Here is a 142365-nt window from a genome sequence, read left to right as displayed (position 1 = left end):
GTATATATGTTGATGTACATCTGCACGAACATCAATACAGATTTTTAATTCTGTTTATTTCCCATTTTTCAGTTCACACTTCATGTATTTGTATTAATCCGTAATACATTAATACTATTATGACACTCTTATCTGCAAATGAGGCCTCACAGACAAAGAGTAACACGACTACAGTGGTTTAAATATATACAGCAATGTATCGGCAGACGTTTCCTCAAGATTAACGAAGACTTCTGTTTCGTTACATGACCAAACTACTACTGTACTTTGTTTTACATTCCTTATCAACATTTCAGACAAAAGGAGGTGCCATCGACATGCAGACTCTCCCCTCAGGTCAGGTAGCACGACACAGTGCCTACCCCAGGTCAACTGTTTAAGGTCCAGACCTGCCTCACTTATTAGTGCAGTAACTCAACGCTCAGTCTCCAAGGATGAAGAGGCAATGACCATTATTTGTACTTCTCCTGTCTGTGATCTACAGACAAACCATATCCACCGACATTAGGACTCATAGTTCCAGCGTAGACAGGGCAGTATAACTCATAGTTCCAGCGTAGACAGGGCAGTATAACTCATCCTCTGTATGCAAAGTACACCATGTGAGCCTGGTGACAGATGTAATAAAGATGTGAAAAGGGGAAGTTCACTGCAGCAAGTACAGCTCTGTGTTTAAATGAAAAGGCTAAAGGACTTCATGGTTGGCAGGCTGCAGTGTGCAAACCTAGTGTGATAAGATTCCTCTCTGTTTTGCATATTAAGTAATGCATTTTTATAGGTAATAGATGTTTGAGTTTTTCATAGAAGTCTGACAACAATGCAGCCTCACAAATAGTTTTGGACTGTAATTGAAAATAGTGGCAATGCTGTAAAAATAAAAGGAGGCAGGCCAGATATAGAGCTTTAAAACACTTCCCCATATACATGTTTTTATTTCAGAGAACATACACATAAATAGAGAACAACTTTCTAGAATGAGACCAACGCTCCCGGTATTAATTACACAGTATGATCTGATATGTAACAGCCTGAAATCCAGGGCATGGTTTATATTTGAGTTTCATACTGGACTGTTTATGTTTTGACCTTTGAGAAGTTACGAATCAAAAACATACGTAAAGGCCTACATGCAGAATACTGGGTCTTATTCATCAGTGTGGGAGATGACTTGTACTGCTCTCTTTTCATTTGAGGATTGTTGTCTTCTGAAGGTCTTTTTTTTCTCAATCAGCACTTTGAAGCACCATAACTCTTGACTGATGACATCCTCACTGTGGTAGGTGCTGCTTTGCCTCATCCAGGGCCTGAAAGCACAATGATGAATGTCAGCGATAAAACAATATCTTCAGCCGGAACTGAAGCGATGGTGAAGGGAAGCATGTGACAGCAGTGAGGGGACCTTCTGAATGACGTTCACGGCAGAGTCGGCATCTTGCAGTTTGGCCTGGGTCAAGGCTCTCTCAAAGTGGGACACACAGGATTCAAAGTTTCCTAGTTTCACTGAGATGAAACAGAAGGGAATTGAGCAGAGATCAGGTCCGTATTTTCGTACAACGACAACAGCACCGTGAATCGAAATGGTTTTAAAAAGTTAAATATCTAGCACATGAGCTGACAAGTCACAGAAACTGATTTTGTAAATATAAGAAAGATAAATAATTACAATCGGATTGTGCCACCAAAACATTGGCATTCATCTGCCACTTTTCATCAGCAATATCATCGGCCGCAGCAACTGAATGCACGGCATAGTCTCTGGCTTCTTTGTGGCGATTGAGTTTGAGGTAACACCAACCAATCTCATGAAACAACCAGGTCTGCTCCAAACCGCCACGGGCCAAAGGAATCTTCTCCTCCCAGCTGAAATGAAAACATACAGAGAAAGCACAATGAAATGTCAATAAACCAATTTACAGTGTCACACCTCGATGTAAAAGAGTGCTCGTTAAGAGAGGGAAGTGACTGTACAGGACAGCCATCAAAATAAAGCACAGCAATATCATAAATGACACAAGTGAATCTGTTATACCAGTATGTACTTACAACTCAAGGGCCTGTGTGAACTGTCCAACTTGAGCATAAACCCGCCCAATGTTGCCCAGAGCCCTGGACATTGCATCTGGGAGTTTGCTGTGGATAAGAAGAATAACTGAACATTTGATCTATTGTTGTAAAACACATTCACGACTATTGTGTCATTTCTTTTTTAATTCTCACCACTGTTTAGCCAACTCCAAGTCTTTTTGATGATGTTCTAAAGCTTTGTCCATGTCGCCCAGGTCGATCAAGGCATTCCCAATGCAACTGTGCAGGCTGCCCAAAACGTCCTTCTTACTCTGCATCTCTTCCTCTGACCAGCGCTGCACTATCTTCATGACGTCTTCTGCCTTCTTGAGACTACCTTCTGCATTTCCAGATGTGAACTCTATGACGACAAAACATACGGTGAGCTTTCTTCGAGGCTATAAAGGAAAGCGGTTCGGCCAGGCGCCTGGCTTACCTGCGTCAATGTCATCCAGGCTCTTCAACAGAAACTGAGTGGGTTCAGAGGGCGCTCCGTGACGGGGCTCGCTACATTTGTCCTGCCTTAGCTTACGCTCCTTCTCCTGTGCACCGAGAGGTTTCTCCTGGGTCCAGAACTCGTTGCAAGAGTCGAGGCATGAGAGGCATCCCTGAATGACGTCGTGCAGCTGTTCCCCTCCTTTCGTCTTTCCTTTCACCAAATCTGCAGATCAACATGCATCCATTTTAAATGTTAAGCATTTTAAAGGTGAAAACAAAACATCACAGGAGGTGGGACTGGAGTAACCTGTAGAATGACATTTGAAGCTATACAGTGTACTAAGTGAACGATGCAGAGACTCAAACAACACAAGGTGGAATGAAATAGTACCTTCATCTTTAAGCAGGCTTTCTAGATATTTCTTGTCGGTGTAAAACTCTCCCAGCAGATGCTTGGTTGTCCTCTCACTCTTGGGGGTCTTTTGGGTCTGCTGTTTTTTCTTCACTGTCAGATGCTGAATAGCAGCAATTGGCTGTGCCCTCTTTACCCGCCGGTCATTGAGAAACACAATAGTATGGACCAGAAGGAAGGCCAAGGGTTGAAGTTTGTACACAGACAACTTTACAATCTAGAGAAGTAATCCTTTGCCATCGGGTCTTTTTTTCCTGTACAAGATTGATGTTTGTGATGTGTACAATTATTGTTACAGCGGCTTTATCGCCAACATTTCCTGTTAAATAATGGGTTATTAAAGGGGAACACAAGAAAGACTCACCTCGTATTTTTGGAGAAATGACAAGTCTCCCTTAACCTTCAGTTTTACAGAGGAAGGCCCTACAAAGATGCCAGAGAGGAACACATGGTTTTAGGTGTGAGGAGGGTTTTCATATTTTGTGACTATAATTTAGAGTAAATCACAAAATAATGACTTACTGCCAACAGAGTTTTCTATAACCTCTTGTGCTTTCTGGATACCCAGTCTGAACTCCTGCATTTGTGGACGTAACCTTTGTCCTCTGTGGTAGAACACCAGCGCAAATTCAAATTCTCCCATGTAGTACAAGGCCTCTGCCTTCTGGTACAATCCCTAAAAAACATGTTAAATGTTTATACGCTTCACTTTTCATATATTCTCCTATATTTAAATGAGGTGCTGACTGTTATTTATCATATGAAAGACATGTTTTATTTTTTAACAGAGACAGGCTTGAACATTTCTGTAATTACCTCGTAGAATGACGTGTCCGCTTTGAGTGAAGCCTCTGCATCGTTTAAAGCACTTTCAGGTTGCCCCATCTTCAGGTAACATTTGGATCGGCTAACAAAGCAAGTCTTGTCATCAGGCTTTAGAGTCAGTGCCTAAACAAAGACCAAAAGCAAGTCATGCTTTCAAAAGACACAGAGCAGTTTCTGTCATCAAGGCATCTATGAGGCATCCTAAACATGGTCGGTCTATTATTTTATACTGGAGAGGATCTTCTCTGAACTACAGTATGATGCTATTTCAAAGATCCAGTGTATTTTTGAGGACAAAAAGCCAGATTTCCAATTCACTAAAATGCATTTTTTTTTCCAGCCATGCTGTAGTTATTCATTTTCAATGTTTAAATCTGATCCGTTTTTTGGACACTGGAATATTCTTTCCTATAATTTCTGAGATAGTTCTAGAAATATCTGTCCACAACCCTAGATCATATGTAAAATATCTGCATTTTCTGTACCTGCATTTGTTCAGCTTTGTTTTGCTGTTCTGTCTATTTCTGTGTCCATTGACAAAAAAAATGCAAAATCCGCAGTCAAATTCCGTTTATGTAGCTACACACACAGCTGACTAGGTTAGTGAGGTAGTTGACCTGTAAAGCTGATTCTGAAGTTATCTTGACACCCTTGGATAAAGTATTGTTATTCCAAAATGCTCTGTAGCTATCACCACTGTGACAAGCTTCAGTTTAGTGCAACGTGCAAAGCCTAGGTAGCTGACGTGAACCATTCGTCGCTACGCTACGTAAATAACGTAACTCACCGTTGTGTAGCTTCTTACAGCCTTTTTATACTCTCCCTTGATGTAGAACCAGTCCCCGTCGGCCATCCAAGTGGAGAATGCGCCGTTCGGCTTTTGACCATTTTCTTGATTTGCATGATCTTCGTCCGTGTCTGACATTTCTATGCAAACATTTGTGTCATAACGCTGGCAGAGACTTTTACTTTACTAGTCATCCAAACACATCAACGTCTCCGGTCAACTGGTATCCTAGCAACAACACTAACATAACCAAGAGCGAGAAACAGCGCCATCTTGTGCTCGACCCGCGTAACAACGCTCCATTTATTGGTTTAATGCAGCACAAAAAAACAATGTTTCCGATTTGACCATGTATTTGTTTTTGATATGATCAAATACCATTCATGTTGACAGAAACTTTAAAGTAGATTAGAGTGTTTTTAGCTTCTGTAGTGAGTAATTCCACAGTGGAGTGGATATATTTGAGCAGCCTAAAGTTACAAGACTCCTTCACTATGCCACCACAACAAAAGAAAGAAAACACAATTTAGGGGAAACCCAGAGGAGGCCAACTTTATTGACTTGGCTGGTACTTTAAGGATAAAGAGAGGATGGTTTCACCATAAGGGCAAAAACAATAAGAGCAAAGATGAAGACGCTTTTCTTTTCTTCATGAAGTCCACCAAGAGAACAACAAACTCATCAGGAAGTAAACTGAACATAACCACGTATCCATCACCCTATGACTTGGACAATAGCAAACACGTCTAATTTGCATTAACTTAAATTAGACCGCTTGCATTAGTCAAGGAACACATAAAGCATAATCTATTTCTGCACAATATTGCATGCAGACCGAGCAAAAAAAATATTATCTTCCCGAATTTGTGTCCAAGGATGCGAATCATCAGTGTCTCTCTCAAACTCTCAAATAACAGAAAGGTGTCGTCATCTTACACAGATGGTTCTCTATCAGACAGCAAATTTACAATAAATATACATATCAAAATAAAAATAAAAAGAATGGAAAAGAAACTATCATCACAAATCAACACTTTACATTCCGGTAAAATGTACAATGCAGCAATCTGTGAATGGCAACATCAAACACAAAACCTGTGACAACAAGAGGGAGGACTTTGCTGGCAACAAAGCCAGCACAGTTGCCTCCACCGCCATCTTTCTAATGTGCTTCAGCTGTAGTGTAAGTGGAGCTCTAGGCTCCAGCCTCCAAGCTGTGACTTTAAAAAAAAACAACAGAAAGTGCTCCTGTTGGCTTATGAAAAGGAGGCAGTTTTCAGTGTGAATTCGTAGCAGCCAACTGTCTGTCTGACATGTTCTTCAAAAGGGGGACGGTGCCACTTGCTAAGGGATCAAAAATCATTCAGCAAGTTATTAACCGTCATGCAGAGAACGCCCCCTCAGCAGCAAGTTGAGGCGAGGCGGATAATAGCTTGCTCAATGCTCAGTTGCATCTCAAGAGTCCCTTCCTGCATGGATCGCTAAAAGCTCTGATACAATAGCTGCGCAAGTCGCTGCTATGTCAAAACAATCCAGATAATATTTGGACCAGTGTTGCAAGCCATTACTGACTTTAAAGTTTGTTTCATTCTGAAAGGAAGAAAACCAAATCCAAAACCAGTAACACTATTGCAACTCAGTCTGTGCCGTCCTGGAGTCCTTGCTAATAAAACATTAGTTGCATGTGGTCATTGGGTTCATTCAGTCAATGGCATAGACAGGAATCTTGACTTGCAATCAGTCATTAAATATGGATGGCGGGTCGGAGGGCTGACATTGTTGAAACGTCCTGGTGTAGTAACGGTTTAGGCCGACAAATCCTCCAGCTAACCAAACTGGAAGAAGAAATTCCCTGGTCCAGATGCTGAAACAAACAACAAACAAGTCAATAACTGGTGTATTTAAAAATGTCAACGTCATTGAACTTAATTTCTCAGACATTACCTTCAAAACTAAAACCTCCTGGGCCACCGAAGAACGCCTTGAAAATGTTGTTGGCATCAAAATCTGGTGGAGACGAAAAATGCAAGTAAGAATCAACATCAACACAGAACTTTCCAGCCAGATTCTCACCATTAAAACAGCTGTTTTATAATAAAAATGTCCAGGTGCTCACCTCCCATGTTCATGCCTTCCTCCTCCAGATCCTGACCGCTGTCATAGCGAGACTTCTTCTTCGGGTCCGAAAGCACGCTGAAAGCCTCGCCCACCTCCTTAAACTTCTTCTCCTCTTCCTTCTGCAGCTCAGGAGTAGCTCCGCTGTGACGATCTGACGGGAGGTAAACGTGGGACAGAACAGTACAAAGGTTATTTGGGCAGAGGAAAAAAACTGTGTGTAGTATTAAGTGGATTTTCTGTTAAGTTAAGCACCTGGGTGATGTAAAAGCGCCCGTTTGCGGTAAGCTTTCTTGATCTCCTCTTCTGTGGCGTTCTTATTCACCCCAAGCACTTTGTAGTAATCTTTCCGCTTGCTTTTCTTCAGCTCCAGCTGGGCATGTTTCAGAAGGTGCTTGTGTTCTAGAGGGGGAGGGGGGGGGGGGGGGCAGGTTAACAAACAATAAGGCAGAATAAGGAGGAAAAATCCGTGCTGCACCACGGAGCAGTCTGATTCTCACCTTTTGTCTTCTCCGTCTGGTAAACCTTCTCGTAATCTCGCACTGCCTCTTCATACTGCTCTGTGTCCATGTAGCTGCAAGCACAGCATGAACAAGTCTGTTTTTGTTTCTCTACCCAGTTTGAACATATGGAACAGAACGTACCGTCTCTATCAACAAACAAAGCTAGAAGTCCTGGGACGTACCACTGTGCCCTCCGTAAATAGGCCTTAATGTAGGTCTCATCCAGTTTAATGGCCTTCGTGCAGTCTTCAATGGCCTGTTCTAGTTTCTTCAGCTTTCAAAGAAACAGAAGAAAAACACTGTAACCATGTGAGGTGGAGACAGAGAGAGAAGTAGTGACTCAGTTCCCAATAAGGCAAAAACACATTATACCGCCAGAGGGATAGAATGTGAACTTTACCCATCTGACTCAACTGAATGAATGTGTGTGTGTGTTATGCATGGGGTATGACTTTTATATTAATTATGAATTCATAGGTTGTATTTGTTTGTGTTCCTGTCCTTCATCTAACAAGCTTGAGTCACTTTTTCCTCTTCGGTATGTAGTCGGTCTCCTTTGCAACATCTTCTGATCTAACTTACTCATTTACTGAATACAAGTGTCCTTGCTAAGATTCATTTTGCAGCTGACCGGCCCAAACAACCTGATGTTGATGCACTAGTGTGCATGTCTCCTGTGCGTGCTCCTCACCTTAGAGCCCACAGTGGCACGATTACAGAACAGCTTGGCGTTGGTCTTGATGTTGTTGGGGTCTATTGTTAGTGCTTCAGAGTACAGCTCGTAGGCTGCCTCAAAGTTTCCCTCCTTGAACGCCTTGTTCCCCTCTTCCTTCTTGGCTTTTAGTGCTTTGGCATCCTGGAAAGACAACACATAAATATATATATATATATAAGACAATCTTAAAAAGCTACTCTGTGCTACCATACCAGCATTGCTCATCAGACTGACAGACTATACCCAATCAGAATAATGGTAATGTAATGTAATGGTCGTATTTAGTTAATTTGATCTCTAAAGCTCCTTCCTACTGAATGACTCACTCTGCATGCGAGCCGAGCCTTGTCGTGGTCCGGAGCCATGCGCAGGGCCTGGACGAAGAACTGGACCGCCTTGTCAATGCAGTCCTCATAATACAGACAGAGACCGCGCACGTACAGCGCATCTGCATTCGTAGAGTCCATCCGCAGAATATCACTGAACAGGAACCAATCATACAATTGTATGTTAAGTGAAAGCATACATATATATATATAAAAAAGTATAGTTTACATCTGAAAATTGCAATAAACTGTTATAGTATGTTTCCTCGGAGAGACGAGACATATTACAAGGATGCAGCGGTGTAGCAGCAACTGTCGGTAAATAGGAAAACAGACACATTCCGTAATAGAAGCAGAGCACCAGTCAAAGGGTTTTACTTCTTTAAATTTAAGTTTTTAGAATCTGACCTCTCTGAAAACAGAGCAGGAGCCCCACAGTTCCTGCCGGCACCCCTCTAACATGTCGTAATCAGAGCCGCGTCAAGTTGGTCCGGCATGCTACGACACATGTGCAACACCCCCTCGTTATTATTCCCCTGCACTCATTGTGACAAATTCCGATAATCTAAATGAAATAAGTGAGCCACCAAGTACTCTTCAAATATGCCGTCTCACCTGGCTACAGACTGAGCCTCTGGGTAGCGTCCCAGCAGGGCTAAGCACTCGGCCTTCAGTATCTTGAACCTGTGACAGGCTGCGGCAGCCTCCAAGACCCGGTCCATGCAAAAAACAACCTGGAGACAACCACAGCACACCTGAAGTCTGTGTTGCTTAACGTGTCGGTTGCTGCTGACTCATCACATAAAGTTGTAACCGCTGCGTAAGCTTACCATCCTGAAGTCCCTCTTCTCAAATCCAATCTCGGCCATTCTCTCATATTCAAGGATTGATTCAGCGTTCTTCAGCTGAAAAGGAATTTGTGGTGTTTAGAGACAATTTTCAAAGACTTGTAGTCATAACAATGGCCTCTCTTCTGTGCCATGCTTGTAAAACTAGGTCAACAGAAGCAGCAGTACTTCTGTGAAGAACCTAAAACTTGCGTCCTGGCTTTGTCATTGAGAATTAACAGTAACTCCAGTTGATCTCCTCTTAAACCGCTATCCGTATCAGACTACTCCCGCTTTATTTGCACCAGCGTGGCCAAAGCTTGACAGTGGGTAATCATTTCCAAATGGTCACATCATGCTCTTTAATCTAACGGAGGCCGACTCACCTCCTGCTGGGCCTGGCTGCTGTCAGGCTCCAGCTCCAGAACCCTCTGGAAACAGCGGCTCGCAGCCATAGCGTTGCCAAGAGACAGGTGGCATTTGCCCTCTCGCAGATGGCCCTGTGGGTAAAAAGACTTACAGTTCACTTGCTTAAGAGATGACGTCACTCAATTCCCTGGTTGAAAGCAGCCGGGCACTGTGTACCAAAAACTAAACCACGGCTGGCTCTAACTTAAGCATTTGTTATGCGACACACCTTTTATCCCTCCCAGGTACCCACTGGACTACTGTTGAGGAGCCACATCGCTCTATAAACAAATGTATACGTCTATAAAACTTCTCATTCCTCCATTTGAACAGGCACATAGCTCTACGATAAACAACGACACTCCAAGATAAAAAAAAACAACCTTTCAAGTTCATTTTTCTTTCTTTCTAAATTATGAAGAAAATGCTTTTTTTTTACACATATTATTGCTAAATTAAACACACACAGCCCTCCCCTTCTCTAGGCACTGTCCACAGCATTCTGGAAATCATTTAGCAAAGCATTAGCACAAGTCGGCTGAGGGAAATTGCAGATTGCAGACGACAGAATACTCAACAATGTTAAGACATGACGAGAGCAGGTTTTTCCCTTGGATGTGTTCTTAGAATTAAATCTATAAATGGGTTGTTTTACCACAATCTACCTTCATGAAGTCGTTATCTAGTCGCACCGCTTGCTGGGAATCCTCTAACGCCTCTCTGTACCGATACAACATCATTAGCGTGGCTGCCCGGTTTCCATAGTAACTTGCATTCTTCGGACACATGTCTGCATAACAAACAAGTTATTGACATCCTATCAAGGACAGACAGAATTCACACGTTTATTTCTTGTCCAAACAGGAAATCAACACAATCCCATCGACTAACAAAGAGGACGACTCGTATTATTAGGTGATAATTACCTATGGCCTTGGTGTAATAACTGAATGCTTCTGCATAATCCTTCTTGATATAAAAGGCATTGCCTTGCTCTTTGAAGCCCTCCGCTTCCCTGTGTACAAAAAAACAAGGCAAATATCGGACAAGACTGAGGTGAGGGTGGTGATGGACAGAGCATGATTATACAGGCGTGTGTGGTGGTCAACTGGCGGGGTTTGTTTCACAGATTACTAAACTTCTTGTCCGCAAAATAAATCTTTAAAAAAGGTGCAATGTGAAAGATCTGACCACATGCTCCACACTAACAGGGTCAGCATTTCACCTCTCCTACTGCACCCATACAATATAAATGCAGTCATCAGGTATAATCAAGCAGGTTAAACTATGAATAACAATGCTGTCTCATTCTCTTCACATGTGGTTTTGTCCGATAGTTAATGTTAGCTATCTGTGTGTTTGTACCAGTAACCCGGCGCTGTACGGTCCGTACAGAATAGTTTGTCCAATAGACAAAATAGTTTGTCGATTGGATTAAATCCAAAGTGGCATATATGAGATAGCGACTCGTATTTTCGTTTCAGTCTCCGGGAGGACAGTGGGCGGACCTCCAGTTAGCGGTTGTAGCATCTCCAAGTCAGCCGGCGCAAACTCCACTCAGAGTCCACCACTTCATCATCTATAACGGTGATGCAAGTCTGGTAAACAATGGACATCCCTGAAGAAAACTTTATTGTGTTATCTTTCTGACACTTTCCCCTGCTTTGACTCAGGCTCTTTTTCAGGATAAATGGGCACAGTCCACATATCAATTAATTAAATTAAATGGAAGCTCCATTGATGATGTTTTTTTTTCACTCAACACATAACAGCTTAACTCAGTGTGAACATACTCAGAGCTAATTGAACTAACTCTGATCAGCTGTTCTGGAAATAAAAACTCAGAGTTACCCATCACAGGGTTTGTCAACTCGGGGTTCAGGGTTAGGATCAGAGTTTAGGTTCGTTCAAGATGAGAGCAGGCTGCAGCAGCGGGGGGCGTCAACAAGAACCTGGGGTCAAGTTGTTCAGGTTTCAGTCGCCTTCAAAGAATACACAGGAAGTCAAAGAAACAGTTACATCCTGTTAGATCCGATCTGTAGACTACTTCTAGTTTGCAGACCACGATTGGATTTATTCATGTTTGTTTGTAAATATATATTTATGTGGAAACTTGCATGTATCTGCATTGTATGCTATCTTTTGTTCTTTTCTGCCTGTTCAACAATTTGATATGTGTTGTATAAATAAGCTTTATTGTTATTATCAATCACAAGATAAGTCTTTAGATTAAACCCTCATTGCACAACATGATACTAATAGTCAACAATCTAGCGTTAAGTATTACAATTACACAAAATAGGATTTTCTACAAAACGTGGTGTTTGTTGTCAAATCTAGGAGCCAATCAGCTCTTTGATACGGCGACAGCCAGGCGTTTCCCATCATGCATTGGGGTCATGCAGTCGGTGGAGAGCAACTGCGGCACCTGGCTCTAAAAACTGCGGCTGCCTCGCTCTCCTGAGGTAATCATTGACCACGTGTGCATGACGTCAGAGCAAGTCGGACCCAAATGTAACCGGGATGCATTGCGCAGTGATCGATTCTGCGCAGGACTGGCTCATCTCCAACGAGCCTTTTTTGTTAAACCTGCTTTCCGAAAAGGGCCCATGTCGTGGAGGTGAAATGCTGCCCCCTATTACTTTTGAAGCATGTGAAGCACTGCCCCTTTAAACTGTAAGACCGTTAAGTGTGAGCATCCCATTCATAATCCTGAGTAAAGAGAGCATGTCCAGGAATGTGACGGACATTCCCGCTAAACATAGAAAGAGCCAAACCAGCAGGGCAGAAGTGCCTACTACAGTCAAACACGAAGCTATTTAGTGACGCGGAGCCAGGAATATATGACACCATGGCGTGGGCCACTGCCCGTTACTTTTTTTGGAAGTCTGTCATGTTTTACACCACGACCACACATTCAGCGAATGGTGTCATCAACTAGCTAACGTTAGTTATCCAGATAGGATGTCATTGGGAACATCGTAATAATGTAAACGCTGTATTCTTTGTAGGTAACAGCATATTTAACCCAGCAATCCAGTGCATGAGTTAGCTAAGAGGCAGAATGTAGCTACCCAGCGGTGAAGCGCTAGTTACTAGCGCTCATAATGCGAAGTACGAAGAAAATGAACACATGACGGACTTTATATGAGACATTTCCGTAAGACGCATCGGTACCGCTGTATTTCTGCCAATGACAACATAGCCTTAATTAGTTTTTACCTTTCTAATTCTTCGTCACTGAGCAGTTCCATGTCAGGGTCGATGTTCACATCATCACAGCTATCCGACTCCATTTTGCCGTCAATGGGTAGGGGCGGGGCCATTTACTGCAGTCGTGACGTCCACTGTAAACAGGAAGTAGACAGCTAAATTAGGTAGGAAGAGCAATCTACTCGCAAGTAAGATTCTCGTAGCTATTAGCGGTTAACGTTACATATCTCGCTGCTGGCAGCTAATATCAACGTATACATTTAGAAGACACAACTTTTACTCCGGTTAGTCAGTTTCAGATAACATTAGCTACTTGGTATGCGCTATCGTGGCTCTGTCTCTCACCGAAAGCTAATGCTAAGCTATTTGTTAATATCATAGATTGGAGACGTAAACATAATCTGCCAACGCTAGCTAGTTTCAATTATATATCAGCATGACTAACGTAACATGACATTTTGTATATGTTTGCTATCTTTACTTGCTCCAAGTTATTAATTATTTATAACATAAGCATGTTTTGCAATGCTGTCACTCAAAACGCATGTGTAGTACATGCTATGCTAATTATTATGTAATGACATAATAGCGTAAAATAACGTAACGTGTAATACATGATTTGTAACAGTTTCCCATCTGTGTGTCTTCTCAGAAAAACAGATTACCGTGAACTGACCTGATAGTCATGGGCAAGAGCTGTAAGGTGGTGGTGTGTGGCCAGGCTGCAGTCGGCAAAACGGCTGTATTGGAACAACTACTGTATGCTAATCATGTTGCAGGTATACCTTCTTTTGCCTTAAAGAATGACGACTTTCCATTTATTAGTTAAAATAAGACCATCGGCCTGTCTTTGATGCACTGTACATTCTCAGATTTATATTCTATATGCATGTTATTGTTATAGTATTTATTATATAATCTCTTTCATATTTGTATCGTTTGTATTTTCGGTTCTATACTTCTTTCTGTTCTTGACCGTTGCAATACTTTGCCTGTACTTTTATTTCCTCTTGCCATGTTTACTGCATGCATCAGACACCAAGGAAATTTGAATAATATGCTTGGCAATAAACTTCTGATTCTGATTGAAATGTTAAGTTTGATTGCCATTCATTCTTGCTGATATACTGGTGCATTTAAGGCTATTTAATAACACATGCACTCTGTAATTCTTTGGAAAGAGCAATTGAACAAGCATAATATATTATGTAAATTACAGTATAACTTGCTCATGAAAGCAGAACCAGAGAGGCACTTGTAGGAGAAGCCGGAACTTACTATGAACAGAGCTGATTGCATAAATAACACGACATAGAGCTCGTGTAAGAATAAAGTATCATGACTGCAGTTTGTAACCTCGGCCTAAGACTCTCATGTGTAATGTTGAACAGATTCCTTGCATATGTTTTCTTCTACTGACACCCAGTCATACTCAATATATTGCGATTTGTTTCAAGTTACTATAAGTGCTCACTTATAATGTGTTGATTACAAGCATTTTATTAATACCTCTGCGGTATATCACACCATACGTACTTGTCTTTGTTTGTCCACGGTTAGGTTCAGAGCCCATGGAGACCCTGGAGGATATCTACATCGGCTCTATAGAAACTGACCGTGGCACACGAGAGCAGGTTCGCTTCTACGACACCCGCGGCCTTCGGGATGGGATGGAGTTTCCTCGACATTACTACACTTTTGCAGATGGCTTTGTTCTCGTCTACAGCATTGACAGTAAAGAGTCCTTTAAGCGGATGGAGGCCCTCAAGAAGGACATCGACCGCCACAGGGACAAGAAAGAGGTGAGGACTGAACCCATTTATATGCTTGGGAAGGTTAATTTGATGCTGATGTGGACTGAGCTAGAGATTACTTCGACGTGGGTGTCTAACCTCGTGATTCTGATCCACAGGTGACCATTGTTGTGCTGGGTAACAAGCTGGACAAGCCGGACGAGAGGAGAGTCGACCCCAATATGGCACAGAACTGGGCGAAGAATGAGAAGGTGCGTCTGTGGGAGGTGTCGGTGGTGGACCGGCGCACTCTGATCGAACCCTTTGTCTACCTGGCCAGCAAAATGACCCAGCCACAGAGCAAGTCCACGTTCCCTCTCAGTCGCAATAAGAATAAGGGCAGTGGTTCTACAGACAGCTGAATGACCAAACACTGTCTATTAAAGGGAACTTAGGTTCACTAACAACTACTGTATTTTGATATTACGAAGGATTGAGGTAGTAAGAGTTGGTGTGGAGAATGTGGCGAAGCGATGGTGAGAAAAGGCAGGAGGATGGTATGGATATTTATATACAGCGAGTACTGCTGGTATTGGTATCGCCTTCCATATTTGATGTTTTGGTGAAATACATACTACTTCAATTCTAAATGAGTAAACATTCTGATCTTTTATCAGCTAAGAAATTGAAGGATGCAAAGTGTTTTTGTCTGTCATTCCCATTTTATTGATCCATTAATGATGATGTACAGTAACTGTGAGATGTGTTACACTATATTTGTTCTTTGCTGAGATTCACTGTTGGGCGTCAGACAGTGAATGATTGACATTCCTTACCACATATTGCCTTCTGTACAGGCTCTAGAAATCAAATGAGATAGAATCGTTCAGCTGGGAGGCGGTTTCTGCTCAGGTGCTACTTTATTTCTGGTTGTGACACATGAAAGACATAGAGCAGTCTCGATGGTAAAATACCGTAGCGTTATCACCATGACTCATCATATAGTCAGTTACAGTCTCTGCTGAAGTTGAAGCTATTATTTACGACGCTGTAAAAACTCCAAAGTATTCATTAGCCGACCACTGAACTGTTTCTTCAAATCAAAATACGACCGATTCATGTTTGTTTGATTGAAAAAGGGGGAATTCTTTGGTATAGTCTTTTATTCTTTTCTTCATGTGTTGGTGCCTCAGGCTAGCAACACTGTGGCTATTTTTTGTGAATATCAAGCTTTTATGTATTAATATCTCAAAAAATGTGTTCTCTTGATATTTGTTTGCATGTTTTGTAAACAAAATAAAGATTTTTTTCTGTGCCTAACCAGAATTTGTGGTGGTGCTTAAATGAATGAAGTTATTGGATACAGCCGGCTTTGAATTCATCGTGGGAATTATTATGCATTTGGAAGTTTTGAGGCGTCACAAAAGCACACGTGTTAGAGTTGTGACCGGACAAGGAGAGATTTGGTTAACTGTCTCTGTGATTTGTATCCTTCCCAAACGTAAAAGGCAAGAAACAATTGGCATGTGACGGAAGAAAAACTCATATCCAGCATAAAAAGTTAAAATTTACCCAACCCCAATCCCAGATTGTCATGATTTCATTTACCTTGTAGTATGTTTGATGGCCAGTAGATGTCTCTGATCGTCCAGTAAAACAATGTGGATGTTCTCCTGCTGCTTTAAAGGATATATAACCTTGGGATGTCTGCACCAGGCTGTAGCTAATCTGTGTTAACTACGATCTTTAAAGAAGTGCTCGGATTTAACAAATGTAGTTGCATCTAATGTCAGCAATAAATGTGTTTGGCTTCACACCACTTTGACAACATTGTTGGTATAGGCTGGAGGTGTACAGTATAGGAGGGCCAATAACAGTCATGGAAAATAATATCAAATAAATTAAATGTTACATCGGTTATCACCACAGCTCTTTTCTAATACAAGTATTACAAATACTGATGTCACTGATGCTATTTGTAACAATCGCTCTAATAATTAGCTGCAAATACTGATATTAATAACGGTTTATTTATATTATCACGGTGATACTGTGTCTTGAGAATCACAACTGCCCTCCAGCTGAATTACCAGCGTCAAGCAGCAAGTACGTAAATAAAGGTGCACAAAACATTCCCAACTATCACACAGCTTTGTATTGAAATGCATTTCACGATGCAGGGGTATCTGATAATGAAGTCTGTAGTATTAATACAGATTAGCATTCGTGCTAACATGCCGATTGATATCATTGTATTTCATTCATAATAATCACTATAAATATCTGTAATATTGCCACTATGTGGTAACCCAAATTGACACCCCAATCTGCCGAATTAATGAGATGTTACATGTCATCTGACCATTTAGTTCCTCTGGGTTCAGCATTTTTAATGAATACCTTTTGTCCTTTGGGAGGATTTAAGGACAGTTTTCAAGGAAAAGCAGGTGTTGTAGCATTTTACTTCATCTTCCTTGAAAGAAAAACACAGATCGATAGATACTAATTCATTCATTCAAACTCAAACAGGAGAAGGTCAAATTGTCCACTGCCATACACGACGGTTGTCAGCGCACCTGATGACTTTTGATGCCAACAAAATATGGAGTGTACAAAAGTGAAATATGTATGACAAACATTATTCAGGAGAAAAGATCCCTTTCTGTGCCAGCGATTCACTGAAATGCCCCTAAACTGACACCTAAGGCATGAATGCAGTCGTATAGCACGTATCATGATCTGTGCACTCCAACTCTACACATTTTGCAATGCATAATCTCAAGGCAATTGGTTGAGAATGGTTGTTACTGGATCTTTAATTAAGTTGGCATTCTATATCCATCCATACAGGACAAATCATTGCATTGAACTTTAAGGCAGTGCAAACAATGTGGTTCAGACAAGGTCAGCGATGTTTAGGCAGAGGAAATGATCTGCTAGTCCCACACGGCCATGTTGACTGGAGAGGTTAATGCAAGATAATGAGAAAACCTCAAGTGGAACATTTATGGAATGATATTACACTCACCTTAGCTTCCCCAGAGGGTGCTATCATGTACCATCTCATTTCAATCATGTTCTTTTTAATGACTAGAATCGAGCCAGTGCACTGATGTAACTTCACTCAGAATTGGTTCAGTTATAGTCTCACGCATTTAGACTGCGACGGCACACAGGGGTGTTCAGTTTATGTCCCCGAGTTCCAACAGCGAGGAAGAGACTCCTGTGAGTTGTCAATACGATCTCTTGTCTTTCTGTGTAATGTCTCCATGTGCACATAAAAAAAAACAAAAAAACACCAGAAGATTCACAACACAAACTGTGAAATACACAGTGTGAGCGTGCCAGAGCGAGGGATCGATTTGTCACTTGCCTGTGTCATTTATGAACCTTCTGCTTCCTTCAGACGACACTGACCACAAAGGAGAAATCCACACTTGCTTGTCACAGTCACAGGGCAACAAGGCGACGCCCTTGTGTTGCTACCAGTAATCCCCTTTCACTGTTGCATGACATTGTCTCTCATGACTGCAGCTGAGCATCCAGCTCTCCCAGGGGGACGCATGAAATCGATAATGTTGTATCCTCCCTGGTTTTGTTTCTTGTGAAGAGGAAATAGACTCTATCTCCCTGGAAGCTGCTTGATGGACCCTCTTTTCACAGTCCTCATCATGAGGCGTCAGATGAAACAAAACAATTCCACACTGGAGTGAACACATACAGTCTAAACTGCAGTGCCCCCTGTTCTCTATCAGCGTGGGCTGGAAAGACCAACTGCCCTTAAGCCAGACGGATCATTTATCCTGAAAGCATAGCATGATTTAATCTGGCGTAAAGCATAAGGCATTCTGAAACATGCGGAAATGTGGATCTCGCTTCTAGTTTGTGCATTCTATGTTGCAAGAGCTTGATCCACGAGGACACATGGACACATTGTCTCCCACCAAACAATTTAAGATCAAGAAAGGACGAAATGAAGTGACTGTGGAAGCTGGAAAAAGCCAAATTGATTTATTCCGACAAGCTGCCTCCTTCGCTCATCTTTCTTTGGCTTTTTATTTTTTTATCCATAAGTACAAATTTGACATCATTGATATATATATATATATATATATATATATATATATATATATATATATATATATATATATATATATATATATATATATATATATATATAATAATATAAACATTTTTGAAAATCTATATGTTGAGTACCGGTAATTATACTCAATAGTTGCAATAAGAAATATATTCATGCAAGAAACCAAAAAAGGGAATGTCCTGTAGTAACTACTAATACTGTTACATATTTGATAATTGTAATAAATACATAATTGTACTATGGGTATGGATTACTAGGCACTGTAGGCACTGTTGTATGATTAGGCACTATATGTTTGAGCAAACTAATTAAAACTTTACCATTTATCCAATGAAACTAAAATCAGCAGCAGAATATGACAATAATAAGAAGTTTATCATTTTCCATTCTCTACGACTGTTTTTCTTCTTTTTTACTTTTTATTGAAATCAACATGTGTAATAATATTCAGAAATAGTAAATAAGTGATGTCATGTTACTCAATAGTTATAATAAATATGTGTATATATTCACAATTACAGTCTCTACTGTAATTCCTTTATATGAGATTATTGGCTATTTTATGAGGTTGATTACTTTTGTGTACAAAACAATACCTACAGAAGTTAATACTTACCCGACAATTACTGTATATAATCGTAACTAAGCATTTTTGTACCAACAAATACTAAATAAATGTTATTAAAGTCAGGACATACGTTCGTGTAAACACAATTACTTTGACACGTTAATTCAATTCAATTCAATTAATTTTTGTACAGCCCAAAATCACAAATTACAAATTTGCCTCAGAGGGCTTTACAATATGTACACGTTTGACATCCTCTTGTCCCGGGACCCTCACATCAGAACAGGAAAAACTCCCCAAAAACCCCCTTTAACGGGGAGGAAAGAGGAAGAAACCTGTGGGAGAGCAATAGAGGAGGGATCCCTCTCCCCGGATGGACAGACGTGCAATGATGTCATGTGTAGAACAGGATAGTAAATTACAACACATTCAATGTAATTACAGCACATGCAATGTATGACACAACCACGACAGGAGGCAACACCTGGTCCAGGTAAACCCGGATACACAGGAACCTGTGAGGCGAGAAAGCACAGAGACTCTGGTGAAGAAGCAGGTCAATAATGTGCATTAATGGTATCGGTAGTATGAAATAGTAATGTGAGTAATAATAAAAGTGATATTAGCAGTTGGAGTCAGCAGGGCCATGGTAGGAGGAAGGACCAGGGTCCAGATGAAACCATGCTCCATGGAAACCTGTGAGGAGAGGAAGCACAAGGACTCCGGGGGGTTAATGATTATGTTACTGCTGACTTCTCAGAATTTTTAAATATCAAGTAACTGAGCTGTAAAATAAAGTGCTACTGCTATATTGGATCAAACACATCATGTTCCACAACACATTATGTCACATTATCAGTCACGATAATTGATATACAATGAATATTAAGCTAAAAGTGGCACCAAAAGAAACTGGCCACGTGTCTATTTTCTCCTCCAGTTTATAAATCTTTCATAATCATCCATTTACTTTCAATTAAACACACACACACACACGCGCACACACACACACACGCACACACGCACACGCACACGCACACACACACACACACACACACACACACACACACACACACACACACACACACACACGTTTGTAAGTCGTGACCCTTTGAGTTGAGGAGCAGTGGCTGACCACCACAGCAGGAGGGTGTCGACTCCCTCCATGGAGAGGAGTCAGATAAGGTAACTGATCAATGCAGCGAATACACACCATGTGTCACAGCATAGCAAGGCCATCGTGTCCTTCTGCCATATCGCTGGCGTTAGGTGCTGGGGAGCCGATGACTTCCCTTTGATTGGCACCACATGAGGGGCTGGGCTTCGTTGTTGTGCTTATCTCCTGTTTCCACAAAGGCCGGGCTGGCACGATGGCCTGAGGCGTGGAGGACAACATCAATGAATAATCCAAGGGCTCTCCTTCAAACAAATAAGAAAACTGGATAATTATCACAGAGCTAACATAAGCACAATACATGATTATCCAGTGAGAGAGATAAAAGTCACAGTTAATCACTGTGAAGACGCTCCTCTGCCCGGTTTCATTGTGTCGACGTTGCCTTGAGGGATGAGCAGAGACGGGCAACACTGTGTCATGTCGGCACACACACAGCTGCTGTTCAACAATCCGAGGGGATTCGTTGTCCAGTACCAAATCTTTCTGCAGCCGCTAAAGCCATTTCAGAGAACAACGCAGATAAATGAGATTAGCCTGTCTCCATATACCACATCAGCCTCTCAGGTGTGTCATTCTATCACTCCTCTGTGTGCCACAGATGCAACAGAGCTTCCATTTGCTTTCGCCGTCGTGTCTTGGCTACGCACCAGACCTGCTGTCACAAAAATGAGTAGCTGTGGGTTGCCACATAAACAGATGCTGCGAGGGTGTTGCACACTAGAGGAGCCGGCACCTTCTGCACCTGCAAACTCAGACAGGAACACATGTACAATCTTTTTTATTTTAATTTCCTGACTCTCAGAGCTGGACATGCTCAGGCTCGACTGACTGATTAATTACTCGTATTTTGTTTCTGTGATGCTTTTTCCTCTTTTCCCCACGTGATTCAACTTAACCAAACATAATTCAATCAAAGAAAGTGCCATTTTGAGTACCTCCCCAAATCTGAGCATTCATGTTGTCACTGTTTATTCATCAGCAATCATCTGGCTGAGTTTTCTCTCGTTATGTTTCTTCACACACCCACACACAGATTGTCACTGCTCAAATAGTAATCTGGGACGGTTTTTTGTTTTTACCCATGATGCAGGAACACGCACACGCACATGCACGCACAGTCATTAAAAACATTTTCTTTTTTACAATTTCTAAAAGCTTTATTTTCCAAAATCCATCCCTTGTCCTCTCTATGGTACAGCACTGTAAATATTATATCTTTTTTTCCCGTCAATCCATCCATGCGTACAGTGTTTCCTGCTCTCTGGAGCTATGGAGGGATACCCTGAATGGATGGTCATGTTAGCATTTGCTCAACCTGTCACCCCTGAGAAGGCCTGGCTAATGTGACTTTAGGATATTGTCTAAAAAAGGCCTTGAATTACATTATTAATTCAGTCACTGTCAACAAGGACAAAACAAAAATCTCACTCAAAAAAACTTTTGTTTTAAATATTTTCTGTTGTACCTTAAAAAAAACATCTTGGCAAAACCATGTAAATAAACAAACAAAGAACAAAAGATAGCAAAGCATTTTTCCTTTCCCCGTATGCTGTACAGAGCCTACGATAACGTAATTTACTCTCCTCTATGATTGCAGTTGATTATGATACAGATAACAATAGCAACTCTGATAAAATCTCTATAGTTCCTCTATGATTTCTACATATAATTTGCGTTCTCTAGATTATTTATTTTAAGAAAGTTTCAGTTCTTTAGGTCAGAGTTCCCGCTGAGCGATAGAAACAAAGAAAAAGTGACGATTAAAGGCTGGCTGGTTCACTGAGTAGTGCGACTGTGGAGAATCACATCAGTATGGCCTCGCTTACCCAGAAAGACTTGGGGGGGGGGGGGGGGTCCCTTAAACAGAAATACACATACTGTTTGATCAAAGGTTTTGTAGAAGCACTAGCACTGGATGGCAATTACAGGGTTTTTACGACAGATGGCACTGCTGCATCACACACAACTATACATATTGCACAATGAAAGAATGCATAGGATCTGCTCCATTACTGTAATGCAAGAGGACATGATTTGGTGTGAGTGTTGAAAGAAGGATGATGTTTACACTCAGAGTCCTGATGAGACCATGCCAACAGTTCATCTTTGGCAGAGGGAGGGCTGAGAGTTAGTAGATATCCTGGGTGGGGGGGGGGGGGGGCAGCACGCGGGCATGAACTGCAATATGACAGTTGATGTTGCACTTGTGACACTTATCCCAACAACTTGTCTCTGACGTAATGTTGCTCAGTGGAAGTCATACAAAAGTCCTCCCGCGCCACTAAAAAGTGAAACGGCAATGTCATATGGCGCTGAAGCACCCTCTCCGCAGCGCGAGAGCAGCTATAAATGGAAACGGCTCGCGGGCCGCGAGCATCGAGCATCTGGGGCAGCACCGACAAGGACGGCCCCTCGTTTCAAATGGCAATTCAGAGTTGGCCCTTGGCTGTGTTGGAGTACATAATACATTGTTACAGGCGCGTACAGTATAGAGTAGATAAAGCCATCGACACACTGAAAACACATCATAAACATGAACATGCTGAATGTATTGCTTTGAAGTTGAGACTTGTCTTAGTTATGGACAAACCATAATGTCAACGATCCCAGCTGATTGTTGTTTTTTTCTTTCAAATTAAATTGATATGCAAAAACATACACCTATAGGGCAAAACGAAAGGTGAATATCAACACAATTTCCATTGCTTTTGTAAGTAAAATCAGTTTTAAGGTGCTTTTAATGTGGTTGCCATGGCACTGTGCTTTGTTCCCTCCCACGCTGTGCAACAGGATGTCAATCAAGAACTGGTTGCGCAGCCTCCCCACTCACTGTCATCCAAACGTTTCACTGATCTCTGAAATCCCATCAAGTCTTCAAGTTATCCATTGTGTGTTCTCAATGTGTGTGTGTGTGTGTTAGTGGACATGTTTGTGTTGCTCCTCATCATCAGCATCAGCATCATCATCAGCATCATCTCATGCTGAAGCGAGGTGACAGCGTGGTGAAGGAGGAAGGGAAGGAAAAAGAGCAGTCACGTGAGGATTGACATGATAGCATTTTGGGAATTTAAGACATCCATAGCTGCGAGAATGTTTTTGTGGCGCTAGCTTGGCGAGAAAAAAAAAATGACTCCAAAGACAGATTTGCAAATTGACACAAAGTCAAGTTGACAAGCTGACCTTTTCTGTGACCTTAATGAGCGCTTAATCCTGCGGATACAGGAAAGGCAAAAAAATAAATCTGGAGGGTTCTGACGATGGCTGTGACTCAGAGAGTAAAGTTTTAATATATGCAGGTTTACGTACCACTCACAGGACTGTTTGATAATCGCCATAACCAACATGAAACGTGACAGCAATTGACCTCAGATGGTCCTTTAAGATCGTTGATTGAAAACACTGATCAATGAGAGAGGTTTGTCCAGCCATACGAGGAGGCCTCCGGCACAGCTGCTTTAATTACCTATGACCCTCCCACCTTTCAGGAAACCCCCAAACCAAGAAGTTAAAAAAACGTTTTAAAAGAGCATCAAGTAAAGGGACCTTATTTTGTGGCAACCACACTAAACATACATCTAGACGTGTCTATATTTTTTCTCTAATAAATTACACAACAATATAATAATCCAAACCATGTTGACCCATGAAATGGCTATAAAAGCGGCCTCTGTGCACCAGTCACTGTCTGGAGGCCTGTCCTGCTCCTTAGGTCATGATAAGAGGAGCAGAAAGAAGGCATGATGGGGGATCTTGGCCTTTACGATAGGAACAGCTCTCAGGCCTAATGGCCTACGGAGCATCAGGACTTGTGCACTCTTTCCGTGTTAAGTCAGGCGGGCTGCATAGTTTGCGTGTGGCCTTTGTCACGTGGGTCACACTAAAGGAGGGCCTGGGGTTTGGTAAAGGGACGAGGGTGGAGCTTAATCAGGAAGTGGGTCAAGTCTTTAGTAGGGGGAGAAGATGAAGGGTGTGTGTGTGGCCCGCAGCGGCCCCGGGGCAGGCCGAAACAGTGCAGGGCCCAGGAAGGGGTGCTGGATGAAGGTGGTGGTGCCCACTGGGTGGCGCAGAGCCAGTGGGTTAGTTGCCATTGTGCACAGAGTTGGCTGGGTGAGGTGGGGGCTGGGCAGGAAGCCAGCAGTCAAGCTCTTGGTCAGCTGCTTCTGCAAGGCCAGTTTGTTCTGGAGAGGAACAGCAGGGGGAACAGTGAGAAGTGAGAGAAGACCACAGTGAGGGCAAACATGTTCACCAAACTCCCAAACGTAGAGGAATGCATCTGTATACGTTGCCCCACACGAAATACCACACATAACTGGACTCCTGATTGCTTTTTGCATCCTCTCTATCAAGGAACAAACTAAAAAGTTTCATGATACAAAGAGTCTGAGAAGAGGTTCGAGCATCGGAAATGAACGGAATCAACAGGCTAAGCTGATGTCCATCCATAGAGTTGCAAAGTGCGAGGTAAATGTTTCTAAGTTGTATTCAAACATGACCCTCAAAATGAATGAACATAAAAACTGAATAATTAAAAGGGGACGTATCATGACAACACACAGACACACAGACTGTGAAATAAGACAACCCAGTCAGTTGTTTGTGGGCTGTCTAGATCAGAAAACATGTGATTCAACCAGCCAGTCAGATTTGGCTCCCCTTCTTATGTCACATGCAGGCTCATTCGAATATAGCGGCCCCATCTGAGCAGCACCACCCACGGCTTCAGATCTACCTTTGCGAAGGTGCACCATATTTTTCTCACATCCAATCAGAGCAGACTGGGATTTCAGACAGACGGTAGGAGAAAAATAGTGTGTTTATTAAACATTAAAGCATGTAAACAGGTTCTAGTAGAAACCCAAAATACAAGTATGAACCTGAAAATGAGCACGTGTCCCCTTTAACAATCATGTGCGTTTATGTCATGGCTCCCCGTTTTAATGATTTCAGTTTTGTTTCTGAGAAATCATGTTTTGTCGGTCATTTTGGTGAATGCTACGATACCAATGAGCCTCAGTAGCCTTTGCTGTAGAGCAGCAAATTCAAAATGCTTCATCCTTGAATTTGTGAACAAAACACAATGTCATAGTTACTCAAATAAAAAATGGACCATGAACCCAAAAGCGAATTGATTCAAGCGGCAGATTGTATCATCACATTTCTCAACAAGCTATTCTTTAGCTTTATCATCTTGTTAATGTCATAGGATTTTAAGCTCTGTGGCTGGATGTTTTTACTCAAAGATCCATAGGAGTCGACATTTAGACATCCACAGCCTTGTACCTCTGACTTTTTACTTCAGAATCATATGTTTCAGAGAGTTAGAGAGGTAAATGAGTACACAAACCAAAAAGAAAGATCAGAACTATCCCTTTATTATAAACATTATTTCTTCATGCTCTCTGCTCAGCCCCCTGCCCTGTGGCCAGGCCTAAAGTTCAGCCATCTAAAGCCCCCCCCCCCCCCCCCCCCTCCAATCCAACCCCAGACTAACCTGCAAGGAGAGGGAGGAGAGGGAGGAGAGGGAGGTGAGGGAGGTGAGGTTGTACTGGCTGAATGCTTTCTTCATGGCAGACACAGCCACGCCTGCATAGCCACTCCATCTCACGGTCTGTAGGATGGAGGAGGAGGAAGAGCATGGGGAGAAGGAGAGATGGGGGGGGGGGTGTATATGGAGCAGGAGCAGAGAAGTGATTAATCTGGAGTGCTGATTCAGGCTGCTGATGTCAGAGCTGGTCAGTTTGGGAGAGCAGGACTACTGTGGACTAGTCTCCGGGGTAGGGAACAGTGTGCTTAACCTCTATGACAGTACAGGCACACAAGCATGCTGAGCCCCTGAGCTCAATGCAACAAGATCTGTGTGTGCTTCTTCACTGTATGTCTGCTTGAGCTGGGCTCAAACCAGTTAACTGTAACTGGAGATGAATTAAAACTGGGGTTTAAAAATGCATTCATTTACAAGCTGGACTGAATTTATTCCAATGTCGGCACATGTTCTGCTTGTCTTCCTCGAGTGTGTGTGTGCGTGCATATGTGCGGGACGGTGTTTTGTTTGTCTGTGTCGTCATGCTGAGACTTACCGCTAAGCTGGTGCTTGGCTGGCTCTTGCTGTGGGGGGTAAATTTGGGTTTGGGTGGTTTTCCGGCCAGCCTATCCTTGTGCCTTCTGCTATTCATGTGCTGCCGAGACCAGCAAAAATACAATCAGCGAGCTAACAAGCATCTGTCGTACCACAGTGGTACGACCGCAAACGTTATCTGGCGATTAATAATGGATACATGACACATCGAGTATGACTGAAGTCCACAGACATTACATCACTTTACTTTCTAGGGCTGCCACACACTCTCCTTCTACTGGCTGCGGTACTAACAGGCTTATGTCCTCCTGGGATAGAGGTTGTTTATGTAAGACGGGTGGAATGCATTTACAGGCTAAAGCAGCCAGGGTGCTCACACATGTCAGCATATCCTGTATCCTTCCATCATTCCACTGTAGCATACAGGCAAAGTTTCCAGGACAATCCCTTTACTCAGATGTCGTATTTAATGAACATCAAAAGGGGAGAAATTGCCTCCCGGACCTGGTTTGATGCCAACGTAACCAGACAATTAAATACAGGCGGCATTAGCAGCTTGCAATCTTGAGTGGCAAATGAATGCCTGCTCACTGAGGGGCTTTGCAGTTCGTCACAGCATCAGATGTTATCTGTCTAATGTAAAAATAAATAGCTGCTGCTGCTTGAATGTACTCAGCAGTCGCAACCTGCTTTCAATGGCTTCATTCACGTGGCTATAAATGAAAGCGCGGCTTTGATCTACGGCATCCTTCGTCGCAGTGACGCTAAAAGAGTCTTTTGGATTGTGTAAGGCCTTTGAAATCCCATTATAGATATTTATCATGTCAATACACAGCGCTTGTGATAGCTTTTAGAAGCGTAACGTTGGAGGTCAGTCTGGTCCAGGTTCAACGTGTAATATCTCTTCATGTGTACGGTAATTGCTCATCATGTGCAGGATGTTCTGTGACCACATCAGTGGAGGTGAGGTAATTACATGCAACATTTTCTCCACTTATCTGATGTGATTGGGCAACAGTGCTTTCCCCGACAGAGTCAACAGCGCTTCAATGCACTTTTAAACAAAATGATATCGGGTAAGCGACACTCTCACTTCGTATGCGGTGACAAATCTGCACGACTTCTCAAAGGCCCCCGCTTCCCTCCTCATCTTTCATTTCATGCAGCGCAGGAAGGAGAGGAAAGTCCCAGAGTGACAGCTCTTGCAGTTTTGTCCTCCGATTTTACTACTTTCATAGCAAAACAGTTCAGATCTCTTCTGTTGCGCGAAAAAGTCAGGTCATAAGTTTGGTACGTTGCCAGTGCTTCACATACACATTTCTGTCCATCACATTATTATACCACCTATCATTGGAATCATTGCAATGGCGCCACATCCACTAGTTTGTGCCAACTCTTGTCTTAAAGTTGACCAGTTTTTCTTTTACAAAGGCCGCTGACAAAATCCACAATGTAGACAGTGAAACATTAAATGGTGGACTCGACGTAAATACGCAATACAACCTAAATCTTCATGCTTCTTTTGACACTCACCTGGCTTAGCTGGGTCTCAGAGTTCACACAGATCTCACACACTTCACACTGATAGTTCTTGCTGGGCACCCCGACGCTGCCTTTGCTAGCCAGCCTCTTGCTCTTGCAGCCCGCACGAGCTGCCACCACCTTCCCCCTGCGCCGAGGCAGAACACTGTGACCTTCCAGCATCAGCTTGTGCTTTGTGCCTGGTGGAGAGAGTAGAGAGCTGGCAGGTTTGTAATGGTTCACAATTAAATAACATTACAGGCATTTATTTGGTGCTGAGCTGTCCAACCAACCAAATGTCAGTGCCAAATGTAGTCTTGAATTAAAAGGCCTTTACCACTGTTGTGTGCTTCCAGTTGGGAGATGGAGTTGACTGTGACTTTGCAGACAGGACAATGGAGGTGAGCCTTGCTGTTTTTGGGGTCCTTGTCCTCATCTGTTTGGGGATCCTCCTTTATGCTCGACGTGTCCGCATGGCTGCCTGACTCAGTGACGGGCCCCACGGCCTCGATAGCCTCTGGGACTTCGGGGGCGCTGGTGTCTGAGGCAGTCTCTGAGAGGTGTGAGGAAGGCGATGTCTGAGGAGGGGAAAGGGTGACCAACTCCACAGAGGAAACCTCAGACACTGGTGTCTGCAGAACTGAGCTGCCGGGACTCTCTTCAAGCTTTTCCTCCAGGTTGGCTGGTTCTTGGTCAGACTGAAGACCTGCATTAAAAAGGTTGAAATAGAGGATCACATCAGCAAGCTGTGGTTCATTTAAACCTGCAATAATTTGTTTGGCGAACGGAAAAAAGCTGTGAACGCAACATCGACATATTATCACCTTTTAAGCTGATATTGGGGAACTTATTAGCAGTTGTTTATTTCCTTTCCTTTCTTTGTTGTAGCTACAGGAAAAGTATGCGAAGGCTCACAGTGGTTTACAGTGATGCAATGAGGTTATTGCTTCAGGATTCCCAGATCATGGCATAGTGCCAGTGAGTGGGATTGAACCAAAACAGTAAATATATGCTAAACAATGAGCTAAAGTATGGGTAGTGAAAAAACGATATGACAAGTTATGTAAATGAATATGTTTTGGGTACTTTTTTGAGTAATTAGTGTTAATGTAATTTATTTATTTCAATACATAATATGTAGTTGTCCTCCCATTGTCCTCCCGAGGGACTCACACACTTCACCCCCAGAGCACTTTGCGCTACGCTCGCTGAATATCTCCGTTTCATTCAGTGTGCTTTCTCCCCGCACACATTCACAACCCTCTTCTATCCAACTCTGCTCCATTGATTTTCCCATTCACGTCTCAGAGTGAATTCATCATTGGAGATAAGGGTCTTCCTCTCTCATTCCCGTTAAAGAAAAAGAGCAAGATTAGACATCCCCCTCGCTGTAATGAGAGTGACCCCTGAGGGATTTGAGCTCCTCTGTTGGGGACGGGGGTTGCGGGTATATGATCCTGAGCTTATGTGAAAGACGGGGCCACCTGAGCACGTCTCTGGAGGAGAGTGACATTGATCAATTGACTTAGCTGGAACCTTACAGAGGAAGAGACATGGAGGCTGGTAGGATTCAAACCCTCAAAGATCCAAAGACTCAGATCCTGAAGGACCTCATTCAGCAAACAATCATTTGAGCTACCCCAGCTGAGGTTAAGATATTTATATTTTATAAACAGTAAAAAGATCATCAGTGAATCTTCTACTCTGTTACGCTACGCTGCTGAAATTATTGGTCCATTAATCAATCACTCAACAGGAATATTGATAATCATTTCAGCTATATATCAAGCAACAGTGTCAGTTTCATGATTTCTTTCTTCTTCTTCCTCCCTCGGTTCTAGCTTCCCCAATGTGAGGATTTGCTGCTATTCTCTTGTTTTATTATTGTGAATTAAGGGTGTCGCAATATACCAGTATTGACGTTAACCGTGCTATTTAAAAATGAAATACATGTTAATAACACACATACGATGTTCTGTAAATGATCCGTTGCCTCATATATTCTCTCCACTTCCCCATATTTGTATTTTGTGTGCAATAAAATAGACAAAGCGCACAATAACCAAAGTTGAGGATGATTTTCTCAACATTTTCACAGCCTAGATATCGCGACAACCTCGCCATCCTGATTTTTATTTTATCACAATGAGCATGTAGTGTAAATCTGGTATTGTGATAGCTCCATTGTGAGTTAAATCTAATCTTTGGGTTTTGGATTGTTGTTTGGACAAAACTATCAATACAAATAAAAAACACCTCTTAAACATTGTGAGTATTTAAGGAATTTTAAAGTCCGAAAAGACGAATTGCTTCATTGAAAACTAACCCACAGATGGGTTCGGGTTGATTATGGAAATTGTCCTGAAGGGAAGTTGTGAAAAGATTCTTGGTCAAACATCCTGCGGAACTGAAAATAATTTTGATAAATATCATTACACATCCTCCCTTTCTTTGTCTATTGCTGTCCCACTTGCTCTCTGACCATCAACATGATGAGAGAAACTGCCACCAAAATTGACAAACTGTCAGACCAAAGGCCAGCGTATTGGCAGTGCCGGCCTCTGCGGAGTAGAACTACACAGCTGAAAATGATGGATATTTGGCTCAATGTTATGCAGGCAATCATCAGTTTTCTTTAACCTTTTAACTTGAATATAATTAAATCCATGTTTTAACCGTCCAATTAAATACGACAGGCTTTTAGAGTGTAAACACATCTGAAGAGACCTCAATTCGGCACACTGATCCGTTGAGAACTTTAACCCAAGCCAAACAGCATTTGAATATGAATATCGGACTCATTATGCACATGCTCGCATATGCATTCAGACAGCGAGCACTCGGTTTAGCAGGCGAGCGCTGATCCAAGGCAGCCTCAGAACATAAACAACTTCCTGGGGGGGGGGAAGAAAAAAAAATCCTCGCTTTAAATCATCATTTCTATGATGACAGACCGAGTCCCCGTGAAGACGGTTTCCACAGCGGAGTAAATCAAAGCAGAGGGTGATTGATGCGTGTCACCATTGATGCAGGCCCTCTGTGTCTGGGCACCAGCCTGCTGCGCTCTCAACTCGCTCACTCGCTGTGTGCTCGCGCCCTCCTTTGTCGGTCTGGGACATGGTTTATAGGCATCGATTGGTCCCTTTGTGCGACTGAAGACGTCTCTGCTCTTTCCCGTCTTCCCCTCTTGTATGTAGGAACTCTTAATGAAAGAACATCTAGAGGAAGTCAGAGATGCTGTAAGTAGCTAAGAGTAAACGTACAACATATCGGCCATCCCCATCTGTGACGAGGTTGTGTTGGTACTTGAGCAGTTCAAGGTCCTGCGTTGTGGCCCTGTCATTCTGTTATTCAATTTATTTTATATTATACGTATGTGTTCTGCTATTTCTCCGCGACAAAGCCAAAATGACCAGGTCCATTCCACTGTGGCACTCGCCCCAAATAGACTTGCAATTTAGGATTCATAATTCGTTCTTGAGTACCTTAGAAAAAGTACTCTTTGAACTCCAGCCAGCAACTCTCAGTCGGTAGACGTCTAAATATGCATCGGTAGATATTTTAATGGAGCTGAAAAGGCTGCTCTCGTGGGTCTGGGTCTGTTTATTGTGAGTCAGACAGAGAGGAACAGCCGGCAGTTGTGTTATTGGTTCCTGATGGGAGAGACAATGTGGGCATTACCCTCCGACAGCTCCACCAGCCTTTAGTTTCATGGCAGACAGAACTCATTTCATAGAGTGTTAATTTGGTGCGCTTTTCCATTACAGCTTGGCATTGTGGTGCATGCCACCACTGGCTCGCACTGCTGCATTTCAATTTCACATCAGGCCAATCACACAATTGGGCTTATTAAAGAGTGTTCCTCCTCACAAAATGGCCTTGAAACTGATAAAAATATTCACGGCATAAAAACTAGCTATGACTTATCTCCGACCCCCCTTTCCCCCCATGCTCTCTCTCTCTCTCTCTCTCTCTCTCTCTCTCTCTCTCTCTCTCTCTCTCTCTCTCTCTCTCTCTCTCTCTCTCTCTCTCTCTCTCTCTCTATCTTATCTTTCATTTTCCACTCATCATCTCGTATCGTCTCCAGTGCTGCTTCCCTCTTTCAGAGCTCTCCTTTGCAACGGCGGAATATTAAAATGAGATTTGATGAGAGTGTTATCAGGCTCCCAGTCTTTTGTCCACTTTCTCCTTTCTGAAGGAGACGGTTAGTGCTCAAGGCGAAAAAGCGTGCATGTGTGTGCGTATCCACGTGCACATGAGCCTGTCTAAAGTACGAACTGTCTCCCTCTGCGCAGCACCTTCATATCTCCTCTCTGATATTCCATGTAGCATCCAAGTGCATTTTTGAAATTCTGCTCAGATAGTGATCTTCTGCGGGGCAGGGGAAGTGGAGGAGAGGAGAAGAAGGAAAGTAGACGAGAGGGAGGGAAAACTGCTCCCCTCTCCCATCACCTTGGATGGATGAATGAAGAGTGTGGACCCAGACGAGTGCAGCACGAGGAGGTAATGTGCTCACTCTGCAGTCAAAATGACATCGAAGCAATTCGTGCAGCCGTGTGTAAAGAAGTCAACATTTGTATTCTGCTGAAAGGGAACCAGTGCACTCCTCTTTCTTCATCAAAAGTTAAAATGTCTCTATTTACACCACCGATGTGAAAACAGCTGAACCGTTTGGTGAAATAAGATAAGTGCCTTTGATTTCTTTCAACTTTATTTTGACAGCCCCTGAAAAGTCTCACCACTATTTCGCTCCCTCTCAACTCAGCCAGCCAGCACTGTGTGCCATTCTTTTCATGCTGCACAAATACACCAATTCTGGTCCTACAACTACCCTCTCTATCTAACCGAGATAGATAGGAGAGAGCAGGGGAGTCAAGCAGTGGAAATTAGGAAGCAAAGGGGGTAAAAACGAGCCCGGCGAGGGTTCGATCGATCTCAGCCAGCCCCTTTATTTACACAACACCTCTTGCTCCCTGACATCCCACAATCCCACAGCTTCGGAGTCCACCATCCATCACAAGGCTCAGGGACATAGGGCCGGGTCAGAGAGGTTTTAGGGGTTTTGTGTGGGTTGAAATTGCTGATGTGTGAATGCACAGAAACACAGGATAGGAGGGCGAGAGGGTGAAGGATAAGGTGTACAGAAGATGTAATCTCGTCGAGTAGTGGACGGAGCAAAGGGACAGAGATAAGGGAGGCCAACATACGGAGGAGGAGGAGGAGGAGGATGGAAGCTGTCAATGATGTGAGGAGGAGGATAGAGGGATCATCAAAGGACGCTTTCTGTTTACTTACTCGCTCCCTCCACTGAGCTTGTATCCATGAGCGCAGGAAGAGCTGCCTCGGCTGTGGACGTCTTGCAACTGTCCCGATCTCGTTCCCGGTCTTTGTCTCTGTCTCTCTCCCTTCCTGTGGATGAGGCCTCCCCAGCTCGTCGCTGCCTGTTCTTCTGGGTCTCCATGGCTTTGAGCTTCCGGGCGTGCTTGTGGCCCTTATAGTGGGCCTCTGCTTGGTTCTGCAGGAAAATGAGAAAAAACAAAACAGGTTAGGAGGGAAAATCAGAAAGGAGTGTCTGACTCAATGTATTGTGTGGAGGACTAGAGCCCACGTGCAATGTTAAAATGCACGGCTGAATATTCGCTTGCAGGCATACGCAGGCTGCGAGGACGCGAGTCTGTTTCCACCTGATAACGGCGGGGGCACATTGGGAGGCCAGAGGTATAATTGCATGCGTAATTTGCAACAAGAGTGAGGATCCCATCTCCACAACTGTTAATGTGCACTGTGAGAGTCAGCCTCTGCAAATCCTACACACGTGGCAACACATAGACACATCTGAGACAAATCAGATGCAAAACACTGGCTGCGATGCAGCAATAAACACGTTCACACAAATTTCCCACCGGGTGGATGGAGATTTACCTTCACATTCTCATCATTCTCACGGTCCTGTTCAATCCGAGAACAAAGCCCCCCTGTTGTCAGAGCAAGCGCGGATACATAGGAACAGCAGAGAAATCAATACAGAGATCACTCATTAAAAGCTAAAACAACCTCCAGGGATCAGCTCTCATCAGCTCCCGGCCTCGATAGGACACAGTCATAGAGGGAAGAAGCAGAACTAAAACCCGCCGGCTAAATGAGGAGTTTTGTTTGAATTAAATCCAAAGTGTGAACAACTTAAATGTCCCCAAATAACACAGAACATAGAGACTACTGAGTAATATGGATATTTTCATACCGTCAATATTTAGGTGATAAATGGATTCAGGGTGAAGGATTAGGTATAAAATACCCTTTTTTTCGGAAGGGTGTTTTGGCATGTGGAGCTCAGTAATAAGTCTTTCTTCCAGTGCTGCAATGCTTCCTTCCAAACTCTCATCCAGATTTAATTCTTCCAAAAATAAATCATGCAAATCCTTGAGAAAACAAGTTGAGCAAAGGGTTTGGACTATATTTTGAAGGTCTCCTAAGTGAAGAATAAATACATGCACAAATTACAAAAGTTTCAGTCGGAGCAAAATGTGGATGTTTCTGATTACCTGAGCATTAACAATACATTAAGTCCCGGGAGCAATAAACAAGATTAGTGTCTGCTGTGCACAGATCCAAGGTTCCAGGTGCATATACATGCCCCCCAAACACAACCTCCAAGTCCCACATGTTAGCTTAGCTCTCATGTGAACACCAGCAGCCCGAGGATGGAGTTAAACATGTGCACCTCACATTAGCGAGCCTAATGGTGTGATATAGTGGCAGCCTATGAATAACGTGGCTGTCAAAGTGTCTGTAAAATACTTCAGCGCATCGTGCGACTGATCTGCCGTGAAAAGGCTAGATTAGCGCGATGTGACGAAATTCAGCCAGCGCCTTCTCCACCACCAGTCCCTCCGTCCAATTGAGTCTCAGTGGAGGCAGAGGGACAAGAAATGAGCTTTGGTTCTCACGTCACCATCCCGTCCAGCAGGGTACAGCACTCTTTCTAATGGATCCTTCACTGTCCAGTGATTAAGTCATCCTTCGGCTAAGAGTAAACACTGGACGATATCTGGTGCATAGTATTGTATTTAGTGGGCGTGGAACATGCCTCCCCCATATAGCTCTGAAACCTCTCTCCCAATAATGACTTGCTTGTAGCAAAAAATAGAACAAAATGAAGTAAGCAAACCAAATGGCAGATCTGTTTCGCTTCATGTCTTTGATTGTTGAAGTGCATGTTTCCCCGCAAGTCACTAAAAAGTGTAGGATTGGTGGGAATCATATTTTGCCTTTAAAACATTTGCCAGTCACAGTTGTCTCTGTGTGCTATGAATACATGCAGCCTTATTATGTTCTATTATGTTATCACAATGTAAGAATTTGAAATACGATGAACAAGAGGAAAGACATCAAATGAAAAAATGTATGCAGGTACAAGAGTCGAAGACAAACTGAAAACTCTCAAACACACACACACACACACACACACACACACACACACACACACACACACACACACACACACACACACACACACACACACACACACATACTTCTTGAAACAACATTCAAACAACCTCAAGCCCTTTTCAGAAGCCATTGGCAGACAAAATCCCTCACATGTCCTTGACTGTTAATGAAAGTAGAAAAAACCCTGTTTAGAACAGAAATACCGAACACACATTCACATGCAAAATGCCTCGATAGCAACACGTCCTCAAACCATTTCATTTCCTTTTCTGGATTGAAAAGGTTTTTTTTATCTTCACAGCAGAAAGGGCCAAGGCAACCAGAGGACCCTTGGCTGCGCAGGTGTTCCTCGAGTGTGAAATTAAAGAAATAAGTTGCCGTTTTGGGAAATATGTTTCATCATCTTCATCATGACATATGGTGATAGTGATGACAAGACTCTCGGGAGTTACTTTATTCGACCAAGAAATAGTGCGGCACACGACCCCCTATGAAACCAGGTTCGTTTGAAGGTGCAGTTAGGTCTATTTTGTCACCTTTGGACGGAGCCAGGCTAGCTGTGTTTTCAGTCTTTGTGCTAAGCTAGCCGAGCCAGCTGCTGACTTAACATACAGATATGAAAGTGGTATTGATCTCTCATCTCACTCTCTGCAAAACAATTAACAAGCGTATTTCCCAATATGTCAAACGTGTCATTAGAAAACACATACGTGTTGTCAGAATTGCACTCTTTTGCACCTGTACTCACACCAAACAGTGATGTCACAGTGCACTGACACACCCTGGGGTGCACCTTTATATCACTGCAGGTAGGTGACCAGTTGAACCAATGGAGGTCAGCAAAAACAAGATTTTCAGCTGCTGTTAAATTGCTCTTTAAGGTCGATTTGTGCTCTACTGAGCAACAGAGAAAGCTTACTTTTTCCCCCTTTGAGAATTATGCGTAAGGATAACTTGGTGTGCAGCGGCAGGGAATGGGATTTTCTCTATAATGGGTGAGCAGCACCCCCCCCCTCAGCTCCCTGTCCCCTGTGCCTCCTCAGCCCTTCTTTGAAGATGGAGTCCAGAAAAAAAAGCGTGTCTCTGTGTGTGTACTTTACAGTGCCAGACGAGACGTCTTAAGGCCTTCTGGACTATTATCTGTTTGTTTATGTGAATATGCATGAAATGTCAGGGGATGTTTGCCTGTGTGTCGATGTGTATGTACGCGCGTGCTCTCGTGCGCATGTTTGCCAGCCTACAGTATTGTGTATATTTGTGTGCGCGTGCTTGGAGTGGCAAGGATGGGAGAAACGGAACGAGGAGCCGAGACCGCTGCTTCCTGCTGTGGCTGCTGATTGTCTCTGCTCTTCGCTGATAAACGACAGCTCTCCCTGCTGTCTAATCCCTCACACCAAAAACAACAGACGCACAGATTCCACTGAAAGGGAAACTTTCTACTTTTTATTTTCTTTTTTACACATAACTAGAACATAAACAAAATGAGCAACTTTAACATTTACATAAATTTACAGAAAGGGCTCCGCTTCCCGTTTTTTGTTTTGCATATATACAGACGCAACGATTTGCTTATTCACACACACACGCGCACACACACACACACACACACACACACGCACACGCGCACACACACACACAGTGGGGATGAGAAGGGCTTAAGTAAATGAGGGGCGGCCATATTTTCAAAAAGCAACATTCAAGAAGATTGCAGAAGCACAAAACAAAGCAATTATTCTCTCCGAGTATGACACACTTTTTGGTACAGATTGCATTGTTGTTGTAAATCACACAGTCTGCCATTTCGTCTATTTCTCTCTTCTTGTCCCACAAACTCTCTATATTTCTCATAAACACCAAGGCACATAATGCCACTAAAACATGTCTTACCGTCGAGTTAAAGCGCAGGTGGCAAATGTTGCAGGAGATAATCTGTTTCTTCTTGAGGGGCTGAGGGACACCAAATGTGTGGTTGATCACTGCCTTCTGGACAGGGTCCATCTGGTGGGGCAGAAAGAAAAGACCAGTACAAACCACGTCAGTTCCATCAAATTCGATTTTCCAAAATGGAGAAATGTCACAACTCAGATGTGAGGTTATTCCCCAGACAGACACGATTCAATCTTCGGTGTGGCCATACTTTTATATCCTCTAGTGCAGCGGTGGGTGGCCATCCTTTTTTGATGTAATGTAAAGAAAAATAGAAGGAGTCACAGGGCAACAGTGAATGTGTAGTTTTGAACCAGTTAGCAGAAATAGCCACTTAAATGATTTAGCTACAGCAGAAAGTAATGGGGAAATAATGTTATTTGTGATAAATGGTGAATATTTGGCACCAATATTGAGAAATATATTGAGGATAGACAGCTAATCCCTTGTAGAGATGAAAGTTGGCCAGCTAAAACAAATGCAGTCTAATACATCAGTCCTGAAATGAACACTGTCTTCGCAAAGGTTAAAATGTTCAGTTTTTGTTGAATCTGTTTTTACAGAGGTGATGTTTCAACTGTATGATCATCTTGCTGCTGGATGTGTGTACCTGATAGCTGAGCAGATTTACTGCATGAATCTGGAAAAAAAAATGAAAACTTCACTCAGTGAATTCGCACGAGATTGCATGACCCTGTGATGTGAGGGGACTATCTCAGTTTCAACTTTCCAACTGCTTCTACTCTTTTCATCCTTTATTAAAGTATAACAGGGAGCAGATACTGTGATGGAAAAAATTCCATACCCGCTTTTTGCACGAGTCTTTTAATGCGAAAATAAAGAATACCGAAAACCAGAGGTAGTCTTTTTCATATTTCTTCTCTGCGCAGAGAAGGTTCAATCATCGCAACAGAATGTGTACAGTCTCAGTTTAAAGTGAACGCGCTTTCTTCTTCTATACAGAAGGAGCAAAGGTGGGGGGGCCAATGTTACGTTATGTGACATTTTGGTCTCAGACTGCGAGAAACAACCATGAAAAGCAAACGGCCAGCAACGGAAACAAGCGGCCAGACAGCCTTGGCGCTGGAACATTCTCATACAACACAGTTACAGGTATCTTTGCGCGCCGGCATCCACCACAGAAGGTCTGCAGTTGAATGGCAATGACACGGATGATATCACTACTCCCACACAATTTCTTTATGATTCGTCAAACATTTGTGTCCTATTTCTATAAGACATATTTTATGTAAGCGCCTATGAAAGTCTGAGGGACTACTGGATTTAATGTCACTTTATTGTGCACCCCAGTACTTTTGTGTGAAGCAATAAAATCGGAAGAAAAAACGATTGTGATTTCAGCAAATCTGTGTCCGTTAGCTGTTGGTTCTTGCAGACACAGTAAAGTCAGGAGACGTTCTACTGGTGTGGAATCCTTTCCGCTGTGTGTGACTGGTCACTGTGTTTTGATAATTATTAAGATGTGTGTCAGATTCCCTCTTCACTCATGCATTGCAGGCAAGTAATCATCGGGGTTATCCCTGCTTTCACAGGGCGGAATGCATGAATAGAGCTCCACCTCTTTTAATTCAACATCCAGACCTCAAAAATGGGGCCGAGCCAAGACGGGCCCCATGCTGTATTAGTCACAATGCACTGGTGTCCAACAAAACTGAAAACAATGGCTCCTAAAATTGTTCTTTCTGACATAAAAATGAACATATGATGCAAGTTTAATAGAGAGGTACACCCACCCAGGAATTTCCCGTAAGGAGTATTCAGAGATCTGCTGGATGCCTATGATCTTTGCTGCTTCAACGATGCTGTTGAGTTGTGGCTTTCACTTCCATCGGCTGGAGTTATACTTCTGTGTTAAGCGGTTACACTGTACCTGTGCACATGCTTTTGCAAAAAATGTAACTGCACGTCAGGGCTACAAGCGACAATGGTTAGGACTAAAATAATTCTGATTGCTCAGCTTAAGGTGCTTGTGTTTTCTCATTCAACTTTCAGATTCCTTTGAGAGATCGTTGAGAGTGAATGAATTTGCAGAGACAGAGTAGTCTTCTGTTTTTCAGGAACACACATCTAGCAGAGCCGTTGCACTGCAGATGGATGTAGCTCCTGTTCTGAGTATGCATGTAGCCCCCCCCCCCCCCCCCCCCCCACCACCATCGCCCTGTATCACAATGTACATACAGTTACTGTGGCGAACATAATTCAAACATGATAGAGGCTGATCATGTACTGTTCATGGTGAAGTGATATCAATCTGATGCTCAACTTGATAGCGGTATCTATGGGGCGACTCCTGTTAATCTCTTATGTAGACTCTAAATTCAGCTTCAGTCTTTTTCTCTCCAGACAGGCTCTGCAGGATATGTAATATTGTTCGAAACACGACTGCATTGGCCTGTTGCTGCAAGCCTCACTACAGCTTGTATTCAAATGCAGTTAGAGTTCATTGTAATCCCAGTTATGTGACTGTCTAATACATTATGAGTCAGTGCAGCGCAGAGGGAAGCGTTTGGAGAGGGTTTTGGGCAGACTAATTCAATTTGAACCGTCTGTAAATAGATTGCAGACAGTCCCAGAACGGCGTACTATAAACAGTCGAGTGAAAGCCGGGGCTTCATTCGAAGGTCTGCATGCCACAGCTGATTTCATTGTGGCACCCTTCAGCCTGGTATCGCATATAACAATCATCTTAGATCGCTTTCCAGGCTGGCCCGGGGTCCTGGCCCGGTCCATTCCTCTGCTCGCTTTGGCAGAACAGTGACCGCAGAGAGCGAAGCACTCACACAGAGTTAGACCGCTCACTGGATCTACACCAGTGGCACTACAGACAGCCTCAGAGATCAAGGAGCGTTGGTGTATTGATGGCAGTCAGGAAGACGCGCTGCCTTGATACGGATACACAAGCCTGAACAGCATCAGATCCCTTCGTACCACGCAAAGACTTGTGCCATGTCCAAGGCAGCTGCCTCTCTGCAAGAGTGGAGTCTGTTTGCTACCGATTCCTCAAGAAGGCCAGGTGTGAGAGGGAATATAAACACACCTGCCACTGAAACCTCCACGCTGAAGGGCTCTCCCTAAGGGCTATATTTGCCTTTGTTGCTTTATTTTGGCCTCTTCTGCCTCACTCAAAGCCACCTCTGGGAGCAACTGAGTTTTCCCTTCACCGGCCAAAGCCTGACTGTTGAAACCTAGCTCTCCCACTCCTGCTGCCCTCTGTCCGCCTCAGCAGGGCAGGTTGCACACAGCTATTTGTTTTAGGAACCAAAGAATGTGCCCATTGTCCGTCTGTAGCCATCCTGAACCAACTGCTATAAATGAGTCTTTTGTCCAAGCCCTCCGTCCTCCCCCGCCATCCTGGTGCAGACAGAACTTATCCTGCGCCTGGGCGGCTGAGACCATGATGGGGCTTAATGGTAGGTAGAGAGAAAGAGGGAGAAAGAGACACACAGAGAGAGGGGGGGGGGATGTCAGAAGGGACACCAGGGGAACCGGAGGATATTTAGTTTTGGAGACAGGTGCATTTATCTTCCCCCCCCCCTGCACACGTAAAGGACATGTGCCTTATCAGGGCTAAGAGAACCCGGGGCTCCCCGTGGAATGGACTTTGTGATTAATGCCACGGCTGCGCTGTCAGACTGTGTGTTATGGAGGCTAATAATCAGCTCCTCCCGGGACTGAAGCGACACTGATTTGACTTTATTTCCACAGTTATCATTTCTGCATTATGGTTGTGGTGCTACACTGCGAGTTGTATTCTACTGTATATAACAATGGCTGAAAGACTGAATATCATTGCAACTCTGTGAGTATGATTTTATGCATTCATTAATATTCTTCTGCAAGAAAGCTTTTCCAATATGAATGCTTTTGTTTTTTTTCTAATCAAAGAAGCACGAGGCCTTCTAAATTCTCGAATATATCAGCTGTGGGTTGCCAGGAATTCTTTTTATCAGACAACATAAAGGAACAGAACTGCAAGACCAAGACGTTGATTTGAGAATAAAAACAGCAATTTCCTGGCTGAAAACATAAGCATTACACAGACAAAACACTGACCAGAGAGCTGCCCTACTGCCTCCACCACTAATATAAATACATGAGTGTGCTAGAGGAATTAATGTTGCCATAAAGCAGGTTGGAGACCCCCTACATACACACATTCACATCAGACAGCACACGTTTATCCACCCCCTCACACATAAAACCAGCCAGTAGTCTGTGTGGCCCTACTTCTCTCTCTTTCAACCTTTTTCCCGCTCGGTATGAAAAGGCGTAAAGTGTATGCTGGAGCGAAAGCTGTGGCTTATGTTTCATTTACAGACCACGGAACTGGAGATGGTTTCACAGTGTGCGATGAGTGAAGCGAAGACACACACACACACACACACACACACACACACACACACACACCCCCTTGTGCACAAGCACAAGCGTGTCAAGCTAGGATCAAAGAAATCAAAGAAGTGCCTACACACACATACACACACAAACGACAATGGGTATAGCGCTGGTGAGTAAAGGATCAAAGATACAGGCTTTTAATTCCAGGCACAGAGGCGAGGGAAGCACCGAACTGTTTGTTGCCGAGGCTTGGAACCAAGTAATAAGAGTCTCATCTGTTGAGATGCTGATACACTGAGGTGACAACTGGACTGCTCAGAGGTGAAACACTGCTTGAATAAAGATTCGCATCCCAAACTGAAGGTAAAGGCCCTGCAGGGACAGAGGGAGAGTTTTGGGGGACGAGTATTTGAGGCTAAGGTCTGGCAGAATAGCATTAGGACATGGTTTTATAGCCTTTATACCTCTCTCACTGATCATGAGGTTGAATGTTGACACTAAATTTATGAAGTATTTGGATCACAACCCCGACCCATAAAACTAAGGTTGTTCCTGGCTCAGAGTATTAAAAACGTTAATGCGTTTGTTGGGGGTTGACTTGGGGATTTTTGATCAATAGCATTGTTGCAAGCGTGTGCAAGATGAGAAAAGAACATTTTTTACAAGATATTTTGTCAGTCTTTGCTTGAGACCTTAGTTGTTGGAATTCCTAGAGGATAGATTAAGTGGCTCCACTTTATCTATTTGCTATTTTCCATGATATCAGGTGCCAAAGAGCCATCGCACTCACCGTATTAAAGTTAGGGAAGAGGCTGAGTGGGGAGGATCCATTGAGTCTGAAGGGCAGGAGGTGTTTGAGGTCGAGCTGAGGCTGCAGGGGCCGTCCCGGGATGGGGAGGGAAGCCAGAAGGGGTCTGCCCTGGGCCGACGTACCTGGACAACACAAAGAGATGGATGTGAGAAGTTGCAAAACAACGGGACATGTTAACACAGGGGGCCGTTTCTGTCCCGGTGTGATTGTAGGAGTAGAACTGAAGGCTTCCAAAAGGTCAGGTGCTGCACTCAGAGGAGGCCTGACTTTGATTTATTTGGTACCAGAGGCACCATTACACCTCCAGCTGACATCCGACACACATTGTACAACTCAAGTGTGTGTGTGTGTGTGTGTGTGTACGCATGTGCATGTGCATGTGTCTGGGACAATACGGTGTGTGTGTGTTTCTCTTCTTATGCAGACAATAGGAGATGTACACGGGCACTTTTACTGGAGACTTAATACTCCCATCACCCCAATTGCCCAGGCTGATCCCCCAAGGACAAACCACCAGTCTTCATGTGCGCACGCGCACACACACACACACACACACTCACAAACACATCATTTAATTACTGATTTATTGGCTCAGGAAAGGTGCCTGTGCGAGGGGAAGATGGGAGATATCGGATTTCAAATGGACCAGGGATGAAGAGATTTCAAATTTTCCGCTTGGCTGCGTTTCAGTGGACCAGTGTGCTCACCGGTGCACAGGCACTTATCCCAGCACCAGGATCAATCATCAGTGTCAGCTGTGGGTCACCGTGGCCACCACCAAAGCATGCCTATCATGTAAGCCCCCCTGCAACATACACACACACACACACACACACACACACACACAGTGAGGAGGTAGTACTTGATACTTGACGTGATAACGCAAACCACAGACAAAAAAAGCAATCACTGACCTTATGATGACAATAATACCAGCGGCTTAGAAATACAGAAAAACATTGGCCAAAAAAAAGCTTCTTCTCAGGAAAGGGGAGGGAGACAATGTGTAAGATTTCAGAGGCCGACGGTGGGAGAAAAAAGGTAAAGGTAACGACAGAAACACTGGTGTTGATATGATCTTCTATGATACTTTTTGTTGTTGAAATAAAATTACATTATAACAATGAGAAAAGAAGAATACAACAGTCTGAGAAATGTTGGATTCATTCATGTCGTGCGGCACATGGAACTCAAATCGATAGAAATGTATGCATTGCCCCATGTCTATAACATGTATGCACGATAACACTGCACTAGCAACTCGTGTCACGAAGTTGAAAAAATCTTAAACTGGATCTTCTCTGAATCTAAACCTGCTCACAAATACAACCCAATTTTGAGGTTAATTAATTGAGACACTTTGTCGGGCGGACATATCATCGAGAACTCACTTTGTCAGCGCTTGTGCACATACATTTGGGTATCTGCAACACACAAACTGTGAAATAAGACGACCCAGTCAGTTGTTTGTGGGCTGCCTAGATGAGAAAACATGTGATTCAACAAGGCATTCAGATTTTTCTGATGAAAAGATCCTTTCTAAAAAAAGCCGACTTTAATTATAAGTCTGCTGCCTCCACCATGAAAACCAAGTGCACGATGCACCCATCCACTATCTCACCCTTGCTGCTGTATGTGTGAAGCACAGACCAGAGGGAAAGATGGGGAAATCTGTCAGTAGTCTGGCCCATGGCTTCCTGCGGCTTGGCAGGATTGGCAGCTATGGCGCGGGGATGTATGGTTGTTGGGTGGTTGGCCTTAAAGACTCGAGCTCTGAGCATATGCTCCTCAGTGCCGGGCTCAGGCCTGCCTTTTGCCATGTGTGACTCCCCTCTGCTGTTTGTCTGACACCCAAAGAGATGCAGCAACGGTTGGACACAGGCAGCCTACAGACACGTGGGCAGCAGCCGGCGGGAGATCGCTCACACACTCAGCGCACATACACATTCACACAGAAAACGAGGAGAAGCCGAGTCGACTCTTGGCAGGGCTATCGGAGAAAAGGCTGGGCTTGCAGGGACGACGGTTATCAGCCGATAGTGCTTCCCCACATCTCCGAGACTCCCCAGGCAGCTTATTAAATCAGGTCCTGGCTGTTTGCCTCTTTGGATGATAACGCTGTCACAGAGGCACAGCCCGAATCCAGGCATGTACAACAGCGAGCGAAGGCGTGTGTGTGTACGCTTTGCTTGCATGTACTAGACCAGTCTCACACGCACGCACACACACACACACACACACACACACACATACACACACACACACACACACACACAAACGCATACAAACAGAACTGCCTACGCACAAATAGCTCCCAGGGCAAGAAAGAAGTCAATATGAACACAGTCACATAACATGCACACACGCACTTGGCACATATTGTGTGGGATTCCGGTCGGAGTACACTTTAAAGCAAAGCAACATGCATTTTTCAAGCGCATTTCTTGTGTTTTTTCAATGTGTGTGTGTGTGTGTGTACATTAAAGGAGGAAGGATGGCTTATTTCAGCCTGCAGCCCCTGATAACCTCCTCCTCTCACACTGCGTCATTTTCCACTCATTTAATGTTGTGTGTGTGTGTCTGCACTCTTTCTGTCCATGTCTGGGTCGAGTCTTAGGTTTATTTATGCCTCAGTTGTGGTCCGGGGTCCAGACAACCACTGGCGGTTGAGGCAAGGCCTAAAACCAAATGTCCAGTCTCTCTCTCTCTCTCTCTCTCTCTCTCTCTCTCTCTCTCTCTCTCTCTCTCTCTCTCTCTCTCTCTCTCTCTCTCTCTCTCTCTCTCTCTCTCTGAGATGACTTTTCTAACGGATCTGACTGTCTCCGCCAGTCTCCGCCAGCCTCTCCCCAGGCAGGCCTCCTCCTCCTCCAACCATCACAACAACGCATTCCTCCCTGTCATGACTCACTGGGCTTTGTTACACAACAGCAACCGTCACATCGCATCTACTCGGATGTTTGTGTGGTGCATCCCAGCCACAGAATTTCAATTATTTTCTTCTTGCACATATGAGAAAATAATGAATTCCAACGTTCACAAGCAAACATACTGAGCCTTCTTTCCTCATTCCTCTTCTACTCTCACAGAATTAGACATTCAACATTTAGGCCTTCGACTGTAATTCTCTTGTCATCACTCCAGTGGGTCCCTTAGGTTTCTGACAAATTGCCTTTTCTCACATCTAAATACCTCCGCCCTGCCCCCGTGCGCTGCGTATCCCTGCAAAGTGCTGCTGAGCGGCACAGGAAGGAGAAAAGCAGAGGAGAGAAAACGGCCTTTCTATTTGTGGCCCAGTGTAATTATGTGGGATAGATGCTGGCAGAGCAGGGTCTGGGAGTTGGTAGAGTTGATCTGCACCTTCTTTTTCCTTCTAACTGTTATAGCCTCTCAAAAAATGCCCCGCAATTTGTCTTCGTATGATCTTGCTTAAAACTGGTGCCTTTTCGAGATTTCGAGTCCTCCAGAAAAGACCGGGATCAGTCGTTTGAGCAAGAGCCCCAATGCGACATATATTTAGGCATAGACTGTACAGACAAAGTGGACATAGTCACTGTGACGTCACCCATTGGTTTGTGGACGACAGCTTTGAAGCCTCGAGTATGGCATTTTGGCTGTCACCTTTTGTCTTTTTTTCAAACAGGAAGAATAAGTCTTTTCCGGAAATGAATTTTTTCAACAACTATAGTTCCAATAGTTGTAGACTCCAGTATGACAGAACTCCCTTTGTCGTCATTCGTGGCGCTCAGAGAATGAAACATCACTGAAAAAACAAGGACGCTGTACCACTGCTGGCGCTGTGCCCTTGTGAATCCCTGAGGACGCGCATGACTTTGGATATACTGTTGGTATAAAAAGACAAAAGGCTGCTGTGTTGAGGTAAAGTAACATGCAAGACCAAGTCCTACAACAACCACAACAGAAGGAAGTCAGAATAGAATTTGTATTATGCAGTTTTCTATATAGGGCCGAAAGAAAGCATGGTGAAATCCTTTGTGCGGGTTTCATATAATACACCAGAGGAGGAGTTGGCTGTGTCTTCTAGTTTTGAGTTATTTTTTTTCTCGGTAAATTGATTGGCGGGATAGAAGCTGTTGATTTCTGTAAGGGCATTATTCACCACATCTCTGCTGCTCAGCTGTGAGTGCCTGCCTGCTGGGTAACAGTTGGACTGTCAGATAGACCTTCTGATCTGATTATCCAGCCGGGATAATGAATATCTACACATCTAAACTTGAATATGTATGAACAGGGAAATTTGCAGGGAAAATTGCTGACCGGTGAAATGATGAGCACTAAGCGCAGGCACAATGCGAGCATAATCACTCTGCACCATGTGGATGATTCTTTCGTCAGTTGCCAAGTACACATAATAACCTCTTTTTGATGATGTTTAGCGCGGTCCTCATATGCCAGTTCCAAAATGTGCGTAGACTCGAGTCCTGACACGCACACTCAAGAGTCATGACACGATGATGCTCATTGTGCATCTGCCGCGCTGTTGCCACACTGTTTCAACATCCCCCAACCACCCCGCAAACTTCAGCCGCTGCCCTCTGATGGGCAACTACAACCCTACGCATAAATATAGAACTGGAGCCTTTTAGTTACAATAACCCAACCAACGGAGGCTTTTTTTCGACCGAGGTATATGAAATAACCCAAGACATGCTATGCATACAAATGGCTTCCTCAGACGCGCTGCGCCTGGAAATTGTAAATTGGCCTCATGGTGTATTAGAGACTCACGGCCGTTTGAGGGCATGAAATGACATTGCTCATGCCTCTGGATATACTCCACTGAGAGACAGAGAGAGAGAGAGAGAGAGAGACAAAGTGGGAGGGAGAGAAAAGTGACTCCTAACAGCCAATTAGCTTCCGCTTGATCAGGAGGCGGTGCGAGGGCCACCGTGGGAACCATTACAGCACGGAGGGAGAACATTAAGCACAATCAGTTTTCATTAAAAACTGCAGCTTTTTATTCCTCTCCATCCCCAGCCATTCCTCCCTCAGTTCTTTTCTCCACTGCTTCTTAAAATATGAAGATAATCTGCAGACCCGAGTACAATAAAATAGGGTGCGACAGGACTGATTCGATGAAACAGTGCAGAGATGATGAAAGAACTTAATTTAGCCCCCAATTAGGCCAATTTGATTGGTTCAGATGCACGAAACAGGCAAGAATTACATGCGTCTCTACAACGGCAGTTATGATCTCATCGTGATGCATATACAGTTACTCTAAACATGAGACTCAAACCTGGAAAGTGGCCAAATAAATACATTACTCAAGCTGCTTTTGCATTCAAATTGAGCTTTTTGAAAAAAAAAAAAATTGTTTGCAAGCTACTTCCCTGCTTCAGTTGAGAAACGTAGATTATTCTGCAATTTAAAAGAGCAAAGAGCCCTTTTATTCTACCCTCCCTCCTCTCCCTCACTCGTTTCCTCACCTTAAAGCCTTTAAAGTTGTTTATTTGAATCATTTAGTTTTTCTGGGTCACTCAACATGCCGTGCTGGCTGCTCTGCGACTCTGTGTGTAGTGGGGTGTGTAAGCTGTGGGGTGTGTAAGCTAATGACTGTGTGCGCTGCACATGGCAGTTTGTATTCCGATGTGTGCGCGGCAGACAGATACAGTTTATTCGGTAAATATGCGGAAGGAATATTTGAGCAGAACAGAGCGAGAGGAGAAGAACAGAAATCGAAAATATCTGCATGATAAAAATGTTACCGATAATGGAGTCAGTCTCTAATAACGAGAGGAGTTTTCTTATGAGGATTATATTTAATCTCAGGACTTCCTTTCTGGAAGCTTTTTGAAGGTAATCTCAAATATGTGTAGTTGTGCCCTCCTTTCTTTTCCTTTCCCCAGGATTGCAGGAGGTGGCAGATTGCTCCGTGTGGCCTGATTATATGCAAGGCTAAGCACAGTTTGCCTCCTGACTGAAAAAGGAAGATGACTTCATAACTTCTCTTTCACATGCAGCTTTGGAGGAATTATACAAAGTCAGACCCTGAATCGGTTTTGTTTACCTCTCAGTCAACCGCCAAAATATTCCCTCTACTCGGTCAGGCTTCTGCTCTCCTGTTGCGTCGGGTACAGTTACATCATTATTCTAGCGCTTTGGTAATGACAGACGACACAATGCGAAGAAGTGAATACAAGTATATATAGAGGCTAGTTTACAGCTTATAAATCAAATATGACCTGACGTTGAAGTTTAAATGAGATCAATATTCAGCCTCTGGCTTCAGCTGTGATGCTTCCTCATCAGAGGAACATATCAACCTTTGCCTGTTATCCGCATTGATAAACAACAAGGTTAAAATTGAATTATGGGAAGTACTGTTCACCGAGAGAGGTTCCAAATGACCCTGCCATTGCCGTCTCTTTTCTTACTGTTATAAAGCAACACATTGACATTAATAGTTTTACATGAAAAGATCAGATTTGAATCATTTCTAAATTCGATATTTTACCTCAAACTACAGAGCAGATTTCAGCGGTATGTTTGGGTCGATACATTGTTTGGCTCAGCAGTGAGTCGTGGCAGTCCGACGGTGGTCGAGGGAACCTCGTAGAGATGCTTCTTCTCCCGGGCAGTGTCTATAATGAGTTCTGTCAGGCAAGCAGCGAACAGCGCGCTGCTACCGAACCCAACCTGAGCAGAGGCAAAGCCCATCTGTCAAGCTGAGACGATAAGCCTGGAGCCACCCAGAAACAAATTGCTCAGCTTCCCCATTGCGAAGCCCTGCGAGGCAAACGGCTACGGGCGGGCAACAGAGATGCCACTTACTCCTGATGCTACACAGGCAAAAAGAAAAAAAAGAGGAGAAGTGGAAGTATCAAACACATTAATCTACGCAGACGGCGCCGATGGCCAGCCATTGCTCTGCAGAAGCAGCAGCTGTACACAGTACTTCAATGTGACGATAAACAGCAAAGAAGAAAGAAGAAGAAAAATAAATTGTGTGGCATCACAAGGGAACAGGTTGTGGAGGGGCGCTACATCCTCACCCAGGATCAGGGCCCACAACCCAAAATGGCCGCCGGGCTAGAGACTACAGCTCCCAGACTGCCTCATCATGCACCCAGCTGCAGGTGCTTAAGGCCCCTAATTGAGGCAGGGCTGGGAAACGGAATAAAGGGGAGAGCACCACGGCAGAGGGGGGGGGGGGCCTGGAGGAGGAGAGAGGACGCATACCTGGAGGAACCGAGACCAAGGACTTTGCAGGAGTAGTGGGAGTAGTGTGTTGGATGAAGAACCCCCTTTCTCCTCCGGGACGCTTTAGGTTTATTCATGGGCTTTTTTGTTTGAGGTGTGATTTTTGGAGTTAAAGGAACTGCCAGTGAGATGGGCCAATAAAACCTTTATTTTTGTTTGTACGGTCTGATTGTGCCTGTTTGATGCTCTCTTTTGCACTGCCCCACCCTAGGGACAACCCGTGACACGACAATTTGTATTTGCTTTCCAGCCTTAGGGTGAGCAGCTTTAATAAGTCACCCACACTTTCTTAATCTCCTCCTTTTTTTGCTTTGCAAAGACAATGGCAGCTGTCGGACCTTTCCCTCGAGGTAAAAACAAACTTTTACAACACTCTGTTGAAAAGGTGGGAGATGATCAAAGCCATACAACTATGACAGTTTTAACATCTGTCTGACAGAGTCGACGTTGGCATCATCTTCCTTTCATTGTGATAACGAGCATTACCAACTTTGCAGTGGCGTGTGAAAAAAACGAAATAAACTAATTGAAAGCCATGGCCCACATACATGCAACAACCCAGGGCTGCAGGAATTCCTGCAGGAGTGACAGGAACTCAGATGAGGATCATTTCCTCAACAAATTGAGTCATTTGTGGAAGCGGCATTAAGTGCAACATCGTTCTTACATGAATAAATATCAGGCCGGTCGACCAAGCGTCACACAGGCATCACGCCAACTGTGACAGGTCATTATAAATTGATTAGATATGGTGGGCGAGCCGGGCTGGCAGGATCTTTGAGAGAGAGAGAGAGAGAGAGAGAGAGAGAGAGAGAGAGAGAGAGAGAGAGAGAGAGAGAGAGAGAGAGAGAGAGAGAGAGAGAGAGAGAGAGAGAGAGAGAGAGAGAGAGAGAGAGAGAGAGAGAGAGAGAGAGAGAGAGAGAGAGAGAGAGAAGTGGTGTACAAGAGAAAATAAGGACAAGACAGAGGTTGCTTTCTAATTTTAACTCTTCGGCTGACGAGTTGAGAGGAGCAAGAGATGAAAAAGAACACTCGCTCAGACACAAAGGTGGTTATGAGGCTGTGACGAATGTGAAATGAAAATTAAGTTGGAGCTGAACACAGTGGCACGATCCTCTCTTGAATTTCTTCGAATGGTGTATCACAACACACACGCACACACACCTACACACACACACACACACACAGGAGAAAAGCTCTTTACAATTAATGATTGATTTACACTCACACTCTTATGTATCGCAGGCGAGAACGTTCCCTTTATTTATACAAACGACACTAGGAAAAAAGCTTGCACAGGACATTGCGCTGTACATTATTTTTGCATTATTACAATCATTTTGATGCAAAGGAGCTCCTGCTTAGATTGCAGCAAGCTAGTAAATTGCCTAAATTGCCATTTTTTCTTTTCCATTCAAATGGCTTGATGATCATCTACTCCAATTCCACCTGAATTAGTTTTCCTCATTCATTCCCTCTTTCCAGGTTCTTCGTTTTCGACTTTCCTCAGCTAATTTGAATTCCGCTCTCAGGCGTGTGTCTACGGCCAATTAAAACCGGTGATGGAAATGTGTGCTGGCTATCAAAAGGCAAATCGTTCCTGTTCTTTTTAAGTCCTAGCTGTAGGGCCAAGAATTTATTTTCTACCCTTTTAACGCATAGCAGGGAAGTGGAAGACAGCTCTCATATTGTTTGAGGAGTAGAAATGCAGTCACATGAGAATTATGACACAGTAATACTGGCAATAAAAGTCCTCCAGCTGTGAAGGTTGGCACAGTGGTAATGCATAAATTAGCTCACATTCTATAATGTAGATAACACCTCAAGAAAAAGCTAACACAGTTAGCAATTCAAAGATAATTAAAAGATCATTCTAATTAGCCAAATGTGCTTGCACGATATAACATCTTTGTTGACTGAAAGCAAAACTGAGAGACAATTTACTCAGGGAAAAGGTTTGCTGAAAGACAATGTAGCCGATATTGAAAAACAGTCGCCCCTCGGTTGCTCTTTAAAATGCCCTCGCTCTCAATCAGCGGCGTCCTTGTGAAGTAGCGGAGCTAATTTTTGCCCAACCTGGACTGTAATTGTTTCAAATCAACCTCATGCCTCAGCGTCACTGACAGAATAATTGCTCAGGAGCGTGAAGATTAATCTACAGAAGCACATCTGCGGGACTTAATTTACGGGTTGCGGTGCCATGCCTTGTGGATCCATTAGACTCATTTGGTTTTCAATCATGTACAGCATATGCGGCTATACAAAGGTAAAACAATGGGTAGGAAATGTCAAGAGACAAGTGAACGCAATTATGCACAAACTGCTCAATATTCACTTGTGCCAATACATGCACATAGTGTGCAATGACGACAGATGCAGAAGGACCCATGTTCATGGACTGAAGGTTATGTGTGTGTGTGTGTGTGTGTGAGTACAGCTGTGGAAAAACTGCCTCAAATGATCGGTCTCTTATCACATTGACGTCTAAACACCTGTTAATGGAGGAGAGTCGGGCTCAGACACGGTTAACACATTTTTGCAGGAGGAAAAGTGTCATCGTTTGCCAGACGCTGGCCCCTAATCAGCGGCGGCGAAGACATTTGGATTGTGAGCCACTTCCAGGCTGAGAGAGGACGGGCCCGTTCAACGAGCTCTTTGAAGAGAAACAGCTGCAAGCTGCAAATTGGAAAGTCTTTGTGAGAAGCTGCTCTGCCCTTTGTTATCTCCTTCCTCCTCTCCTCACAGTGCTGGCATGCAGATGTCTCCTCTCATTCCTCATGAGTAATTACAAAGATGGGAGAACGGCATGAAGGGATCATTCTACATACGAGACATTGTAGTGCAGGCGTCTTTAAATAGGAAAACTTCACCACAAATGATTTAACATGTCGCTCTGCAGCTGCCTACTGCGTGGCACTTCCAAAATGACGCACCAGACACAATATGTGACCATGGTGGTTTTATATTATATAACCTCCACTCCCTCCTGCTCAGCCTGGGTGCGGAGAAGAGACATGGGGCTGAGCAGATAAGGATTATTATCAGAGCCTGGGCAGGTGTTTGGAGGAGCGAGGCCTTAACAGGATTCCCAAGTTGCTATTGGCCAGCAGGATTTCACTCCATGTGAAGGGAGTTAGAAAAGAAGTGCAGAGGGATGGCTGGGTGGAAGTGGCGAAGGGAGTTGTGTGCGTGTGTGTGTGTGTGTGTGTGTGGTGTGGTGGGTGAGCCGGTGGGTGTTATAATTGTGAATAAGTGCCGCAGTGCTGGTGTGGCGATAAGGAGCGAAAAGCAATCACTCCAGCTAGCCGGCAGCCCCAACCGGCATCTTGCTGCCTCCCAACCTGCTACTTTGGTTTTTCTCTCAAACATAACTGAGGAGAGGAGAGGAGAGGAGAGGAGCAGAGAGGAGAGGAGAGGAGAGGAGAGGAGAGGAGAGGAGCGGAGAGGAGCAGAGAGAAGAGGAGAGGAGCGGAGAGGAGCAGAGAGGAGAGGAGAGGAGCAGAGAGGAGAGGAGAGGAGAGGAGCAGAGAGGAGAGGAGAGGAGCAGAGAGGAGCAGAGAGGAGAGGAGAGGAGCAGAGAGGAGCAGAGAGGAGCAGAGAGGAGAGGAGCAGAGAGGAGCGGAGAGGAGAGGAGCAGAGAGGAGCGGAGAGGAGAGGCTCTTTTGTTAACAGTTAGTCCAGTTAAGGGTGCATGTGGTCCAACTGTATCAGCACGATCCTCCTGCAAATCTAAAAATGCAAAAAAAAGTGTGTGCGGAGGAAGTTCCTCGTTCAACTACAGGCTGCCATTTCTAACTAACTTCATTAGCCACAGAGGTCAAGGACATGTGGTCTGGCTGCGAGTGGGTCCTCAGTCTCTCTCTCTCTCTCTCTCTCTCTCTCTCTCTCTCTCTCTCTCTCTCTCTCTCTCTCGCGTTTCTCATTAGTGTGATTCCAGCTCAGGATTATAATGCGAATCCTTGGGATAAATCTTTGCTGGTCACGGAGAGACCATCAGCTGTTGCAGTCACCCAGCGCCGTCTCCTGAATTATTCATTTCCTGTTTACAGCAGGCGACAGGTGCGTGACCTCTGTGACGAGTGCCCAGGGTGTCTGGGAGAAGTGGTGACAAGGGAGGGGGAGGAGGGGGTAGGAAGCCTCGGAGTGACAGTACTGGAGACGTGGAGGCGTAGGATTCAGAGGAAACTGCCAATTTGTCACTCAGGTGCTCGATTTAGGCTTGGGGTTAGAAAGAAAGAAAGAAAGCATTTTTATTGTCATATACATTTTTACACATACACGAAATTTGACTACTGCATTTGACCCATCCCTGTATATAGGGAGCAGTGGGGTGCCATTAATCGGCACCCGGGGAACCGGGGGTTCAGTGTATTGCGCAGGTACACTTCAACACGTGACACGTCCCAGTCGGGGATCGAACCGTTGTCGAACCGGGGATCGAACCCTCTTAACCCAGTGAGCCACAGTCGCCCCTTACTTTTACTTTTCATGATTTTAATTTCAATTCTGCGGCAGGAAGTACTGCTTTAGCTACGGCTGCATTGGAAGATGTTTTTTAAGGGGGTTGTAGCAGGTGTAACAAAAAAAAAAAGCAAGTAAGGTGAATTTCCTCGAAATGTTAGAGTGAAACCAAGGGTGGCAGGGGAGTTGAGGAGGTCTGCCAAGCTTGAGCTGCACATCAGCTGAGTGGCATTTATGGTAACCTTTCCCCTGGCTTTTAATAACTGCCGCAGAAACAGCAGAAACACGGATCACTGCGATTCACTGCGGACGCCTGGGAATTGCAGACGTGTCTCCCGTTGCTGTGGCCACACAGACCTCATAAACACCCATAGAGGACCATGAAGTCAAACGCTAACCCCGCTTTCTGCTCTATGAAAACTTTATCATCAGTATGCGAGCATAAAGGAGATGTAATAGAGTTATGGGCAGAGAAGAAAAGAAGAGGAGCACCGCTGAAAGCCAAGGGAACGGAGATAGATAGACAAAGAGGGTAGAGGCTGGAAATAAGCAGATGTTGTCAAAAAAACACAGGCAAGCCGGCTGGTTAGTTTAACGCTAACGAAATACCAAACTGAATCAGGAATTCAATCTGGTTCACTCAGCCTGAACAATAGTCTCTGACACCTGATAGCTCCAGAATAAGCCTCCCCTTTATTCACACGTATTGATGTGGACATCTGCATGGACACACACACACAAGAATGCATTCAAAGCAAACACACACTCTCTGTATGATGCATGGGTTTCACCTTCAGGCAACTGGGGAAAGAGACAGACATTTCTCCCCTTCGGCCATCTACTGCTTCAGACAAAAATAACAAACGGCTGAATGATATAGTGAGCTGTCCCCTCTGGTTGTAAAGTGGGAATGGAACCACATCTCCGAGACAGCAGCTACAAATGGCCCGTCTCTATAACCGCCTTCTCTTTCTCTCTCTCTCGCTCTCGTTCTCTCAGCTGTGCATCCACAGAGACCTTGGCAGATCTCAAAGACAGATTCATCTCGATTGAAAGTTGCTGAAGTGTCCTCAAGTGTCAAAGCGTTGCTACTTATCGCAGGAGAGAGCACAGCGGAGACGATCCAATGAAAAGACTGAAAATCAGCGCTGGGGTCATTGGGGATGGACGAACACCCTCAAAGCGGGCAGCACTGTAAAGTGCGCACAGACTAGATTAAACCTTAATCGTGTGAAATTTTGATCTACAGTCCGGGGTAAGCCTTGGACTGCTGATGCTGTTGGAACTGCATGGATTTCGTGTTTCCACCACGCAGTCCAGCATTAGTACCACGGTTTTGGGTTGCTCTCCATCCGTCAGAGGTCACCAGAGGGAAGCAGTGTTTGAAACACCGCACTGTAAAACAATATGTTGAGTGGAATCAACTGATATTATTTCATTCTCCTAATGATAATAGATTTGATCTGTTTGAAGTCTTGTGACTTTGAAATGATGAGTTGAGTGAATGTTCTACTCAGTCAATTAAGTTTCCAAAGAAACATAATTAGCATAGCAGCAGACTTCCCAGCATGCATTGTTCTTATATTACTGAACTTGTTAGCTCGAGTTAGTGAACTGGTTTTACATCATCATGACTCACAGTATGATCTGACATTATTTTAAGGCAGCAGGGACCCTTATGTTTTGAAGTTGAACCAGCTTAAATGTTTTACAGTGCAGAAGTTCCTAAAACGTATGCATTTTGGGTGCAAATAATGACCATAAAATGCTTTACATTGCTTTCTCATTGCATTCCTTAATTGGGATGCTCTTTGTGACTTTAGGCACGACACAATGCCAGGCTCTATTTTGAACACAGCTCTACATTTTATTGTATCCTCGAGGCAAGCTAATACCAAATTGACATCATATTATTGATGGCTGACTTTTTGACAGCAACTTGAGTGTTTGAGATGTAATGCTCACAATCTCTATCACTGAAGTTCAAAGCCTCAGAAAACCTGGAGTCAAATCTGATACAGGTGCTATATATACAGGATTGGGAGCATTTCATTAGCGGCTGAGCCGGCAGCTCGCAGCTAACGGTTCTAACATTGCTAACAGTACAAACTACAGCCCACTCCACAATGGCACCATTGTGGAGTGGGCTGGGACCAGATCTTACCACACAGTTACATCCATCCTAACATCATGGGGATCAATCCGATATTTATAAGGCAGCGTCTCAGGGAGTCATCGCTATTGAGTTGACAAAAACTCTGGTGAACCAAGAGCTTTGTTGACCTTTGGCTACAACACTGTAACCCCCGTCTTAGCTAACCCACTTCACCCCGTCAGCGTCTGTCTGCTGAGACAAAGGATTTACCGCTAATCTGGCTTTAACAACAGCAGAAGTGCGTACTCCACCATAACGCTCCAGAGAATAGGACTAATCATGATTATCAAGGGGGAACAATTACCTGTAATAAAATCAATGTTGCTGATTGACTGAGAGAACGAGAGAACGAGAGCAATTGGATTGGATTTGATTAGACTTGAATGCTTGTGTAGGATTACACATAAGAACAAAAAAGACACCTCAACAAATGATTTAAACTGTCTTGGAATTGAAAAATATGACTCTAAAATAAGCCAATTCTTGCTTCAAACAACATAACTCAGTATTGTTGACCCCAAAACTTGAGGTGGTACAGATAGATTTGCAAAAGGTTCAAATTCTGCTGCTCAGTTATCCCCATGAAGGTATAGCTCTCACCCGTAATGACAGAAGGCAACAAAAAGCAGCACAACGAGTTTGAGTACCAAAAAGGCACAAAGGCGGCTGATGAGCCGACAAAAAGGCTTGATTGTAATACAGAGCAAATGTTGGATTTGATTGCAGTAATGAGGAAATGGCTTTAAATAGGTGGAAGTGGAGTTGGGGGAAGTGTACAATTCGCAATCCCTCCTCATTAGTAAGCAAATGAATTCAATCACCTCTCTTTGGTAAAGCTGCTTGATACATCCCCTCAAAGTATAGTGTGTGGCTTCAACCACAGCAAGCAGCTTTAATATATGCAGAGCTGCTAATGCATCGCTCTCATTGACGCATGCGCTCGCTATTCTGCTAAGATTAGCCTGAACACAATCGTTAGCCTCAAGCAAAAAGAAATTAAAAAAATCAATGAGGTTGGGGCTCTGCGGGGAGCAGTGAGGAGTATTTTTTTTTTGTAGCTTTACAAATATTATTCATAGGTCCCTGGAGAGAAGCGACTGCAGCGAGCTCATGCTTGAGGGGAGGGCAGGAGCTCCAAACGGGCAGGGCGATGTTGGAAAATGCAGATCTGAGACGACAAGCTGTGTCTTCCACGTATAGGCTAAAAGAGAGAAGGGAGCAGCTCCTCTGGCCCAAAACTAAGATTGAGATCAGAGAAAAGCAGTGTGACACCATTACTACCACCTGCCAATGTCCAACACACAGCAGGGTGTGTCCACTGGGACTCTAATCAGAGACATGAGTGTTGAAAGATACAGACACGAGACGGTCGAGCACAGACTTCAGCCCCGAGTCTCATTCTGAACACTTAAAAACGTCTTCAAAGACGCCGTGACATTTGCGGCATCAAAGGACAATCAATGTATTTGTTGTGTCAAAGCGGGACAGAAGCATTCATTCAGCAGCGACTTAGACTGAGTCAAACACAGACAAAACTTATCTCTCCATGCAACGAATCCTGCAGCCTCAATCAATTCCTTAGACAGCCTCTTCTTGAACACATACATGCATGTACACACACACACACACACGAGCGTGAGGCTCTGTGATGATGAGCTTGTCCCACTTAATCACTTCCTATTAGAGACACCTGCAAGGTTGCAGCAGTCTTGTGTGATTATGGGTAATCATAGAAATGTCACATTGGAATGATAAGCAGCACGGGATGATGGCTCAAAGCACAGCATAGAATCACCGGCTATTCACATGCATAGAAAAAACTATTCATTTAAGTCTTACGAATATATATATATATATATAAATATATATATATATAAATGTATATATATATATATATATATATATATATATATATATATATATATATATATATATATAAAAAAAAAAATATATATATATATATATATATATATATATATATATATATATATATATAAAAAAATATATATATATATATATATAAAAAAAATATCTATATATATATAAATATATATATATATATATAAATATATGTATATATATATATATATAAATATATATATAAATATATATAAATATAAATATATATATAAATATATATATATTAACATATACACAAGACTCACAAATATAATCTCACACATCAGTTTGCATATGCTGTGCAGGCGTTTAAATACACATAAACCAAGCACCCACACTGGGCTGGGGGGTGGGGGGTGGGGGGGGGGGTATCTGCTGTGGATAAAAGACATCCCTTATCAGCTTCTTCATAGAGGAGCTGGGAATGAAGGCATTTTCTCAAATCAAAGGCAGCCATTGGAGATAAGCTGAGAGAGACCGAGCTCAACTGAGCTTTCAGATTGGACTGGGCCTGCAGAGGGACGGGGAGAAAAAAACAACTAAACGGATGGATGGAATGATAGACGGGTATAGTGGTTGAAGTGATGGGAGGCTGGTGCAGGCTCTTATTTGGTGTTGTGCTTTGAGGCAGATGCATGCCTACACATGTGAGGAGTGCGCGGCTTTTGTCTGCCAGGGAAGAGCTTTCATAAAGCGCATTCAGAGGATGTGGGTGTGAAAGCTATTGTGTTGAACCTGTCTGTGCTGGCGTGCACGTGCGCGTCTATGCCTTCTGTCTATCTCCGCGCTCGTATATAGCTGGCCCTGTCTGCACAGCGAGCTGGGACATCTTCTCTGCTGCGCTGGGCTGTGAGCGCGCTAGAATAACCCACTTCAAAGAGGCCCATTGTCACACACACTAATGTGGCAAACGCCAGCTAGCGCCACAGAAAGCAGCACACACTGAGACTGGATATTCCCTCTGAGATGGGGGAGGGAGAGTGGCGTGGGAGGGGATGAAGAGCAGGGGGAGAGAGCGAGGGAGAAAGGTTTGTTCTCAAACTCACTGCTGTGCCAACATTAATCATGTAGACTCTCATAAAATCATTAGAGCTGATCATTGCCAGTAAGGCTCTCTCCACAACGGCTCAGTACTGACGACAAGAAGCGAATGCCAATTTCTGTAGGTGATGTAAGCCAACACACAGACACACTCAGAAACAACACCAACACACACCTTTGTAGTGCAAAACATCAACACAGAGAAGTGAGACAGCTGAACTGAACAGCGGGTGACTCGAGATGTATTTATGTACAAAGCTCGTACATATTCTACGCGTTTCATACACAATTATGTTCGCACACCCAACAACACCCACTGTATTTTTGTACTTGCAACTCATTTAGGTATCTTCATATTCTTTTGTGTGTACTCATTGTGTGTACTCATTGCGCTCCCATTGTACATTTATACCACTGATTGCATTGAAATGTGCGTCTGCTTGAACAAAAAAAAGAAATGCCTGCCAGAATTTCTATATTTGCATTTGTGGTTTTTCATTTGATTGATGTGTATCATAAATTGGCGAAGTGTGTTCTGCTGTGCACAAGCTCTGCCAATTTGTATGTGTTCCTGTGTGTGTGTGTGTGTGTGTGTGTGTGTGTGTGTACAGAAAATGCTTACTATTTATATTGGGGATTGCATCTTGTGTTTGCTTGTGCACGGAAAATGCAAACCATATGCTTTGGTGATTGCATTTTGTCAATTGATGTATGCATATTCAATTGTTGTTTATAGGCACAGCAATTCAATGCTGAGATCTACTTTTTGTGTGTGTTTGTGTGCAAAAAATGTACACGATAATTTATGTATTGTGATTGCATTTTTCGAATCAATTATGCATTTCGTACAAGCCTTAATCTTGTGAAGTCTATTCACATACATTATTTAAGATTTTATTGTTTCTCAACTGACCTATTTCATTTTTATGTAGTTTTTACTGCTGATTACAGCTGCTGTAAACAAAACTTTACAGAAAACATGAATAACCTACATTTGGTTTTTAAGTGCCGGTATATCTAGGTTTATTAACGGGGCTGTTGATCAATTTATGAGCGATAACAATACAGATTTCCGGTGGTTCAGCAGCTCATTAGTTTGTCTTTTGTGTGTGAATAGAGCCTTTATTATGTTTACAATACTTTCCATACATTATTGCTTGTGTGTACTGTAGTACAAGGATCAGACATTAATTCACAGCCACTGTAATTAATCCGGCGGGCGGCGAGCTGTTAAACGCTCCTGAGATGGCGTGCAGTGCAGGCGTAGGTCAGCATCCCGATGACTAACAAAGAGGTGCAGCAAAGACGGCCATTAGAGCTGGATCACCGAGTCTTCCGTTTACACGTACCACCATTTACACACTAGCTGCACTCTGTTATGCACATTGGACCCTGGAGTATTGCAGATCGCTGCAGGGCACCAGGTTCTGATGGCTGGAGTTGACTGTAAAATCAATGTCTTTTGTTACTTTCTCAGCTGCTGATCCTCCTCCTGCTTAGAGAGCCGGGGTGGTCACATATCGTCTGGTATGATGACTTACGAATGCACTTGAGACGGTGCGAGAACTGAGAACCACAAGAGAGTTTATATTCAAGTTATATTCCCTTTAAGTTTCAATCCTTTCTATTTCAACCAGTCTGAGCTTCTAGCGCTCTCTCTGTCTCTCTCTTTTCTTTATGCGCTATACTTCTCATCCTTCAGTCTAGTCTGTCGCTGTCAACAGCCTTTAACTCTTCTCTCAATCATTTAGGTCGAGGTCAGAGAATGAAGTGGAGGAGAAGTCGTCCCCATTTCAGTTAGAAGCTGCCTTACCTGCTAAAGACCAATGAATTCACAAGGGCAGAAAAACACACACACACACACACACACACAGCACCGGGAGATGATGTGCTGCTGCTTCCCTTCAAGGTCTCCATCTTTAGCCTTAGCACCCGGGGTAAGAGAGGCTAAGTGGTGAGGTTTTGTTGCCGAGTGCAGCGCGGGACCATTTCTCATGTTGTCAGAGCTCCCGCTGGGCCTCACGTATGCCTGCAGCTCTCAGCATCCACGAGCCTTCACTCCAGCAGGCGGGCCAATCAAACCCATGCTGTCACTTCAGTGAAATTACTTGAACTCTCACTCACACACAAGCCTCCCCCCAACCCCCCCCCCCCCCCCAAGGCCAGAAAGGGACACATACAAACTGTGCATACAAACGCTGTACGTGCAAAAGCACTCTGGTCCTTGTCATGACATTGTCTCGTTTCAGGTGGTTGGACTACAACAATGGCCTCCACCACTACAAAGACCATACAAGTGTGCGTGTGAAAACTAAAAAAGGGATCTCATGAATATCTATGGAGATCAGGGAAAACTAGCACTGAATAGGTCATGTTTCGCCAGCTTCATTAACTTGTGACCTCTGTTATTTGCTGACCTTTGACCTGTCTGAAAGGCGCCGGCAGGTCCGTGTAGACGGGTTTAATTAGTGTCTCTGCATCAGTGCACCCACTCACCCTGCTCTCCGAGCCCTTCTGAATAAAATTCACGCAAAAAAAAGCTTTAACAGAAGACTTTTTATCCAGAAAGAAATCCATCAGAGAGTCAGATATTGTTATTTTTCCACAACAACCTCAAAAGACAATGTGCTTCAGACACTTATTATAAGTATTGAAGGTTAGTCTCTCGCTCGAATACCAGCACTTAATCACGAAACGACTCCTGGAAATTCACTGAGCATCAGAGGTTGATGACATACAACATTGTGAGAGCGTCGATGAATGGAATCCTCCTTTAAAACTCACATCACCTCCTGGACTGATCTCTACAGGGAGAGATACAACAAGATCAAGAACAGTGACTACAGCAGGACTTTAAAAAAGTGTTGGAGTGATAACACGTCCCACTGTTCCTGTTTCCTGGAAGCAATGGCTGACTGGCACATTAAAGTGAAACAGAGCCACACGCATGCATCGACGACTGCATAAAAGTGGAAGAGAACCTTACACCAGTGGGACAGCATATAAAATGCAGTGAGATGAGAAACAATAAGTATGAAATAATATATCATACAGTTAGTGGTAGTTCGAGACATTCCTCTCACTCTCACAGGAGTCTTTACTGAGATGACACAGACTAATGGGAGCAGAGCTAATGAAAAATAAAAAAGTCAGTGTGACTACATATTTGTCATTTGAGGTGAGGTGTTTGCTGAGCTAATAGAGCAGTGGGTTATTTGTCTCTGCCGTGTGTGTGCATGTGTGTGTGTGTGTGTGTGTGTGTGTGTGTGTGTGTGTGTTTGAGTGAGAGAGAGAAGGTTGAAATGGGTTGAGCAGGAGCAGGAGCTGGAGAGCTGCCACCTTCATCCCTCTGGCTCACGAGGGATGAACAAAGAGACAGGAGGCTCAGGAGATCCATCCATCATAATGTCTCATTGCCTCTCACACTTTGCTTTTGCCTGCATGTGCACAGAGACACACGCACACACACACACACACACACACACAGGCCCACAGCTGCTTTAACCCGAGAGACCAAAGCAAATCACACACTCGAGGAAGAGCGTGTTCGTCTGAGAGGCCGATGGTGCAGATGTGGAGTTGGTGGGAAGTGGAGCAAAACCCTCAGTGCAACAGTGCGGCCTTTTAATTAACTCCCTCATTTACACCCCCCCCCCCCCCCTCCCCCCCGCCACCTGCACAACCGCTTCAAACAGACGTGCTATTGCTGCCCACTGCTGCTTGGGAACCCCTCCAGCCTCTACACATTTAAACTGGAACCAAGGGCAAGCGGACACAGACGCCTGAGAACTGCCTGTTTGGTCTGTACGCTATCATTACGCTCGTCTATCTCTAGAAACAACACTACTTTTCATTGCCGTTGTACTTATTTTCATCAATCTGTCACAGCCCAGCTTTCAGGATGTGCCAGTCCCAGCCCCCTACGGTCTCGGACTGTAACCCTAACCCCCTGTAATTATGAATGAATGAATGAATGCATTTTATTTATATAGCGCTTTTCACAGACAGTACTATCACAAAGTGCTTAACAGAGCAGACATTTAAAAGCATAAAAAACACAATGTGACCCTACGGTCAATAAATTACATACACAGAGTGAATAAAAAATGTTAAAGAATAAAATAAAAATAAAATAAAAATGTAAAAATTAGTTCTGATCAAGCTCGGGACCCTGTTTAGCAGAGATTAACCCCGTCTGCATTCCCAACCACCCCCCCCACCTCCACACACACACACACACACACACACACACACACACCTCAGATCCTGCAGATAAAAAAAGGGGTGGAAGAGGAGGAATGGCACGCACTCCCAGAGGGACAGGCCTATAATCGGCCCTCCCACAGCCCCACAACCTGTCTCCTGCCTGCAGGCGGTGGGGGGTCACGGACGGATGGCTAAAGTGAGACATGGTTGATCCCCCACCACCAGTTCTTTTTCCTCCTCAAGTCAACACTGAATAGGAACGGAGCCCTGTCTCTCAGAAGGCAACAACACGGTGAACGATCATGGCCGTCGTCGTCAAGTAACTGTTATCTGGTACTGAGAAGAAGCTGATGCAGCCACAGAGCTCCCCTGTGAGCCACCAAGTGCCTTTTAAGACGACATAATGGCCATCCTGAAATCAGCTCAAGACAAAGGCCTGTTAGGGCTCCACTTGACATTAGAGCTTTTATGAGCTGACTGAAAGGGCGAGAGGGAGAGCACAAGACAGCATTTCAGTGAAACACCTCAACACTGGAGGCTTTGGTGTCGCGCGTATACATCCACGCTCACTGGCGGAGGGATTGGGAAGTGGCGTTTGGGAGGAGTACATATCTGGAGAAATGCTAATGTGGCATCCATTTGCATGAGTCATTGGCCCACATGTGCCGAAGCCATTTTAAGAGCACCGAGATCTCAAAGCACCCCACAATCTCACATAGCCAGATCCATCACATCCAGCGGCCTGGTGCACCCGTGTGTTTTTCTCTGAGTGAGTATATAACCATTACAAATCAGTAAGCACAACTATCAGCGTATTCCCTTAAGACCTTTGTAATAATCTCGTGATTTTCACATTTTTAAATTCGCTCTTCTATTTCTTTCTACGCTGAAATGTACGAAACGGCTCAATGCTCCGAGCCCGATGAGAATTGGTTGGAGGGAGAAAGAAAGAGAAGGTTAAGTAGCTCCATCCCTCAATTTAGCTCACACAGATAAATGTACACCTTCATTCTCCGATATAATCAGAGATGAGATGGAGTTCATTATGCAAACGAAGTGAAGAAGTTCCCTATTCTGGATTTACTGGGTCTTTTTTTCTCATTGTCAGCGATGCCAAATTAATCAAATCAAAAGTTTCGAATACAGTCAAGATTGTTTTACTCCACCGGTAGGAAACCTCACTACTTTAATACGTCAAGGCATGTTGATCAATCTTATGAATAAAAACAAATGAACTGTCTGAAGTCTCTCTGTGAAATAAATAAGTGTAAAACCATTACTTTAGAAGCACGTCGTTGACTCGATATGTTATCACGAAAAGATGCAAAAATATTCCAAAAAGGAAATATCCTTTACACATCGCGCTGTTCTGTCATCCTCTGCGCATAAACTCCTAACCTGTTTCACAAAAATCAGTTCTGATTTAACAGACAATAATTCTATCACTATCAATGTTGAACGTAAATATAAATTTGCTGATTATTTTCTCATCGAGGTGGTCGTTAAATTCCATTTCGAGCACAGGTGACATGCAGGTCAGATAGGCCTACTATCGGCAGTCCGGATGCTTTCCGACTTTCTCACTTTTCAGAAGAGACAAATTCACCATTCTCATTATTAATTTGCCAAATCCATATGCTCTATTTTCCCAATATAAGAATAAACTTTCAGCTATAGGGGGATGAGAAGGACTAAGGAGGCTCAGGTGTCCGTAACTCCGCAGGACGCGCACATTTGGATATCGGGATCTATTTCGGAGCTTCATAAAACTGGATCGATACAGATTCAATTCTGCAGTGACCATTACAGTGACGTGTAAAGGACTACATGACCGAAAGTATTGATACATTCCGCTCAAAATGCCATCATAAAACGACTCTTTTTGAACGCGCAGCATGCGCGCCCGATTAATTTCATCAGTATTTCTAATATTCCTGACAGCGACTTTCAGTCCGCCTGTTCCTCTTATTGATGTGTTTTAATGGCAGATACTTTAGTTTAGGGCGAATAAGAACATTCGAGTGGAGTATTGAACACTCACCGATCAGCATCGTGCGTCCAGGACCGTATCCGAGTCTCTCCAGCTCGGCGTGTCGCCGTGCGTAAAAACGGTAGAAATGTTACGCACTTTTATCCCCAGAGAAAGAGGACATGCACGACGCACAGGTGCGAACCGAAAGGCGTCCTGTAGTTGTAAAGAGCCACGGAATCTATCGGAGTCGATTCAGATTGACTTTTCCCCCTCTCTTGTCTCTGTAATGGCAACTATTTCGTTGCGATACTATATCCTTTTTTTCCTCCGTCTTTGGCGTCCAATCCCCGAGAAATCTCAGATCCTATTGCTGCGCGTTATCCTCAGTTAAATCCTATTGCTCGTGCTGCTGCTCCGCTTGGCCTGAAGGAGGCGAGGAATGGGTCTGATGGAGAGGGGCTGCGTGTAATTGCCTGTTCCTTCTCTCTCTCTCTCTCTCTCTCTCTCTCTCTCTCTCTCTCTCTCTCTCTCTCTCTCTCTCTCTCTCTCTCTCTCTCTCTCTCTCTCTCTCTCTCTCTCTCTCTCTCTCTCTCTCTCTCTCTCTCTCTCTCTCTCTCTCTCCTTGTCATCCCTTCCTCATAGTCTTACCTCTTTCTCCCTCCTCCTCTCAGTGGGCACCTTTTTTTTTATCTTGACAGGAATGCACAGATGGAAAAATGAGCTGCTTTCACCCCCCCCCCCCCCCCCCCCCCCCACAGTCTTCATACCTTTACAACTTGTCACCACATTAGCCCTCTTGTCAAACTTACTGTTTCACAGGTCAGCACTGTAACTGATGTTCAAGAGATACGTTTGCCCCGCCATGCAGCCAAAGAAGAGAGTGGGGAAAGAAAAAGAGGTGCAGTGGGAAGCATCCAGCGGCTTCAGGTGGCAGAAGCATGATAGCAGCACTGTAAACATTAAGGGAAAGAAGAAAAGAATATTTTCTGAGACAGGTTTCCATTTGTGCTCTCATAAGGATGATGTGTGTGCACTTGTCAATGTAGCTTGCATGCGTGCACGTCAGTGTGTGAGGGAGAGCGCCGGGAGAATGACTGCGAGTGATGGTTTCTCTCAGCCATCTCTCTTGCCAGTCTGCTCCTCCTTTGTGTCTCTTCTTGTCGATGCATAATTTGGTGGAGCTGACACATATTCGGGGGATTCAGAATTGGCTCGAGAGCACAGAGAGCCTGCTCGTATTAAATTTCTATTTGTTCAAACGGTTAAGAGCGTCGGTGCAATGCTAAGCTGTCCTGGAGCTACTCCAAAGCACATCTCCCAGGGTGCTATCAGGAACTTCATTGCAGCATTAAATTGCTCCCTATCTGCCTCTCTCCAGCTCTTAGTTCATTTCCCCTTCTTTCCCCATTTCTTCTCCTTCCTCCTCTCTCCATCTCTCTCCTCTCCTCAAACTGTGTATCCATCTAATCGTACACTTGCCTCTCACTCTGTCTTTCTCTGCCTTTATCTCTTGCTGCTCTTTTCCCTCTTTTGCTGGTTTGGCAAAAATGCCTGCTGGTGCTGCTGTGATCATGTCATCGTGGGGGAAAGGGCCTTCAAAAATGTGTCTCGATTGCTCCCGACATGCACTGTGCAACCAGAATTAATCATGATTCATCTGCCGTCTCCATTGTGCATTGGAATGTTCTAATTTCATACTTGCATATCAATAACCTACTCATTATGCCGTTTATCAGTCAGTTTGTTATTGTGTAGTGAGAGTGCTGCTCCACAGGGTTTCACACTGCAAGTGTGAAAGTGGAGCGTGGCGGCAGTGAGGGGTGGTAGAGATCAGATTGCTGATTTAAACATGAAATATTGCTCCTGACAGAGTGTTACATGGGGTGTGAGCTACCTTTCCCCCTCCGATCCAGGGTTCTGTTTCTTGCCATTCACAGAGGCAGCAATGGACCCGGAGACTCTCCCCTGGGGCAGAGTGAAGGACACTGGTGCAGCTGTGCTGCTGCCTCATGCCAACCGTCGGTCGGCTGGCTGGCACACCAGAGCCGGGGCTAATTACAAACACGGGATTGGCTCCCAGCTTTACATCAGTCAGCCTCAGCCAAGACGATTTGTTCCAACCGATTTGTTCTGTATGTTAAAAGACGGTCACTCCAGTGGAGTTGTAATACGTGGGCCATATTACCTCTGCACCATTACTAATCTACAAACATCTAGAAGTACCATCTTTTGATGAGTAAATCATAATGCTACTGGGTTACCACAGTCTTTCTGTAACCTTAACCAAAAGCTGCTTTTGTTGCCTAAACTTGCCACAAGTCGATGTCTCTGGTGTCAAAGTCCTGCACTTTGAAATGCCCACCGGGATCCCTATGACTCACATGCAGCGCATACATGTCCCACTTGCTACAATGTTGCCAGGGAACATATCCCAGGCATTATTGTAGTATAACTTCAAATTCAAGTGTGTTATCATAATTATGCAGACGACACACAAATCTACATAACAGCAGGGGACTATAATCCCATACAAGGGCTGGGTAACTGCATTGAACAAATCAACAACTGGATGTGCCAGAATGTTCTTCAATTAAACAAAGATAAAACAGAAGTAATTGCTTTTGGTACCAAGGATGAACAATTGAAAATCACCGCTCAGCCAGAAATCTAGGTGTAGTTATGGATTCAGACCTCAACCTGAACAGCCATATCAAGACAATTACAAAATCAGCCTACTATCACCTGAAGAATATATCAAGGATTAGAGGACTTATGTCTCAACAGGATTTGGAAAAACTTGTCCACGCATTTATCTTCAGCAGACTGGACTACTGTAACGGTGTGTTTACAGGTCTCTGTAAAAAGTCCGTCAGAAAGCTGCAGCTGATTGAGAACGCTGCCGCTCGAGTCCTCACTAAGACCAGGAGGGTGGACCACATCACTCCAGTTCTGAGGTCTTTGCACTGGCTTCCTGTCCAACAAAGAATTGACTTTAAAATCCTGCTGTTAGTTTACAAAGCACTGAATGGTTTAGGGCCAAAATACATCTCCGATCTGCTGCTACCTTATGAACCATCCGACCCCTCAGGTCGTCTGGGACCGGTCTACTTTCTGTTCCCAGAGTCAGAACTAAACATGGAGAAGCAGCGTTCAGTTTTTCTGCTCCACATATCTGGAACAAAGTCCCAGAAAGCTGCAGGTCTGCTGAGACCCTCAGCTCATTTAAATCAAGATTGAAGACCTTTCTGTTTGCTGCTGCCTTTAATTGAACCACATTCAATTAATATATTAATCAATTTCCTGCATTTCTGAATTTTACTACTGTATTTTATTTCTTACACTGTTTTTTATTTTTTTTAATTTTTTTAATAAAAAAAAAAAAATGTTTGAATGCAATGAATGTTCTTAATTGTTTTTAAATCTCCTTTTCTTTTGCCTTGTGTTTTGATGCTTTTAATGGTTTTATGTGAAGCACTTTGAATTACCTTGTTGTTGAAATGTGCTTTACAAATAAACTTGCCTTAACTTCAAAAGTTGACTTAAAATTGTGTTATTCTTAAAAAACAGCTAAAGCAAGATTTGCCAAGAAGGAAGAAAACTGTTAAGTAATGCCACATACAGTTCATATTGTTCACGCTGTTCAGCTGAGAGACTGTGATAGTTGGACACTCTTTAAAACTGTGTCATGGTAAAATATACTGGCTTATTTCAAGTTGCCATGTATTGCAAGTACTGTAATGCATGTCAGGTCAGCACAAAATAATCTCCAACGTGATCGTTTCTCTTCGTGAGAGTGATGAGGAATCTGCAGCTAACGCTGGTGGACTTTGTTAAAACGAACGGTATTTACTGAGTAGCTGAGAGCACAGTACATATGGTGACGAGGACTAGACCCTGGGGAGTAGAGAAGGTCAAGCAGTCACCCTCAACTCTTACGAAATTGTGTATTCTTGTGTTTTATGTCTGCAATCACAAACAGGATTCAATGCTGGATTTCAATACGAGAAATGAATCACAAGATTTGTGATAAATGTGACGGATGTAGAGAAACGTAGATGTCTGTTTACACCGCATATGTGATTTTGAGGATGGTGAGGGTAAGGTGGACACTGCAGAAGAGGTGAGCGGCTTGTGATTATCATGCAGTGTGTGTGTTTTGCTGTTGCGTGCCGGCGCAGTCGCCACGGTTGGTTGGGGGTGGATGGGTGGGAGAGAGTGGCGGGGAGCTGTTGGGTGCTCCGGGATAGCGTGACAGCGGGGACACGAGACCTGAGGGGGAGGAAGGAAGAGGAAGTGCGGAATATGGAGATAGCTGCCCTCACCTGAGAAGATGACAGCGCCGTGCGAGACTAATGCCGTGTGACATCTTTTTAGCGGTGGCATCTGGGCATCTCTACGACATCCTCCCACCCACCTCCACCTCCCCCTCTTTTGCCCACATTCTCCTCACATATCCCAACTTGCTTTAGTCATTAACAGATGGCAACACATCCCCAGAAGCCCTCTCTCTCTCTCCCTGGTGCTGATGTGAGGCTCATCTCGCTGTCTCTCAGCAGCAGCCTGATCAATACCTGTCATGGCGTGACTGCTTCCCAATGTCCACCTTTTTGTTTTCCCAATATGCGGCAGGAAAAAGTAAGAGCGTGATGAAAGTGACACAGCTGTGTTTGATGAGCGTGTGCGTATGAGAGTGCGGGAATGGGGGTTGGGGAGGTGTGTGGTTCACTAAACATGCTGTTGCCACTCCTCTGGCTTTGAATGGATATTGATGCATAGCTGAAGATTATGTTCTTTATTCTGCAAGCAAACAACATTGCACAGAAGTCATCTGGACATTCACCATACATACAACTAAATGTTGAACATGTACACAGCCGGGCTTTATGAGCTTCTGCTTGTACAGGAACTTGTGACAAATTCAAATTACTTTGGAAATGGTGTTTTTTTTGTATTTTTATCCCAACCACATGCCAGGGTGTAATGAGTGACAGGGTCATTTATGAGCCATCAAAGAGGAGAGCTCGCCCTGCCTCTTTCTCTGCTGTTCCAAGCCACCGGCCTCCTCAATTAGAGCTGGTGCTGCCAACCTGCCGCTGAGGCCCGGCGAGGTAATGACTGGCAGCAGCACACAAGGCGAACAGTCATCTATCTTTCTCCCCGACTCTCTCGCTCTAAACTAACAATTTTCCTTTCTCGCTCTCTCAGTCCCACCCCTCTCTAAACTAACAGATTTCAGTCTCACCCCTTTCTCTCTAAACCATCAGCCCTCTCTCTCGCTCTTCCTCTCTCAATGTAAAGTAACATCTTTGTCTAAAAGTAAACTCTGCACATTCTGACTTCTCTTTCTCACACTTCTTTTAGAAAAGCTGACACTAAGCTGAGCTCTCACTCTCTAAATTGACATCTGTCTCCCTTTCTCTCAGTCCCTCCAGCAATTAGCTTACTTCATTGGCATATATATATATATTTTTCCTCACTAGACCAAAACCTTCCCACACTTCTCTCACCCTCTTTCTCTGACAAACAAACCAATGAATTGAAGAGCATTGGGCGTGAAGACCCTCGGAGCGTGACGGCTCGGCCGGCTGACTGACTGACAGAGAGACTAACGAACTAAGTGACAGAAAAAGACTGACAGGAGGTTGGAGGAGGACTTAGCGGGGCGGACTGTGAGCAGCGAAAGTAATTTGAAGATGGGCGGACAAGAAAGATGCTGAAGGGTGACAGCGTAAGATGTCCACTTATATATAACAGCACCTGAAGGCAACTCTAACGGGGTGTGTTTTAGGTGATTATCTTGTTGGTCAACTTGCACATTACTCATGTGTGCCCCTGAAAGATGTATGACTGTTGCAACAAGCATTATTTCAAATGAGGAATGAGAAGTTGGATAGAGTTCGAGTTCGCTTTATCCCTGTGTTTTGTTGAGATTGGGTTTTCGTCCTCATCGTTTGGGGTCCCACACACCCCCACTGCCACACGTGTAAAAAGGATCAAAATAATTGCAAAAATATATATTTGATCCGTTACCTATTTTTTTTCTCTTCTTCTGACCTTTTTTAAAACCTAACATGTAGAAAAGCTTTGACTTGGTAACTTCCCTCTGCCACAAACGGGACACAATTGATGAAAGTGATAAATACAGAGGTGACCATGAAGCTTCGTTACCAAATAATTAAATCGTTCATGTTTTCTGGGCTCTGTATGTGTCTTTCAAATATGTTTGGCTTTTGCGTGACAAAAAGAAACATACAGTATGTTAACCATAGTGACATTGTGTAGGTTTTATGTCAATTGGACCCCAAGAGAAACAAAACAAACCGTCTCGAAACAAACCGTTTAAAATGTTTAACAAATCATTTATCGTTGATTCATGAATAAGAAACAGTCCATTGGTAAGAACAACATTTGGTTGAGGAAAAACCCAGTTGTCCTCCGCCATTATTTTATTCACCACTACTTACCTGTAAAGGAGCTGCAGAGCACATGTATTAACGGGTTATTAATGCAACATTTACAACGCAGGAATACACCCTCCTCCTTTGTCTTTTCAGATAGTTGTAATAATCCATCACATCTGCAGCGTTTCAGTAATAACTTGTTAATAAATGGATTTTGATGCTGTTCAGCTGTTTTACAGAATGCAAGTGGTGATGGGCATGCTGGATTAAAGAGCTGGATTAAATGACGAAGGAAGTTATGCTGGAAGAGGGCTTTTTTTAAACAGCCTGGCAACCCAGACACTGTTCTTTAAATAGTTGATCTATAAATCAGTTATGAGAGAGAGAGCTCTTCCACCTGCACATTCCTCATCCCATCACAACAGGAGAGAGGACATTTAGCATTACTGTCAAATGTGGTTTCACAGACAGACAACAACAAGAGGAGACAGAGCAAAAGTCTGTGCATCACGGAGGAGAAGAGAGTTGTAAGGAAAGAGGGGAAGATGGGTTCCCCAACATAAATAAATCATCAATGTGTTTCGTTGCCTTGCCTTGGTTTCACAAGTGGAAGATGAAGGAGGGGAGCGAGATGAGGAGGAGGTGAGAGAGAGTGAAACAGAGATGGGAAACTGCTGGCTGAGGGCAACGGAAAGGCAGGTGGGAATCCTAATGTCCGCTTCGTGCTTCAAGTGGAAAAGGAAACACAAGGGCGTCTTCAGTCACACTGACGTAACTGCTGCCAAGAATAACCGGGCGCTTTGACTGAATGGAAGACAGTGACTAATGCTGTACAGCAAGTGAATAATGCTGGATTGTATTTTATGCCTTAATTACTGCCTTGGTACTCCAAACTGTAATGTGAATTCATTCCGTGTTGCTGCACATGGGAAAGAAGTTCCCCTCCTCCGATAAAGTGCAGCTCTGAGCCACTTCCCCAAGCTCAGACAGTCCCAAACAGAGCCGTCTATAAGTGATGGGAACGCAGAATAGTGACACAGCACATGTCCCGAACAGAATTGTCCCGAAATGTAAACCTACACACGTTAAATTGTGTTTAACATGCGTTTAACGTGCGTTAAATATTAGACTTGAAATGCAATGTTGTTAGATGCTTTACTCTGTATTGTCAGGTTGGAGTGGAGCTCCCATGTGACTCATTTGGAAAATACACAAAAGATTACAGTGCATGTTGCTACATTGAATGAGGCCAAAAAAAAAAAAATCTATCTCTTATTCATTATCAGTGGAGTGGCTCCAGGCTGTACATTACCACATATTAGACTCTTTCTCTCTGCTTTCTGCAGGGTGAGTCACGTTCACACATACAGATGAGAGCGCCCTGCTCTAGAAAGTATAAAAAAAAGAAGAGGAACAATACGTAAATCTCTACACGTGCTTACAATTTTCTAGCTTTTTCTGCCTACAAATTAAAAACTCGTTAACCAATTTTTTCATTTAATTTGGATATGGTAATAAGTCAAATCAAGGCAAAAACAAAGGGCTAATAATTTGGGATAATACATATTGGTTGTCAGAGTGTACATATAAAAATATAGTGAAGTCACAGCACTCACCAACATATTTGTACATTTAGGTGGTGTTCACCTTGAAGAGCTTGTGTCTTCGGGTCCAATAAATAATACAATAAGGCAGCGAGTGTGCTCGTCGACTCAGATAAAGGAAAGCAGAGTCACTGCAGTGGCAGAATGCTGCTTTGTACACTGAAGATAAGGCTATTCAGAGTTGACAGCCATAATAAATGTGGCTGGTGACCGTCCTCACAATCAGCAAGGTCAATTTAGCATTTATTTAGGTAAAGTGAAAGCAAGGAAGGGTCCGTGGGCGTCTCTTAGACACTAAACTATGACAGCTAAACCCCTGCATGTGTTGACCATGTGTATCTGTTTGATGTAAGGATGAGCGTTACATCGCCATGCGTTTGAACGTGCACTTTTGTGCACAAAGCTTTGTGCTTTAGAGGATCATTTACACGTGAAACCGCCACAGAGAGACATCACAGCTGTAGTGTGGTTACTGTGTGCGCCCGCATCAAAACTGCAGCTGAAAAACTGAGTTCTACAAAAAAGCATTCTCCATGAGATTTACACAATGTGACTGTGTGTAAGCAGACCATCAGCCAGCGTAAGGAAGAAGAGGCACAGGGAGGAGAAACATCTTTGAGATGCAGTTTGATCTAAAGGGATGAGAGGGGATATTGAAGGTGAGAGGGGAAAGAAATCCACTGAAAGGTATGTGCACTGAGCCACGGATGGCCCAGTAGAAACACTGGAGTTTCACTCTGCCCCGTCTGAAGCACCTGATGGTAGGCCTGGGAAATCTGTAAAAAAAGGCCATAAATGTGAAGGGCTATAGGGTCAGGACCAAGACCAAGTTAGAGCTCCACCCGGCCCCATAACCTCACTCTGCCCCGTCTGTGGAGACCCTGAATGACGGACGCTACAGCCAGAAACAGAGGCCCTCTTATTAAATCATTTCATCTTACTGGGTAGGAGGAACTGTCGGTAAAAATGTAAATGTCATTTTTGGTTTGGCATATTTTGAATTGAGATCTAATTCAATAACATCTACAAAAACATGATCAAACACATCACTGAACGGTTGATCAGACCAGCTGCATACCAAGAAAAAAACATCCATTCAAAGTTCAAGTATTGTGTCTATAAAAAACATTTTTATACACATATAAGCATATTCCTTAAAATGGCTGGTCTTGTATTGAATCATTTTAATATTTCTTAATATTACCTTTTGAATACAATATTGGCTGCATTCACCAAACAACAAAGCATTCACGAACAACAACCATGAGTAGACAGTTCATAATAGACTAAACAGCTTTTTACACCGTCTATGTATTCACAGTCTCACAGTCGTGGCTGCTTTCTTTGTCTGTGCCACATTCTGATTGGACAGACCAGTGTGCATTGGTGTGTGGGTCCATGTTTGTGTGTGTGTGTGCGTGTTTGGCTGTGGCAGCAGAAACATGTGGAGTTAAAGACAACAGCACGATCCTAAAGGTCTACAGCCAGGCATGCTGAGATTCATTTCACTGCCATTCAACCGGATAAAATATCACAGCAGTGGTGGCCCTCCACCCAATGTCACCGCTTGTGTGTGAGCGTGTTTGTCTTTGTGTACATGTGTGTGAGATTTGTCTGTTCTGTGCATGTGTGCGTGCAAAGGTGTCGCGAGTCCCATCTGAACTATGCTTACTGCCTCTGCTATTGTGCGGACGCATCACCCTGCCGCCTCCCTGTTTTTGCCCATCACATCCAACACCCCCCCCCCCCCCCCCCTTCTGACTGCCCGCTCGTCCCTGCACGGCGGGTCACATGGCTGCTGTGGGCAGTTTCACGTCCCATCATTTCCCTTGGCTGACTGTCGGGGCGGATGAGGGTGCCACGAGAGTCTAATGCTGACGCGCTGAGACAGCTCCCCTCTGACTGGGAGGGGTCTACTGGACCGAGCAGTCTGCAACCCCCGCACACACAAATAAAACAGTGTGTGAGCACCTCTGTGCAAATCCAGTGTGTATGCATGCGTAACTGTGTCACTACAGTACAAGTATGAGTCATATCAAAGGGCATAATGGTGCATGAAGCTAGCTGTATGTTTGTGGTAGGAGTTATGAATCATAACTGTTTATAATGAGCATAATCAGAGAATAATTGCAGACTAACCAAGAAACATAAAACCGGTAAACACTGTATTTCATTTTCATTATTTGGATGGCGCAGGCTGTCTAGTTGCCTTGCTACAGGTCAAAAACACAAAACACGACCGATTATCCAGAGACAGCACATGCACACTAGCAGATAGACACAAAAAAAACCCACCGGAGGAAGGACAAGGAAAACAGAAGGGACAGCGAGAGAATGAGCTGCGTTTCTGGAATCCAGCCTCGGCTGTATCATATTGCAATGTGGACTGGAGGAGGCAGTGGCCTGTTATCTGGACTATGTCACATCTTACACCTGCACACCATCTGTTTGCGTGGGTTTTCATGCTGGCGTGGACCTGTGTGTGTGTGTGTGTGTGTGTGTGTGTGTGTGTATGTGTGCGCGCTTTGCACTTCCCTCATCAAGGAGACCCAGGACAGACACACGCCTGAGGTGTGTGCACACACAGAGGTAGGCGAGGTTACATATGATAAAATGCCTGTTACAATAAGACAGAGCAAGTGTCGAGGATAAAGAGCGGGGGGCCGACGAGGAGACACAGAATGAGAAAGTGTTTGACAGAAACAGGCTAACAGTGTGGAGAGGAACAGAGCGCAGGAGAGACTGACACACAGAAGAGTCCGAATAATAGATCGAGGCAGTGACGAGGAGTCAATGTGATGGCGAGACAATACACAGATAGACGGGCTCCGTCAGGGGGCGGAGGGAGAGAGCAGCAGGCAGAGGGAAACTGCAAAACTGAGCGTCTGCAGCTCTCTGCCTGCCCTTACAGCGCTCTCCCTCTCTCTTCACACCAGAAGGGGGGGGGGGGCAGATTAGTCTATAATGTCACCGCGCTCTCACAATATTAATTCACTATTATTGATTAATTAGCTTGAAGAGAGGGCAGTCTGAGAATGATGTTGGAGTGTTAGTATTGATTGGTTTCCTCTCCATCTCTCACCTCAGATCATTTGTTGCTCTGTGTACAGCCTCTCAGGCTGAGGAAGAAATCATTTTCTTATGTAGGCGGGCCTCAACCTTGATTCTAACTCGATATATTCATTTCATACACTGCTAACCCTTTTCTATTCATTAAAATAGCATTTACTCATAGAGGGGTTGCCCAATGCTCAAAACCAGAAGGTAGTTTGCAATACCAAAACCACTTTGGTGTGTAAGGAGCTCCAGATAGGAATCCATGACTGAGAAAGTCGCTGCCCAACGGAGGTTTTCTAAAAGGGTTGCTTAAAATTTCCCTCCCTGAGTTACTGAGGCTTAAACTCTGAGAGGTTTCACCATGGCAATGAACACTTAAGGGCTTGGATTACTTTTGCTTTCATGGATGAGTCTAATATCATCTAATTTAAAGAAGGGATCAAACCGGTACAGGGTTGCAGCGACTGGAGCTTCTCAGCGCATGCTTTTGGCAAAGAGCTGAGGTACAAAAGGTTTTGATGAGAGTTAAAAAAAAAAAGTGAATGTGCAACTCACGTCTCCTGCACGACACTCCGATACTTCCTGCGTTGGCACTGGACGTGAATTGTGAATTGTCTGATATGAATGCAATTGCTAAGATACTGGGCTGCTGAACAGGGAGCAATATATCTAACCTTGACTGAAACATAAGCACTGGATTAATGGTCCCCGTTGGGGGAAATAACCTGGAAATAAGCCCGACAGGAAAACGTCTCTTCCGACCTCCTGTCAGTACTTAATGTGTATTAAAACAACAACAATGTTCTCAGGAAGAGATCCATCAGACAGAATATCGTCTTTGATACATGACCTATGTGAACGTATTTGGAGGGTTTTCACCTGAAAAGTGTACACACACGTGCAGGATTGATATTTTATAAATGAAAATATAGTCCATGCTGTATATTGCGCAAGCTGAGAATGTGTGGGCGATGTGTGGAGCGACCGGTTGGCCTGAGGGGGGATCGGGCGGCCAGGCGAGATGAAAAAAAAGAAACCGCATCTCTCCTCCAGCTTCTCAGGCTCATTCATCAGCTCTGCTTGTGTTAGGACACATGAGATGAAGGCATGGTGACCAGTGGCCTCCTCTGAAGAGTGTCTGATTCATCTGACTGGTGGGAAATGATTGGTGCAGCCTGACATAGCGAGTCGCGGTGACACACGGTACGCGCCAAACAAACACCGCACTGCCGCGTGGCGACTGCCAGCCATTTTAAATGCAGCTCCCTGACAAGCCGGGACGGAGGAGGAAACCGGAAAGCTGCTTTTCTGTGAAATGTGTCTCGCATCATTTCCATGGCTACGTGCGTGTCATTCTGAGCAGGGAGAGAAATGGCAGGTAATGGAGAGCAAGAACTGTGGGCATGATAGTGTGTCATGACACGAAGCCGCACAATAGCTCCATCATTTAAGCTGCTGGAGGTCCTTCCCCTGATTACAGCTCTGGAAGGAGAGGCATGCAGATTAGAGAGACAGAGCGGGGACGAGAAGATGCAGAGTGGTACGTGACTGACAACTACTTTATTTACTCTTCTCTCTCACACTCTGTTCTGAGCCACTGAGGGTATTGCTCCGAATTCTTTTCACCAAAGGTTTCATCTGTTTATACGACGCTGAAACACACAGACGTGGAAAAAGGCACACACAGTAAACCAGGTCTCGCAAGCAACGGAGAACCTGTCTGCCACCTTGCATCCAAAATGCAGCCAAATTCCCGTGTCAAGTGGAACCAAACATATCAGCAGGTGTGGGGCTTGGCAGGAATGTCACAGGATCACGACCACTTTGGCAGGTATACCAATGGTATGGTGAGGGGAGGTGGGGGTTTGTGTATCCCAAGGGGGGGGGGGGGGGGGGAGGAGCCTGGGGATGTCGTTGCCATGCTCCCGTGAGATTCCCACTGTGTACTCTGGGATCGCACCCTTCCTGTGTGCCTCGCTCATCCCTACAGGGTGCCAAGGCCGTCAGGAGCCTTTGTTGGCTTGTCTTTTGCACCGATTTTCTAACAAATGACTCTGGAAGGTGCCACAACAAACAAGACAATGGTTTGAAAGAGATCATTATCGCACTGCTTTACTTTCCGTGGGATTCAAATCCATGGATTTATTTGTACGCCTGCTTCTCTGACTCGGGAAACTGTTTATTACCTGGAAAACCAGGGCGGCGTGTAATGAAGTTGGAGAGGAACATGTAATATTCATAAGCAACACACTCCGGGACCTTGACACAACCTTCAATCCATTGGTCGGGATAATAATGCCCGATTTACTTTGCACTTGAGAGCCCATTCTTAATACAAATGTCCATCCTTGCAGTGAACCCATTAAGGATAGGCTCTCTGTGCTAGAAGTGATCTGGAAGGTATCATGTTGACAATAGGAACAATATGGTAGAAACAATTAAATCAGGTTTTATCTGCTGGATGAGAGACATCTGTTTCAGCCTCTTTTTCTGTGGTGTAAGTTCCCTGACAGGATATAAGGGATTGACTCTGAGTTAATAGTATATCCACAAGCACACACACACACACACGTATGAAAACATAGGCCTTGCTGGCTAATCCAGGCTAGCTCCAGCAGGCCTATAGGGGGCTGGTCTAATCCTGTTATCAGGCCCAACAGATGCTGTTGACAGAACAATAGGCAGGGGGCCAGTAAGGCAGCGCGGCCCCGAGGAGGTCATGAGCCAAACCCATCACAGCAGCAGCAGCAGGATCGCTGGCTGGCTGCAGCAAGCTGGACTCGCCACTCGTCACACACACTGGCTCTCACAGGCTGAACGCTTTGCCGCAACAGCCGTTTCACAATGATTTGTTTCCTGCAAATTCCATTTTGCTGCGTCTGCAGTGTCACAGGGTGTATGTAGTGACACTTCTGAAAGCCTTTTGCACACCAAAGTCTGTATTTTTTCTTCCAAAACCTCAGAGTTGTTGGACCACGCAAGTGCAAACGCGGTCCAAAATGGCATCTGATAAGCTGATTCAATTTGTTCATTCGTCTCCCAGCACAAAGCACAAAGTAAAGAGTAGATGCAGAATTTAAAGATAAATTGTGGGAGCTGATTGCAGAAAAGCTTGGAATCAGGGATGGTCGCAAAACAAAGGATTTTTCGAAAGATCAGACAGTCGTCATTGTGCTCTCAGCAGCTGAGCGATAGCGTCTCGCTAATGTCATTAGCCTCGTTTGGGACGAGCGCAATCCACTGCACACATGTAATTCAATCAGTTTCGTTTTTCATTTTATTAATTTTTTTTAATTTTGTTTATTATTATTATTTTTATATATATTTTTTCCCTCCATCTCAAAAGGCTCAAGGACATTCTCACACACACACACACACACACACACACACGCACACACTGACTATATGATATTTGCTGGCTTTTATCCCACTGTTCTTGTCATCCTCTTGTTGTTATGTCTATGTGTTGTCTTAATATTGTCTCGTGTCGTTCAATAAAAAATTTATAAAAAAAATAAAATCAGTTTCGTTTTGAATTGCACATTTTGGCAACAAATAGAAATTCATCAGACTCCGTGTGCAAAGTGTTTTTACATAACAATTTGTATCCGATGATAACGCATAGGACAAATACCGACTTGGTATGCAAAGGCCTCGAAGCTGTGAACTGACCTGAAGAATGCTCAAATATATGTAGACAGCCCAGACATCGCACACAAAACCACTGACATCCACCAACACAGATCGTCTGGATGGTCAGAAAGAGAAATACGTTAGAAAATACACACACCTATAGACTGAAATTACAGGTCTGCATCGAGGCAATCCTCCTGATCTTGCAAAACGTTACATTTCCAGTAAAAATACAAAGACGTTTGCTCATTTAAATAGTGCAAAATATGTGAATTATCAATGGAAAAGGGCAAACTTAGGTGAAATGGTACATGATGGTTGCAACACGGTTTGTAAGAGCTGAAGGTTAGTGACCTGTGTGGGACCAAGGTAAACCTCCCCTCAGCAGTTTATTTTCTGGACTGAAAACCAGCTCAAATGGATTATAAAACCCTTCTCTTGGCACAACAACACATTTTCAGATTCCAGGCTTTTTTAATTGTTATTTATCCTGCTCTTCACACACAGTCACACTGGAACAAGCAGCAACAACTTGACTAGAAGGCAAAATATTTGAAACCTCGGACTGGCACACTGTTTGATTTTCCTCCCAACCATCCACTGCAACTACAGCTCAAATCACAAATCCAAGTTCTACTTCCTGCATCAGTCCCGACAACTACATATATAACCAGCCAAAAAATAGTATGTAATAAAATTGTATTAAAAAATCTCATGTATTTCCCCCGTATCATTTCCATTTTTAGAACAGCAACATTTATGGAATTTCGAGGAAAAGTTAGGTACCTTACACTAGTTTGGGTCATTTGGTGCTTTCATGCAGCTGTGATGTGCTCTGTGTGTTTGTGTGTCTGTAAATGTGTCTGTTAGAGCCTGAACCTGTCATCCAAAGACTTATTCTCGCACAATGTGCCGACTCAACCTGCGACATACATACCAAAGTCACTCCTTGTTCACTCTCGACAAACAGAAGTTGTGCGGGCTGAGAGCGAGGACTGAGGAAATGAACGAGTTAATTGGAAAAATTTAACAATAGGAAAATGAAAACCCCATGAGCAATATGATTACAATTTTACAACAGGGTGTCATTGATTGACATTTATCATAACTAATAGAAATGAGAGGTGACACACACATTCATCAAATAATCACAGCAGGTGAGCCGGTAACGCATACATAACAATGGCGGTGGCTGCGATGACGAGGAAGTGTTTTCCTCTCTTCCTCCCTGTCTTTCTGGTTTGTGTCCCAGTTTAACTAAATCCCATTAAAAAGGCTTTCATCTCACTGCACTTCATTACTGGCATAACTGCTGCGGCTCACCCCAGAGAGAGGCAGGGATTAGACGCGACAAGCTCATCTAAAATGTTACGCTCTCGAACCCCAGCAGCTTTTTTTAAAATAAAGACACACACTTTAAATTCTCCATATTGGATTATCCAAATAGACCCTCCAGGCACAGAAGGTGTCATGAAGGTCAGGCTTGCTGTGTTATGTTTTGGCTCGCGTGTCGGTGTGCGTCTGAAAGCCATTGCACACCGGCAAACAATGAACTGTATTTCAGCAGCAGAAGTTGCTGTATATGTATCCGGGCAGAACCTACATTCCCGGAAAAATGTTAACAAATTCAGAGATGAGACAGGAGAAGAGAGAGGATGAAATAAAAAGGAGCTTTAGAGACAGGAGTGGAAGAGAGAGGACAGCGGGGAGGGCGCTTGGTATTGTGTGTGTGTGTATGATTGGATGTGATGGGTCAGAGGCTTTCACACACATTGATGAATGCTTATTTTAAGCAGAGCCCAAGCTGGGCTAATCTTTTACTGCTGGCCTGAATGAGGGTGCTGATTAAAAGCTAATTATACGCTACAGATTTGGCCTCTGGTGAAGACTCCGGTGATTTGATGCGGCTTGGACCACGGCCTGGGTGCATGCCCGTGGGCTTGGGCTCTCGATAGCCATGCGTGTGTGTCTACAAATCAGAAGGGAACAAGACGTCAGCATGCATGAGGGATGCTGTAAGCTTTGTGTTTAAAGCAGCGGTGGAATGGAACCAAGTCCATTTACAAGTAATGCAGCACAATTTTCAAGGTACTTAGCGTGATTATTACCATTTTCTGGCACTGTATATCTTCTATCCCATTCAATTTCAAATGTTTCTTTCACAGCAGTTCTCTGGCAGCTTTAGTTAACAGATACTTAACACAGATTGATACACAAACAGCTGCAACATTAAAATGCCTCATGCATTTTTATACATCAGTAATGCTTATCAAATGATATAATATATGATAATATGACACAACACTGGTCAGCCAGCTACATTATGAGTACATTTACTTTTGACACTCCAAAAATGGTATATTTTGCTGTTGATACATTTCTACTTTTACGTAAACGGTACCCTGTGGTCACCTTTTGTGCTCTAGCCCTATAGGACAAAAGAAAGTAAGATAACATATCCAAAGTGAATCAGGAATAGCTCCTCAACCATAAGGCAGATATGCATATTTCAGTTCTCGGTCCACACTTATTTGGATAAGCACATCCTGATTGGCATATGCTTACACAAAGTTTCAGGAGGAGAACGCGTGCTCGTGATTGGAGTATTACGACCCATGGAGTTTGGTAGAGCGCTCCACCAGCGCTTACAGAGCTCGGGTTACAACGTCGAAACCTTGCATTAAATACTTCACCATAAAACACGGTTTGACCACATATGTTCGGTGTACAGATTCTGAAAGTAGAAAGACTGTTTTAAAAACAGTATAAAAGGTATTTCTTTCCCGCTTCAGCCTCTTTGAAGCTCTGTTTGGGGTCTCGTGCTATTTTGAAAACTCACATGTCAACGTGTCTGTTGCCATCCGGCTTATACAGCCGACGATGCTGCTAATTGCCTGATCAACTTGACATGACAGTGTTGCTACACAATTATAATTCATTTCCTTTTTAATGAAGTTGGTATTTTATTATCTTTCATTGTAAATTCAGCATAAATAATGGATAAAAGAAACTGTATAAAAACTCTGTTACTATCCTTTTAGTATTTTATTGACATTGTTAGTTTATATGATGGTTGTATATCTTCTTTTAGTCCAAGCTGTGCATCCATCGTGTCTGTCTCCAGTGACTCTTTAAGTCACATGTCTCTCTTTACTTCTAAATAGCATCTGAGTGACAGCGCTGTGTGATTAGCTTCGTCGTTCATCCATCTCTACATGAACTCTTTCAGGGCCTCTTTCTCCTTCCTCTCCTCTGGGCGACATTCCACCACTCAATCACACAGACAGCAGGGGGTTAATATGTCTATTAAATGCAGCGTGAATCCATCGCTGCCTGTTAGCATCTCGTCTTTGACATCATTACTTCTCCGGCGTGGCAATGTTCTCTACGCATACGACCCTCCCGCAGGAACTAACTCCGGTGCCACACCACAACAACAACACGCGCAGAAAACATGTCTCACAGCCAATTGCCTACAGGGTGTCTCACAGTCCTTGGCGATTTATGTCTCAGGCAGTGACACAGCCGGATTATTCAACTGCTTACATTCTTACAAAGACGGCAGCGCATAAGAATGCATTCGCTTTCTTTGCAGCTGTACAACAGAGATATTCATTTTCCTTCTGAGCTGAGAAATAAAGGTTGATGTTGATGACGGTTGAAAAGTAGTTGGCTGTGGGGTTTTTTTAAGCCTCGTTTTCAGCCACATCTTTAACCACACTATTTAAAACTATTTCCCTTGTTTCTTAATGTGTTGTTACATTAAACGTTGCCAGTTTAAAATCACATCCTACTGCTGATCTAAAGACAAAGGAGGAACAACGCGCATGCTGCTCGGGCGTCTTGTCAACAATAGAGAGTACAACTCTACATGCTCACCTCCGTGTCAAGGACAAGCTCATTCACACCTGGTCACTGCTTGCATGTGTGTGTGACTGTGTGTGTGTGTGTAAAACTGAGTAGGTGAGTTGTTTGAGAGCTGGTCTATGACTGGAGGCATCTTGACAACTCCAACCCTCTCTCTCTCTCTCTCTCTCTCTCTCTCTCTCTCTCTCTCTCTCTCTCTCTCTCTCTCTCTCTCTCTCTCTCTCTCTCTCTCTCTCTCTCTCTCTCTCTCTCTCTCTCTCTCTCTCTCTCTCTCTCTCTCTCTCTCTCTCTCTCTATTATTAGTGGCAGCTAGAGGCAGTGGACCGGAAAATTCCCATCCAGAAACAAACCGACATCTGCATATTACAGCCCTGTTTCACATCTGCCACGACCGAATAAATGAATACATGAATAACAATGAGAATCATCCATGAGTTGCCTCGCTTGCTCTCTAAATGTGTGTGGGAGTCAGGAGGAGCTGTAGGTTGTCTCTTTTGGCCATGCTCACCAGGGAGCTCACGCTATTTGCATTACTGTAAACCTGTAAGTCATAGAAGTACGTTCATGCACAAGTCAGGTGCATGAACGTTGGGACAAAAACGGATTTTGAACAACAACTCACATTAGCTTGTCCTGCTAAAGTCCCCTTCTTATAACTTACAAACATGAATACACATCTTGTCCTGCAATTTAGCTCGTTCACCGGGGAAGAGTGCATTGCTAACATCAGGCTAGATTAGGCTAATGAGCTGGTCAAATGCACCACATCAAACAGCATGTAAAAGTACCTGCAAATATCACTGCAGTCCATTAAGATGCCGCCGTTTGATTACGTTTAATTGCAAGTTTGATTACTTTGATTCTCATTCCCCTGCTGGTGCTCAACCTGCCAGCTGAGGAAAGAGATTTCCTCAAATACCGTATTGTTCTTCTCTTAATTCATAAAAAAATATGAAAAGTAAATTTAGAAAAATGCACGCAGTTTAAATGCTGCTCTAATCTATGTCAATGCTGTACTTAAAGTTGAGTTTCCCTTGTGTTTGAACCGTGCCTTTCAAATAAACCTGCCTATTTTATATATTTAAAAATAGTTGATTGTGTAGAAAGGTGGATTCGATTGCAGTTCATGCATTTGGTTTCCCGAATGCATGTAACGTGTATCCCACTCCACAGACAATATGTGTTCACACTTTGTTAAGTATGTGTTAATATGTGATTCAGTTGGAGGTTGGTACAAACACAGATACAAAAAAAGACGTTTGTTTGTTGGTGTGATAAGAGGATGAGAGTGTGTTTTCCTTTGTGGGTGTGTTAGCTACACACATCTACATCAGTGAGGAGTCTATTTCTGTGTTTGTTAGTGCGCCATACGTTCCCTCCTCCCACTTCCATTCGCATTCCACCGAGTTTACATCTGTTTACTAAAGCGTGTCTGCTTCAGTTTTGTGTCTCTGGAGGTCCGCACACGAACAAACGCTCTGACACTGTCAGACTACTTTGCCGCCGATTCCACTAACACAATGTGAAACAAGCGCTCTCATGAGATCAGATCAAGTTCCAAAAAATGATGCTCTAACGTCCCAAAGACTGACAGTCAAAAAACTCATCCGACCCTCCGCAGAGCTGGTTGTGGCATCCCATAATGCATTGCTTCCACTGGCAAGGCACTGGATGTGAGGGATGGGAGGTGCGTGTGAACTTTCGGAACTATGGAGGCACAGCAAACTTTTTAGGGCTATATATCATGTTTCCATTAGCAGACAGCTTTGCCTCGCTCGGTAAATGACAGTGTTTGTCTGCGTCTCGCTCTCTCTCTCACACTCACACTCACACACACACACACACACACACACACACACACTACCCACTCCCGCTATTCAAGCCGGCCTTTCAATCTCCTCTCTGATCTTTACCCCATCTCTCCATCTCTTCAATGTGATCCTTCCCCTCAGAACTTCCATCTTCCCTGTTCCTCTGCCTCATCACTCTTTGTCTCCCCTTAATTCCTCTGCCTACCTTCTCCCTCTCTAACCTCCATTCCCGTCCCTAGGACACAGCTGGTAATAAGTCACTGCTGTAATTTGGCCCTTCTAAAGGCCTGTAATGATGGGGCTCAGAGGATGGCTAAGGTGGAGGCGAGATGGGGGCGAGGGGGGTTAAAAGGACTCGTCTCTGCCCAGAAAAAAAAGCCTTTCATGGGTCTTTTTACAATGAGCCAGTGGGGGAAGAGGGCAAAATTGGCCAAGAGAGCGTGACAGAGAAAGAGAGAGGCTCATCAGGTCCCATTGTACCTTTGTAGTCTATATATCAAAGATACAACATATCTACTGAGGCTCAGTGTGTGGTGGAGGATCTGATACAACACGTTTGTGCCAATAAAAAGCCCAAATGAGTAAAACTCCATTTGCAGCTTGAGAATAAAAAAAGGACACATGAGAGGGAACAAAGGCAACAGTGAGGGAGAAAGTGAAAGACAGGGTCGTGCTAGGTGACCGAATTGACAAAATAGTGTTGGAACTGTCTGATATTCTCTGACATTTAGCAAACTGGCAAACGGTTCAGTTCATTTCGCAGATATGTCTGCGGCAGATGTCGCATTATGGGTTTGTGTATCAGGCAGGCGAGATAAGGGCTCATTGTGAGATTTGTTTGGCCTTATCCGCAGAAAGAGCTGGTCGACCTGTCAGAACCTGGTTAAACAGACATCAGATGATTGCTGAGAGATGCGCCCCTCTCCCCCGTGGCCTTATAAGCACGGCTCCTCTCACGGTTCCCGCTCCACACGCGCTCTTGCGTGTGTTGACCCGGTATGCCCGTCGACCTTTTGCCAGAGTTTGAACTGCCGTCGCATATAGAGGGTCACACCCTGCGGCGAAGCAGAGAGGAGGGAGAGAGAAGGACAGCGAGCGGAGGGATCGGAGGTGGAGGGTTGAGAACAAAGTGCAAGACTCCACAGCCACATAGCATTTACGTAGATTTACACAATTGCCATCACCCGGAAAGGACACTGAGGGAAGGAATTGCTAAAATTGGTGTTAAAGAGTATGGTTAACTCATGCAGTTATAACATATGTCACTGCTATCTCATATGTCTCATTGTGATTTGAATTGACTGTAAATGTTCACGGCTAAAAAGCAAAGCACATTTTGTTATTCTCATTGTTTTGATCATGTAGTTTGTGGGGATTTGAATGGTTGCCCATGTCTTTTCTGGAGTTAGATAAAGCAGACAACTAGCAGCTGCATAGTAATTTATCCGTAAAATTCAAAAAAATAGATTCATGAAAACATCAAATAGACCGACCTGAGGCAGAAAATGCTCAATGATATACAAGGATTAAGATAAGGCCACTCTTTACACAAACACCACGCGCAGTCAACATGTATGTCCAAAGGAGGGGAAAGTCATTTAACTCCGCTGGGGAAGAAAATTGGAAAACGGCGAGGCAGCACAAAAATGAAACGCAGATGCGCAAACGCATTCAAGAAGAAAATCATTGCCTTTAATCCAATTCCTCACGCTTTATTAAAACAGAGCCAGAGAGATGGAGTCAGACAGGGACCACGATGAAGAGACTAACACGAAGAGGAGGCTCACATTACTCAAACATAACACACACACACAAAAAAATATGCACAAATCAAAGGAAAATGCGAGACGGAGGTCCATGAAAACAAAATAAATAATGCGAATTCTCTCTCCCTCCTCCTCGCACTTTCTGTGTCTCACAGAAAACACGTGCACACATGACACATTTATGCCTCCTCACAAAGCCAAGGAAGATGTAACAGCATAATTGCCGCCTTGTGAATTAAGAAGCCTAAATACAAGTCTTTTGAAGGTGTATTGTCAGACACATACATGTGTCCGTTACCTTTTGACAAAAACTCTGAGTCACACAAATCACCTGGGCTTTCCTCCTTGTATTTCTATAAAGATAATGATGAACAGCATGGTTGTTTTTTCTATTAGTGAGTAAATTATGCAAGTGATGTAAACACAATAAACACAAATAAATTTATAAAAAATATCTCCGCCGCCACCAGTTTTTGCTCTTGTTCAAAACATGTCGGTGGCATTGAAATATTGCAAGCATTGTGATTGTTTTTCTTTTTGGACAGGATGAAATATAGCCAGCATTAGCAGCCAAGGTACAAAAAAATATCTTGTGGATTTGTTGTTTGTATTTTTTTTCAGTATCTGTATTCAATCTTCAGGAAATATATTTGCTCCAGCTAAGTTGATGGAAAACCACCGAATTTGTGTGGGCCACACTTTAAACATTCCCTTAAAAAGCAGCAACATATCGTGTTTTAACATCAATAAATCATCGGCACATCATTTTAAAATGTGTGTGTAAATAGCAAGTAAACTGACACAGTGAACTTGCTACGAAACATTCAGATAAAAACATCGTCACCCAAACATCTGGATTTCTTCTCTCCATCCTGATCCGTCAGCAAGCTTTTCTGAATATCACTCTCCATTAGAACGGGGTGAAACCACTTAATCAGTGGCACATTCATTTTTTAGTGCGACTGGTTTTGCCTCGTGTCCAGCATCGCTGCCAGAGGGAGGGGGAGATGGGGAAGAAGGGAGGGAAAGGAGGGGAGACAGGAGGGAGGAAAGAGCCTGAACCCACTGTCAGCTCAGTGAAGCAGAGCGGGAAGAAAACGCACGCCGACATGGAGAAGATTCGCTGGGAGTCACACACACACACACACACACACACACGCACACATTGATTTAGAAGGTGAATGTTATATTTTTTTGTTCAAGGAACCTATAAACCTAGAAAAAGATCCAAGCATGGATGCCTTACGTATGGGGGCTGACATAAACACAGAGGCAACGAAGCACGTATTTATGTTTCCACAGCAAAAGTTACAGACTCTGCAGCATTTAAGAATCCTAAAAATATCTGAACTGGACATGCAGGATGCACGCACACACGCATACGTACACACACACACACACACACACACACACACACACACACACACACACACACACACACACACACACACACACACACACACACACACACACACACACACACACACACACACACACACACACACACACACACACACACACACACACACACACACACACACAGCAGAGGAGCTGTGGTGGAGCTGAGGACACAGCAGGGCTGGCTGCCTGAGGGAGTCAGCAGAAGGTGAGGAGAGATAAGGCTGTGTGATTGTGACTGCATGTCAGAGGGAATCTGCACAACACAACAGTTCAGCAGTCCCTGTGCCACACAAACAACACGTAAACACATACTCGAAAACTTCTACATATGCAGTCTGCAGCACAGCAGTGTACCAAAAAGGGTCATTTAGAGCACATGTGTATGAATCTATATGAAGTTTGTTCCATGCTCGCCGCTCTGCTGCAGCTACAGCAAGCACAGAGAAAAGCAACTTGGGAAACACTTTGCGTCTCATCATTTCATCTGCGAAAGGTTGCACTTGAACACACAGCAACGACCAGAGCCAACGGCAAGCTGACCTGTGTTCTGTGCTTCCGTAAGAAACAACATACGATTAGTTTGTAATCACAGTAGAAAGACAGACTCGGGGAGACACTAACAAAGTCGCCCACTGTTCTCTCACCACCGTGAATCACTTTCAGAAGTGGAAAAGTTGTGCTTTGCTTTGAGCCAAATTCGGTTTGCAGTCAGGTGGAGTTGAAAATTCAGGAGTTACTGCATTAAAATGACACAATCACCGATTGGCCATGGCGGACAGCTCCATCTCGCCGGCTGCCTCTGCTGCACACCCGAACATGCTGAGGGCTGATTAGAACAAACTGTGGCAGCGCCTTAGATGCTGTGTATGTGTGTACAGATGAATGCATATTTCTGTGTCTTGTGAAGAGGATAACACACCTATTTTCTGTGTATGTTATGCATGTATTTATTCATGCACAAGATATGCAGACACACATGCACATGTAAGACAGATGCATGTCCATCATTTTATAGGCCCATAAGCACACAAAACCCTCAGAAATACTCGACTCCCGGGTATTGTATGGGTGAAGAAGTTCTCGCCAAAAAGTAGGAGCTAAGCACTTTTTGCACCACCGCTAAAACCCAATTTTCAGCTCAAGATAAGCATATGTGCTGATCTCAGGCTGTGACCACACTAACGGAGATAAATCTGAAAGCGCCGTTTACTGTCGAAGGTTTTCTGTCAACACTTGCATTTTCAGAACCAATTTCTAAAAAGTCGTGCTGCCCACGTGTTCAAACGTCCTCTTCGTCCTCCTCTTTTTTGCTTTGCAATCAACTAAATGCTACATTCACGATTTTGACAGTCACCGTCGATGACATACTGCTCTCCTCTGTGAGCGCTAACTTCCTGCATCAATAGAGCCACATGTTTTCGTTGACACATTTTTTTGTCTTTCTATTGTCAGATGAATCACGACTAAAATAGTGATGTGATCGACTGTCACGAAAGCTGCCAAACAAAGTCCTTAGGTGCTGCATGGAACTTCTGAGATAAATCAATATTTAAAAAACAACAAGATCAAGCAATCACAGAAAGAGTCATTGGCAACTGAAGGCACCTTGACATTACTGCCAGGTTGATGTATGTAGGCCATGTTTGTGTCTTGTATTGAAAAAGTCATGTCTATACACTGAGCTTAAACACAATGAATTACCATGTTCTTAATTCAGTACTTCCTCTGAGAGTACAGCAACATCTCATCATTCTCTTGAAAGGACAGAGATACAAAAAGAGACTCAGAGCCACTGATTAATCATTAATCCTTAGATTCAAACTACTCGGTGCAGATAAATGTGAAATTAAAATAAAGACTGACACTGCTTCTTGACTGTAAACCTTCACTTGTAGCCTGTCCACGGGTACAACAGTTGTAGACCCCTGTCTTTGTAATATAATCGCTTCCCAACAAGGAAATCCATAAGAAATACCAAGAAAAGTGCTCATTAGAAATAATACAACAGGCTAACAGAACCAATTCTGAACACACTTTCTCTAGAAAAGTTGCAAAAAGTGACAATAAAACAATGTAAATGCAAGAAACTTCTTCTCTTTACAAACACTCAATCAATTTCAGGCAAGCAATGTTGTCCAAATAACCAATCAATTATTTTCAAAAGCACGAGGAGAACTTATTTGGAAGACAAATAATGCATCATCTATTATGCAACTGTTAAAGTATAGCACTGCAGTGGGTTTCACAAACAGCTCTTCTAACTGCATTTCTCAGACATCAGCTTCAGGGAATTTCAGTTCTTTAAAAATGCACTTAATGGCTTTATCAATTTTTATTTCACAGCCATGTTTTTGCTCTTTTAAGACCTACTTCAGATGCTACAACAAGACATTTTTAGAGAAATAAACACTGTGAGCCTCTATAGAAACTGCCCTTTACTCTTGGTGTTGGTGGTGAAGTGCCTTGCTCAGGGGTGTATTGACCCCACATGGATCTCCCCAGCTATCTTAAAAATGTAACCATTGAACATCCCTAATGCCTTGAGCATCAGTCCAGTGCTGCCTTAGAAATATATTATCAGAGCTTGACATTTAACCACATAGAGCCACCGCTGGGATGAGATTATTTCACTCGCTTTGAAGGATTTTACATCCTGATGTTCCCAAATGCCTTTCTTCAGATAGGGTCGGTTCAAATACTGTTAAGCTCTTTCAGGAAAACAGACGTCAGAAACACATAAATGCCAGATATAAGCACACATGCATCAGACCAAATTATCTACGAAGCCCTGTTGGCTGTTGACAGTGTCGGCCATGTGACTGGTTATAGAAAGACGTCGAACAGCTCAGACACCTGCCGCGCTGAGACACAATCCACTGTGACGTCTCAGGCTTCAGTCAACTTGTCGCTGCTAAAGATCGACTCATATGTCAATATGAGCTTGAACTGGGTTTCCAAATTGTTTGTCTCGGCTTGATTCTTTTTTATTAACAGGCTATGTTAGCTTATTGTCTGCCTGTCCGCCTGTCTACTTTCCTTTACCAGACTTGTGTGCGTCATTGTAGCAAGGCTAAAGAAAGAGCAAAAAGAGAGGCCGGGAGTGTGAACGAGTCAAACTTAACAGAGAGACCGATTCCCCCGGAGCGAAGTCCTAATCGAGTCTGTGACTAGAATGACAAAAATGTCCAACTTCACTCCATCCGCATCACTCCCAGGAACACAACCATCAAACGGAACCAACATTTAATTTGTGTCTCACATGCTGACTTCAGTCAGCTCTGCTCAACTGGTGTGTGTGTGTGTGTGTGTTTGTTCATCAGCCCAAGGCATTGTCTGAACACATTTCAGCAAATATAATTGCATTTGTTGGACTTCTATTGAATACAAGTCGGGGGGGATTGGTACACAGAGGCTGGTGACAGTGTGCTCTGAACAGTGTGTGGGATTCTGTTCTATTGGGACAGGGTTACAAAATCCAGAGGCAGAGCACTTGATCCAATGTTCTGCAGTTACATCAGATTCCGTAAAACAATAAGCTAACGTTGTGGTCAGTCGAGAGGCGCTCCAGGCCTACCTGTCTTACTTGGCACCTTGCCATTGCTGATCTTCTTCACTCTCTTCTGGTGGGATTTGCCGTTGTAGTGGATCAGGGCCTGTGCAGCTGAGTTGAGTTGGATGTTGCAAACCTCGCACAAAGTGTAGCTCCGCTGCTTTCGCTCCCTTTTGGGTCTGCAGAGCGCAGAAGGCAGGGCTCCCCCTGGTGACTGCTCATCCGGTACTAAACCTTCATCCTGGGTGTCGCAGCAAGGCTCGCAGTCCATCTGCAGTCCCGGCCTGGCGCCAAACCCCCTCCTGTCCGGCTCGTTGAGCGGCGGAGGTGATGGGCTGAACGGACGTTTCATACCTGTGATGGAGGAAGAGGACAGGATGAATACAAAAGGATGGACAACGGAATGGACAGGAGAAAAGACTGGTATCGCTTCGACTCTAAGGTTCACTTTACAGCTCAGGTGTCATACCACGCCATGCTCAAAAAGCTTTTCTCAGAGTACATATGTTGGATGCTCCCTTCCTTTCTGAAGCACCCCAGCATTAGCATGTGCAACACAGCATGGAACAGAGTGAGGCTGTGTGCCCTGCCTGCTGTGGATGGAGGTATCATTTTCCTGGCGTGACCTGGCTCACCCAGCATACAAAGCCAGTCTGTTAAAACCTGATATCCACCGAGGACACGCGGCCAAAAATACCCCCGATTCCCAAAGCTTTGTGGAGGAGTGTGTGGAATCTGACCTCATTCCTGTCTGTCATGCTTGTCAGCACCCTCAGAACAAAGTGACACCTGCCGTGTACACACACACACACACACACACACAAATGAAAAATGAAGACATCCGAAAACAAAAGACAGACTGGGCACAAATGTGTACATGATCACACTGTGCAGTGGGAAGTCCAAGTGGCGGTGGTCCTGGGGTGCAATGACGCACCACTTGGGGGAGACAGAGTGTCGCAGTGTGGATCTCTGAGGACCAGTGAGGCCCCTCTGACAAGCTGCTTCGCTTGTGATGACTGCATGCCTGCTTGCTGCCTGAGCGCCCCTGTACGCCAAAGTCCTGCAGCAGCAGCCCCTCTGCTGCCTCTGGGGAGGCTCTCAGCCAAGCGGTGCCTGAATCAGATTGGCAAACAGGATAACAACTGAGAGGCCAGGGGTTCATGAAACAGCTCTGATGATGTCTGTTGACATTAAAGGTTCAAATTAGAACGGCGGTATTGCGATTCCGTGTGAACACCTGGATATATGGGGCAGCAATAAGCCCGATAGTGACATCACAAGAGACGAACGAGCCAAGTGACATTTCTGCCTTTCTGCTGCTGGCTTTCTGCCTCTTTATTTATGTACACACAAACGGCCAACACACACACACACACACACACACACACACAGACACCAAAGTAAAGTGGAGTCTATGATGCATACATACATGCATGCATGAAAACTCACACACACACACACACAGTGCTCAAAAACACATTAGGGCGAGCAGCCTCCATGAAAGCTGCTGTTCACGTTGCCAATCTGGGAGCACTCATGAGGCCCCATCAGATATTTTCTCAAAAGCTTTGAGCAATGCTGCTCTCTGGCACCGAATCAAAACAATCTCTGTGGTCCTTAACCACGCAACATTCTCACAATCCTGCCAAACTGCACAGGTAGCCGCCCCAAAATTAGCATGGTTGTCAAAAACAAAAAAACCTTCAATGAAGACCTGCAGAACATACAGAGCATATTACACGCCTCTGTCCTCCATCACCTTGCACTAACAGACAGATCTTATGACGTTCATATATGAGACGATCTCAAAGAGGGCTTGTGCTTTGGTGGATGAAAAGCAGGGTGTCTGGCCTTCAAGAGTGGATCTCCAGAAATGGCGTAAGTTAGCGTAGAGAAAGTCCTCTCACATTAAAAACTATACATTTATCTTTGGATGCCGACAGTGATAGTTGGTGTAAATCACGCTTACTTTACTGCATATTTACACCATCTGCATTTTGAATGTTAGCCGCATTGTTACAGAGCTACAAGAAAGATTTTTTTTAAACAGAGATTTCATATTTTCAATCTATTGCAGGACTCACTTGAAAAAAAAAAGAAAAAAAAAAGTGTTGTCACGTACTCTTGTGCACCAATCAGAATTTCGTAACACTGGAATCAGAATGTGGTGACACATGGTTTGTTTTGTCACTGATATTCAAATGTGATCAAATCACACCCACAGAATGAAACACATTAGGAGACATTTTGAGTGTTAAATAATCTCTAAACATGTTTCTGTCACTTCAATTGTCGCGAAGTGATTTAGTAATGTTTAGAATGTTTAATGTCATAAATCTGCCTACTTCTGATTTGGAGCCTTTGGGGCTTTAGAGGGTTGCTCAAATAGACGACATATACAAATACGAAAGACCAACTCAATTCTTTTTCCATCATGTCCATTGCTGGTACAGCAGAGCTGTTGGAGGGAGACACAAATGTATGCCATGAGGATATTTCTACCACCCAACACCCTGAAGTGTCTGGTACCTGGAGAGTGAACGGGATGTGCAACTTTTGTGTCCGGTGGCTGTGAATCCATCTGCATGAATGGAGGTTTTTGCAGCTTTCACCTGTGCGTAGTGTGTGTGTGTGTGTGTGTGTGTTTGAACCGAATAGCCTGCAGAACGTTTAAAGACTCATCCAGCTCTAGGTAGAAGCTGTGTGAGACAAGAGCCCACGCTGTGTCTGCACACAGAGATCTGTAGGCTGACACAGGACAGGAGATTGTCAGGGGGTAACCCTGGGGGAGGAGAGAGAGGGCGGGAGGCTCTGCCAGCCTTGGCCATGTCCGCTGTTTCCTGTTTGATGTGCCCCTCTGCCTACACCGCACACCCTCCCCCCTCTGCACATGGGATCCATCAATCACTGCTGTGATCTTGGTGAAAGACCCAGGCTCAACCGGCATAGCAGCTCAGCAATAAAAACTCTATTTATGATCTTGTGTTTGCTGCCCGCTCACTGATCCTGAAATACTACAGCACTTTCCCCAGCTCAAACCAGCTCTAACCACCGACCCACCGCGACGAGCACCACCACCCATCCACCCTGGCCACAGTTGGCTCTTCCTGGTGCAGGCAGGAACTGGCCTCCAGATGGACCAGTGCAAACACTGCACGCATGTTAGCAGCTCCGAAATCACACTGATAAGAGGGGGGACGTCAAGTGCAAGCCAATGGGACACGTCAGGTCGCGTGACCACACAATACAACCTGTTAGCAAGATGCTAGCACACTCCTCACATGCGTGTGTACAGTTACAGGCACAACCGCAAACATAAGTTGCCCTTGGATTGTGTAAACAATGAGTGAGGATATTCAGGGAACATGCAGAAATAATCATTTTGACATGGCTAAATATATCCCCTGCTGCCCAGAGCACATGGGCTGGCCTTGGCAGTATAAACAATCGACAAAAAATGAAATCCAATCAAGCCGACAGGCATCGCAGCAGCCAGAGCACGCACACTTATTCTGTATACACTGCCTCGGAAGAGGTACAAATGATTTCACCTGCGGGCAGGAAAAGGTAGTTTGAGGAAAAGCCCCTTGACTAAACAGTTAGATGCAAAGATGTCAATAGTTAGCATTCCTCACCATTAAGCAGTGTTGACAGTGAGGCCTGTAAGGGATATGACTGCAGGCGGGTTTACCCATCTGACATGCATTAGGTGGGTAAGGATCAGAATTTTCCTAAAAATAAACCAGAGCTCGAGGCATTTCACTACACCAGGTCAGCGATGGAAAGTGAGCGAGTGATTTGTGGAGAGAGCATAAAGGCACTTGTTTAATTGGCATCGTCAAAGTATCATTACTGTCGTCACCGCTGCAACGACAGAACGGGCCCGAGGTCTTTGAAGCTCCATGTCTTTGTGTCCAGTGTATCGGTGTTGAATATGTCAAGTCCAGGCTACGGTTCTCTAATGAGAGTAATTATACAGGAATTAGTTATGAGCTTGTTGAAAAAGAAGTTGCTACCATACTGCGGCTGGCTGGAGTCGAAAAGCTTGGACCGGGTGTTTGCAGGCCCTGTCCCCACCGGCTCCAGAACGAGAGTAAATAACAAGCAGTGGCAAATAAATTGATGTGTTTTCTCTAATCTTTGTTTGCAGCAGCTCTCTGGCAACACACAGGGAGGGCGTTTGTTCACATTATGTGTGTCTGTGTGTGTGTGTGTGTGTGTGTGTGTGTGTGTGTGTGGTGTTTACTTGTGTGTTTGCTTGTGCACCAGTGTGTCAGTGTTTCACCGGGCGAAATGTATACGGCATCACACTGATCCTACCACCGAGGCTGTATTTGAGGCGTTTGTTTGTGTAGCTGCAGTGTGGATGCGCTTGCATATGTGCGTGTACGCCTGTGCAGGTTAGGACACAAATCAGAGGGAAGGTATTAGAAAAGATGAAAGAACAAGAATTTAGAGCATAAAAGAGAAGGAGAGAGGCGAGTTAGAACGGGCAAGACACCAATTTTACATTTCAGAAAAACAGGTACAATGAAGGTTCATATCTGTTCCATCGAGTGCAAACGCCTTGATGGAAAAGATATGCAGAGGTTCACAATTTTAGGGATAATTTTGTCCCAGAATGTTTTGCGCTTTGAGCTGATGTAGATAAATGTACACTAGTTTAGGAAATTACACCCAGTCCAATGCAAACACACAGTGTGGGGTTCTTTATGCTTTATGTATTTGGAGCAAATTAGAGTCGGGTGTAGTATTCATCTACAACTAGAGCAAGCATTGTCTTTCTTTCGGATGATAGAAACTGCACTGCAATAAAGCTCAATTAGCTCACTTAAAAACTTGTCATTAATTGGTTAAAAATTGGGTTAAATAGTTGATACCTGAAGTCTACCGCCAGCACTGTGTCCATCCTGTCCCAGGTCAACTGACTCTCGCTGGGCTTTATTCTTCACCTCCCCCCTATGACTGTTGGAGTTTGCTGTTCAACCTCTTATGCTGTTCTCTTCCACGCTGAGCACACAGTCAACAAGCAGTTACATTTCGCCCTCTTTCTCTCACATACACAGCGTGCGTGTCTGTATTCTTCACCCCTGACTTCTTTGCTTGTTCTCAGTCTGATATATTTTCACAACACAATGTCTGTGGTTGCATGTGCAAGCGTGCATGCATGTTGTTTCAATGGATGACAGCATGCTCAATAGCCTCATCATGTATAACGTCTTATATGAATTGTACAAAATTGCAAAGCCCCTTTTGGGGTAACAAATTATGCAGAATAACTGTTTTGACAAAAAAAAAAAAAAAAGATGAATAACGATGAATAAAAATATATAGAAAGGGCAATCTTCTGGCCCTGAAGTGCAGTTTAATCTTTTCTTTGAAATTCTATTAAACTCTGTTCAACATTTAAATGGAAGTGGTACTTGATGGAGCATATGCAGAAAAGATGGCATGAATGGAGCCTTATGAATGTGATGAATGAGTTATTTAAGAGTACATCTATCATAGGAGGAGGGGAAACATCTGCTTATCTGCATGTAATCATATGCATATTGCTGTTTGGCAAAATCAACTTCAACTTTATTGAACTTATCGAAATATTAAAAAAATCATATGTCTAACCCCAGAATTGTTAGTGATCAACTGCATGAATATCTTTAAGTGCCTCAGTCTACTAAGGTGTCTGCGACATATTCACTCTATTTTATGAGACAAAGGATCAAATGGGTTACACATTATTAGCACATCAGCAACATTTCAGTCACAGGGGTATTATTCATCCCTTAAAAAGCCCCCGTCAAAAATAAACATTGATAAAATGTTTGCATTGTGACTATAACTATTTACTACATTTGATTTCCCTTGAATGTTGCCTCTCACAAGTGCTCGCCCTGTCTCTCACTGTGTTATTCTTGTTATACTACATATTTTATTGGACTTCCCTTCATGGACGCCAGGTTTCACGATCTACTAAAAAAGGCACACAACACCCACTGCACTGCCGACTCCGTCCGGTTGGTCCCTATTCATTTTTCAATTCAGTTTTTGCACTACTATTCAAACATTCATCTGCCACAAGCGTGCTAAAGTTAGCCCAGAAAACGGGCCCAGATTCGCCTTGTTCACATTTCACCACAAACTCAACTGGGGAACTGTAGGAGTAACCACAGACACTGGGAGAGGTTCCATACAACACTACATATACTTAGACATGGGCAAACCCAGGCTCAGCCACAACATGCACACACACACACACACACACACACACACACACAAACTGCACATTCAGAAGAAGAGACACAAAACTTCATTCTGCAGGGTAAACATGTTGAATGCCAAAGTCCTATCTAGGAGGTTTTTATTTTGTGTGCTTTGAGTCAAATGTAAATGTGCCAGTGCTGTTAACCGCGTGTCAGTTTCTGCCTTCTTCAGCAAACATGTGACTCAATCTGTAACATCTGAACAATGTGTCGTGGTCGTCTTCATTCCGGGAGCCAGAAAAGTTGGCACTTTGAGAGTGCTTGGCGTATGCCGAGGTATTCTGATGACCAGATTGAGAAGAAGCAACAAGGACATTTGCCACCGCTGGCTAAAACATGCACGGTTCAGAGAATCTTTCAGAAATTATTAGAACTGACGAGCACTGGCTTCCACTTTTACTCTAACTGACGCAGGACAACTTCCGTTTGCTCTGTCAGACGTCTGGGGAACGGCATTAATTCGGAGCTGACAGGACACAGATTTTGCAGGGAGGGTAGATGGATTTTTGCTTTCAGATAAGAGACTCTAATCCTGCATATATTTAAAATGATAAAATAAGCTCAGTAAGAATGATGTGCTTCTATCAACTCATCTCCTTCGCTAAAAACAAATGCAATTATTGTCGAATACGCTCCAATAGCAATCAGCAGCGTCCATACAAGCTCCAGTGAAAACCATGCAAACAGGTATTACATGCACTCTGCAGACAACAGAGAGGCAGCTCTGGTTTGGACAGCACATCGCCTCACAAGTCAGTGCTCTGCTTTAAATCTGTCACATCTACAATTATGAATGGTATAATTATATGCAGTATAAATTCAATTTCAACATTTTTGCTCCTATGTTTTGGTCTGTTATCCATTATCATGAGAGCCCCTAGCAGCCACACCTACTCAGTGTTGAATCACCCTCAGATTGGGCTGGTTTCCACCCAAACGCACTTTTGAATAATTTGCATTCATATACATATTTTGTTGAAAAGATGATGTCCTGTGAAGAAAGTCGATGTCGGATTTCCTTTGAATTAAGCCCAGTGACAGGTGACACAGCTGTGCACACAGTGTAAACATCAGTAAATGACGTTGCTTAAAGAAGCACTTGAGTGAACTGACTATGTCCCGTTTCCCAACTGAGGATTCCTTTGCATCTCAGCTAAGACGCGAGGAAGAGACACCAGTGAGGGAACCGAAGATGCAAAATAACGAGATGGCATGAACCGCTACAGCTATCACCTCACACCCCCCCCTCCTCCTCCTCCTCCTCCTCCTCTGTTCATGCTGCAAACTAAACACACACTTTCAGAATGGGAGAGTAAGATGTTGCACGAAGACACTGACAGGTCCTCCTGCACAATTAAAAACCATAAAACTTTGCTACATTTTCATTCAACCCATCTCATGTGTTTTCCACTCACTGAATCTACCTCATGACACCTTCAACGGAGGAAGGCGCTTCCATTGATGCCGGCGCTGTATTGCTTACAAGCACTCCTAATGAGCTGCTTCTTTTCATGGCTGTGGCGTATCTGGGCCCGGCTGGTGATTGCTGTAATTACTGCAAGGATTTGATTGCATTAGCTTCATCCCTTACCTATCCTTAATGACATTAGTCCTGTAGGAGGAAATTCATTAGACACAGAGAGAGGAGTCAATCTCCCTCACGTGTGGTGAGACAAACTGACAAATTGCATGCTCCATTGTAAACAAATGTAATTTAGTAAAGGGGGGGGGGTATTTATGCAACTAGCACACAAACAAGACGAGCAACTTCGACTCAAAGCGTTTTGGCATCAAATGTGGATTTTGTTCTTCCTGGAAAAAGGAAATGAAATGTCTGCCTGCAGATACAGTAGAGGAGCTGGGATTTCAAATGAGACACACTACTTGAAACTAAACGCATGCACATTCACACTGACACAGTGACACACACACACGCCATCAGTGATAAAGAAAGTTGTCTCAGAGGAAAGACCAAAGGCAGGGCTGTCCCAATAAAAGGAGATCAATAGCACAACTGCTCCAGCTGAAATGCTGTTTCAGCATGTGGGTGAGCGAGTGTGATTCAACTGCACGTTTCTATCTGTGTGTGTGTGTGTGTGTGTGTGTATGTGTGTGTTGTGGTATCTAAGAGTGAGTATCCAACCGTATTATCCGGGGATCAACGATGGTGTTGATGCTGGCATGCAAGCTGTCCTTGCCAATAAGCTGCCTCTGCATCCACCAGTCCCTGTCGCACCATCAGTGGCAGCTCCGACAAGAGGAAGGATTACTTGCCCAGAACTGGGAGTACTGGTTATTTTTGTTGCCATGCTTAATCACGGAGACACACAACGAAGAAAAATAAATGATTAGCGGCGACGCGATATATAAATATAGATGCTGGGAAGATGAGTTCAGTGTCTGAAAGTAGCATAAGAATGATGGTGAAGAGCGGACCTGACAAGTTCCGTATGTACAATGCAAAAAATCCCCTCGAAGTCAAAGCTAAATGTTGTATAATCAAAAGCAATTGCTGGAATCCAACATACGAAAATTACCGCTTCGCCTCCAATTTCCAGTCAAGTTGCAGTTTACATCCATGTTTGTCCTGTTAGACATTTGTGTAAAATTGTTATAGTTATCAAATGAATTATTGAGTTATGGTCGACAATGTGTTTTCTGACCTTTGACCACCAAATTCTAATTAGTTCATTTTTAAATCCGAATGGACGTTGGTGCCAAATATGAAGAAGTTCCCTCGAAGGCGTTCCTGAGATATCACGTTCAACCTGAAGTCATAATGCATAAAAATCTGGCTGCAGGGTGATAAAAAAAAATGACTTCTACTTTTATTTGGCCACTTGCTAGCTGCGGAACGGGCTGTGAACACGACATTTACATATTATCACCTGCAGACTTGATAGGGAAAACAGCTAAACATCTGGTATCCACAGTGCAACATCAGCTCTTATTCAGAAGTCATGTTTCTGCCAAGCTGATGAATATAACTCTGGTATTCAAGCTCCTTTTAGCTTTGTTTTGTTCCACCAACGGCTGAAAAAACATCTGCCTCTTCAGCTTCTACATGCTCCATTCAACAATACCAATTTAGATAATTTGTCTTCTATTTTTGAAACACACTGTGCTTTTGACAGGTTCAACAAAAGAAAAAGAAAAAACGCTGTTATGACTGTCTGGCATACTTTCATGCAAATAGTGCATGAAACAATTTTTAACCTTAAATTAGATTTAACTTTGTTAAAATGTGATAGGACTTTCTTGAATTGCCTTTTTGCAGTGAAACCATGGGAGAGAAAATCAGGTGAAAGGAGAACAATGCTGCAAAAAAAGGACTGACGTGCTGAATAAATAGTGACGCATACGGTGCCTGCTGAGTTCATTTCAGTTGGACCTATAAACACATTAACACTTGCGACCGAAATGGAGCTTCCACAACAGCACACGTACTGTACATCACCGTGCACCTCACCCACCACAAAGACTCACAAACAGCCCTCGAGCCATGTGTCCATCCCCGCTGTTACCCACGCCTGTACAGCTCTTTGGCTCTGTCTGCATCTCTGATTTCATCAAATTCAATGATCTAATTTAGTCTAATATATGTACACCTAATCCAGACCCAGGGAAGTCCATTGCATGGGGATGTATTAGAGTTCAAGTGTGAATCTGCGCCGAGCTGGAGCGGGCTTTGCAGATTCAAGCCACGCATTTCGCAAAAGAAATAGTCAGAGTTCCACTTAGTGGAAGCATTGCCATTTTATTGCAGGATTTAAATGACTACAGTTTGTTTTATTCCTGCACCATGTTGAACAGGCGTCACATTTAGGAACTGCATAATGCTACCCTGTGTATCCGCTGCATATGTATGACAGAGATGATAATCAGGTCGACGGTTGCATTGTGAGCAAGTGATTGAGCCTGCGCTCCCCGTGTGCCAATCAGAGCGTGGCTGCACTTGGCTGCCCCTGCAGAGAATCCAGAACTAGAGGCAGAGATGAAGCGCAGTGGGAGTGAGGGTCGAGGGCGAATGGCACCGGGCACGCTCCCGTAATCTGCGTACCGTCCGCGCCAGATCGTTGATGAGGATGTGCATCTGCTTTGTTAAAGCTCTCACAGAAAGACTACAGGCACATTCTGTGTTTGGATGCTTTCCACAAAAAGAAAAAAAAAGGGGCCATGAACACGTTTGGAGCTCAGTTGATGAGCTACAGTGAGCAGGCATAGCAAAACAGACAAATGAAAAGACACATTCACACATTCCCCGTCATAAAGCAGCTTTCAGTAACGTCTGGTCTGTGTGGTATCACGTGCAATCTTTCGGTGCGGAGAAACATGTCTCGTCTGTGGTTGTGCTATGATTGATGAAGTGCAATTACAGCAACAAACGCAGACTTCCATAGCAAACACACCAGTCAGACAAACTAGCCGAACCTTTGAACTCGGTAGGCCAATTAAATTGCCCCTTAACATTCCTCCTTGCACTGTGACCAGATCCATCTCTGAACAGCTACTAATCATGTCTTACTCTCTCCACTTGGTGCAGCACACGCCAACCATATTGGAGGCTGTGCCTTTGAGCATGTTGCCAGTTTAATATCTTATGTGAGAAGGTCAAGGGAGCTGCTAAGATTGGGGTCAGATCAGGCTCATGAGGAAAAACCTTGCAGCATGTCTTTGTGTATTGAAATGATGTCGTGCTAAAAGTACCAGCTGTACGTCTACAACACACACCAGCACACTCACCCTTCCCCTCTCCCTCTTCGCTGGCACATCTTCCCCCTTTCTTCCCCCCTATCAACACGTAAAAGACCCAGAGGAACACATTAACACTGTTAAAGTAGGATAATTATAAAGCAGACACTTTTAACACTGTGAGAAAGTGTGTGTGAGAGAGCACACATTTGCATGGTGGTGTGTGGGTCGTCAAATTGCTCTCACAGGACGTGAAGTGAATCAATCAGGTTGCCACTCACAATTACCGGGCTATTAATAACAAAACACTCCGCTGTTGCTTCCACAACAGCCATAACTGCTGAAATGACTCCAGAAGAAAAATGCTTTTATCTCCATATCAATTATTTAGCACTTGGCACGAAACAGAATTTGCATGCTCCGTGTGAGCGTACAGACAATTCACTGTTGGTTATGTATTGGTTTCCTGATGCATTCTGGGATAACAGCTTGGATCACGGCTCTTCATCATCGTCTTAGTGGTCGTGACAGAGCCAACTGGTGCTCATCGATCACACGATGACCCGCTGCAGAGGAATAATCTTACTAACAGCTATTTAGAAGTAGAGGATCAACTTCCAGTAGCCGAGAAAGGCCCAGAGGGTGTTGATGAGACAGTTTACAGCGAGGGCACGAACACACAGGACCTACTGTACATGAAGAGCTTCAGAGAGACGTGAGGTGTACTGGAGACAACAGGCCCGTGGAAGTGAGTCATGGTTATTAATCACTTCAATATTCAAGAATAGTTATTGGAACTTGGTACCTATTCACCTGCAGTCATTACAAACATGTATCAATTGTTGTTTGTATGGTATGATTTCATTGTGAAAGAAAAGATATTACATAAATGTCCTGAAAGGCTTTGGTTGCCGTGTGCTGTGTTCCTGATTCATGTTTCCCAAATCGCTACAAAAGAAGCGGGGGCTGAAAAGTCAGAATTGTCTGGTTTAAGATAAAACTGATCACAAAAATGTATCGTGATCAATAAAAGTGATCAATAATAAGCTCCTGATTTAAAAAAAAACATATATAAAACAAACAATGAGGGCCAGAAATCAGGGAACAGAACACATGACCAGTATAATATTAGTAATCCTTTTGATGGAGATTTGCCACTAATCACCACTTTTGCAGTGCAGCACAATGAGACAGTGAAAGGAATACATCTTCAAAGCTAACCTTTCCAACCTGGCTGGTGACCAGACGTGTGACACATCAGTGGGTCAGTGTGACACAATAATGAGCTGTGGTTGTTGTTGTTGTTCCACTCTGGCCATTACACAGGATACGCTCTTAGAATAGTGGGATGGATCAGTAGATGCAGTGGTGACAAGTAAGAATGTCGCTGGGTGTCACGGCAGCACGATACTTCGGTGCAGTGTGATATATGGCTGTACAGTCGCACTGAAAAGTTGGCCTTGGATCGACGACGAGTGCAACTTCAAAATCAGCAGCAGCCAGCAGCTAAACTCTGATTAACTTCTGGCTCCGTACTGGGAGAGAGTCACTCCTGCTGTCTCGTTTGTTTTGATTGATTTGGAGGGTTTTGCTAACTTGACTCGAACCCTGACTGCACACGCTCGATGCCCCGACAGTTACACAGACAAACAGATGGACATCCAGGTAAACACAGAGATAAGAGAGTGAAGCCTTACTGCCAGAGCTCAATCCCTCTCTCCCGGAGAACAGCACACCCTCACGTCTAAACCCTGCAGGCCACCTGGCAGAGGATTATCAGCTAGCGTTGGACTGATACCATTTGCATTTATTGAAGTGTCAAGCTGCTGCAAGGAGGAAGAGAGAGGAACGATCGAGAACTTCAAACCAACACAAGCGCTCAGGAAAACAGCTTTTACTAATTGGGATTAGTTAGTCATGAAGTCTATATCATCCATCCCACAAGATTTCTGTCTTGAGAGAAATATGACAGCGTTTTATCAGCCAGCATGTGTGGGCAGATCGTTTTGAAAGCTGACGAAAAGTCAACTAAATGAAGTCTGGCATCAGACTATTATCCCTCCAGATGTTTGTAGGAAATTCAGCAGGAGTATGACAGCATCCTCCACACCTCTGCTGGTGCAAATTAAAAAGGGATCTACAATCTCATTTTTTAATAAGCTTCTCCATCAGCAAAGATGTTTCTGCTAACAGCCAAGTTAGACACAATGACAAAAGAGCATATTTCTGCTTCTTCTTCGTGGCTGAAAGGGACTCCACACATTTCACTTAAAACTGAGAGCAGCAGAGCAATGAGGGTTTTGCAGTTTGTAAGATTCTGGCACACATCCTGTTTGTTTCTGGGCAAAAAAACACGCTCGCTAGGATGGGTTATGTATTTTAGAAACCCTTTTTTTGTTATATTTGTGGAAGTTTTTCTTTTTATTCTTTTCATCCTGAAACTGATCAATAAATCAAATGCAAATGACATGATTGGATGCCCTACCTGCTTCCTGCATGTATTCTACCCGTGCACTCACTGTCTTCCTCTTGAGTCTTCCACAAGCTGCTAGCTGGAAGTACGAGCCATGTTCATTATTTAAGTTCATAATTATAATTTTGGGGGAGGGGCTTTAGAGGGAGGCCTAAAGGGATGGGCATCCAGTGTTGCCTTTGACTTTCTTGCTTGATTAAGCAACTTTTGAACTTTTGGAAAGGTTAGCAACACTGGGCTGGGTATTTTGCTGGGATCTTTTTTTAAAATTTTTATCTAGTTTACTGTTGCTGGTTTCTCCAATGTTGCAGATCCCACCTTAAGTGCAGCTTGAATTACGACCAATGTGAACTTTTTGATTGGATTCGACATCTGCAGTGATTTATTAATTAACTGATGAGTTCAACACTAGTTGTCTGTAGAAACTCATTGTTCTGTATTATTATCTTGTGCACAAAAGAGTTCCCCCAAAGAGACCTGCCAACAACATCCATAGAAACGTATAGTATTAACCAACTTATCTGGTCTTATTATGTTCCTGGCACTCATTATTCAGTCAAAATGTGACTAAATGAACTACTTTTAGTTTACCTTAGTTTGCCTGAGTTGAGTCACAGCATTTGCTCTATTCATTAGCATCTTTAAATGGAAAAATATTCATCAGTATAGCTCTCCATTGAACAGATCACAGAGAGAGGGCAGGGAAAGGTTGTGACTGTGACTATTGATACACAACTAGCCCAGTAATGATTATGATGGCTGTGGCTGTCAAAGTAATCTAAAATGATGAGGATAATTGATGGGACAGCAGTGAAAAAGGTACACTTAGCACCTCAGCAGCCAAGTGAAAGTGACAACATTTCTACATGTTCACCACAGCGACCTGGCTCACACTATGAGCATAGAGGGGGAGCACGTGCACCAATTCTTTATCCCATTAAACCATTATCATGAACTCATTCAGTTACAGTCCAAGGTAGGGAATTGGCAGCCATTACAAGCTATTTTGCACAACAACTGATAACAGCAGCGGAGGTTGCTGAATGAGAGGAGAGAAATTAAATCCAACACCAAAAAATTTTATCCAACACCAAATGGACTCTTTCACTGAGAGCGGGAAGGAGAGATGGCAGAAGAGAGAGAGCGACATGAAGGAGGGAGAGAAAAATAAAGACATGAGGGCTGGTCCCGACACAGAGATGAGACAGAAATGAGATGCCATCCTACACTGGTGTGGAGTTGGGGTGGTCCAGGACTGATGAGCAGCTCTGATTGGCTGCGGCAGATGCTGAACACACACACACACACACACACACAGTCGGGCAGATGAGGAGGGCTAATGATGCGTGAAAGAGAATTACCCCTCTCCTCCACAGAGGACAGTCACTCCGCTTGTCACATGGACATCACTTATTTCAAATGACCCTACTATCTATTCATGAGGCATCTGTATGTGTGTGTGTGTTCAGTTTTCTTTGTGCTTATAGCTGCCTTTATGCATCTCTGGGGTGCATGGCACATGAGTATCTCGCCACACACACACACACACACACACACACTGGAAACACTGCAGTGAGATCAGTATCTTGGCTTGTGAAACTAAATCATTTGGAGGTTTATTTATCCAAAGAAAGTCAACTGTGCATCGTTGCTCTTTTCCAACTACTCCCTGCTTCATCTCTGTATAGTTACACCGATTTATATTATAGGGTTAGTTACCCAAATCACAAAAAGCTAGAGCCCACATGCCTCTAATTTTTTGTCCATTGGCCTGCAGTCACTTTTTGACACGTCACTTAGATGGTTGCCTAATAAAGTAGAGCTGAATGGCATCTGGGTTGTCTGGCTAACAGCACATTAGAAATGATTCTTAAATTCAAAAGGCAAAATATCTACAGTGAAAATATGGACAATTGCTTCAGAAGAAACAAAACAATTTACACCTGAAAGTGACCAAGACATTGGGCCTTCTTGTATGCAAGAGCCACTTGTAGGATTACCTACTGATTAGTTCTCAACATGTTTTCTTATCCTGGCCAAGGATTTGAGTCCTCTGTGCGGATTATTTACCATCTGTTAATCAAGATGATAATGTAACCGCGACCACCTGAGGCAATGAGTGGGAAGCGTCAGAGGGATTTTTAAACGTCGCTGTGTTAGAGGGTTAAGAGGTGCCGTGAGAACTAAGTGACAGGGAAAAGGGATAAAAACAACTGTCCCAAAGCCAGTTTCATGTGATGGGTGTGGGGGTAAACTGTCCTTGAGATACTGATCTATTGCTTTGCTTGCAAGACTTATCTTCATCCCGGCCGTCTGTGGCTCAGAGGGGACAAACGCGTTGATTAGTTGTCGCTCAGAAAACACCAAGGGCTCACACTCGAGCCTTTCAGACCATCCCCGTTTCCATCTTTTCCTTCTTTTCTCACTCCCTCCATCCCCAACAGTTACATTTCTGTGCACTGATGTGTGTTTTTCAGGGGAGCCACAATGAGCAGATGACGTCATTCCCTGAGTAAGAACTTTGATGACAGTGCATGTGATTGCGATTAGGATTTGCCTCATGCGTGGAGAGTGTGTGAGGCTCGCACTGAGGCACATGGACGAAAACACACACACACACACACACATACTTAACCCCGTGGATGACTCTTCCAAAGCGAAGGGCGGCGGATTACAGGCCATTGGGGGCTTAGCTTGTAATTCAAACCATTTTCCACAACATTTGTACTCAATTTAGACCCAATCCCACCTGATTAACATGCCAGTCAATGGGGAGAGCACCTGCTGTACTGAGCTTGGAGAGATGATCAGAAACAAACAGTGACACACACGAGTGTGAATCAAGGTGGATTCGTTTATGTCATCATTTTTTGGCTGCGATAATAGAGGTTCACTCGTGACTATCGTCCCAGGAGTATGTATGACCACTGTTTGTTTTTTATTGGGGTCCCCATTTTTTGTTGCCATAGCAACAGCTGCTCTTGACTGTATGTATGTCATTTGACACACCGGCAGAACTGTAAGAGATAAAAGACTAAGCTTCTTTGTCCCACCTACATTCACACAACATCTGTGCCTCGTGGATGCTCAACTCCTCCACATCGTCAAACCACAGCCCTGCAGCTAAGCATTTTCTGGTGGATTATTCTGGTTTTAGTTTATACGCTCACACAGACACACACACTGACACAAGGGATTTTAAAAAAAGGAGTACGTCACTCCAAGCACAATGGCAGACCCTATGAGGCCGCTGACATTCCTGGATGAGCCTGAATGTGTTTTAGGAAGGTATTTTTCTGGTTTTATTGAATGGATGGTCTCTATACACACATATACTCGAGCCAGTGATTATCTTTCATAAAAGATGGGAAAGACTTTCTGGGAAATTGGTCACAGCTTCCCAGGCAGAGCTTACACTCGAATATGTCTCTCTAGCTTCTGCTTTTACTTTTCATCTACAGGATGGCGGCTTAGGGCTTCAGCTGGGCCAGCGTGACCACAGGCAGCTCATGGTCCTTTCACATAATGGCAACGATAAAAAAAGGTCAAAAGGCAAAGCTTGTATTATGGAAAGAATCTGGTGCGGCACTATAGCTGTAACAACATGACATGCATGACAGACAATAGCATTTAGACATGATTGTGTCTGAATCATAGACTGTATATAGGAAGTGGACGTTGTCATCGCGACCAATTTATTCATGAACTGTCGATTTAAGCCTCAAGTTCGGCGATTTTGCCGTCGCCATCTTGGAATCCGGCCATCGCCATGTTGTTCTTTTTGCAACCGTTGAACGGAAGTTACCATATTTGAAATGCGGAGGAGTGACGTAGAGACGCCGGATACGGCTCTGGTAGCGGCAGCGACCTGTCAATCACAGTAAGCCCCGCCCTAAAGCATACTCAGCTTTATGACATATTTTACTATAAATGGACCATAATTGACCAAATGAACATCATGCTGTATTGAAGAAGACTTGAAACTAGAGATTGAGACCATAAACTCATGTTCACAGTGTTTACTGAGGTAATAAATCAAGTGAGAAGTAGAGTCCTTTTCACATAGACTTCTATACAATCAGACTTCAGTGAATTCGCCACAATGCGCCACAACCGGCTCTAGATCAGCTTGGAAAAGTCATCACTATTCATATTTATACGAACAAAGTGTCATACAAAGTATGATTAAATTGCTTAGGGCACAAAAGAGTAAACATAGATCTTGCTCTGTGCACCAGATTGACGCATTTAACTTTAAAATGTACAACATTTTCTTTCTAAATGCATGATGTGATCATGTTAAATAGTTGTTATCTCAATATTGACCAAAATAATTGTGATTATGATTTTTACCACAAACAAGCAGCCCAAATATGCCATGTAGATGTGTACAAAATATGGCCAGAAGCATGTAAATGTACAAGCATTTCTAGATGTAGACTGGCAAGGTGTCTGCCACAGATAAAGTATCCGAGTCATGCATCTGTCAGACACACAACCTTATGTTGTGGACGGTCTGCTGGCACATCCAGGAAGGCCTGAGAGCTTTTTCGACTCCTCCCACAGTAACTCTCCTCCTGAGCCTTCTGCTCTTTTTTCAAAGTAGACAGAGACGCTCCACTGAATCAACCCAAGCTCGACTGGCAAAAGAAAGTGCTCTAAAACCCACCTGCCGAAGCCAAAGTTGTTATCCACCTCAACAGAGTCAGAGCGCTTTCACAAATCTTGACATTTCACTGAGGTGAGGTTTGTAAAAGCCTTACCACTCAGCCTTAAACACTGCAGTTTTGAGATATGATGCATGGGTTTTTAGGAGAGCAGCGAAAGATTCAAACTGATTAAACCAGCGACATTTTTAGTGCGTTCACACTATGGTTACTGCTGTACGTTCCCTGTACTAAGAAAAATGGCGAAAGTACAATTTGTACACAGAGTGTTTTTTGTTTCGTTTTGGTTTTATGGCATTTTTACTTCTATTTGACAGAGGGCCGTGTAAATTGCAACAAAACGTCTGAAGGTCGGGATGGAATCCAGTCTGTTGCAATTATATGGCACGCACTATAACAACTGGGCTACCAAAGCGCACCACAGCAGTGAGTTTAATGGGGTCACACACCTTTCTGTGAAGAAAACCCATCCTCTGAGATGTCAAACGCTGTTCTACTTGTGGATGTTTTGATACTTTTACCTACACTAGGGGTGCAAGAAAATACATTTGAGTTTCACGATATCGTGTTTTCTGATACTTCCGCGATTCTCAAAAACAACACTGATTAGTAATTAACAGTTTCATGCAAATATTGGTGGCAGACAGTGGTTCAGATTGCACAAAAAGTAGTGCTATGATGTTGAATGTGACATGGACTGTGATAAACGCAAATGCAAATTTGGATACAAGATCTCTTCTTTCAGGAAGTCCTGGACAAATCACTGTTTCTTAATACCTCGCCTTTAACTGAGCTGCTTTTCTTGGTTATGAAACACAATCGAGGTGTTTTATTCGACTGTGCGCTTTATCAGTGTGCATTATCACATTCTCAAACACACAAACAGTGGGAAAAGTTTAAGTATACACATGACAGGGAGGATAAGAATATATAAAAGGCTCAATGAGACAAAATATGGACCCTTACACAGCACCAACAACAGCTGCGACATCAGGCATCCAGTACTCAGAACTAACAAAACTCTGCAGCAGCTACATCCTCTGAACCTGCTGTTCAAGAAACAAATCAGGCATCTTCTTTCCACACACAGAGACAAAGACAAAATAAGTACAGAACATGATCAGCAATCAGCAACTTGCGTGAAAAAAAGGCTTTCATTACCCTCTGCCTAATGAAACAGCACCCTCAAACGCATTGGTGTTAAATCAGGCCACTCTCCGAGAATGGACATAACATATGGGACAGCGAGGCCTAGCCCCTCCCTGTTGTGTTTGTTTTTTTGCTGGAGGTGGAGGGAAGAGGGCTCTGACAGTCATCCATGCATGCAAGGCCAGTCTGTTGGAATTGAAAGGCTGACTTGTTAATAAGCTAGGTCTTAAGTTGTTCACTCTGCTCACACTCGAAAAAGCAGATGAAGCAGAGGGAAAATTCACTGACAAAAAAAAGAAAAAAGGGGAAAAGAGTGTAAAACCTTAAAGGCGGAGAAGATTTAAACAAGATTCGTTAACGAAAGTCAGACCACTCTATATTGCTTTTTCACCTTGCGCGTCTGAGTGAATAAAGAAGTCACACATAATCTTGTACATGTCTTCGTCTTAATGCATCTTTGTGTCATTTACCATGGACTCACCCTACTGCTCACTGTGCACACTATCCCTGCAGATTCAGGGCACATGTTGGATAAGGTGAACATTTCAAACGCCCAAACGAGGACCCTTAGGTGTAGCCTACCGCACAGTCATGCATGTGCACATGTATGCACAATATGCATTTTCTTCAAGATAAGGGACAATTACTTCAGTGCTTGGCACACCTAACGAGTACAACACCATGGACAGCGCCAGAGCAGATCTAAAATATAGTTCATCTGACAACTGCACAGCTACACTTGTGAACACAAAACACAAGGATTGGATTGGTATAATATAACATATTTATGTCAGATAACTTTTAAAATTAAACACAAGGTATTTTGTCGGTGTGCATCAGTGCAGGCTGCCAGCTAAATGGTTGACTGTGACACTTTCTCTGCCACCTATTGGATATTACTGTCTGGCTGTGTTAATATGATTTTTTGTAGTACAGCATTTCCACTGTTGAGCGACTGGAAATATACTCTCGCAATTTCGGCAGACGCACTCGCACTAGAACAACTAATTCAACAGATTGTTGAGGAGAAAAAGACAGCACTGTCAGGGTCGGGGTGGGGGACTCTGCTACTTTAATAGAAACCCTCCGTTCACTTTCTTCCTCCTCTTTAACCAGAAATCACTGCCCTAATTAGCTTTTTAGATAGCACCCAACACAGCAATTAGACCTGCCTATTATTAGAAGTGCTAAACAGAGAGAGAGAGCTACATAGAATGAGAGAGAATTCACAGGAAATGTCTGACAAGGCCGCAACATGGCTGGAATTGGAACTTGAGATAAAGTGTATCGCAGTCTTCACATCTCAGGTATAGAAACACAAGTGTACACAGGCAGACACACGCAGGCGTCGGCACTGCAGTTAAAAGACGCTTCAGCTCTCGTCTGGATGAAATGTATTTTCCATTTGAGGACAAAGAAACATCTTTCCCTCTCTGTTCATATGTGGCTTGTCAAACAGCATGGATGGTGCAGGACACCAGCCGGGTAAATGGCCCAGCTGGCCACGGAGATAATCATTACACTCATTTGGAATCCACTGTGCCGTCTTCATGTCATTGAGCACCCCATGCCTTTAGAGCAGGGGTGTCAAACTCATTTACACTCTGGGCCACATCAGCATCACGGTCGCCCTCAAAGGGCCGGTTGTAACTGTAAGACTGTATAACTAACTTCTCCTAACATGTTGTTAAATAACTCTCTCTGCATTTGATTATTGTTTATTCAAGTGTACAAATATTGTACATGCAGTTATATAAATGAAAAATGATATTTAAACACATTTCTGTTATTATAACATAAATCATTTTAATTGAGGGTTAAGAAACCCACATGACTATCAAAGATCAAACTATTAAAGAAAATAACAGACAAATATCAAACACAAGTTATGACATTAACTTTGTTCAAAGCTGTTTGTGTCACCTCTCTGCATCACTAATGTTCCTCCCTGTCGTCGTCCTGCATGGCAGCTTCATCCAAGAGCTGCTCACTGAGAGTCAGGTCTGATGAACATGATAGATGATGTATCCGTGTTGTCTGTGCTTTCATCAACAGTTCATTAGAAACACAAGTACCTGCTCGTCTCTTAGCTAGCTGTGTTGTTAGATTGCTGCTAGTTCATCAACTCGGTCTGCGATGGTGTTTCTTCACAAACTGACATTTGTAAAAGTCTGTATCTGGTCGGAGCTCTGCTCACATACCTTCAGCATGCACTGGGCTGTAGCTGTGTAAATATATTCTGCTGTGATTGCATTCTGCCTTTTAATTCTTGGACAGTTTGATGTTTTTCTTGGAGGCTAAATTTAGCTCCGTGTTTGGTGTCAAAATGCCGACGTGAATTGTATCCTTCATCACCGACACGCCTCATAACACAGAAGACAGACCCGTTGTTCTCCTTGAAGCACAAACATGTATTCGCTTTCCCATCTTTCATTACATTTTCTTCCCTCTGCATCAATTTTTCTCTTCGTGGACATTTTGGGATTATTTGTCGATCTTTTTCAATCGTTGGAAAACCTCTTTTCGGGCTGTTGCCTCTCCTGTCCACCTGTTGTGATAGTTTTAATGTCGGTACACAGACAACATGCTATCTCATAATTTCGACCATGGGGATACTTTTATTATCAAGTCTAACTTTTAATTATTTTTCCAAAAAGAAAAAAAAAAAATATATATATATATATTTTTTGGTTTTGCTGGCGGATTCGTGGGCCACATAAAATGACGTGTCGGGCCGGATTCGGCCCACGGGCCTTGAGTTTGACACGTGTGCTTTAGAGCAAAACTGTCACGCTGGAGGCACGGGCAAGCTCGCGGGCCAGCCACCCAGCTGGGACAAATGTCTTCACAAGGCGATGCTTTGTCTTATTATTGACCAAACAGCAGAACATGAAGGACGGTTTGTTTTTAGTTTTCTTTACAGTCTTATTTTTTGTCATGCTCGTGGCGCGGCTGTATGGATGGCATTGTATAGATGTCAGTCTATTTAGCCTTTCTTGTGCCACCACAAGGTTGACATGTGCGGATCATCTCCCCCTCAGGATTAATTGTGATTACTGTGATAATTTACCTCCACCACCTGGTAAAAATGTCAGTTTAAAGCAGTTTTATTGATGATAATTTACACGGTTTAGGGATTTGACAAGTAACATTATTTAAAAAAAATATTATTTGTCGTTATTATTGTTTTAATTTAATGACTTAGGACTGAAATGTAGGTGTACTGACCATAGATATAAAAAGTGGGCGGAGTAAAATTGATGTCACCCATTAGTTTGTGCACTGCAGTTTTGAAGCCTTGAGTTTGTCATTTTGTCTGTCGCCATGTTGTTTTTTTGGAACCAGACATGAGAAGGTGCGGCTAAGTACAACCATATGCCGAATAAGACATTTTTAAACGACCAAAACCATTACAATTAACTTTCAGTTGTTAATGAGTTACACCAAATCAATACTCCCATCGAGTGAGAAGTAGGCTCATTTTCTCATTGACTCCGATACAATCAGACCTGTTTTTTCGCAACCAGACGAGTCACCCCCCAATGGCCATGAGTAAGATTGAAAGTCACTTCTGCATTGGCTTCCCTTTTCAGACCCAGAGGTTGACACAATAGTCCATTGGTTTAAAACCCACCCCAAATATGAAGGCCAAAGTTGAACAATTCTTTTTTGCAAAATGTATTTATTTAAAGTTGATCTGGTTTTCGATATTCATTTAGATCATTTTAGGGGGCAATTGGGCATTTGTTTACAACCTGCCTGCCTCACTGCTCAGGTTGCTTGTCCAGAACATTCATTTAATTCGTCTCTGCATCCGGACGAATCTCAAAAAATACAGATGTAACTGCTCGAAATATGTGTTAGTTCAATGTTATGAAAAGGCAGAAATATGTTGGGCAACTGGAATCTTTTAGTTTCTACAATTACTATTCTGGACGTGAATGTGAATACGAGTCAATACGCTCCCTCATTTCCACGCTTAGATACGGGAGGAGACTTTAACATCCTTCAAGAAGATCATTCAAGTTTTCACATCCTGACTGAGTACTTCAGCAACAGCAGCTTCTGATCGTTACACAATGAATGTGCGGAGTGTTTTTTCCACCTACAGCTGGTTGGTGTAGCAATTGTGACAGTACATTATTTTTTTTCAATGTTTTACAATCTTTTGCTGAATTTATTACATTGTTTCCTCCCTGTCCCCCGCCGTCTGTCACCAGCATAATAATTGCAAAGTTTCCGATGTACACGGATACACAGCCTTGGAGTCTCAATGCATCTCTTCAGACCCCCTCTGTCCATGAAAGCACAAAGCAATCCAACAGAGTGTGATATTAATGAAGAGCAAACTGTGCTTTCAATGAGGGAGCTGGCTTTATTGAGCCCTTTACAATATAATCTACAAAACAATCATGTGCGTTAGAGACAGACGAAGCAGGAGGCAGACAAAAGGAATGACCCGTCCGAACTGCTGAAATAGCACTGCAGGCTGAATGATAGGACAGCCACACCACAAAAAGAGAAGGATGGGGAGTGAAAGTGAGAAATAATGCTGTGTTGAATGGTTTATGCTCCCATTGTTGTTCTACTTTGCCAGAGAAAGCTTTCTGCATTATAATAAACTCTGGGAAAAGCATTTGCAGCATGTGAAGGCAGTTTTTTCATTGTCAACTGCATGTTTTGTGTCGGTCTGTTTTTCTGTCTAATCACCAACCACCGCCTCTTCCTCCCTCCCTCCCTCCCTCCCTCCCTCCAGTCCCTCCTCTCCTCCTCACTCCATCCTTGTTTCTGTCTCTGGGTGATGTGTCAGGGAGCAGCGAGGGGTCCAAGATATTTGCATCGGTACCTCGCCTCATTTCCTTTCCTAATGGGAGACACGGGAGCATGGCAGAAGACAGAAGTGGGGGCTGTGGGACCGGGGAGAAATAGGTGGGTGGGTGGAGGGGTTGACAGAGCAAGAGATAGACGGATAGAGAAAGAGAGACGCTCTAAATAGGACTGAATGATGAAGTGTGCTCAAGTAGGCTGGTGGGCGCTGAGGAACACATTAGCATTATAATAGCAAACAACCAGAAATTTAAATGATGCGCTTTTCCACGAGTGAGTCATTTGTAACCTAAGTGTGCTGATTAAAACCGAAGTAACACTGTGATTCATTGCTGCTCACGCTAGAAGACTGGATCAAGCTAGACAACCTCTTCTTCATCCTCCTCCTCCTCCTCTTCGAGTTGCTAGAGCTCCCCGATTCATCCACTCTGCTTCTCCTGCAATGTCGGTACTTCTACATGTGTACTTGTGTGCGCAAGCATGCGCGTGTGCTGGCGTTTTTGCGCCTTTTGGCGGTGGGCAGTCAAGCACCGCTCACTGGTTCACTTCAGTAGAGGACGACAGGCCCACACATCATCCCCATGACAACAGTACGCCTTCTTGCCAATACGAGCACCTCTACCTATCTAAGTCATTAGGCGGGCAGCCACCGATGCGTTTCCCGTTATCAGATGGTGCATAACAAGCAGCGAGAGCTTCACAGAAAAATAGGCACCGAAAACAACGAAGCAATACAGGCACATTCTGAGTGTGCTGATGATTCACAATCCGGACAGCTTAAAAGACCTGCGTGGCAGCGAATGGCGATGCTACAACAACACAGCAAAAACAGACGCAGTAGGTCATAACCCCTGCCTGCTCCCTCTCAATACTTTGGGACTCTATCACCCAGCTGCAGGAGGTGAGTTGGACCTGGGAGTATCCCTGCTTGCCAGCCATCTGGTACTGCAGTGGAATGGATTCAGCGTATGCGTGCTTCTGTTTGCAGCAGTGGATGGTTGCATGCAGGCCCCTGGGCGGGCACCACACTGTGCAGAACCTAATGCTGGCATTATTGCTCTCCAGGGGAAATGGGGTTTGTGTCACTGCACAGCTGAGCAGACTACAGACTGAAAGAGGCGGTTGCCAACTGTGTGGGTAAGGCCTAGGGCGACAGTTAGAGGAAGGAAGGCAGGCACTGTACACACCAGGACACACGCATCAGTCACAAGCGTCTGCTTTGTCACTGCATTACGACACATACAAGCGCCTCCTTTCCAAGCAACTGGAGCAGCCTTAGCCTTAATAGTGACATGCATCCGACCACATTAACCCCATGGAACCCTGTTCCACTTGGTAGAATATTCGGTCACTTTAGTGTTGTACTTCCATAAAGTTATGGTAATCACAAAAGAGAGATTATAATGGTTGAAACTGATGCAGGCAAGGCCGGGATGTTCCTCACTTTTAGACTATGGCTCAACCTTCGAAATGTCTGGATCCTTAAATTACCATGAAGTAAAACTCCCTTTGTGAAGAGACCAGTATGCTTGTTTGATGGTCTAACAGCTTTGGAATCCCCTTACCCCGACACCTTTCAAACATCTGCTTTGGGGGAATTCCTGTAATCATCGTCCGACACGTGCAACTCACTCTTTTTCAGCATGACCCGGCCCTTAGACCCTCATCACCTGGTAAATAAGTACCCACAACCTTTGAACCCCTAACCCCCAGATTGTCTTTCCAATAAAATGTCTTCAATCTCTGGTGACAGTTTTTTTCACTTGACAAAGCTCCTTCAGAGCCCCAAAAGATTATAAGGTAATAAAAATAGTATATACTTCTTTTATACAAATGTTTTACAGGCTGAGTAGTACCAATTATGACTAGTAAACAGATCTAGAATTGTGAAAACAGTGGAGTTCCCCTGTATAACTCTATAACAAATGGTACCCCAGAGTCATTCATCATTCATCCGTTGAGACGCCAAAAACAGTTTGAGGTTCCACTCCAACCCCTTAGAAGCAGATAATGGCGATTGTAGCACCTCACTCGTTCCCGGATAAAATGCCCGTCTCCTCAGTCCTCCTTTAATTGGGATTGACATTTAAATAAAGTAGTTAATGTGTGCCAAGGACAGAGTATGCCGTGTTAACAATTATAGTGATGCTTAATGGGGCATGTCAGAGCTATTTTGAGTGCATGTTGTGGGAGAAAGAATCGAGCATACTCTATTACTCAGAAACCAGAGCGTTTCCCTGAAGTGAGCCAAGGTCAGAGCCGTTTCTAGGCTAGCTGCTCATCATCTAGGCACTTCAAAACCCTGACTAAAGGCATTAACATAAACACCAACCTGGGAGAAGGCTTTTAGCATACAGAAAAGTGGCCATCGAGGATGGCATTTATGAAACACCTCTCTAGGCATGTAGAAAGGCAAGGGCTAGCAGGCTTCCGTGCAGCTGAGAAGTGCCCTCAGGGCCCCTTACTCATCTCTTTGAAAGACAGGCTGCCTCTCACTTCCCGCTCACTCTCTCTCCGATATAAAGCTCTGTAGATAGAAGACTTGAGGTCGCAGGTAGAGAGGAAGTTGCCTCAACTTGGTTGGAGCTTTTGGGCCACAGCAGACGAGAACAAACAGGCAAAAAAGCAGGCGGTACAGCACCGGCCAAAATCAGACGCAACTCTGGGGCTTGGTGTCTCAGGCTTATTTGTGGACAGGAGGGAAACTGGATGGTGTAGAGCAGGGGTCTTCAACTAAATATATATATATATATATACTGTGGCAGCCGGGGTGGGCGAGCCCAGGGAGTAGTGATGGCAGGAAGATACTACAGACTACCAGAGAGAAATGGATTGCACTTTGCACACGCTCCCTTAGTGCCAGCAGGCAATCAGCGCAACAAGGCACACCTGAGAGAGCCGGCCAGTGGAGCTTCATGGGCGGATATAAAAGGAGAAGGAAGATGTGAAGTTGGAGGAGTAACTTAGGTGAAACCATTCAAGACGGTGAGATATTGTGAGACTACTTAGCAAACGACCCTGGAACGGAAGACTACCCCAACTGGATTGCCCCCGGCTACTGACCCCTGCTTGGAGGAGAACGACGCCCCTGCCCAATCCCTGGACCGTACGAGAATTGCGCCTTGGGTATCAGACCCCGGAACTGCACCTAGACCCTTCTCTTGCTTAACGGACTTGTATTGGCTGTGTGGCTGCTGTGTCGTTACCAATACCCCAGTAAAGTATTTGATTGCCACGTCTTTAAGTCTCCGTGTCTTTATAAGTATTGCATATTGTCCAGTAACACCCCTGACCACCCCGGGGGACTGTTACAGTGGTGGAGAATGTGGGCAGTCTAACCGGCTTCTGGACAATATCTAATATTTATATTACGCGTCGTATCGACATCAAAATGTCCGCGCCCAACCCTGTGCAGGAGCTTCTCGCAGGTCTCATAGCCAGCAATGCGGAGACTCAGAGGAGGCACGAAGAGGCAATGCAGATGCAAGTACAAATGCTGCAACTTCAACAGCAAACACAACACCAACACCACCAGCAAATGGAAAAATATATGGAGTTGCAAACCAACCAACAGGAAGGGAAACGACTGGAGCGAGTGAATCCCTCGCGCTTCCTGGTTAAACAAACAGCCAGTGACGAAGTGGAAGCTTTCCTTCTGACTTTCGAAATCACTGCAAAACGTGAACAATGGCCCGAGGAACGGTGGGCAGACTTGATCGCTCCTTTTTTGACGGGCACCGCGCAACGGGCTTACCAAGACCTAGCCAATATTTCACCCGTCACCTACGCAGCACTGAAGGAGGAAGTGCTTCAGCGTAGCGGGGTGACTCTTCTGACAAAAGCGCAGCGATTTCATGAGTGGAATTATGATGCCACCCTCTCTCCAAGAGCGCAACTGTATGATATCACGCGGATCACTACCGCCTGGCTGATGTCGGAGCCCCTCTCATTTTCCCCCCTTGATCGGGTAATCATGGATAAGTTACTGAGGTCATTACCGTTTGAAGCAAAAAAATTGGCAGGACAAAAAAATCCCCGCAGTCTCGAGGAACTGACTGAGGTAATGGAGGGCTGGCAAGCGGCGCAGGCTCTGGTGCGTGGGGGAAGACCGCCCAAGATGGAAATATCCACCCGGCCCCGACTGTTGAAACATGGAGATTCCCCACGAGAGCCGGCCATGAGGACCCCTCCCGTGGAAACCCCCCAGCGCAGATCCCTGTTAACCCCCGACACCCGCAGGTGTTATGACTGTGGTGAGATGGGACATATTGCCTGGAACTGCCCACAGCGGGGGGACGCCCCCATGCCCACAGCTAGCGAGACTAGTCACCCCTGTGGACTACTGACCACCTGTTGGGCCCAACAGGGCGATTCGGCCCCACTCACCCCAGTACGAGCGAACGGGCATGACGCGGCCGCCCTGGTCGACTCCGGCAGCGCCGTCACCCTCGTCCGCCCCGACTTCGTCGAGCTACCCTACCTGAAAAGTACAGTATCAGTCACCTGTATTCACGGGGAGACCAGAGACTACCCCACCGCGATCCTAGAGCTTCACACCACCCAGGGGAAGAGCACCGGACCGGCAGGGGTGGTACCCGACCTACCGGTGGACCTCCTGATCGGAAGGGACTCCACTGTCTTCCCGGGGCTATGGAGAGGCCTGGCCAACGGGAAGAAAGCCCCACCACGAAAACCACACCGCACGCCAGGAAAGTTGTGTGGGTTTCAGGGGGCCGACCCCCTGAGCTCCACGTCCCCCCTCTCAGAAGGCGCCGCCAGCGCCGCCGTCCGGGCCGCGGAAGCCGCCATTCGTCCAGCCAGGGAGGAGGACCCTCTTCCAGCCCCCGAAGAAAGGGATCCAAGCCAGGCCAGTGAGGACGCCTGGGCTGATTTGTTCCCACTAAACCCCGAGGACCAACCCCTGCCTGCCCCTCTAGCGGGACGCTTCGGGACCGCCCAGCTGGAGGACGCCAACCTCCAAAATGCCCTGCGACAGGTGTCCGTGGTGGACGGCAAACCCATGGATGGGGTAAGACAAATAATTTACCCTCACTTTGCCATTAAAGCTAATTTGTTGTATCAAGTGGTAATGAAGGACGGGGCACCCCTTGAGTTGTTATTGGTGCCCCGCCCTTTTGTGTCGGTGGTGCTCCAGATGGCCCACACCCACCTGTTGGGGGCCCACCTGGGGGTGGAGAAAACCCTGGAAAGAATCAAGGCCCGGTTTTACTGGCCCGGGGTGAAAAAAACGGTGGAGGACTACTGCCGGAGCTGTCCTGACTGCCAGCGGGTCGCCCCCCAGCCGCACCATCGCAATCCGCTGATCCCCTTACCCATTATTTCAATTCCCTTCAGTAGGATTGCGATGGATTTGGTGGGACCCCTCCCAAGGTCCAGTAAGGGATTCCAGTACATCTTGGTGGTGCTGGATTACGCCACTCGCTACCCAGAGGCCATCCCCCTTCGGACCATGGCCACCAAAGGTATTGCCAGGGAATTAATGATGTTATTTTCTCGTGTAGGCATCCCGGACGAGATCTTGACTGATCAGGGGACCCCCTTCATGTCAAGAATCATGAGGGACCTGTGCGGGCTAATGAAGGTAAACCAGTTAAGAACGTCGGTATACCACCCGCAGACAGACGGCCTAGTAGAGAGGTTTAATCAGACCCTGAAACGGATGCTCCGGAAAGCCATGGAGGCAGACGGACGTAATTGGGATCAGCTGCTCCCTTTCCTCATGTTCTCCATTCGTGAGGTTCCCCAGGCCTCCACGGGATTTTCCCCCTTCGAGCTGTTGTACGGAAGACGGCCCCGGGGACTCCTCGACCTGGCCAAAGAGGCCTGGGAACACCAGCCATCACCCCACCGTACGCTGGTGGAACACGTGGAAGAGGTAAGAGAGAGAATGGCAACAATTTGGCCGATGGTTCGAGAACACATGGCCGAGGCCCAGACTGCCCAAGCCCGGGTCTACAATAGGGGAACCCAGCCCAGAGAATTTAGCCCGGGGGACCGAGTCCTGGTATTAGTCCCCACATCTGAGTGCAAATTCCTGGCTCGGTGGAATGGACCCTATGAAATAATGGAAAAAATAGGAGAAGTGAACTACAGGGTAAGACAACCAGGGCGACGACATCCAACAAAGGTGTATCACATTAACCTGCTAAAAAAATGGGTGGCCCGTGAGGCCCTATTTTCCCTCTCTCTCTCTTCCCCTCCCACCACAGGAAAGACGGAGGCAGTAGAGGTCCCCATGGGAGAGCAGCTGACCCCCAGCCAAAAGCAAGACCTCCGCGAGCTAGTGGACCGATTCCGGGACGTCTTCTCTCCAGAGCCGGGGTACACCGACCTCATCCACCATCACATACATACCGAACCTGGGAAGAAGGTACGTCTCAGGCCGTATCGGGTGCCAGAAGCCAGGAGGACCGCCATTGAGACAGAGGTACGCAAAATGTTGCAGGCGGACATAATCGAGCCCTCCAGAAGCGATTGGTGTAGCCCCATCGTCCTCGTCCCCAAACCTGACGGCTCAGTCAGGTTCTGCAATGACTTCCGCCAGCTCAACCAGATCTCCAAATTCGACGCCTACCCGATGCCACGAGTGGACGAGATGATCGAACGGGTAGGGAGTGCCAGATTCATTACCACCCTGGACCTCACGAAGGGCTACTGGCAAGTGGCCTTGGCCCCCGAGGCCAGAGAGAAGACAGCCTTCGCCACCCCCGAGGGGCTGTACCAGTACAAACGGCTCCCCTTCGGTCTACACGGGGCCCCACCTACCTACCAGAGGCTGATGGACCAAGTCCTTCGGCCCCACCGAGAGTATGCCGCGGCGTACCTAGACGACATCGTCGTACATGGGGAGGAGTGGGGGACCCACCTGCGTCGGGTCGACGCCGTGCTCCGAGCCCTGAGGGGAGCGGGGCTAACAGCTAACCCCAAAAAGTGTCGCCTCGGCCTCCGAGATGCGGATTACCTGGGGTACACCATTGGGCGAGGTTGCGTCAAGCCCCAGGTAGGGAAGGTCGAGGCGATCCGGGAATGGCCCCGCCCCCTCACCAAGAAACAAGTAAGGGCATTTATTGGACTGGCGAGCTATTACAGGCGATTTGTCCCCCACTTTTCCTCCCTTGCAGCTCCCCTGACGGACCTAACAGGAAACCGGCTGCCAGAGCGGATCCAGTGGACAGCAGAGACAGAGGAGGCCTTCGAGAACCTCAAGAGGGTGCTGTGTTCAGAACCAGTGTTGGTGACCCCGGACTTTGAGAAACCGTTGGTGGTCCAGACCGACGCATCAGAGACCGGGGTAGGCGCCGTCCTGGCCCAAGTACAAAATGGTGAGGAACACCCGATAACATACATCAGCAGAAAACTCTTGCCCAGGGAACAGAAATATTCCACAGTGGAAAAAGAATGCCTAGCCATCAAGTGGGCCCTGGGCGAGCTCAAATATTACTTATTGGGACGAAAGTTCACTCTGGTCACCGACCATGCCCCATTGGTATGGATGTCGAGAAATAAAGAAAATAACGCCCGGGTCACCCGCTGGTTTCTGTCTCTGCAGCCCTATGCCTTCTCTGTCGTCCACAGATCCGGTGCCGCTCACGGAAACGCCGATGCCTTGTCCCGCAGGGACGCCTGGTGTTCCTGGAGCAGTCCTCCCCCCAGGTCAGATTTAAGGGGGGGGGTGTGTGGCAGCCGGGGTGGGCGAGCCCAGGGAGTAGTGATGGCAGGAAGATACTACAGACTACCAGAGAGAAATGGATTGCACTTTGCACACGCTCCCTTAGTGCCAGCAGGCAATCAGCGCAACAAGGCACACCTGAGAGAGCCGGCCAGTGGAGCTTCATGGGCGGATATAAAAGGAGAAGGAAGATGTGAAGTTGGAGGAGTAACTTAGGTGAAACCATTCAAGACGGTGAGATATTGTGAGACTACTTAGCAAACGACCCTGGAACGGAAGACTACCCCAACTGGATTGCCCCCGGCTACTGACCCCTGCTTGGAGGAGAACGACGCCCCTGCCCAATCCCTGGACCGTACGAGAATTGCGCCTTGGGTATCAGACCCCGGAACTGCACCTAGACCCTTCTCTTGCTTAACGGACTTGTATTGGCTGTGTGGCTGCTGTGTCGTTACCAATACCCCAGTAAAGTATTTGATTGCCACGTCTTTAAGTCTCCGTGTCTTTATAAGTATTGCATATTGTCCAGTAACACCCCTGACCACCCCGGGGGACTGTTACAATACATATACACATATATTCAAGAAGCCTAGTAGTAGTAACAACGTCTCTGTGTAGTCAACTGTCACATCAATTATATTTTAACAAACTATTATTCTCAGTTTTCAAATTTAACTGGATGGATTATAAATAACACATAAATAAATGTTCTTCTCATTTCAAGTAAAATAATGGCTGGATTAAAGAATAACTGACATTACAGAAAGCTTTTGAAGAATGTGCATCTTAAAATAAAGTAATTCATTTTAGAAAAATGTATTTCACTGAATTGTCCTGCAGCTTTAAATTCAGTTCATTCAGGTGTGAAGTGATGTCAATCAAAAAGCCACAATATTATGTTTTTGTCTTCTAAAAAGAGAAATCAGTGAGCATGGACTTTATCTGTGGTTATTCTCTCTGGTAACAACATTGTTGGGACAGTGAATTCATGCGTTAGGATTCTGATCATTTTGGGCTCTTAGGTTTATTTTCTGTCTTCATTTAGATGTGAGTGGGTACGTTTGTTCAAAAGAGTTGTGCTTTGTCTCGTAGTGTCGCTTCATTTGCCGCTTTTATCAACAGTTACGGTTTTTGAACATATGACACACTGCCTGTGGGAAGAATTAACATAGAAGAGTCTGTTCATTCTTGCTTATAAATTATATTCTCTCTGAACACGTTTCTCTTTTTGGAGAACTGGTATATTTATCAATACTAGTAATCAATAAAACATCTGTACGGTTCCCTTTTTTACCAGCTTGTTCCTGCCCAGCTTTTTGAACACTTAACAAATGGCATTAATATTAGTATTAGCCAACAGCAAGACATTAATGAAAACTACATGGTGCCATGATTGCTGCTGACTCTGGCATCTGTCTGACTGTCTGTGGGAGTGGGTGGATAAACAATGCTTCATTTACTTGCACAGTGAGTTTGATATTTTCTCTTCATATTTCATCTTAATTCATGGAATAATTATTTTTCCTAAACTCAAAATAAAAATAATTAGCTCAAGCTCCACCCTCAGGCTCCACCAGCACGGAGCCAGTTTGCATGAATTGTGTTTCATTTAGTACACGTGTGTGTGCATTGTGACCTCATGATCACATAGGCTTGTTGTCAAACTAGGCTAAGGCTACTCCTGTTAGGCTGTATATGGGTGAGCTTGGGAGCGGAGCAGCGAGTGTGCTCTGATCGCGCGCTATTTTAATAAAGTATCGGCACTAAAAATATGCAAAATCGTATCGTTTTTAACGTACAGGTACCACGGTACCTTTTTAGTATCGATACACCGTGCAACCCTACCGGTTAAAGTACAAACTCGCTGCCTAATATATGTGTGATTCCGAAATATCGATTTTAAGTCCTGGGTCCGGATGCAACTGCGTCTGGGTCCGGATCCGGGCCGCGGCCCGCCAGTTAGAGACCCCTGGTGTAGAGAGAGGGCTGTGAAAGACGGAGGTGGAGGGGGAAGTCGAATATACAGAAATACAGAGCTCCAATGTGTGTCCTCCCCACCAATCCCGTCCTCCTGCCTTCATCCCTCTGAGGCTCCAGTGTGCTCCTGTGTCCCGGGCCAGAGGGGGAACAGGGCTCCTCTCTGTGTTTTCCGAACCTTGCGAGGGGTCAGTCTCCCTGCAGGCGGTTTTCACTGCATGCTTTTGGGGTTAGGTGTGAGCCCAGGCCAGAGGAGGCCTGTGTGTTCCTGTGCCACAGAAACGTTTACAGTGAAGGAGGAGTGCCTTGATATAGGCTGTGAAGTGGGCAGGCTGTCGAGATCCAGCAGAGGCAATGACTGAGCACAGTGTTGAGAATATTAAATAAATTCTATGCGCCAGATACCTTTCCATCCTGCTGTCGAGAGGATTTTATGCAAACGTGAGAAATAGCCTTCCTGTTTGCTCCAAATGGCAACGTTGCTAAAATTAAGGGAGAAGAAAAATGAAAAGCGTTGATCATTTCGTCATGTCGTGGTGCCCTACTGATATTTTTCATACTGTCTTGACACATTCAACAATAATTGGTTGGCTAAATACTGGATTTAATAGTCAAATTATTCCACATTTAAGTGAAAGGCTTCCATCCAAATGTATTTATTACGTTATAAAATGTGAGCTATACTGTGTTTACATCAGCAGGAGTTATGCAAATGTACTCAAAGAGATGTAACAAGACTCCACAATTAAACAAGCACCTGTAACTCTGCAACAGCGCAGCGTTTGAATGCCGCTACCAGCCTCAGATTGCATGAACTGTATGTTATTTAAATGAATGAACGACTTCTCCGTCCACACAAACCAGTCTTCTCCACCCATTGAAAGAGGGGAATAACATGCAACAAGGGTCTCAGCTGGATTCATGTTGTTGACATTGTTTGGTGTTTCAAGAAAATCAACCAAAAAATAGCGACGTGAACAAACACCATGCTGGACATTTTGGGACGTATGCTTATTCCCTTTCTAGTGGACAATTAGATGAGAAGATCAATACCACCCTCATAGCGAGGGGCTACTGTGTGCAGTGGCTCATTTCCCAAAAATGTCAAACTTATCCTTTAAAAGCGGCTCGTGTATTTAATGCACTTGTTCTTGAGCCAACAGACATTGGAATATATTTGATAAATGACAATCTACTTTTTATAAATAGCATAATAAAATGTTCAACGACATCTCATTGATGTTCGTCGGTTGTGTGTGTTTTCTTCTTCCAGTGTCAGTTTGAATTGATGGCTCAAGCTTACACTGTATTACGCACGATATTGGTGTGAGGATTTAATGGATTTCTGATATCTATGAATAATCAGCCCCGATTACTCTTCAGGCCTGCGCTCACTCAAATAACCCTCGGGGAGTGGGCTTAAATAAAACCCTGTAATTGACCAATGTTGCATAAGTTATTTATGACATGGACATTTTTACCAATGAAGGTGGACAAGGAAATTTCATTCGGATCTATTTTGATTTCGTCACATTTATGTGTGCAATGGATGAAAACCTAAACTAAATTCATGCCCTCCACAAGTCCATGTCTGCAAGTGTGTATTTATTGTGTGTATGGGAGAAAGAGAAAGTGATGAGCAGCCCTCAGGTTCTCTTGTTCAAATGTCCCCTCCTGTGTTTACCTGCAAGAGTGTGTTCCCTTTCACTACAGCGGTCTCTAGCTGTTGATTTATTTCGGACTTTTGTGGTTCAATTTGGCTTTGAAGAAGAAGAGTGTTTTGATTCATGCGGCGTTTCTTAAAACAGAGTCACTGAGGTGTCCCCTGGGCTGCAGATCCTCTTCATACCACTGGGAGAATTAGCCCGGAGACACAATCAGCTCCCCTCGGGTTGTTTGGTATTCTGTATGTCAGGTCTGCCAACTGTAACAACTAAGACTGAAGAAACAACAAAAAGTATACATCAAGTCTTTGAAGATCATGTTTGTGTAAAGATATTACACAAATGTTACATAAAGCATAGAAAGCATAATTCTGCAATCAACATTTGCGCAGATGGTTTGAGTGAAACATCTCAAATGCACCGACAACAATGTTTCTACAGAAACACGTCCTTTTAAATAGAGTGTCCAGCAGACAGTTATTCGTGCGAAGCAGAGGTGGGCTGTGTGAAAGCATCTTCTAATACAATGTTGTTGTTTCAGGAAGCCTTCAAAGTCAGTATCTTTACTTTCCTCTCTCACTACCCAAGGTTTGGCAGAACAGACTAAGTGTGGCTCTTCCAGAGAGCAGGTATATCCATTCCTCCCCTCTCTTTATCTTTTGCGGTGCCCCCTCTCTGACAGCGGCGTCGTTACAATTGTTACCCCAACCCCAGCCACCTCTGTTTTGTCAGCAAAAAATGCTCCGGGAAGCGGAGCGCTGAAAGACGCTCCTTCTTCTCTTCACTGAGTGGGGGAAAAATATACGGTTCAATTATAGTGGCTGTCAGGCCCGTATGAGTTTGTGATGGCCTGAGCTGAGCTGGGGGTGGAAGATAAAGTCAACTGATGTAGTGGAGCGCTGTGGGGATATAGCTTTGCTGCGTCATTAATGCAACACAGCAAGAGAAATCTACAAAATTCAAAAACTTGACGGTGAAAAGTTTGCAATGAGTCAGTGGTAGAAACAGTCTTATTCAACTCGGGGTGTACTGTAGAAGCACTGACTCACCAAACAGGTAAAACTGGAGAGAGACAGGGAATCAATGTAGTTAACACAAGTGATTTAGTGGATGAGTGAGTCGATGTGCGTGTGAGTTAAGAGCTGATGTCTCGGCTGCTGCAGGGCTGAGAGGGATTTTCAACTGGAGGAGGTGGAGCTAATGTGGGATCTCGAAGAGCAGAGAGCTGCCCTTGCTTTTTCACCCACTCTCAGTCCACCGCTTCGACACAGATGATAAGAGGCCCCTAAGCAGCGTGCAAAGGCACATAACCCACACACACACTTGTGCAATGCAGAAAAAAAACCCACCTCAGCTATCAATGAGGAGGAAGATAGGAGACGATACCGCAGGACAAAAAGCACACACACAAACGGCACAAACTGTGAAAGAACACTGAGACTCAACAAGGTCAGTTTCCTAGAGCTGCTTAGCCCATTTACACTATGGCCAGAGGATGATAATCTGACTTTTAATCAATGGCCAGGCCACCACTGATTTGCTAAGCCCCAGTTCAGTGTGAGGAGGTGGCAGTCCTGAATAAAAGAGGAGCTGAATGATATCGGGGATTCTGAGTCTGCTGCGACGTCAATAGCGGCATCACAGCATCACCATCAGGCTATCTGGGGCGACCTGAGGCCATCAATCAATATCCAGCCTCCTCTCCTCACAGTCGGCACGGTTCAATACGAGACACAGTAAAACAACAGCGTGTGCCGTAGATCCAGCCCTCCAGACGGTGGAGGTTACTGTGATCAGCATGGATTAGATGTCTTTTCAGCCTGATCAATGAGAGATCGAGGTGGGGGTTGGTCGGGTGGAGGAAGCTTTGGTGCCACCTCCTGCGGGCTGTAATGACTCAGATAGCTGGTATGTGGAGCTGCGGGAGGCAGAAGAGGAGCCGTTTGCCGAGCAGGGGATGAAACAGATGCGGCTTCGTGTTCAACAGCAGGCTTGAGCAAAAGAACTGTTAACATTCTGAACTTAGAGGGAAAAAACAGATTGTGGACTCTTTGACAATCGTTCATCAATCATCAACAATAGACATTGGACCCAAAATGAGTGTTACTGTGATGGAAAGATGTGACTCACAGGTACAGACCATAACAAGTTCACCTCAAGCCCTGGATAGCTGAATGTAGAAATGATGACACATAGCTGCTGATCTGAATATCTATGGGCTGCCTGTCTTAGCTGATGGCTGCTTTGTGTACCATATTTATCATCTGCTACTTTTTCACATTTGACAGCAAATGGCTTTTCAGATCTTCAGGTATTTTCTCAGAAACCTTCTTCGCCGATCAGGCATGTATACAGTCGGCCACCATGTTTATTTATTTCAATTCCAAGCTTTATGTACTTCCAGTGAGATCAAAGTCAGTCTTTCAGAGGGTAGAAAAAGTAACACAAGATCGGAGTTCATCTAGAGTTTGACAAGGGTCCTCAGAAGCAATAGCATCAGTGATTGTTTTCATCATACCTGACTTGTGAAGAAAACTACTGAACTATAGCTCTTCAATGCAGACAAAATACTAGATATTGTTTGGGCCAAAGCCAAAGCAAAGTCAGGACAAATTGTGCTTAAATATACAATATAATTCAAAAGCTTTTAGAGCGCAGGGCAATTCTGAAATTTAACCTCAGAATAATCCCTGGCAGCTAAATGATTTGACTGAAACTAATGCATTTCATTCATTCCGATTGAGCAAACAAACAAAAAAATTATACTATTTATAGTTAATATTTTTCACTGCAGCACTGCCTTCATAATTCTTGCCATTACAATCCTGGCAGTGGAAAGCCTGCAAAGTGATGAGGACAAGAGCTCAACACACACACGGTCCGAGACTGAGAAATAGTCTTCTCAGCTGTAAATAATCTTGACACGGAGAAAGCAAATGAGCAACCCTCTCCCTTCTGTCAATATTAATGACTATTATGCCCTTCAGCAAGGCAATTAACCCGCGACAGCTCCGGCAGCCGAGCTCCACTGGCAGACTGCGGTTGTGTTGGGCATGCTACATGTGTGACTGCGTGCAACTGAATGAATGAGTGTATGTGAAACGAGAAGTTGTTGTTGGGGGGAAACAGCCATGCTTCAACCCATAGCTACACAAATACATGGAAAAGACGACACCAGATACCACACACAATATCTGCATATTCATGAAAGCGATATACAACTGCATGTTTCTGATCAAACGACTTTAGCCACCACCCTTCCTGCTGGAGTGCAGTTGGGGCCCCAACAAGCGGCCTATTTAGCACTTGTTGTTGTTGTGCGGAGTGTTTGGGGAGGTTTACCTGGCCGAACACACCGAGCCAGTGTTTAACCCCGGAGCACCGTCACTCACTCAGCAGCTCAGTAGCATAAACGCACCACTGTGTGTGCATGGACGTGTTTGTGTAGGGGAGTGCGTGGCTCCAACACTGGGGCCACTGTCGGTGTGAGTCATTACACAGGTGTGAGTGCGCATGAAGTAAAGGCTCGTGGCACTGAGGCGGACTTCTGTTAACGAGGAGTATAATATATAATAAGTATAGTATATATAATAATTCATCGACCTTCAGAATTAACGTTTCTCAACACCAGACACCCACTGGACATACAGTTGGGAAACAGCACGCTAGCTCGTTCAATCTTGTCTCGTTTGCAGTCTGATGAACCGTAAATTAATCGGATTCAGTTGGCCATATTTTACATTTGACATGGTTTTCAAGGCATTCGTCATACGGAAGTGGCCATGTTTCATCTGAAGTTGGTTGAAAAATATGCAACCTGGCCTCCCCAGGGTCAGTGGTGTCACTTCTCGAGCTCCCCGCTGAGGAGCAGGCAGCCTCTGCTGATTCTATCCCCGGGGTTGTGCACCTGCAATTGGACATGCCAGTCTGCCAGGCAGGGGGACTGGAGGAGGGAAGGGGGCACCACGGGAAAAAGGGCAGCTCTGCATGCCACCCTGTCTCTGCCACATCAAGCTTCACACAGGGCACCAACCAAGGCCGAAGGAGGGACTTATGGGTTGATGGGACATCACCTCACCGTTGCTCCTTCAGGCAGATAGAGACAGCAAGGCCGGAAGGACCAGTGTTGATGCCTTTTTAATTGAGATTTTAAATTTTCATTTTACCTGTCATGCAAAGCCCTGCACTGCTTCACCCCTCGAGTGTGGCAGGGAAATGTATAATTGATCAAGCTTTCTTGTTAAAATCATTTGTGAGACAACATCTGAATTGATAAGAAATGTGGGAATTTTTCAGCACTTTTGAGCAACCCTGAGCAACCCCCAAAAGACATGTTCAACTAAATAAAATGCAGCGGAGAGAACCAAACAGTGACTTTAAAAAAAAGTGCCTGAGAGTCTGGATGTTCTTGGTTTCATTTAAAATGAATTGCTTGTGTACTTCACATTGACAACCATCAGCTATGACAGAGCTGTTCCGCCATGACGGGACAGTGAAGTCCTCCAGTGCCATGCTTCCCCCAGCTTAACCCCAGCAAGTGCGTTACAGTTTTAGCACAAAACTTTTTGGAGAATCCAACTGAAGGTCACTGTGAGAGAGAGCGAGAGAGAGAGAGAGAGAGAGAGAGAGCGAGAGAGAGAGAGAGAGAGAGAGCGAGAGCGAGAGCGAGAGCGAGAGCGAGAGCGAGAGCGAGAGCGAGAGCGAGAGCGAGAGAGACAGAGAGAGAGAGAGAGAGAGAGAGAGAGAGAGAGAGAGAGAGAGCGAGAGCGAGAGAGACAGAGAGAGAGAGAGAGAGAGAGAGAGAGAGAGAGAGAGAGAGAGAGAGAGAGTGTATACATTCAGTCTTGGAGCTCACGGCTCCTGCTGTGTGTGTTGCTCGGTGTGAGCGGGCCGGTCACCGTGGCTCAGCGGGTGATTCCGTAGATAGCAGCAGTAAGGAGGAGGATCAAAAGAAGGTCAAAGCAAAATAGCGAGAGGCCACTTGAAGAGCAGACGAGCAAAATCACAGGGAAAATGGTATGGTGAGAGGCAGCGATATAATACTACACACAAATACAGCCACATAACCTTGATTATATTGCAGACTTTTAGTCTTCCTTGCTGATTTAAAAATATGTATTTCATCTGTTTATTTACACATGTATAAGGGGAGGGGGGTTCTGGATACTTGTTTGTATGTCTATCATTTAAAACAGACATTTGGGTGTATACATAATGTAATATACATAATGTTGTGCGGGTGAGCCTCAGGCAGGCCTGGTAGCCGTGCAACCTGACCCTGATCTGTGGGAGATGAGAAGAAGGCTGGAGAAAAAAAAGAGTCCTTCTCAAGACGCTGAGAGGAAGACGTTGTGCTTTACCCCGCACCGTGGTCACTGTGAACCACTCAGCGTTACGTCTATGAAGACGCTTGTCAAAAACTCCTTACACTTATCTCCATCAAGATACGTGTGCTCGGATGTGGAAGCATCTCTATACGTGCCCTCTCGCTCTTTCTCCACTCTTTTCTCTTCATGCAGGCATTGGGTACATGTTTACATTTTCCCCTTCATATGAGCTTTACCACAAAGTAACACGAACAATCTCAGATAACCGTCTCCAAAAAGCCAGTCCTTACGATTCCCAAAGAGGACAGAATGCGGAGTGCAGCCCCAGACTGAGCCCCAGACGGAGCCCTTTCTGTCAAATGACCCGGTGAGATGAATACGTGTCTTCAGCACTGAGCACTACAACAAGCATGAAGACACTTTATTGCATTATGCCAGGGCATGTTTCAGTGCAGGTTGTAATGTTGTTTCAGATGCATTCTTTACAGCGTATTTACATTTATTCCACTAAATTCCTGTATCATGTTTTATAGTGTTTGCATATAGGCACACCCACACTCTAGCAATAGGATAAAGGTGTGGGTGGGATTTTGTGGAATATTGGGGTTCTCTCTCTCTCTCTCTCTCTCTATTTGACCACACCCAAATTCAAAACACACTTTGAACTTCTAGGTGGCTTTGGGGTAGTGTGAGACAGACATGTATTTAGTAAGGAATCAGAGCGACACTTGTACACTAAAGCACTTTTGTAAAGTACTTGTTTCCCTCCACGGTGGCAAAACACGTTGCAAGGTTATTATCCTTTTTCTGTACAGTAAATCAAATCAGTGACAGAAAACATTACAAATGCAATGTTACTGCTCTGTGCATTTTATCGTTTCTCACCAAGAACTCAAACAGGTTATGTATGTCCACAGTCATTATGTTGCTGTACTCCTGAAACCAAAGAATCCAGAACGACTCATGACAAACATGTGCACAGCACCATAAAACACCATCTCCTCTTGTATACGTCCACAAGTTTCGGTACAACTTCTCAAATACCGAACTCCCTCTGACAAAATATTTTTTTTGAAATGAAAAACAAAAATAACTGTGAGAAAGTTATTGCTCACTTGATCATGACAGCAAGACAGATCGCAGCATTTATCAGCCAGGGCCATTCAGGGGGAGCAGCCAGCTCGAAAAGGCACAGACCATAAATAAAGTCAGTGCAGAGAGAGCAGCCAAACTATGTCAATTTCTTCAGTCAACCGTGTGATATTCCACTTGATTTATTCAACCTTTTACTTGTTACAGCTACTGAGCACCGGGTTTACAGCAAAAGAGGTGTTGAGTAGCGACAGTTTCACACACTCCACAATAGACCTGCTCGCTTTAGGAGGACGGACTCTGATTCCAACATCTGTACACTAACATACCCTCTCTGTACCGTTGTGATTGAAAAATGTACTTTTTTTTTTATCAAAGCACTGCCAGCACTGAAGAAATAGACATGTCAAAATTCAACATTTTCTCCCGGAGCAGAAAGCGTTTAAATCTGTCATTATCGGTGCCCGTCGATATTCAGTGTGTGTGTGTGTGTGTGTGTGTGTGTGTGTGTGTGCGTGTGTGCGTGTTTAGAATTAATGCTTTTCATGAAAGCACATCCAAGAGGTACATGTCCCAGGATCTTGCATGCAAAGTCGAATTGGTGGCCACTTTAAAAGGTAATGAACCCTGAACTTCCAGTCGGTTATAAGATGTAGCTGTATGCCCATCAGCAGCACAGGAGGACGTAATAGCACACAGTGTTCAGTCAACATTTTACAAAGCTAATGGGTAATATTACCCGAATACTAATTCCTGTTATCAAAGGTGAGAGAAACACTACAATGTCTGATAAGGTCACTAAAAATCAAGTTCAATATTTTAAAGTTTGTAGAAGAAAAAACAATATTAAAAGGGATTTTCCCTTCAGAGCAAATTGCTGTCTATAATAACACAAAATAATAGTACCAAGACGGGGACATTTGACAATTTCCATGCAGTGGAAAACAGTTAAGTAAGATCATAAGTGGAGATGGGGACATAGTGTTGGGTATGGAGGAGGATGGAGTACATGAGTGAATCAAATCAGCTGACATATGTAAATATGAGGAACTTGAATAGTTGTTCTAGGATATCTACCTCTTTTATGGCTGGAATACAACGACATCCCGAATGAAAAACCTTTATGTCGTAGCATCCCCAATGATAGGCTTTATGGTGATGTATTCCCTACTTCTGTCGCATAGTTAATGATTTTATTGTAATTGGTTTAATCATGATGTTGTACAATGTGTTGTATCAGTTCAGTGATATCTTCCTTTATCACCCATAAATCAATTTTAAAAGTATTTTTTTCTACCGGACGGCAAGTGTGGAGAAGGGGGATTAAACGGCTGGTGCTGCTGATGCGCAATTACGCATAACGTCTAAAACCCCATGGTGTTTATCCAAACCATACGCGCAGTTGGCGACCAGCAAAATGAAACTTTACAACAACACATGTTTAATGTACTCCCGTCTTTTAGAACTCCGCTAAACTGTCCCCCTGAAACTATCACAACAAGCTCAATTCCCGTCAAATCAAAACTTTTGCAGTGACAGACATCCTCCTCACAGCACAAACAGATAGTCAGAGCGCTTTGTCTTACCGGTCCCGTTCCGTTTCCGACTTTCCTGGTGCTCCTCCGTGCTCAGCAACAGTGGAAACAGATTGGTACAGACTGGCTGCCAATGCAAGTAAAAAAGCAGAGCTGTCCAGTGCAGCGGTTTTGTCAAGACAGACACCGTTACGCCACTGAGGGCGGAAGTGTCTTTTAACAATATAAACGTACATGCGTTTGCACCGGTGGAGAAGCCGCTGTCATACTACAGCTGTTCATTTAAATAGACTTTTTTCAGAAGAACTTAATATTTTAGAGTTCACTTCCTTACAAAATAGCCATAACGCAAATAGAGTTTTATTTTGAAATACATGACCGGATAGCCACGCTTTTTTTGAGAGTGGCTTGACCCAACCCCAGCAGCACATCACAGATCTAAATTGTTCTTTACACTTTGACTGTAGGCTAACAACAACAATATCGAATCTTATAACCTCATCTACAAATAACAGGATATACAACGTAGCAAAACTGGTTCATTTAGCTTCACAAGTCACTGTCTTTCTCTCATTAAACATGTTTTTATGTGTATGTATTGTTTGTGCATGTGTCATCGGCTTACCACTCACTTTAATGTAATATGGCTTCAATTATATTTGCCACCACAAATAAGAGACTCAACAAACTGAGGCAAGGGGATTTAGTGAGTGTTCATGAAGTCTATTATAAGAAATCAATCCAATCGAATTAACTGTGTATCTTAATTAAATATTCATGTCGCTGCACCTCACAGACTGTCAAATAATAATTGGTAGCTAAACATTAGACGCTGTAATGTAATGGTATGTCGCTCTGCCTTGAAAGTGAGTATTGGTAAAATCGTATGTGACAGACAGTGTGGAGTCTATGAGGTGTTTATGTTGGCATACTTGAGCAGTTTCCCAGACTCCGAAGTAGTAACTGCAGGAACAATAAACACCCCACAGTGCCAGCTTTGTTCTCGTCATCCAAGAAAAACATTGTTGAGATGCTGAGATTTGCCGATGATGTCATTTGAATACTCGCCAGTGTAGGGACCTTCTTAAACATAATTTGTTCCATTAAATTCTATTTTCCTATTGGCTTTAAACTGATTTCAATCCGACGTGGTTAACAGAAAGGCTAATTGGCCTTATGTGTCTTGGGCCCCTTTAAAGTATAGCGTGACAAACTGAGAGCAAAGAGCAACTTGTCACTAGTGAGGTGATGGATACTCTTGGCTCTCCTATTTATGAGCACTAGATGCATATGTCCTTCTTCTCGTAAATGCGCTGGCACCCGAACAAGCAGTGGTTGTAAAAATAACCCACAGTCAAGAACATGGGGACCGCGGTGAATGAAAGACAACACCATCTTCTCACTAACACCAGCCGTCTGCACCTCTGACCAAGATGCCTGAAGGGCCTTCAAGTCGTTCATGTAGATTTTGTTCAGCCTTTGAAGAACGAAACATGCCAGAAGCAAGGCTCACGTCTCTCATTTAAATGTTTTGTTTCCGAAGCATGTCCTCTCCGCCTGCATACAGAGTCCCTGCTAATGGCTAAAGGGCAGGAGCCAGATTCAGAACCCTCAGAGGTATCCCATTGGTCACTGTCCAAACTCTGCACCCCATAAAACCAGCATGCACCTGCCACACATACAGTTGCCGACCACAGTGCCGGTGTAACTTGCACTTTAAGTGCTGACAGTGCTGATTATAGATTGCTTTTAGTGGTAACTAAAGGAAGTGGGTAAACTGTGACCTTTGTCGAGTGGTTTTCTTAAAACATTCATTTCAAATTTAAAGAGAAATCCTAAAAACAGAACTTTTGAATTCTGCCAATTTTCCCTTAAGAAAAAGTTTTGGGTAATACATTTAATTGCTTTCTTAGTAAGCGTTAGATGAAAAGGTTATTACCGATATGAAGCTACATCACAGCCAGCAGCCAGCTCAGTTCCTATTTTCACCAATTTGGTGCCCTATAGGCAATAATTTAGCTGGTGCATCGCAGCCAATTCCACCATATCATTGCGTTTATACGCTCACACAGAAACTGCATAGCGTCATAGCTATATGCAGATCACACTTAAAAGGAAAAAAAGTGCATTTCTCCAAAATAATGTTGTAGGTTACTCCCTAAACACTGGAATAGTCTTTCAAAATATTCATAATGAACTTAAGGTGGGAGTAACTGACGCTAACTCTTGATATTTATTAAATGAGCAAACGTTTCTAGCATCCAAAGTAAGGTATAGTAGCACCCTGCGCTTCAACGATAACTACCGTGCAATATTGTTATCATTCATCATATTTCTGTCTTTTTCCCCCGAATAATGCCGCAGCAACCCAGGAAATAGTGCCTATTTAAAGACCGGGAACAGCAGGGCTCTGTCCACAGGTAACAAAAGCAAATAGCAGCTATAATAGCACCTCTAAAGCCCATTCATGTTATATCTTGCTTTCTCCAGAACAGCGTGAAAACGAAAATTTGGCAAGTTATGTACCGACTATTTCTTGGCTTGGACCAGCCACGAGTTTCTGTCAGTTGCTTTACAAACTGCCGCTGAATAAGAAATAGTCCAGCAAATAACCCCTTTTTACTCGTTTTTTGTACAGATTAAACAAACGAGATACAATGTGCTAGTCAGTGAGCTGTAGGCGATGGTAGGCAGATTTTGTCACTGCAGAACTGATCCAGGCTGTTTCTCTCTCGCCTTCGTGCTAAGCTTAGTTAGTGGCTTGCTGGCTGTAGCTTCATATTCACCATATTACAATATAACTTAAATCATGTCCTTTCCTTAATTTCTGTGTCACAACAAAAACAATTTTGTAAGCTAAAAATCAGATTTCTTATTAATCAATTTCTTTGGTCTTGTGCATCTTTTTTATGCTTCTTCTTGTGGTTTCCGTATCTGCCGGCAAACGTACGTACAGTATATTCTCTCTCATCCTCTGGTGGATAAATCGCCACCAGGTCTGTGGAACTGTACAGTCAAATCCATAAATCTCGACAGGCCTATAGCCTCTTAAACTCCCACTCCCACTGTTCTCGACAACCTGTCCATGCGTCAACCTGGTTTCCACAGCAACCAAAGTGGCGAGCTGCGTCCATTGGACGTGAACTTAAAGAGAAAAAGAAACATCTTTAAATGCAGCCTTTGATGGACCAGAGTGAGTGCAGTCGGAGACGAGCAAAACAAAAGCAGGGCAGCTAAAGGAACGATGGCACTTCAGGCAATTGATTAACTTCAGCGTGAGTGCATCCAAAGTGGTGTGAATGAAGGAAAAAATGGAATATGGAAATGTCGGGGGGGGGGGGGGGGGGGAGGGCAGACGAGAGAGGAATGCAGGAAAACTGCAATCGATTTAGATTCAACATTTCCTCTGGATTTTCATCTGTGGGCATCATCCACAACATGTGTCTCTCAAAGACAGCATGTAGCAGGAAAAGGCTGTGATTTTGTAAAACACAAAATGTATATAAAATGTGTAGATACACGCATCGTCTTTAAAAAGGGGACGAGTTGTTGTCTTTTGGTATTAAAGGAATATAAACAACCTCAAGTTACAGAAGTCCTTATATTCAATGGTCGCAAAGCTAAAGTCCACTCGGGGGGAATTTCACGCAGTGTTGTGTGCTTTCTTTTGACAGGGTCTAAAATGTTTCCTCTTCTTAATGAAATGTCGTTGTTTTCACTGACTGGCAACACACAGCTGTAAAGAGCCTTTTCTTTTACACATTTAATCCTGTATCTTCTAAATGACGGCATTTCTCAGGAGTAATATTAAATAGTTTTGTATAAAATTCAATGTGTTGCAGACGTGGCTGCTGCATTATAAAGACACTGAGCTCCCTGTGAAGTAACTCATGCATTTAATGTGTCCCTGCATAAAACAATCCCCAAAACCCATTGCAACATCAATGATGGTTTACTTGCGCTCTATTTGCAGAGTAGGGGCATGCTGCCGCCCCTTCTTGGTCACTTGCCCTTGGCGTTGGTTTTTATTAGAAGGGTCCTGTGGGATTATTACCAGAGAGCTAATTATGTTGACTGGCCATTGAGGCACGAATGGCAAAAAACTAAAAAAGGCTGATACAAAAGCACGGACTTATGGGTAAGAGGATAAAAGGCAAAGATACATCAAAACAAACATGTTTCAGTGGAGAAGACGACACTTTCCCCAGATTTGTATTGACTTCCTGGAGCAGAAATGTTTTAATTACCTCCACCACAGACACCGTCAGTCAGACTTGGGCTGTCCAGCTCAGGCTCAATCTATTTTATAGACGTCTGCCATAGGACAGACTGATGTGACTGACATTTACCAGATGAAGAATCACTGCTGGAGATGCAGAGGGGTGTGGGGAGTGGGAAGCTGCTTCTTTGATAAAAATGGATAAATCTACATATTTGTTCGTTAAAATGTTGTAATGTATATTGGACCAAGGTATTCAATTAAATAACAAGTGCCAATTTCATTTTTGGTGTATTTGATGTGCAGAGTTGAATGTTCAGTATATTTCTTTCATGAATTAAGATTTAATTCTGTGCTAGTGTTTTCAAAGAAAAACGTGCCTCATTGACACGAATTTACATGAAAAACATCCAATGTATATAATTACTCAAAAATGTATTATTAATGGTATTGGGTGGTGACGGTACGTCACCTTTCCTTGATAGAATGCACCGGTACAGGTGAAAATGTTTCTTTTAGTAAGAAATAAATATTGACAGTATCTGTCAATATTTATTAAGGTCACAACAAGATGAATATGTGACAAACACCTCCGAGTTTTGGAATGAGTACAATCGAAGTCAATTGATTAAATATTAGAAGATTAATGAGTCATTGATCGGATTAATATGCATTAATATGTGATTACAATTATTTGAAGGTTTTTTTCACATTTACATATCCAGGTTATATATCAATACCGGTATATTATGACACCCCTAACCTGGAATGTGACAAATTACAGGGATATTAATTGTAGGGTATTAAATGACAACCTTTTGGTATTGCAGGAGAGTAACTGCAGCCATATGATATCCACACCCACAGTAGCCCAACTGCCTCGTGTGATTTATAACGTGGCACTTTAGCTCCCAGCACTGCTGGTGACTCTATAGCATTGTTCCCCCAATGAGGGAGAAACCGCACCAGCAGAGAAACAAAGCCTCGCAACTTTCACGACACGCCATTACAAAAAGCAAAAGCTATACATATTAATAAGTATAGAAATGCCTATTTCCACACCTTTTACACAGAGAGAGTCTGCTGCTGAGTTGAGCTCTGTCAGTTTACAAGCACGCTCACCTCCTGGCATTTAAAGCTTACGTGAGCATATTTCTACGTGCAACCTCTAAAATAGTTTGTTGTACAAAGTCAGTTAAGCTCTCATCTTCTGGGTCTTGGCACTGACCCCAGCAGAGAGTCCAGAAAAACACTTCACTTTGTAGAGAATGGGGCTTTTTTTTTTACTCTTGAACCTACGTTATAGATGATTGCCTACTGGGTCTCAGCAGGATTAATCATCAAAGTGACGCGCGGGAGCCATTTTCATGCCACCTTTCTCTGTTGTTGCTGAAGTTTTAGCCTTCCCTGTGGAACAATATAGCATGAAATGCTCGTCTTTCTGCTCCCAGTCTAAGGCCATACCTGTATGTTGATTTGAACAAGATGATACATGTATATTTATTTCAATAAGACAGTAAATGCTCATTCTTGATATTTCATATCAATAAGCTTGGCTTCAACACGAGAAAGTAAGTAACCAAATGATCATCATGTAAAAAAAAAAAGTCCATCCCCGTGTAACCTCAGAAGGATACTGACTGAAAAGTATGCAGGGAATGGTCGAATAAAATGAATAAAGACTTGAGTAATGGTGGTCATATTGATACCTCATTCTCATCCCATATCAGCACATCTTGGCCTATTCAAAAGTAATGAAGCAGTCAAAGCGCATGAACCCGAAGCCTCACTTCATTACACAGCAGCGACAGAGGGGACCGATTTACAGCAAAGAAAAGAAATTCATAGATAAGTTGAATACATTTGCGCCTTTACCAAGTTTCTCATTATGGTACAAGAAAAATAATATATTCGAGCACTCGTGGCTCAGCAAAGGAGTCATTTGTAGGAAATGAGGCTGCTCATAATCACGGTCTATGAGCTGCATCTACTGATATAATCGGTCCTCCTTTGGCTTCACGGGCACATGGAAATCATTTATTTTCTCTCACAGTTTCTCCTGAATCCCGTCTGTCTGATGATCGACCTGATAAATTCTCCCAGCAACGCTGCAACGTTTTCATCAGGAAACTAGGTGATTTGCACAATTATATCTGCAGAACAAAGGTGTGGGAGATAGAGAAAGATTAGAAATTAGCCCCCGATGGCTTTTTTCCAAAAACATTTTACACAATTATATTTTTGTTCCGGTGTCCCATTTTTTGCGGTTTGGTTTCTTGCCATGCCTTGATGGGTTTAATAGGTTTGATGGGTTTGATGGGTTGCCCCCCCCCCCATGCTAGCAACATGGCTCTAGCATGTAACGTCGGTGTGTCTGTAGAATGATC

At 44.1% G+C, this 142365-nt stretch overlaps 5 protein-coding genes across 10 annotated transcripts; 2 read left to right on the top strand and 3 right to left on the bottom strand.

Moving 5' to 3' along the window:
• Positions 1 to 1268: 1268 nt before the first annotated feature.
• On the bottom strand, positions 1269 to 4664 carry odad4 (outer dynein arm docking complex subunit 4; the record flags this gene model as incomplete). Its single annotated transcript, XM_079282504.1, has 11 exons — positions 1269 to 1304; positions 1400 to 1500; positions 1664 to 1860; positions 2044 to 2130; positions 2218 to 2425; positions 2501 to 2725; positions 2894 to 3044; positions 3279 to 3337; positions 3437 to 3590; positions 3731 to 3862; positions 4527 to 4664. The coding sequence occupies 11 exons, from the start codon at positions 4662 to 4664 to the stop codon at positions 1269 to 1271; spliced, it is 1488 nt and encodes a 495-aa protein (XP_079138630.1).
• A 393-nt stretch (positions 4665 to 5057) lies between these two features.
• Positions 5058 to 12731, bottom strand: dnajc7 (DnaJ (Hsp40) homolog, subfamily C, member 7). Of its 2 annotated transcripts, none has more exons than XM_079281010.1 (14): positions 12643 to 12731; positions 10347 to 10435; positions 10086 to 10210; positions 9399 to 9512; positions 9016 to 9090; positions 8801 to 8919; positions 8186 to 8339; positions 7836 to 8000; positions 7327 to 7418; positions 7142 to 7215; positions 6897 to 7043; positions 6643 to 6795; positions 6471 to 6533; positions 5058 to 6390 (listed from the first exon to the last, which is right to left on the bottom strand). In XM_079281010.1, exons 1-14 carry the CDS (start codon positions 12714 to 12716, stop codon positions 6353 to 6355), a joined length of 1482 nt encoding a protein of 493 aa, XP_079137136.1. In that variant the 5' UTR covers positions 12717 to 12731; the 3' UTR covers positions 5058 to 6352. The 2 variants fall into 2 exon arrangements, with proteins under 2 accessions (XP_079137136.1, XP_079137137.1); XM_079281011.1 differs by having other exon boundaries at positions 8801 to 8940; positions 12643 to 12709.
• A 47-nt stretch (positions 12732 to 12778) lies between these two features.
• On the top strand, positions 12779 to 15678 carry nkiras2 (NFKB inhibitor interacting Ras-like 2). 3 transcript variants are annotated; one of them, XM_079281811.1, is made up of 4 exons: positions 12779 to 12821; positions 13286 to 13412; positions 14194 to 14435; positions 14546 to 15678. In XM_079281811.1, exons 2-4 carry the CDS (start codon positions 13319 to 13321, stop codon positions 14786 to 14788), a joined length of 579 nt encoding a protein of 192 aa, XP_079137937.1. In that variant the 5' UTR covers positions 12779 to 12821; positions 13286 to 13318; the 3' UTR covers positions 14789 to 15678. The 3 variants fall into 3 exon arrangements, with proteins under 3 accessions (XP_079137937.1, XP_079137939.1, XP_079137938.1); XM_079281813.1 differs by having other exon boundaries at positions 12783 to 12797; XM_079281812.1 differs by having other exon boundaries at positions 12783 to 12917.
• Positions 15679 to 22145: 6467 nt separating this feature from the next.
• On the bottom strand, positions 22146 to 135846 carry znf385c (zinc finger protein 385C). 3 transcript variants are annotated; one of them, XM_079281364.1, is made up of 10 exons: positions 135811 to 135846; positions 92428 to 92757; positions 42338 to 42480; positions 37150 to 37260; positions 33109 to 33328; positions 28151 to 28519; positions 27826 to 28013; positions 26294 to 26392; positions 25708 to 25824; positions 22146 to 24394 (listed from the first exon to the last, which is right to left on the bottom strand). In XM_079281364.1, exons 2-10 carry the CDS (start codon positions 92753 to 92755, stop codon positions 24161 to 24163), a joined length of 1809 nt encoding a protein of 602 aa, XP_079137490.1. In that variant the 5' UTR covers positions 92756 to 92757; positions 135811 to 135846; the 3' UTR covers positions 22146 to 24160. The 3 variants fall into 3 exon arrangements, with proteins under 3 accessions (XP_079137490.1, XP_079137491.1, XP_079137492.1); XM_079281365.1 differs by having other exon boundaries at positions 22146 to 24376; XM_079281366.1 differs by lacking the exons at positions 92428 to 92757; positions 135811 to 135846 and adding an exon at positions 65383 to 65520.
• On the top strand, positions 120107 to 122785 carry LOC306787494 (uncharacterized protein). Its single transcript, XM_079282637.1, has 2 exons — positions 120107 to 121503; positions 121997 to 122785. The coding sequence occupies exons 1-2, from the start codon at positions 120406 to 120408 to the stop codon at positions 122015 to 122017; spliced, it is 1119 nt and encodes a 372-aa protein (XP_079138763.1). The 5' UTR covers positions 120107 to 120405; the 3' UTR covers positions 122018 to 122785.
• Positions 135847 to 142365: the final 6519 nt, after the last annotated feature.

The sequence above is a fragment of the Melanostigma gelatinosum genome (assembly GCF_949748355.1).
Source record: "Melanostigma gelatinosum genome assembly, chromosome: 13".
Lineage (NCBI taxonomy): Eukaryota > Metazoa > Chordata > Actinopteri > Perciformes > Zoarcidae > Melanostigma > Melanostigma gelatinosum.
The sequence above is the reverse complement of the archived record's forward strand: the minus strand, read 5'-3'. Positions and strand labels throughout refer to the sequence as shown.

Coding starts and splice junctions, on each gene's coding strand:
- znf385c (XM_079281364.1), bottom strand. CDS start 92,755: ATGAAACGTCCGTTCAGCCCATCACCTCCGCCGCTCAACGAGCCGGAC. Junction 42,481..92,427: donor CAAGGTGCCAAGTAAGACAG/GTAGGCCTGGAG, acceptor TGTGTTGTCCAG/GTACGTCGGCCCAGGGCAGA. Junction 28,520..33,108: donor AAGCTCAGTGGAGGGAGCGA/GTAAGTAAACAG, acceptor TTTTTAATGCAG/GTCTTCAGTCTGACCAAGAA.
- nkiras2 (XM_079281811.1), top strand. CDS start 13,319: ATGGGCAAGAGCTGTAAGGTGGTGGTGTGTGGCCAGGCTGCAGTCGGC. Junction 13,413..14,193: donor GTATGCTAATCATGTTGCAG/GTATACCTTCTT, acceptor GTCCACGGTTAG/GTTCAGAGCCCATGGAGACC. Junction 14,436..14,545: donor GCCACAGGGACAAGAAAGAG/GTGAGGACTGAA, acceptor TCTGATCCACAG/GTGACCATTGTTGTGCTGGG.
- dnajc7 (XM_079281010.1), bottom strand. CDS start 12,716: ATGGAGTCGGATAGCTGTGATGATGTGAACATCGACCCTGACATGGAA. Junction 8,340..8,800: donor GAGGCTCAGTCTGTAGCCAG/GTGAGACGGCAT, acceptor GTTCCTGTTCAG/TGATATTCTGCGGATGGACT. Junction 7,216..7,326: donor TATTTACGGAGGGCACAGTG/GTACGTCCCAGG, acceptor CTGTGCTTGCAG/CTACATGGACACAGAGCAGT.
- LOC306787494 (XM_079282637.1), top strand. CDS start 120,406: ATGTCGGAGCCCCTCTCATTTTCCCCCCTTGATCGGGTAATCATGGAT. Junction 121,504..121,996: donor ACGGCAAACCCATGGATGGG/GTAAGACAAATA, acceptor TTTCTCGTGTAG/GCATCCCGGACGAGATCTTG.